This window comes from Heptranchias perlo, chromosome 16, assembly GCF_035084215.1.
Source record: "Heptranchias perlo isolate sHepPer1 chromosome 16, sHepPer1.hap1, whole genome shotgun sequence".
Classification (NCBI taxonomy): domain Eukaryota; kingdom Metazoa; phylum Chordata; class Chondrichthyes; order Hexanchiformes; family Hexanchidae; genus Heptranchias; species Heptranchias perlo.
Genome location: NC_090340.1, coordinates 34,471,744 through 34,615,922, shown reverse-complemented (window position 1 = coordinate 34,615,922; position 144,179 = coordinate 34,471,744). Strand labels below are relative to the sequence as shown.

The 144,179-nt window shown below is 41.9% G+C and overlaps 2 protein-coding genes across 3 annotated transcripts in view; one reads left to right on the top strand and one right to left on the bottom strand.

Moving 5' to 3' along the window:
• The first annotated feature begins 30,494 nt into the window (after nucleotides 1–30,494).
• lonp2 (lon peptidase 2, peroxisomal) lies at nucleotides 30,495–116,109 on the top strand. Its single transcript, XM_067997925.1, has 15 exons — nucleotides 30,495–30,852; nucleotides 35,711–35,936; nucleotides 36,541–36,672; nucleotides 37,127–37,249; nucleotides 38,896–39,074; nucleotides 41,346–41,440; nucleotides 48,293–48,551; nucleotides 60,707–60,848; nucleotides 62,305–62,455; nucleotides 66,964–67,090; nucleotides 74,722–74,855; nucleotides 99,218–99,357; nucleotides 104,506–104,713; nucleotides 111,644–111,834; nucleotides 115,734–116,109. The coding sequence occupies exons 1-15, from the start codon at nucleotides 30,623–30,625 to the stop codon at nucleotides 115,953–115,955; spliced, it is 2,559 nt and encodes an 852-aa protein (XP_067854026.1). The 5' UTR covers nucleotides 30,495–30,622; the 3' UTR covers nucleotides 115,956–116,109.
• A 13,679-nt stretch (nucleotides 116,110–129,788) lies between these two features.
• The window catches only part of siah1 (siah E3 ubiquitin protein ligase 1), a 25,750-nt gene continuing 11,359 nt past the window's right edge, over nucleotides 129,789–144,179 (bottom strand). The window contains exons 1-2 of one of the 2 annotated variants that reach the window (XM_067997924.1): nucleotides 134,536–135,583; nucleotides 129,789–133,912 (exon numbers count right to left, since the gene is read on the bottom strand). In XM_067997924.1, the coding sequence (XP_067854025.1) occupies nucleotides 133,062–133,910 (849 nt within the window). In that variant the 5' untranslated portion in view covers nucleotides 133,911–133,912; nucleotides 134,536–135,583 and the 3' untranslated portion in view covers nucleotides 129,789–133,061. Of the gene's footprint in view, nucleotides 133,913–134,535; nucleotides 135,584–144,179 lie in introns of those variants that run through there. The other variant, XM_067997923.1, reaches the window with a different exon arrangement.

The window sequence follows — 144,179 nt, the reverse complement described above, 5'->3', positions numbered from 1 at the left end:
TTACTGTTGGGGATATTAGCAGACGGATGCTTAACATATTGGTATAATTACTCTGGTTTTCTAATGCATGAATTAACCCATTTATTTTAAATGATTTAACACCTCCATTAAAATTGCTGATAAAGGAATGTCATAAGAATTCTGTTAAATGTTTGTCCACCAATATCGCCAATAGAGACAGACCTACTATTATGCCACCAAACAGATTTGCAGGCTCAGGCACAGCTACTTTGCAGTGTTCGAGGGAAACTACTTCCATGGGTTCAGGTTCAGCAGGGAGGCAATTGCAGAGGGTGTCATCTGCTACAAGAAGGCATGCGGCTAATCTCACTCTAGTGGTGGCACTGCCCGTAGCAGTCAAGGACAACTCCTCCACTAACTTTTTGGCTCTGGACTTGGTTTTAGCCTTGACATTGGCAGTTAAACTGTACACCATCAGCCCTATTCATTTAAAGTTAAGTTCTGAAGTTTAAAGCAGTGTTTGTAAATTCTTCCTTCACTACAAATAAAAGTTGGGTCATTATTGTATCATAGAGCTAGTGATAGACAAGTTATTGAACCTTCTAAGTGTACTAGCTCAATTGCTAATTTTAAATCTGAGATAGATAGCTTTTTACCAACCAAAGGTATTAAGGGATATGGGCCAAAGGAGGTATATGGAGTTAGATCACAGATCAGCCTTGATCTTATCAAATGGCGGAGCGGGCTCGAGGGGCTGAATGGCCTACTCCTGTTCCTATGTTCCTATGTCCTATGTTCCTACTGTCTAGTATATTGATAGAGTTCCTTTAAGAATGTTCTGGGACTATTACATTCTATCTAGCTAGGTATTCTACAAATCAAATGTGCAAGATCAAGCATCTGATTTTCTGACCCATGCCTGGTGCTTGTAAGGCCCCATCGTGGCATGGGGCCTCATGTAGATTTGGTCTTCTTTATCTTTTTGTATCAAGAAAGGTCCCAGACCGCAGGGCTAACATCAACAACAAGCTTGGTGTTCTTTTGAGGTTTAAAGTAAGCCATTACAGTGTCAATTCTCAGTTTTCTTCTTGGATTTGCAAGTATTTCTGTGTCCACTTCCATGGGGTATTTTTTCCTAGTTAGTTCCCTAAGTAACTCTGTTAAGGTGGCAAAATTGGAGCTTTAATCCTAGATTTTGCAGTGCGAGTGCAGTTTACTCCTGAATGGCAGGAAGTCATTGGAAAGCTCAGCACAGTGTACTGTTTGCATGCAGGTTTCTGTGATCAGCTCATTATCATAATTATTCATAGCTCCAGGTGCAGCTTTGGATGTGTGCAGGGGGAGGTAGTCTCCAGATTGGAGCAGGCTGTCTCTTCCAGCCTCCAAGTGGTTGGTCCTGGGAAACAGACAAGTATTTCTCAGAGTTTTACTGATGTCAAGGGACCATTAAGCCTGCTTTGCACTGATCAGTGGCCACACAGAACCAATGCCCAGTACTACACTGTAATACAGAGAAATGATTTTGGGATAAAGGATCAGGATAATGAAACAGTTTGGGTAGAGATAAGGAATAATAAGGGGGAAAAGCACGAGTGGGCGTAGTATATAGGCCTCCTAATAGTTGCAACTCTGCTGGAAGAAGTATTAATCAGGAAATAGTCGGGGCATGTAATAAGGGAACAGCTATAATTATGGGGGATTTTAACTATCATATTAACTGGACAAATCAAATTGGGCAGGGCATTCTTGAGGAAGAGTTTATTGAGTGTATTAGGGATGGATTTCTCGAGCAGTATGTAACTGATCCTACAAGGGGGCAAGCAACCTTGGACCTGGTCCTGTGTAATGAGCCAGGATTAATTAATAATGTCCTAGTTAAGGATCCCCTTGGAATGAGTGACTATAACATGGTTACATTCCATATCCAATTAGAGGGTGAGAAGGTTGGTTCTCAAACAAGCGTGCTGAGCTTGAATAAAGGAGACTATGATGGTATGAGAGCGGAATTGATTAAAGTGGACTGGGAAAATAGATTAAAAGGTAAGGTGGTACATGAGCAGTGGTGTTCATTCAAGGAGTTATTTTACAACTTTCAAAAAATATATATTCCACTGTGGAAAAAAGGATGTAAAAGAAATGACAGCCATCCGCGGCTAAGTAAAGAAATTAAGGATAGTATCCGAATAAAAACAAGGACATATAAGGTAGCCAAACTTAGTGGGAGGATAGAAGATTGGGAAGTCTTCAAAAGACAGCAAAAAGTAACTAAAGGATTGATTAAGAAAGGGAAGATAGATTATGAAAATAAATTAGCAAAAAATATAAAAACAGATAGCAAGAGTTTCTACAGTTATATAAAAAGAAAAAGGGTGGCTAAGGCAAACGAATCTCCCTTAGAGGATGAGACCGGGAAATTAATGGTGGGAAACATGGAGATGGCAAGAATGCTGAACAAATATTTTGTTTCAGTCTTTACAGTAGAGGACACTAAGAATATCCCAACACTGGACAAATATGGGGCTCTAGGGGGGAGGAGCTAAATACGATTAAAATCACTAAGGAATTGGTACTCAGTAAAATAATGGGACTCAAGGCGGATAAATCCCCTGGACCTGATGGCTTACATCTTAGGGTCTTGAGGGAAGTGGCAGTAGGGATTGTGGATGCTTTGGTAATAATTTTCCAAAATTCTCTGGACTCAGCAAAGATCTCGGCAGATTGGAAAACTGCTAATGTAACACCCTTATTTAAAAAGGGTAGTCGGCAGAAGGCTGGAAATTATAGACCAGTTAGCCTAACATCTGTGGTGGGTAAAATTTTGGAGTCTATTATTAAGGAGACAGTAACGGAACATTTATATAAACAAAATTTAATAGGACAAAGTCAGCATGGCTTTACGAAGGGGAAGTCATGTCTGACAAATTTGCTTGAGTTCTTTGAGGACATAACGTACAGGGTGGATAAAAGGGAACCAGTGGACGTAGTGTATTTAGACTTCCAGAAGACAAGGTGCCACATAAAAGATTATTGCTCAAGATAAAGATTCACTGGATTGGGGGTAATATTCTGGCATGGGTGGAGGATTGGTTAGCTAACAGGAAGCAGAGAGTTGGGATAAATGGTTCATTCTCGGACTAGCAACCAGTAGCCAGTGGTGTTCCTCAGGTGCTGGGTCCCCAACTCTTTACAATCTATATTAACGATTTGGAGGAGGGGACCGAGTGTAACATATCAAAGTTTGCAGATAATATAAAGATGGGAGGGAAAGTAGAGAGTGAGGAGGACATAAAAAACCTATAAGGGGATATAGACAGGCTGGGTGAGTGGGTGGAGATTTGGCAGATGCAATACAATATTGGAAAATATGAAGTTATGCATTTTGGCAGGAAAAATCAGAGAGCAAGTTATTATCTTAATGGCGAGAAACTGGAAAGTACTGCAGTACAAAGGGATCTGGGGGTCCTAGTGCAAGAAAATCAAAAAGTTAGTATGCAGGTGCAGCAGGTGATCAAGAAGGCCAATGGAATGTTGGCTTTGCTTTTATTGCTAGGGGGATAGAATATAAAAACAGGGAGGTATTGCTGCAGTTATATAAGGTATTGGTGAGACCGCACCTGGAATACTGCATACAGTTTTGGTCTCCATACTTAAGAAAAGACATACTTGCTCTCGCGGCAGTACAAAGAAGGTTCACTCGGTTAATCCCGGGGATGAGGGGGTGGACAAATGAGGAGAGGTTGAGTAGATTGGGACTCTACTCATTGGAGTTCAGAAGAATGAGAGGCGATCTGATTGAAACATATAAGATTGTGAAGGGGCTTGATCGGGTGGATGCGGTAAGGATGTTCCCAAGGATGGGTGAAACTAGAACTAGGGGGCATAATCTTAGAATAAGGGGCTGCTCTTTCAAAACTGGGATGAGGAGAAACTTCTTCACTCAGGGGGTAGTAGGTCTGTGGAATTTGCTGCCCCAGGAAGCTGTGGAAGCTACATCATTAAATAAATTTAAAACAGAAATAGACAGTTTCCTAGAAGTAAAGGGAATTAGGGGTTACGGGGAGCGGGCAGGAAATTGGACATGAAGCTGAGTTCGGATCGGTCAAGGCCCTGTGGGTGGTGGAGCGGGCACAGGGGCTGAGTGGCCGGGTCCTGCTCCGACTTCTTGTGTTCTTTAGATTTGAGGTTAGGATCAGATCAGCCATGATCTTATTGAATGGCAGAGCAGACTCGAGGGGCCGATTGGCCTACTCCTGCTCCTATTTCTTATGTTACAGATGTGGCAGGGTATGTGCTCACATGATGTTGCTGTCTCTCAGTTTTGCAGCACATGGATGCCCTCCCTCTACCCAGTTTGATACCTGCACATGCAGCAGAAAAGAGGCAGAGCCTAGCTGCCCGTGGTGTAACAGACCTCTGCTCCATTTTTCACCTTTGCCTTTTGGAATATTGCCTGAAAATCAGGTGGTAAGATAAGGAAACTCCAGACTTAAATGAATAGAAGTGACCCTGGTTTGTTAAGTAATATAAAGTGACTTATTAACTGAATGAACATAGCAAAGTTATTTAACTCAGAAAAGATGGAAAATTCAGCCTGATGTATTTTCAAAGTCATGCACTGGCAGCAAAGAACCATTGCCTGTCGCCTCATTGGAAAATCATGGATGCATTACCACATTCTGTCCAAATCAATGGACAAAAAAATCATGTACATTGTGTCCACAATTTTCTGGTATGCGCTGGTGACAGGTGAGGTTCCTTGTTGCCACACTTGGAAAATCACCCTGATCACTAATCAAGTAAATTATTTACTTTGAAATATGTACGAAGTTGAATTAAGCATAATGAACTTGTGCAACTCTTAACAAACACAGCAAGACTGAGGTTACAAGCCTTCCAAATCATTCTGCTCACAAGATAAGATTTGTATGACTCAACAAACATCGAAAATACGTTTATTAATTACAGAATTTATTTCCAGTTAGGCCAGGGGTTACAACTGTAAAATGAAAACACAGTTAGCGGAGATTAGTAGTAGAATGATCTATCTGGCTGCAATGATTGCACTGACATTGAAATTTTGTAAGCAAAAGATCTGGCAAAGATTAACACTGCTTTCTCATACCATGTTTAATTCATGGATTGAAGTGGTACAAAAGCAAATTAGTTTGCAAGTTTCTCAATCCCCAATCAAATTCTGTGATTGGATCATTTGAAATCTAGGTATTGCAGAATGGAATTCGTAGGAATGATTATACATAAGCCCCAATTTAATGAGACTCTACTTACATGAAGCCTCACTAAGGGCAAATGCAGGTCGTGATATCGGGTGAGCAAGTCCACATCCCTAATACACAGCATGTTGTGATGAAATAAATGGCTGGGTGAATGGAGGCTGTATTGGTACCCAGTGCAAGTTTCACTTCAATACTTAAATTATATAAAACAAGTTCCATGCTGAATCTTGTGGCAAGCTCCACCCTCAGCACCTCTCCCATCTAAAATGATTAGTCCATTGGCCTGGCCTGCAGAAGTTGGATTCTTAAAGCTGCGGAGCGTTTCCCTGAGTCCTGAGTGGTGGCCTGACACCCCCATGAACTTTGACTCCCGCTTGCCAGCGGTGATGTCATTTCTGCTGGCTCTGGGCGTGAATCAGTGTCGGGGTATGCAAATGAGATCTGGGAGTTCAAATCTCCCAGGCCGCCCACTTTGGCCCTCATAACCCCCGGCTCCTGTTTCGAGTTAAAATCAGCACTATCAACTCTCAACTTTCTCCTTCAGTGAGAACATGCCTGTGCTACGTAATCGGCTCCTTACAATACAGTCTTTCCATCCCCTCAATCATTCTGTTTGCCCTCTTCTTAATCCTCTCAATCATTGCAATATCCTTTTTGTGCTGTGGCGACCAAAACTGTACTATTTAAAGGGACATTAAAGTCACAGAGAGCATACAGCATCGATTCATTAGAATGATGCCAGGGATGGGAAATTTAAATTAGGCGAGATTTGAGATGATAGGACATATTTCCAGGGGAGCAGTGAAGGCTAGGAGGAGATTTAATAGAGGTTTTTTTAAAATTATGAAGAATTTTAATAGAGAAAATAGGGAAAATCTATTTCTTCTGGTTTGGGAGTCAGTAACGAGAGGTCATCATTTTAAAAATGATCAATAAGAGAGTGAAGAGAGAGATTAGGAAAAGTTTCTTTACCCAGAACATTGTTGGAGCTTGGATTGCTGGTTGAGGCAGAGACTATTGCATATTTTAAGGGATAATTAGATAAATATTTGAAACAGAGAAAGATATGGGACGATGGGGAGAGAGCGGGGCAGTGGGATTAGCTTTGAAATTCTCTAGCAAAAAGCTGGCACAGGCACGATGGGCCGAATGGTCTATTGTTTGTGCTGTAAGATTCTATGGTTCTATGGGATGTATCTTTCATTTAATATGTATGCATTCACAGACACAGCTGTGAATCTGGAAAAATAGAAAGCATCATCATAACTTGATATTAAATGCTTTTCTTTCCATTTACTTTAAATTGCAGGATGAGGATAGAAACTCCAATCAGAATGTGAACAAATTTTGGGTGAGTGGACATGGCGATGGAAGAGATTTGTCCCCACTCCATCAATTTTTGGCTCTGCCTTGATTAAACGTTGAAGGCTGACAGTAGAATTCTTCAGTTCACCAGTTTGCAGCTGTGAGCTGAACAGTGAAACATGTCTGCCCCCTTGTGGTTCAAACTGTTCATTGTCAAATGGATCAGATTGTACAAGTCTTCAGATGGTGCTCTTTATTCAAATAGATTGTATTCCAAACAATGTTTAGTGGTTCAAATAAATAGGATTGTGCACTAGTTTTATAACTTGTAATGTTATGTGAAAATAACTTACATTATTATAGAGAATTGTCATGCTTTCAGTTAATATGTTTCCACTTGTGGGGCAGACCAAAACTAGGGCCATAAATATAAGATAGTCACTAATAAATCCAATAGGGAATTCAGGGGAAACTTCTTTACCCAGAGAGTGGTTAGAATGTGGAACTCGCTACCACAAGGAGTAGTTGAGGCAAATAGCATAGATGCATTTAAGGGGAAGCTCGATAAACACATGAGGGAGAAAGGGATAGAAGGTTATGCTGATAAGGTTAGATGAAGATGGGTGGAAGGAGGCTCGTGTGGAGAATAAACACCATGGACCAGTTGGGCTGAATGGCCTGTTCCTGTGCTGTAAATTCTATGTAATGCTATCTAATATTGAGATCAAGCAGTGATTCAAATGTTTAAACAAATAGAAATGTTGGTCAGCTACAATCACTGTAAAATAGTAGCCATGATGTGGAGATGCCGGTGATGGACTGGGGTGGACAAATGTAAGGAGTCGCACAAATGTAAGGAGTTGCACAACACCAGGTTATAGTCCAATAGCTTTATTTGAAATCACAAGCTTTCGGAGCTTTGCTCCTGACGAAGGAGGAAAGCTCCGAAAGCTTGTGATTTCAAATAAAGCTGTTGGACTATAACCTGGTGTTGTGCAACTCCTTACATTTGTAAAATAGTAGTTTACTAAAACTGAAAGGCAAGCTTACTCCATAATTATCTGGTAAATGTTAAAGGAGTAGTTGACAGTGTTGTTGATAGAATCAGTTAATATTAACTGATTCTATCACTAACACTCTGCCAACAATTGGTGTGACATGTTATAGTCCTATCTCTGACCTGTGCTCCCATCGAGTGAGACTCCCGCTGGAAGCACAGCATTGCTGAATTCACCCTATATAGTTATTCAAAAATCAACTTCAGGTACAACTGCATTCCAACTACCCCACAAAATCAATGTTTAGTTCCAGGCAGACTGCAGCGGCAGAATCCTGGCTGCCTGTAACTCAATAAGCTCAGTATCACACAGTCGCTCCAGCCGATCTGTTGGGAAATGGGACTGGCTGGGTTAGGGGTAAACCCAAACTATTAAAGGGTTACGAAATGCCAGACTACCGCTAGCTGGTGTGATTCAAAGCTCTAAATAGTTTTAGTGCACTTGAAAGTAGTAATTGGACCAAAGGGAATCAGGGGAAAGATCAGATTAGATTGTGAATCATTATCTAACACATGCTCGTGACTGGTTCTTCTGTATAATTGGAAGTTGCACAGTAGGGGTCGATCTTCATGGGTCAGAAATTGCTGTAATGGTAGTTTTGGAGGCAAAGGACGTTAATTGGACTTTTAGGCTCACCATTAACATTGTAAGGAAAGGGGTTAAAACCCCTTGAGCATTGTGAATTTAAAACCTACTGGACCTTTGGCCAATATACCTGGATTGAGGAAAGGGTTAACGTTGCCCCTTTGGAACATTTAAACAGAACCAATTTAAAACAACATGCAGTAAGGCTTCCAGACGTTTCCTTGTTTTTTTTATTCGTTCATGGGATGTGGGTGTCGCTGGCAAGGTCAGCATTTATTGCCCATCCCTAATTGCCCTTGAGAAGATGATGGTGAACCGCCTTCTTGAACCGCTGCAGTCCGTGTGGTGAAGGTTCTCCCACAGTGCTGTTAGGAAGGGAGTTCCAGGATTTTGACCCAGCGACGATGAAGGAACGGCGATATATTTCCAAGTCGGAATGGTGTGTGACTTGGAGGGGAACATGCAGGTGGTGTTGTTCCCATGTGCCTGTTGCCCTTGTCCTTCTAGGTGGTAGAGGTCACGGGTTTGGGAGGTGCTGTCGAAGAAGCCTTGACGAGTTGCTGCAATGCATCCTGTAGATGGTCCACACTGCAGCCACGGTGCGCCGGTGGTGAAGGGAGTGAATGTTTAGGGTGGTGGATGGGGTGCCAATCAAGTGGGCTGCTTTGTCCTGGATGGTGTCGAGCTTCTTGAATGTTGTTGGAGCTGCACACATCCAGGCAAGTGGAGAGCATTCCATCACACTCCTGACTTGTGCCTTGTAGATGGTGGAAAGGCTTTGGGGAGTCAGGAGGTGAGTCACTCGACGCAGTATACCCAGCCTCTGACCTGCTCTCGTAGCCACAGTATTTATGTGGCTGGTCCAGTTAAGTTTCTGGTCAATGGTGACCCCCAGGATGTTGATGGTGGGGGATTCGGCGATGGTAATGCCGTTGAATGTCAAGGGGAGGTGGTTAGACTCTCTCTTGTTGGAGATGGTCATTGCCTGGCACTTGTCTGGCGCGGATGTTACTTGCCACTCATGAGCGCAAGCCTGGATGTTGTCCAGATCTTGCTGTATGCGGGCGCGGACTGCTTCATTATCTGAGGGGTGAATGCAACTGAACACTGTGTAATTATCAGCGAACATCCCCATTTCTGACCTTATGATGGAGGGAAGGTCATTGATGAAGCAGCTGAAGATGGTTGGGCCTAGGACACTGCCCTGAGGAACTCCTGCAGCAATGTCATAGGGCTAAGATGATTGGCCTCCAACAACCACGATCATCTTCCTTTGTGCTGGGTTTGATCCAGCCACTGGAGAGTTTTCCCTCGGATTCCCAATTACTTCAATTTTACTAGGGCTCCTTGATGCCACACTCGGTCAAATGCTGCCTTGATGATAAGAGCAGTCACTCTCACCTGGAATTCAGCTCTTTTGTCCATGTTTGGACCAAGGCTGTAATGAGGTCTGGAGCCGAGTGATCCTGGCGGAACCCAAACTGAGCATCGGTGAGCAGGTTATTGGTGAGTAAGTGCCGCTTGATAGCACTGTCGACGACACCTTCCATCACTTTGCTGATGATTGAGAGTAGACTGATGGGGTGGTAATTGGCTGGATTGGATTTGTCCTGCTTTTTGTGAATAGGAAAAACCTGGGCAATTTTTCACATTGTCGGGTAGATGCCAGTGTTGTAGCTGTACTGGAACAGCTTGGCTAGAGGCACGGCTAGTTCTGGAGCACAAGTCTTCAGCACTGCAGCCGGTATATTGTCGGCGCCCATAGCCTTTGCTGTGTCCAGTGTACTCGGCCGTTTCTTGATATCACGTGGAGTGAATCGAGTTGGCTGAAGACTGGCTTCTGTGATGATGGGGATATGGGGAGGAGGCCAAGATGGATCATTTGCAAGACACGATTGATGAGAAAGAAAGGGAGTACCATGGGAAACCATGGAATCACATTCCACAGATCTTATATCAGATAAAATAACTATAAACTTACTGAAACAGTCATTGTAAAGCCATGCAAAGCTGATAATGGTGGGGGGGGGGGGCCTTCAACATTCCATGGTGTCTGGAAAACATATGCGGCCATTGCACCCGTTCCCAAGCGAGACAACTGTCAATCATTGAGGCCTAGTCATTCTTGAAGTCTGGCAACAGGTGGTGATTGGCCAAAATGACATTATCTCTAATTCATTGACGCCCCAGAGGGCAAAAACAATATAAAAAGAAGACATCGGGATGAAACTGGTACTGCAGTCAAGTGGAAGCCTAACAAAGCTGACTTACAGGAGAGATGTCCAACAAGACTTCAAAAGCTCCGAAAGACTTGATCAATCTTAACGGACTGAGAAGCAGAAATCCTTGGTGTTAAGGTGATAAGTATTACTTGATTTGCTTGCTGCTTGTTTAAGTGTAGAGTACGGTTGCATGCATTGCTTGGTTTTGTTTCATGCTTGTGTGAATTATAACATCATTAACATGGATAAAAGAACTGAATTCCAGAGGTGAGGTGAGAGTGACTGCCCTTGACATCAAGGCAGCATTTGACCGAGTGTGGCACCAAGGAGCCCTAGTAAAATTGAAGTCAATGGGAATCAGGGGGAAAACTCTCCAGTGGCTGGAGTCATACCTAGCACAAAGGAAGATGGTAGTGGTTGTTGGAGGCCAATCATCTCAGCCCCAGGACATTGCTGCAGGAGTTCCTCAGGGCAGTGTCCTAGGCCCAACCATCTTCAGCTGCTTCATCAATGACCTTCCCTCCATCATAAGGTCAGAAATGGGGATGTTCGCTGATGATTGCACAGTGTTCAGTTCCATTCGCAACCCCTCAAATAATGAAGCAGTCCGAGCCCGCATGCAGCAAGACCTGGACAACATCCAGGCTTGGGCTCATAAGTGGCAAGTAATATTCGTGCCAGATAAGTGCCAGGAAATGACCATCTCCAACAAGAGAGAGTCTAAACACCTCCCCTTGACATTCAACGGCATTACCATCACCGAATCCCCCACCATCAACATCCTGGGGGTCACCATTGACCAGAAACTTAACTGGACCAGCCATATAAATACTGTGGCTATGAGAGCAGGTCAGAGGCTGGGTATTCTACGGCGAGTGACTCACCTCCTGACTCCCCAAAGCCTTTTCACCATCTACAAGGCACAAGTCAGGAGTGTGATGGAATACTCTCCACTTGCTTGGATGAGTGCAGCTCCAACAACACTCAAGAAGCTCAACACCATCCAAGATAAAGCAGCCCACTTGATTGGCACCCCATCCACCACCGTAAACATTCACTCCCTTCACCACCGGCGCACTGTGGCTGCAGTGTGTACCATCCACAGGATGCACTGCAGCAACTTGTCAAGGCTTCTTCGACAGCACCTCCCAAACCCGCGACCTCTACCACCTAGAAGGACAAGAGCAGCAGGCACATGGGAACAACACCACCTGCACGTTCCCCTCCAAGTCACACACCATCCCGACTTGGAAATATATCGCCGTTCCTTCATCGTCGCTGGGTCAAAATCCTGAAACTCCCTTCCTAACAGCACTGTGGGAGAACCATCACCACACGGACTGCAGCGGTTCAAGAAGGCGGCTCACCACCACCTTCTCAAGGGCAATTAGGGATGGGCAATAAATGCTGGGCTTGCCAGCGACGCCCACATCCCATGAACGAATAAAAAAAAATTAAATGAACACTTTAACTAACGAAATTATCGTGAGTTGCGACTTTCTTTGTCTGACTATTCATCCAGGTTTAAGAAGCACTGGAAAAGTGGGTATATTTCCTACAACATCACACCATATATGCGCTGCAAATTGCTGGAATGATGATCCGATACATGGCGAGTTCAGTGATGAATGAGGGACCTTAAGAACATCGTGCCCAATGGCTTATCTCACAGATCAAGCACATGGCACCATAAAAAGCTGAAAACAGACGCCATAGCTCAGACTGTGGCATGGCCCTGGGAGGTAAGTGACCTGCAACTTTAATAAGTTACTAACATTTAAAAAACTTATTTTAAAACCTTTTTAAAATGCAGTAAAAAGTAATTCACAGAGTTTTGCATACACACTTTTCTCACAGAAATGCTTCAAGAAGACACCATGAAGAATGTGCAGAACACCGCAGATAAGGACCTGCAGACCCTCTTGGATGAAATGGAGAGCCTCTGCTGGGGATGGCGAGGACGAGCGCTCCCTGCAAAGTAAGTCAGGTGGCATGGAGGGAGGTGGCAGAAACTCTGAGCGCAATATTACCTGTCCCATGAACAGGAGACCAATATAGAAAGAAAGTTATCTGCTGAAGCACAGAGCGGGCATCGCAAAGAGAGCGGATCGTGAACCGAGTGGGAACGTGAGAAGTTGGTGAGAGTGGGACTCTGGTAAAGTAGTGGGTGAATTGAAATTAAAATTTAGTTTAAAATTTAACTTAGAACTTTAAACTTTAAAAGAAACAGCAAGTTAGTTAACGGTTAACAGTCAGTGGCCGTCAGTGGCCGTTAACAGTTGACAGTCAATCAGCTGTAAGTGATTGCCTGAATAAAGGGTAATTACTGTGAGCTGGAAGCTGATTGAGCGGTTGTAACTGCTGTTCTCAAAAGGTGTATAAAGTAGAAGGTTATCTGTGGAAACACGGAGCGGGCATCGCAAAGAGAGTGGATCATGACCTGAGTGGGAATTTGGTGAGAGTGTGAATTAGATCTAGAGGGGGAAGGAGTTGCTAAACTTTTTTTAAAAAAGCGAAAAAAATCCAAAACAGTCTAAAAAGTAATTATCTATAAATAAATAGATAATTTAGTCGAGAGAAGTGATGCTGAGCACCAGGGGAGGAGCCCCATTCATTAAGAACAGAGAGAGTGGCATCATAGTGAACAGACAGGAGGAGCTCTAAAAGACCCAGAATGAAAGGGTAGATTAATCGGGGTAAGTAAACAGTAAGTAAATTAATAATAATCGAGCATCTAAAGGGAGTTTAGAAAAAAAAGGTTTCTAAATATAATGGATGGGCAGCTGAGACCCATTGCCTGCAATTCCTGCTCCATGTGGGGACTTCAGAATGCATCATGTGTCCTGGAGGGCCACATGTGCAGGAAATGCCTCCAGTTGCTCGAGCTTAAGCTGAGGGTTTCTGAGCTTGAGGGGCAGCTGGAGTCACTGCAGAGCATAAAGGAGGCTGAAGGTTTCTTGGGTTGTACATTTCAGGAGGTGGTCACCCCGCAGCAGCAAAGAGTTCAGGATAGCAAATGGGTGGCCATCCAAATGGGTAGGAAGAGGCAGGCAGTGCAGGAATCTTCTGGGTGTGTGCCACTCTCAAACTGGAATTCAGCACTGAATATCAGTGAGGGTGATGGCACCTCGGAGGAGTGCAGTCCTGAGCATGTCACCATGGGGCAAAGGACTGCACAGGGGGACACAGTGAAGTTTAGAAATGCAGTAGTCATAGGGGATTCGATAGTCAGGGGGGTAGACAGGCGTTTCTGTGACCGCCGACGTGAGTCCCGGATGGTGTGTTGCCTCCCTGGTGCCAGAGTAAAGGACATCACAGAGAGGGTGCAGAACATTCTGCGGGGGGAAAGGGAACAGCCAGAAGTTGTGGTCCATGTGGTTACCAACGACATAGAAAAGGAAAGGGATGAGGTCCTGTGGTCAGAGTTTCAGGAGCTCGGGAGGAATTTAAAAAGTAGGACCTTAAAGGTAGTAAACTCTGGATTACTCCTGGCGCCACATGCTAGTGAGTACAGAAATAAGAAGATAAAGCAGGTTAATGCGTGGCTAGAGACATGGTGCAAGAGAGAGGGCTTCAGATTCTTGGGATATTGGGACCAGTTCTGGAGCAGGAGGGACCAGTTCAAGACGGACGGGTTGCACTGCAACAGAGCTGGGACCAATGTCCTCATGGGGAGGTTAACTAGTGCTGTGGAGGAGGGTTTAAACTAATTTGGCAGGGGGTTGGGCACCAGGATGTAGCATTAGAAAGGAGAAACAAGGTGCACAAAAGATTGGGAGAGACAGATAGCACTAGAGTAAGAAATAGTACAGTATTAGGTGGGATCAGACTAAGAGAGAATACAAGAAGGTCTGAGATAGGTTTAGATTGCACGTGTGTAAACGCATGAAGCTTGGTAAATAAGGTTGGTGAGCTGCAGGTGCAAATAGCCACATGGGAATATGATGTAATGGTGATCGCGGAGACCTGGCTCAAAAGATGGCAGGATTGAGTACTAAATATTCCTGGATACAAGGTGTTCAGGAAAGAAAGGGAAGGAAAAAAAGGAGGTTGGGGGGGGAGTTAGCAGTATTGATTACGGAGAATAATACAGTGCTGGAGAGACAGGATTTCCTTGAGAGGTCAAGGACAGAATCTATTTGCTTAGAGTTAAGAAACAATAGAGGCGCCATTACACTACTGGGTGTATTCTATAGGCCACCAACTAGTGGGAAGGATATTGAGGAGCAAATTTGCAGGAAAATTACAGAGAGGTGCAAGAACTATAGAGTAGTGATAATGGGGGACTTCAACTATCTTAATATATACTGGAATAGTAATAGTGTAAAGGGCAAAGAGGGGGAGGAATTTCTGAAGTGTGTTCAGGAGAACTTTCTTGATCAGTATATTTCCGACCCAACGAAGAAGGTGGCATTGTTGGATCTAGTTCTGGGGAATGAAGTGGGCCAAGTGGGGGAACATTTAGGGAACAGTGATCATGGTATCATAAGGTTTAGATAAGTTATGGAAAAGGACAAGGAATAATCCTAGAGTAAAAATACTTAATTGGAGGAGGGCCAATTTCAGTGGGTTGAGAACGGATCTGGCCCAGTTAAATTGGAATCAAAGATTGGCAGGCAAAACTGTAATTGAACAATGGGCGGCCTTTAAGTAGGTGATGGTTCAGGTACATTCCCATGAGGGGGAAAGGTAGGGCAACCAAACCCTGAGCTCCCTGGGTGATGAAAGAGAGTAAGATGAAGCAGAAAAAGAGGGCATGTGACAGCTATCGGGTTGATTATACAAGTGAGAACCAGGCTGAATATAGAAATCAGAGGAGAAGTGAAAAAGGAAATAAGAGGGGCAAAGAGAGAGTATGGAGAATAGATTGGCAGCTAACATAAAAGGGAATCCAAAAGTTTTCTATAGGCATGCAAATAGTAAACAGTTAGTAAGAGGAGGAGTGGGGCAGATTAGGGATCAAAAAGGAAGTCCACTCATGGAGGCAGAGGGCATGGCTGAGGTACTAAATGAGTACTTTGCACCTGTCTTTACCAAGGAAGAAGATGCTGCCAAAGTCACAGTAAAAGAGAAGGTAGTTGAGATACTGGATAGGCTAAAAATTGATAGAAGAGGTACTGAAAAGGCTGGCTGTAATTAAAGTAGATAAGTCACCCGGTCCGGATGGGATGCATCCTAGGCTGCTGTGGGAAGTAAGGGTGGAAATTGCAGAGGTGCTAGCCATAATCTTCCAATCCTCCTTAGATATGGGGGTGGTGCCAGAGGACTGGAGAACTGCAAATGTTACACCCTTGTTCAAAAAAGGATACACCCAGCAACTATAGGCCAGTCAGCTTAACCTCGGTGGTGTGGAAGCTTTTAGAAACGATAATCAGGACAAAATTAATAGTCACTTGGACAAATGTGGATTAATAAAGGAAAGCCAGCATGGATTTGTTAAAGGTAAATCGTGTTTAACTAACTTGATTGAGTTTTTTGATGAGGTAACAGAAAGGGTTGACGAGAGCAATGCGATTGATGTGCATATGGACTTTCAAAAGGCGTTTGATAAAGTGCCACATAATAGGCTCGTCAGCAAAATTGAAATCCATGGAATAAAAGGGGCAGTGGCAGCATGGATACAAAATTGGCTAAGTGACATGAAACAGAGTAGTGGTGAATGGTTGTTTTTGTCCTAGAGGAAGGTATACAGTGGTGTTCCCCAGGGGTCGGTACTAGGACCACTACTTTTTTTGATATATATTAATGACTTGGACTTGGGTGTACAGGACACAATTTCAAAATTTGCAGATGACACAAAACTTGAAGTGTAGTAAACAGTGAAGAGGATAGTAATAGACTTCAAGAGGACATAGACAGGCCAGTGGAATGGACGGACACATGGCAAATGAAATTTAACTCAGAGATGTGCGAAGTGATACATTTTGGCAGGAAGAATGTGAAGAGGCAATAGAAACTAAATGGTACAATTCTAAAGGGTGTGCAGGAACAGAGCAACCTGGAAGTATATGTGCACAAATCTTTGAAGGTGGCAGGACAGGTTGAGAAAACGGTTAAAAAAGCATACAGGATCCTAGGCTTTATAAATAGAGGCATGGAGTACAAAAGCAATGAAGTAGTGTTGAGCCTTTGTTCGACCACAACTGGAGTATTGTGTCCAATTCCGGGCACCGCCCTTTAGGAAGGATGTGAAGGCCTTAGACTGGGTGCAGAAAAGATTTACTAGAATGGTTCCAGGGATGAGGAACTTCAGTTATGTGGATAGACTGGAGAAGCTGGGGTTGTTCTCCTTGGAGCAGAGAAGGTTAAGAGGAGATTTGATAGAATTGTTCAAAATCACAAAGGGTTTTGATAAAGTAAATAAAGAGAAACTGTTCCCATTGGTGGAAGGGTCGAGAACCAGAGGACATAGACTTAAGGTGATTGGTAAAAGAACCAAAGGCAACATGAGGAAAAGCTTTTTTACACAGTGAGTAGTTATGATCTGGAATGCGCTGCCTTAAAGGATGTTGGAAGCCGATTCAATCATGGCTTTCAAAAATGAATTGGATAAATACTTGAGTGAAAAAATTTGCAGGGCTACGGGGAAAGAGCGGGGCAATGGGACTAACTGGATTGTTCTTACAAAGAGCCGGCACAAGCTCGATGTGCCGAATGGCCTCCTTCTGTGCTGTAACCATTCTATGGTTCTATGATTCGACAATGACCTGACCAGGGAAGGCAAGGTAAGCACTTTGAGTGCTTCACTTCAGAACTGTCCATTAAAAGCACAAATGTTGTCTGCTTTTTCTAACTCTAGACTACAATTGTGCTTCATTCAATGCACGTAGTGTGGGGGAAGGTTAGGTGGTTTACTGTTTGTTTGTTCATGGCTTACCCCAAAGGCAAGTAAGTCGTAAAAGTCAGTTGTCGTGAGAGACAACCTTTTCACACTGGCCAGTTGATGAATTTGACAGCTTTTTTTTTGCTGAAGAAAAGATTCCCATTCCTGAAAAGAGTCCTCTCAAACTAGGCAACCACATAATGTTCTCTCTGTTCTCTCACCACAGGGAAAGTTGCCATATAAAGCACGGGAGTGGGCTGTAAGACAGATTCAGGCCTGACACCAATTGGTTACAGTGATTGTTCTTCTATTTTGAGCACATGCAAGGATTAATGCATACAAGTATATAAGCAGTAATTTTACAGAAAATAAGGGATTATATTACCTGGTTGTCCTCTGGGTAGGGATCATAACTTGATTATTGCTTGGAGTTCTCGTCTTGTTCCTCTACCCTGAACCGTTGTTCCAGCTGTATATTTATACACTTTCAAGAGACCCACCCCCGCTTGGCAGTGTGACAGTAAGTCATCATTTTAGCTGAGGATCGTGCGGATGATTTAACATTATCAACTTGCTGAGGAGGCTAGGGGTGATAATAGTAAAAGTCAGTTTTTAGCCCTTTACAGGTCCCAGGTAGGAGGTAGAATCCCCTTCCCGAGGCAGCTGATCGCACACGAGGACAGGGCCCTAAAGCTGCAAGGGTATCACAGTGCAGCGACTGTGACTGGTGCCGATGTTGGAGCAATATTGCAGTAGCGAGGTGAGTGTCAAAGCCTCTTGCTTTGTTTCCTGGCCTGGAGCCACCAAAGGATGTACAGCATGAGCACTGACACTTGGGGCAAATTGCCTTTTTCCATCTTGTGCATTGAAGATAACTATTATGTGATCTGCAAATGAACATGCTGCACTATTGTAACATTTTCTTCTTCCTTTCCACAGCCAAACCTACCTGAAGAGGTGGAGACTGCAGAGGGCACTGAAGCAGAGACTGAGCGGGAGGAGGAGGAACGGAGGGACTAGGAAGCTATGTGCCCCAGGGGAGGAGGGCAGGCGAAGTGGCATGCTGCACCACGAGGGTGATGATGTGGAGGGGACGCTTGACCATGGCCACCTTCCCCACTCCCCCCCGGGTGCCCATTCTCCTCTTCAACTCCCGGCCTCTCCCACTCCGCACCCACACCCCTCTCACAGACAGCCACAAAGCTACAATCTCCACCGCGGGGTCTTTGAGAGGGGTCACAGTCTGATTCTGACCTGTCGGGGGATCAGGGACCACTGAGAAGTGGGGAAGGTGAGCCCCATTCCCTGTAAGGTGGGGTAGACGTCGGGGCTCAGAATGAAGACAACTAGGAGCTGGACTACAGGGGTGTGCAACTGAGAAGGAGGATGATCTAGGAGCATTGCAGGTACCTGCGACATCTCGGGTCCATCGACTACCACATGACGCTCCTGACTGATGGGATGCACGCAATAGGGCAGCAGCTGGTTAACACCTGAGCTGCATGCTGTGAAGACAGTCCAGGGCCATGAGGGTCACTGTGCTGACGAGTAGGAAGGCAGCAGTTCCCAGGAACACCTCATTCCACCCCCAGGCTTTGAGTTAGGTGCACAGGCCTGCCAGGGCCCGGCTGCTGAGGATGACTCTCCAATGATGCTGCCCCATCACAGGAGGCAGCTGCCAGTAGTCAGAGCAACATCTGTTCCCCATGTCCCCTCAGAGCAAACATCTGAGGTTTTCAAATCCCTGATCCCGACCGACATTTGGGACACAGAGGCCGTGCCCCCCGTCCCCTAGATCGTGCACGGAGAGGGGCGAGGTGAAGGAGCATGAAGGAATAGGATGCCTCACTCATGCAGAGATCACCTCCTCCTGCTCAGTCTCACCCTCAGCATTCCTTTAGGAACACCCTTCAGACCGCAGTTGTTTTTTTTTAATTCATTCATGGGATGTGGGTGTCGCTGGCGAGGCCGGCATTTATTGCCCATCCCTAATTGCCCTTGAGAAGGTGGTGGTGAGCCGCCTTTTTGAACCGCTGCAGTCCGTGTGGTGAACGTTCTCCCACAGTGCTGTTAGGAAGGGAGTTCCAGGATTTTGACCCAGCGACGATGAAGGAACGGCGATATATTTCCAAGTCGGGATGGTGTGTGACTTGGAGGGGAACGTGCAGGTGGTGTTGTTCCCATGTACCTGCTGCTCTTGTCCTTCTAGGTGGAAGAGGTCGCGGGTTTGGGAGGTGCTGTCGAAGAAGCCTTGGCGAATTGCTACAGTGCATCCTGTGGATGGTACACACTGCAGCCACGGTACGCTGGTGGTGAAGGGAGTGGATGTTTAGGGTGGTGGATGGGGTGCTAATCAAGCGGGCTGCTTTGTCCTGGATGGTGTCGAGCTTCTTGAGTGTTGTTGGAGCTGCACTCATCCAGGCAAGTTGTAAATAGTTTGAAAAGTTTTAACAGTTGTTGTTGTATTCTCGTTGCTGTAATGTTGTTGTTTATTATTCTTGATGTTGTTGCTATTTAATAATTTCATAAGTTTTGAAATAGTTTAATACTGTTATACAAATTTACATTTAAAAGTGTTATTACGGGACAAGTTGAAACTTACCACTATTTTTCAATTGACTCCCTCGTTGCAGTACTTAGATCTCTGGCAGTGATGTATACACATTCATTGGAAAATGTCTGTTTACCACAGTTAATAAAGTCCTGTAATTTAAAATTTTTTACACTCTATTTATAAAAATATGCACTACTTTTTTGTTAAGATTTCCTGATGGGAGTCTACAGCTTTTTTGTTCTCATCTGCTTTTACACTGATATTGTTTGTTGACCCATTTTCAGTCCATCTCGGCCCCTGCCTGCAAAACTGCTGCCCTGAGTTAAAATTGGGGCTTCAGTTTTCTGATGCTTCGTACAAATCTGCTGCTCCTGGACACACTGAGGATCCATGATGGCCCACATATCACACGCCACGTACATCAGGAGAGTTCCCTAAATGGCCATCCCTTTGTATCTAACTTAAAAAGCAGAGGTAGTCTTAATCTGTGCTCCCACTAGCACGAAACACTCTCAAGAATCAAACTCCACTTACTCACTTCACAGAAGTATTAATTTTAGGAAAAAGAAGAAAAGATGTCCTTTTCAACAGCACCTCACAATTGAACTCCCTCTAAATCCGAAGTCCTCCGAGGCTAAAATCCACACTTTTCTGGTTTCTCACACTCTCTTGGCTTCTCGCAGCTTGGGATTTTAAGAACAACTCTAGGAAATTTCGCTTTGACTCATTAAGCTCCATTAGGCAACCCGCAATGTGGGCAAGAGCTTGCAGGAGTAGGCAAATTCTGAGTATCACAGGTAAACTGTCATGAGATCGAAATTACTTAAAAAGTACTGTGGGCTGCCTACTTGTGCAGGAACAGGGATTTCTGGATATTTTGTGCTAGACTCTTTGCACATTGACTATAAATGGGTGGAACAAGTAGCACGGTTTTCGTTGTTTTTTTGGAACAGAGATCTATAGAGAATAGAGATATGACGTTTTGGCAAATTAAATAATAAAGTTTAATTACTTTGATTTTAGAGTTGCCATTCGAACATTGTGAATGGTTTTAAGTTTTGTAATTGATGTTGGCACCAGTAGTGATGCTGATGATAATTTTAATTAATAGCATAATTTGGAAATCAACGAAGCAATGTTAATACTTAAATGCTGTTTTAAATAAACATGCGTAGGGCACAAGTGGAATGATGGGCTGTTCCTCCCCTCCCCTCTACCCGAGAAAGGAGTTGAAATATTTCACATGCAAAATCAAACATGTGATTTTTTTTTTAATGGCAGTGCAAAGGCGACATGATCTGTCTGTTTCTGATAGGAAAGACTGAATGTTTATGATGTAAACGCACTGTCTTAACCTCGCACCGCTGAACAGGTCTTAAACGGCATGGAGGAACCCCACCATCCCTAATTAAAGGGATCACGCAGGAATTACAGGTTCGTTTCTGGATTATTGCTTCTGGTTGCTGATGCATTTGTACCTCTTCTTGGAGGTCTCCTATACTTGAATACTAGGACTGGGGGACATAGTCTAAAAATTAAAGCCAGGACTTTCAGGAGTGAAGCTGGAAACACTTCTACACGCAGAGGGTGGTAGAAGTTTGGAACACTCTTCCGTAAATGGCTGTTGATGCTAGCTCAATTGTTAGTTTTAAATCTGAGATTGATAGATTTTTGTTAACCAGATACTAAAGGATATGGTGCTAAGCCGGGTATATGGAGTTAGGTCAAAGAACAGGCCTACTCCTGTTCCTATGTTCCTATAACGAAGTTTTAATACTCTACAGGGAGACGGCTGGCTAGCCGACAGGCAACAGCAAGTGCACTGCCGGAGTGGCAGGGGTGGAACAGGAATGCTGTCATCCTGAGAGGGGACAGCAGGTTCATGTTCCATGGAGCCACTGCCATTTGCAGCCTTCTGTTATGCGCCACCTTCTCCTGCAAGAAAGCAGGAAGTGTGTCGGTAAGTGTCCTGCAAGATGTTTGGGTAATGTGGCTGTCATGGTTGAATAGCTACCAGTGTGTGTGACCTGTGAGTTGTGGGTGTGTGGCTTGCAACAGTGGTGATGTGTGAGGGTGAGATGAAGCTTCTGATTGGAAGAGTTGAGTACTGATTGAAAGAGTTTGTTGTAGGTGGGTGATGGGGGATGTAGTGTATGGAGCAGTGGATGCGGCTAGTGGTGCAGTTGGTAGGACATACCACTTGACTGTTGAACTCACGCACTTTGAGCACTCGTGTCAAATCACTTCACTTCTTCCTGCACTACACGCTATGCTCCTGGCATTGACCTCGTCCCCTACTACCTCCCACTATCTCGGAAGCATATGTCTGGAGAGCCTCTTGCCCCCCTGTGGATATAGGATGCCCCTCCTTCTGTCTACCTCTTGCACCAAGGCCTCTAGTGCATCATCAGAGAACCTTTGTGCATGCTTTCTCGCAGACCCGGTACAAACTCAGATCGGCAGGGTCTGGCATGCAGATTGGAGGATGTGGGGTGTAGTTGTGAGCAACTTTTATTCAATGTTTTGAAAGAATTCAACAATTTATAAACATAAGGACGGGACCTGCATCTGTGTTTTACGAGTGTGATTTCTGATCTCCATTCAGACTCTGTTCAGACCCGTATCTTATATTTTGAAAATATGAGTCCCACAAACTTTGAACAGCCAAGTTGTTGCTCATTAAAAATTTCAGAGTTCCTATCATCGCCATGCTTCACTATATTGCAGCACAGATTCACTTCACCATTGATTTCCACCATTTTCTACAGCCACACTGCAACTCCCCTTTAAGAGGTGCAGGCTGGCTTTAAGTGGTGCTAGCCACTCGTGATTTCTGGACCCCCTGCTGGTGAACAGTCACTCAACAGTGCAGGTAGGGCTGGCTGCACGCAGCAATCATGTAAAACAGCAGGCAGCACGAATGCCACGTGCTGCCTGTATCTCAACGAGCGGGCATGGGTTAATCACGCACCACGATCCTCGTACTCGTTTTTGGGAGTTAACCAATTAACTCCTAGAGTCTCTATAGAAATCTCATGGACTACAGCAAACAGAGTCTCTGAACTCATGACTGAAACTAGAGCAAACAGAGTCTCCCGAATACAGCAGGATTATTTCTCCAGCAAAATGCAGTGAGTAGAGGATAGTTACTTAATACAAATTAAGTGCTGAAAATCAATCCCAGTTACTTACAGCAATGTGGGCTCCAGGCGTGACTGACAGGGGAATTACCCAATCATCTCCACTCCAGCTGGGACTAGTGGTGTGACTATATGCAGCCATTAAAACAAAACGCCAACATTAATACAGTTAATGTATCTTAGTTTATATTCTAGCCATCAAATAATATCTCAACTAACTCTGCTTTCATTCCTTTTGAAAATCACGTAAACCGAGACTTAGGTGCAATATGTTTGATTGTTAGAATTCTGTGATTCTATAGCTCTAAATTTTTGCATTGCTTGTGCAGAAATTTTTATTCAGCCAAAACATTCTGAATTATCATCGAAAACCTCCTGTTGCTCCAGCTTCTTCCCCTCCTTCACATGGACATAACAACTCCATTCACAAAGACATAAACACTCGCATACACCCGATGAGCAGGTCAAAAAACTGCAATATCAGAAACACAACCCAGAAGAAAAACTCTTGCAGTGCAAGCTCTCTCAAATCTTTGCAGCAATTCTGTCTCACTCACAATTATAAACTACTGGCATAGTATGAATTGAACCAGTGAACAAATCACACCAGTTTTGACAACATACAAGTTACACACTATATCATATAAGAACAGAGAGAAAAAAATAATGAAAAGAATCCTCCATATTGCAGATGCCAGAATTGTTGCTTACACTCTTGCTTGTGGAAGGCTTGATCTGGGACTGGGTGAAAAGAAGAAATATTATCAACTTCTCCAACCCTCTCAACTGTTCCCTTTTAATCAGGATGTCCTGACATAAAATAGCACTGTGAGCAATACAGCAGCAGGAGTGCGCAAGATTCCCAAACAACCAGCATCAGTTGATTTACTCGTTCTCCAGAATAACCATTCTCTCACCCCAAACACTGACCAGACTTCCACCTTTCAGCACTTTGCAGGTTAAGAAGTATTTCCTTCTCAGTAATGAGCAAAAAAAAAATGGATGCAGTACCTGTTTATGTGCTGACTTTTTCTTCTTTTAGTTTATAGGATTGGGACAGCAATTACAAGAAAGAAAGATTTACATTTATATAACACTTTTCACGACTTCAGGACGTTTCAAAGCGCTTTATAGCCAATTAAGTACTTTTTGAAGTGTAATCACCGTTGTTGTACAGTTCATAGTCTTGATCGGAACCACACCAGACTCTGTTACTCACAGCCTCTGTCAGTTACATATACCTTAAAAGGATCAGGTGAGAGCAACTTAATTGATTTGTGCAAAACAGAAATTGCGATAAGTTGAAAAATTTGCAAGTGTACAAAATTTGTTTAAGACATTTTACATAGTGCTATGCTTACATTTGCATGCCAGTTTATGTCTGTTAAAACAACATAAAAACATAAGAAATAGGAGCAGGAGTACGCCATATAGCACCTTGAGCCTGCTCCACCATTCAATAAGATCATGGCTAATCTTCTTCCTCAACTTCACTTTCCTGCCGGATCCCCATATTCCTTGATTCCCCTAGAGTCCAAAAATCTATCTATCTCAGCCTTGAATATACTCAATGACTGAGCATCCACAGCCCCCTGGGGCAGAGAATTCCAAAGTTTCACAATCCTCTGAGTGAGGAAATTTTTCCTCATCTCAGTCCTAAATGGCCGACCCCTTGTCCTGAGACTATGCCCTTTAGTTCTAGAATGAATCTTCGTTGCACCGCCTCTAAGGCAAGTATATCCTTCCTTAGGTAAGGAGACCAAAACTGTAGATAGGTGTAGTCTCACCAAAGCCCTGTACAATTGCAGCAAGACTTCCTTACGCTTGTACTCCAACCCCCTTGTGATAAAGGCCAACATACTATTTGCCTTCCTAATTGCTTGCTGTACCTGCATGTTAACTTTCTTTGTTTTGTGTGCAAGGACACCCAAATCCCTCTGAAGACCAATATTTAATAGTTTCTCACCATCTAAAAAATATTCTGTTTTTCTATTTGACCTACCAAATTGAATAACCTCACAATTCCCCACGTTGTACTCCATCTGCTGCCTTCTTGCCCATTCACCCGTCTATATCCCTTTGCAGACTCTTGGGGCTCGAATTTAGCAGGCCTGCGGGTTCCCAGCGGGTGGTCCTCCGGGAGCGTGGAAAACGCGGACGGGTAATTGTGTGCGTCCCCCACGCGATCGCGGGATAATTGGACCCATTAAGCCCTGCTTCTGGGTTCTGCGCTCCCCAGCTGCGTGCCGGCCGGCTGCGCATGCGCAGTACCGTCGACGCGATGTAGGAGCTCCAGTTAAAGGGGCAGTCTCCCAAAGCCCCTCCTGCTGCAAGCAAGAGGTCTGGGAGAATGGCTCAACAAAGGGGAAAGGCTGCGCCCCGTTTTTCAGATCTGGCACTGCAGCTGATGCTGGAGGGCATGAGGAGGAGGAGGGAAACACTCTTCCCAGAGGATGGGCGCAAGTTCCCTGCCGCCGCAACCAGGAAGGCATGGGCAGAATCTTTAACGTCTGCCTCTCAGGTGGACGTTAAAGATCCTGTGGCACTATTCGAAGAGCGGGGAGCTCTCCCTGGTGTCCTGGCCAATATTTATCCCTCAACCAACATCACTAAAATTAAGATTATCTGGTCATGTATCTCCTTACTGATTGTGGGACCTTGCTTTGTGCAAATTGGCTGCCGTGTTCCCCTACATTAGATCAGTGATGACACTTCAAAAGTACTTCATTGGCTGTAAAGTGCTTTGGCACATCCTGAAGTCATGAAAAGCAATATATAAATGCAAGTCCTTTCCTTTACGTGGCAAGAAAGTTACATGTCACTTATCAACCCAATATTTAATAAAGTTAGACTTGACGTTCTTGGTACGCAGATCAAAATTCTCAGCAACCGTATTAAAACTTAGTTTAGACCTGGGGGCAGAAATTGCTTGTGAAATAACTGTGCTCTTCGTTGTTAGTGGCAAAATGGAGGAGCAAGTTCCGGTATTCGCACATGCGGAGTGAAACGCGGAAATCCGGAACTTGCTCCTACTGGTTTGCTGGCAATATGACAGCTTTGAAATAAAGGTATATCACCCGCTGCAATCAGAGAAATCATTGAAAAAGTGCAAACTTGCTTATCTGCCCAGCTGGAAAGTAACTAATCATGCCACAAAACAGGTACGCTTAAAAATACCAGGTTAAACTAAGTTTTAACAGTGCGGTAAATCTTAATGACTGCCAAACAACTTAAAATTAACTTTTAAAAATATGGACTCTCATTATTCCTTATTTTCATAGTACTTGGTCATTAAAAAAAAATTCAAAATTAAAAAACTTTTTTTTGCTTTTCCCTTCTTTCTCTTTTATTTAATTCAATTATTTCTTACCCTCTTTTTTTGTCTATAACTATTTTACATTGATTTTAATATTGTTCCTTTCAATTCCTGGTTTAACAGTCCAAGCCTCCAGAGACAGTTAATGCAGCATGTCAAAAATGCTGCAATCTGATTGGTTAAGGGGAGAGATTGATCCTCTCCCTTCTCCCATGGGTCCGAGCTTCACTTGAATTGACGCTGGGCTCTTCTCTGCTTCCTATTTGAGGAAGGGCCTGAAGTAAGTTAGTAGGTTAGTATAAATCTATGGAGCGGCGAGTACTGTTGGTTCGCTGCTCCGAGCAATTTCTGCTCCCTGGTATTTTTATGATGTGGAGATGCCGGTGATGGACTGGGGTTGACAATTGTAAACAATTTTACAACACCAAGTTATAGTCCAGCAATTTTATTTTAAATTCACAAGCTTTCGGAGGCTTCCTCCTTCCTCAGGTAACATTACTGAATTTAGGGAGTTAGGAGTTAAACTAAAGAGTAGGACCTCAAAGGTAGTAATCTCAGGATTGCTACCAGTGCCACGGATTAGTCAGATTAGGAATGACAGGATAGCTAAGATGAATACGTGGCTTGAGAGATGGTGCAAGCTGGAGGGATTCAAATTCCTGGGCCATTGGAACCGGTTCTGGGGGAGGTGGGACCAGTACAAATTGGACGGTCTGCATCTGGGCAGGACTGGAACCAATGTCCTAGGGGGAGTGTTTGCCAGTGCTGTTGGGGAGGGTTTAAACTAATGTGGCAGGGGGATGGGAACCGATGCAGGAAGTCAGTGGGAAATAAAGTGGTGACAGAAACAAAAGGCAGTAAGGGAGAGTGTACAGAACATGACCGGACAGATGGTCTGAGAAAGCAGGGCAAAGACCAAGGGAAGTCTAGATTAAACTGCATTTATTTCAATGCAAGAAGTCTGATGGGCAAGGCAGATGAACTCAGGGCATGGATGGGTACATGGGACTGGGATGTTATAGCTATTACTGAAACATGGCTAAGGGAGGGGCAGGACTGGCAGCTCAATGTTCCAGGGTACAGATGCTATAGGAAAGATAGAGCAGGAGGTAAGAGAGGAGGGGGAGTTGCGTTCTTGATTAGGGAGAACATCACGGCAGTAGTGAGAGGGGATATATCCGAGGGTTCGCCCACTGAGTCCATATGGGTAGAACTGAAAAATAAGAAGGGAGAGATCACTTTGATAGGATTGTACTACAGACCCCCAAATAGTCAACGGGAAATTGAGGAGCAAATATGTAAGGAGATTACAGACAGCTGCAAGAAAAATAGGGTGGTAATAGTAGGGGACTTTAACTTTCCCAACATTGACTGGGACAGCCATAGCATTAGGGGCTTGGATGGAGAGAAATTTGTTGAGTGTATTCAGGAGGAATTTCTCATTCAGTATGTGGATGGCCCGACTAGAGAGGGGGCAAAACTTGACCTCCTCTTGGGAAATAAGGAAGGGCAGGTGACAGAAGTGTTAGTGAGGGATCACTTTGGGACCAGTGATCATAATTCCATTAGTTTTAAGATAGCTATGGAGAAGGATAGGTCTGGCCCAAAAGTTAAAATTCTAAATTGGGGAAAGGCCAATTTTGATGGTATTAGACAGGAACTTTCAGAAGTTGATTGGGAGAGTCTGTTGGCAGGCAAAGGGACGTCTGGTAAGTGGGAGGCTTTCAAAAGTGTGTTAACCAGGGTTCAGGGTAAGCACATTCCTTATAAAGTGAAGGGCAAGGCTGGTAGAAGTAGGGAACCTTGGATGACTCGGGAGATTGAGGCCCTAGTCAGAAAGAAGAAGGAGGCATATGACATGCATAGGCAGCTGGGATCAAGTGGATCCCTTGAAGAGTATAGAGATTGCCGGAGTAGAGTTAAGAGAGAAATCAGGAGGGCAAAAAGGGGATATGAGATTGCTTTGGCAGATCAGGCAAAGGTGAATCCAAAGAGCTTCTACAAATACATAAAGGGCAAAAGGGTAACTAGGGAGAGAGTAGGGCCTCTTAAGGATCAACAAGGTCATCTATGTGCGGAACCACAAGAGATGGGTGAGATCCTGAATGAATATTTCACATCGGTATTTACGGTTGAGAAAGGCATGGATGTTAGGGAACTTGGGGAAATAAATAGTGATGTCTTGAGGAGTGTACATATTACAGAGAGGGAGGTGCTGGAAGTCTTAACGCGCATCAAGGTAGATAAATCTCCGGGACCTGATGAAATGTATCCCAGGACGTTATGGGAGGTTAGGGAGGAAATTGCGGGTCCCCTAGCAGAGATATTTGAATCATCCACCGCTACAGGTGAGGTGCCTGAAGATTGGAGGGTAGCAAATGTTGTGCCTTTGTTTAAGAAGGGCGGCAGGGAAAAGCCTGGGAACTACAGACCAGTGAGCCTGACATCTGTAGTGGGTAAGTTGTTAGAGGGTATTCTGAGGGACAGGATCTACAGGCATTTGGAGAGGCAGGGACTAATTAGGAACAGTCAGCATGGTTTTGTGAGAGGAAAATCATGTCTCACGAATTTGATTGAGTTTTTTGAAGGGGTAACCAAGAAGATAGATGAGGGCTGTGCAGTAGACGTGGTCTACATGGACTTCAGCAAAGCATTTGACAAGGTACCGCATGGTAGGTTGTTACATAAGGTTAAATCTCATGGGATCCAAGGTGAGGTAGCCAATTGGATACAAAATTGGCTTGACGACAGAAGACAGAGGGTGGTTGTAGAGGGTTGTTTTTCAAACTGGATGTCTGTGTCCAGCGGTGTGCCTCAGGGATCGGTGCTGGGTCCGCTGTTATTTGTTATTTATATTAATGATTTGGATGAGAATTTAGGAGGCATGGTTAGTAAGTTTGCAGATGACACCAAGATTGGTGGCATTGTGGACAGTGAAGAAGGTTATCTAGGATTGCAACGGGATCTTGATAAATTGGGCCAGTGGGCCGATGAATGGCAGATGGAGTTTAATTTAGATAAATGTGAGGTGATGCATTTTGGTAGATCGAATCGGGCCAGGACCTACTCCGTTAATGGTAGGGCGTTGGGGAGAGTTATAGAACAAAGAGATCTGGGAGTACAGATTCATAGCTCCTTGAAAGTGGAGTCACAGGTGGATAGGGTAGTGAAGAAGGCATTCGGCATGCTTGGTTTCATTGGTCAGAACATTGAATGCAGGAGTTGGGATGTCTTGTTGAAGTTGTACAGGGCATTGGTGAGGCCACACTTGGAGTACTGTGTACAGTTCTGGTCACCCTATTATAGAAAGGATATTATTAAACTAGAAAGAGTGCAGAAAAGATTTACTAGGATGCTACCGGGACTTGATGGTTTGACTTACAGGGAGAGGTTAGACAGACTGGGACTTTTTTCCCTGGAGAGTAGGAGGTTAAGGGGTGATCTTATCGAAGTCTATAAAATAATGAGGGGCATAGATAAGGTCGATAGTCAAAATCTTTTCCCAAAGGTAGGGGAGTCTATAACGAGGGGGCATAGATTTAAGGTGAGAGGGGAGAGATACAAAAGGGTCCAGAGGGGCAATTTTTTCACTCAAAGGGTGGTGAGTGTCTGGAACGAGCTGCCAGAGGCAGTAGTAGAGGCGGGTACAATTTTGTCTTTTAAAAAGCATTTGGACAGTTACATGGGTAAGATGGGTATCGAGGGATATGGGCCAAGTGCAGGCAATTGGGACTAGCTTAGTGGTATAAACTGGGCGACATGGACATGTTGGGCCGAAGGGCCTGTTTCCATGTTGTAAACTTCTATGATTCTATGATTCTATGATTCTAAGGAGGAAGCCTCCGAAAGCTTGTGAATTTAAAATAAAATTGCTGGACTATAACTTGGTGTTGTAAAATTGTTTACAATGGTATTTTTAAGCATATCTGTTTTGTGCTAATATTTGTTACTTTCCAGCTGCGCAGAGGAGCAAGTTGGTGCTGGTTCAATGATTTCACTGATTGCAGCCCGCGATATTCCTTTAATTGGAAGCTGTCATATGGCCCGAGAACCAGTAGGAGCAAGTTCCAGATTTCCATGTTTCACTGAGCACGTGCGAACACAGGAACTTGCTCCTCGATTTCGCCACTAACGACGGTGAGCTCTTTTTTTTTTCAGTTCGGTGATGGTGAGCTCCAGTGAGCTCTTGGTTCTTTTCTATGCAATTTCTGCCCTCACATTAATTGGGCAATGCCTTGGACCAGTGTGTCCTGACCCTGTGGTGCGCGTGCGCAGTCGGGCGTTCGTTTAGCCCGTTGTGGCAGTCGCGGGTTTCCGTAGTTGCGGGGGGTTTATTGTGAAGTTGTCGTTTTGTTCAGGCTCCGCGGGCCGAGGAAATAAATAAAACTCAAGCAGGCACGGTGTCGGCCCCTCGCGTCGCCAGTATGGGCTCGAGTGCCATCCAGATTCCGAGCCGGCTCCCGCTGCTCCTCACAAACGAAGGGGTTTTGCTGCCCGGCTCTTCGATGCGCATCAACGTGGAGACTTCTAGAAACATCCAGTTGGTGAATAGCCGGCTCCTGAGGGGAACCTCGGTTAAAAGCACCATCATTGGGGTCATCCCCAACACCAGGGATCCCGACAGCGATTCCGAGGAGTTGCCCCATTTGCACAGGTAGGCCCCGGGCGCTCGAGGAAGGAGGAGTCTCCCGAATATCAGCAGACTGGGCACTGGGCGAGGGGCCTCTGATCAGCAGAGATTGTCAATGTACTTATTAGTGTTCAGAGCTGTTTGTATTTTGTAAGAATGACCCGTATCAAAGTACGCAGCATTTTTACAACCCATTGAGTTATTGTCACTCCCAGTGACACTCGGGAGGAAGGTTTTCCTCTGTGTGCTGGCTGTAGTTACATCGTAACTTTCATAAGGCACCGGTTTAAGATTTTGCCGCAGCCAGTGGCCAGCGGATATTCTCTTGCCGTCCTCGTTTCTAACCGCTGTCTCACATCTGTTTCTGTAAGGGTATCTTGCAATAACTCACATTCTGTAAACCAGCTCAATCTTATGTGACACTTTAAGCCAGCCAGCTAGGATGGTCATCATTTGCTTCTTTTACTCCTCTGATCCGATTATCTCTTTCCTCCGATCTGGTGCCATATCTTGGTTCAATCATTTTTTTTTACTTGCACACAAGATGTGGGGCATTCTGGCAGAGCAGCATTTAAAGCTCATTCCCAATTATCCTGAGCAGGTGGAGGGAGGTTCTTTTTGATTAACTGTATCCACTTAGATAGTATCAATAGTCAGCCATAGGCCAGTCTGGGTGGTGGTGGCAGATTTCCTCCCTTGAAAGGCACTAGTGAACCAGTTGGTTTTTAGAAGAAGAAATTCTAGAAGGTTTCCTGGTCATTTTTTTTCAGGTGCTAGCCCACAATTATCAGATTTATTAAATTCAGTTTCGCAGCTTGCCATGATGGGATTTGAATTGACAACCAGTTAATTGCGGTCCAGTGCCATAACTACTACACTACCATACCTGTCATTCTCTTGTAAAAATTCTGCTTATTGCATCTGACCCTTTGATCAGTCTGAAACATTTCTAAGCCAAATGTGAACCTCTGCCTGTAAACCCAAACTTATAAAAGTGGACTTGTCATAGATATCTTCAGTGCCATTAGTTGATCTCATAAGGGGATCCTATGTTTCTTACATTCCAGAGTTGATCCACACTGCCCAGTATCTACTTATACAATAGCATGACCCATGTATCTAACAATTTGTCTCCTTTGACATATGAACTGGATATTGTGTCTTCCTTACGTGTGCTTCTCCAATTTTTCAGTAGGTGAACTGTTTACACTTGTGAGACAAGGGCAGAACAAAACATAAGATGTGAGGGAGGGTCTCAAGAGTAAACATGGGAGAAGGCCCATGAGTACCAATGCTCCACAATATTAGCTATACTATATAATAATACATTGTGTATTACATAGTATAGTGCTTCTCTGGTTTTAAAAAAAAACAAATCCTCTGATTCACCATGAAGAACTCCACAGGAAATCTAGCAGTGTTTTAAAAATGATGCGTTTGCATGTCTGTAATATTATTGTGAAAAGGAAGATTGTAGTGAGTCTTTAAATTTACTGATTGGTGTGTGATATCATGTAGTTAGCATGAACCAGTTTCCGGTCACCAAGATCTTCCACCCTAGGAATTTTGCCCAGTCTCTGCTTCTTCCTGGACCTCTGCTTCGATCCCTCCCAAGTGCTCCAGTGGTGAGTGCTCCACATTCTGCTCCTGCTGGTTCCCTCACTGAGATAATAGCATCTTCTGCTCAAGTCCCACATACATATATAAAGAAGGACTTGCATTTAAATAGTGCCTTTCGTGGCCTCAGGATGTCCTAAAGTGCTTTACAACAGATGGATTTGTTTTGCAAGTTTAGTCACTGCTGTTATGTAGGTAAACAGAGCAGCTAAGAACATAAGAAATTGGAGCAGGAGTAGGCCATATGGCCCCTTGAGCCTGCTCAGTAACTCAATATGATGGCTAATCTTCTACCTCAACTCCACTTTCCCACCCTGTCCCCATAATCCCTTGATTCCCTTGGTGTCCAAAAATCTATCGATCTCAGTCTTGAATATACTCAACAACTGAGCATCCACAGTCCTCTGGAGTAGAGAATTCCAAAGACTCACAACCTTCTCAGTGAAGAAAATTTTCCTCATCTCGGTCCTAAATGGCTGACCCCTTATCTTGAGACTATGACCCCTAATTCTGGACTCTCCAGCCAGGGGAAACAGCCTCTCAGCATCTACCCTATCAAGCCCTCTCAAATTTTATGCATTTCAATGAGACCACCTCTCATTCTTCTAAACTCCAGAGAATATATGCCCATTCTACTCAATCTCTTCTCATAGGACAACCCCCTCATCCCAGGAATCAATCTAGTGAATCTTAGTTGCACCCCCTCTAAGGCAAGTATACCCTTCCTTAGGTAAGGAGACCAAAACTGTACACTGTACTCCAGGTGTGGTCACACCAGAGCCCTATACAATTGCAGCAAGACTTCCTTACTCTTAACCTTTATTGCAAGGGGTTGGAGTATAACGTACCATTTGTCTTCCTAATTGCTTGCTGTACCTGCATGTTAACTTTTTGTGATTCGTGTACAAGGACACCCAAATCCTTCTGAATACCAACCTTTCTCAATCTCTCACCTTTTAAAAAAAAAATATTCTGTTTTTCTATTCTTCCTACCAAAGTGGATAATTTCACATTTCCCCACATTATACTCCATCTGCCACCTTCTTGCCCACTCACTTAACCTGTCTATATCCCTTTGCAGACACTTTGCGTCCTCCTCACAGGTTACTTTCCCACCTGGGTTTGTATTGTCAACAAACTTGGATACGTTACACTCGGCCCCCCTCATCTAAGTCATTGATATATATTGTAAACAGCGAAGGCCCAAGGACTGATCCTTGCGGCACCCCACTAGTTACAACCTGCCAACCCGTTTATTCCTACTCTCTCTGTTTTCTGCCTGTTAACCAATCCTCAATCCATGCTAATATATTACCCCCAATCCCATGAGCCCGAATCTTGTGTAACAACCTCTTGTGTGGCACCTTATCGACTGCCTTTTGAAAATCCAAATATACTACGTCCACTGGTTCCCCCTTATCTACCCTGCTAGTTACACCCTCAAAAAATTCTAATAGATTTGTCAAACACGATTTCCCTTTCATAAAACCATGTTGACTCTGCCTAATAGTATTATGATTTTCTAAGTGCCCTGTTACTACGTCCTTAATAATACATTCTAGCATTTTCCCTACTACTGATGTCAGGCTAACTGGCCGAGAGTTCCCTGTTTTCTCTTCCCTCCTTTCTTGAATAGCGGGGTTACATTTGCTACCTTTCAATCCATATGGACTGTTCTAGAATCTAGGGAATTCTGGAAGATCAAAACCAATGCAATTACTATCTCTGCAGCCATCTCTTTTAAAAGCCTAGGATATAGGCCATCCGGTCCAGGAGACTTGTCGGCTTTTGGTCCCATTAATTTCTCCAGTACTTTTTCTTTACTAATCTTAAGTACTTTAAGTTCCTCACTCTTATTAGACCATTGGTTCCCAACTATTTCCAGTAGGGTTTTCGTGTCCTCTACTGTGAAGAAAGATACAAAATATTTGTTTAACGTCTGCCATTTCCTTATTCCCCATTATAATTTCTCCTGTCTCTGCCTCCTAAGGGACCCACGTTTACTTTCACTAATCTCTTTTTTACATACTTGTAGAAGCTCTCACTATCTTTTTATATTTCTTGCTAGTTTACTCTCATATTCAGTTTTCTCCCTCTTTAGCTAATTTTGTACGCAGCAAGGGCCCACAAACTGCAAATTAATGAATTTCAAGATAATCTGTTTTGGTCGCATTGGTTGAGAGAGGAATGTTCGCCAGGACAGCGAGGGAACTTACTGCTCCTCTTCAAATAGTGTCACGGAATCTTTTACTTCTGAGACAGGACCTTGGTTTACCATCTCTTCAGGCACCTCTGACAATGCCGCCCTCTCTCAGAACTGCACAGAAGTCTGTACTGGGGTTTGAACCCATATTCTTCTGATACAGAGATAAGAATGCTACAAACTGAGCCAAGTCGTTACATAGAGCTAGAAATACTGAAACAATAAGAGCCATACAGAGCAAAAGTTGAACAAATATAAAGAAGCAGACTAAAGAATTAGGGAGTAGGACAGGAGCCAAGACATTTACAGCAAGAGAAAAGCACAACTTTAAAAAAATATTTGTGAGCAGGAGATCCACTAGTAAATTGCTTAACAACAAAACTGATTTGTCAAAATGAATATAACTGTGATTTCAATCCAATTATATTGGGGACAGTTTTCAGTGGACTTCACCCTCGTCAAGTGAGCTCTGCAGCGAGCTCTCTAATGTTGTCTTTTCTTGTTGGGTAATGCAAATAACCTAACTAGCATTTTAAAGATTGTTTTTTTTATTTGAAATTAGATTACGAAACCACATTTTCCAAACAAACTTGTTTTTCGTGTCTTACAGCTAATAGGTAATTAACAACCCATGAAAACTGATATGTAACATTTTTATAGGATATTACTGATGGTTTCTTTCGATGCCTTGATTCTTGACTTACTTGCAAATTCACATACAAACGCTGATTTGGGAGAATATATAATTGCTATTAAAATTGATTTTTGGAGAGAGGAGAAAAATAGCATTATATCTCCCCTTGTAGTAATGTATTGACCCACATCTTGTCTAAACCCAATAATCACTTTCCTCTGTTTGGTTCTCTTACTATACATGATTGTCAGGTTATAGGCATGGACTTTATCCAATGCATGTGTTTTTGATACATATTGTATTTTGCTGTGATTCTAGTATTGTTGCCATTTCTAATTTTATATCACTGTTTCTTAAATAAAAAAAGGTAAATTCATACTCTACCTCTTTCATTTGCTAACTGGTTGTTTTTTCTCTTCAATTTGTAGGATTGGTACAGCTGGTATTGCTGTACAGATAGTGGGTAGCAATTGGCCAAAGCCACACTATACCCTGTTGATCACAGGCCTCTGTCGGTTTCATATACTTGAGGTGCTGAAGGAGAAGCCGTATCCAGTGGCTGAAGTGGAACAACTTGATCGGCTGGAGCAATACACAAATGGTATTGGGGATCTGAGTGACCTTTCGGAGCAGTTCTACAAATACGCAGTACAGGTCTGTGTAAGATGTTTTGCATTTATGAATGCAATCTCCTTATCATTTCCTGGGTCCGGCTATCAATGCATGACTTTCTCATCAGTTTTTTGTATTTCTCTCTTTCCTCCTCTTCCCCTCCTTATGTAGTCATGATGTGGAGATGCCGGTGATGGACTGGGGTTAACAATTGTAAACAATTTTACAACACCAAGTTATAGTCCAACGATTTTATTTTTAATCCCACAAGCTTTCGGGGGCTTTCCCCTTCCTCAGGCGGTGTGGAAATGAGTCCTTATGTAGTACCTGTGCTCTGCTGTATGTTTTCTCTTCGCTAGTATCACTGAGATTGGCTGGTTGCTATATGGGGATTCATGAGCATAAAGAAAAATCCTTCTACTCTATGGCACAGTGTGCTAGAGCACCAACACATTGCACTACTTGACATAAGATGTTTGAAAGATTTTGAAACCTCAAATGTTTTATAAGGAATTAGCAAAAAGGTGACTGTGATTAAATGGAGAAATCTTTAATATCCCCAAAGCTTATAAGCATCAGACAATATGTGACCCACACCACCTACTACAAATTTGTGCACTAATGGATAATTCCTTAATGTCTGCAGTTGGTGGAGATGTTGGATATGTCGGTACCAGTGGTTGCCAAGCTGAGACATTTACTGGATAGCCTTCCTAAGGAAACATTACCTGACATTTTGGCATCAATTATCCGCACAAGTACCAATGAAAAGCTACAGGTATGCTTGATTATACAAATGCACTTAATGCTAAACATAGACTTTAAATTTTAAGTACACATCTAGCCTGCGGAACGGCAACATTTGAAAACTAGCTCAATTTTACCCCTGCCCTGCATGCTGGTTCCAGTAATAAGAAATACTTTAAAAATTCGATACAGAAAACAAATCCCTTTTTTGTCACAATGGCCATGACTGAGATCAAGGAGCAGTTCTACCAATTTGTAGTTTATTTTTAATTATTAGAAACTTGGTAGCTTTTTTAGTTGTAAGTTTAGTATTTTTATGTTAGTGCCAACATAATGTTATATCCTTTAATTTGCATTGTTAAATGGAGCTTTGCTGCCTGAAATTGTTGTCAGGATAGTGGTTTTAGGTCTGTAGACGTAACTTTTTAGAACACTTCAATAATGTCTAATTTTATTTCTGTTCTGCTCTTACCTCTGACACACAGATACTGGATGCTGTTGGTTTGGAAGAGAGGTTTAAGAAGACCATTCCATTGCTTGTTCGGCAAATTGAAGGACTAAAATTGCTTCAAAAAACTCGGAAGTCCAAGCCAAATGATGAAAAAAGGGTAGGAATGACTTGCTGTATGGAAACAGATATTTAACAGATATTTAATCTATTATGTAGTCAAGCATAATCTTACAGCAGATTATTGAAAACACTTGGTGAAGGAGATTGTATGGTCACAAATTGTACTTGGTTTCTTTTCCTGCATTGCTATATAATACTGAGAGAAAATGTGAAAGCTGTATTAAGTGTTGGCCAGAGCCGGATCAAGAATTCTTGGGGTCACGGGCACCAAGAACATTCAGTGCCCCTCCGCATCCCCTGCACAATTTCCCCCCCCTCCCCACCATTAAAACAAAAATTGCATGAAGAAATAGTCCTGTAGAATGTTTACACATTGCATTAAAGCAAATCATATCGCACTATACTACACATAAATGAAACTGATCCAGTGGTTGTATGTAGTTTTTCTGTGTTATGGTGAGTTTTACCAAGTGCCCCATGTTTGGCTGGGGTTCCTGGACACGGGCCCTGGAGGCCCATGTGTTAATACTTTGCCCCTGGTGTTAGCTTATTAATTTGATACTTGCTATATGTGCAACTGTGAGCATGTTGGGGCTGTAAAGAATGCATTTCAGAATTATCCTTTTTTTCCTATTCAATTTTTTAAAAATCATAAAAATATTTCTTATTTTTATCAATGTTTGAAAATGGTTAGCTGTTCGTTCAAACTTGATTGAGGGTGAATGGTGCCTGACTCTAAATTCCCTCACAAATTTCTCTAACACTGAAGGCGGAATGTCACCCAGTCACTTGCGACTGTGTCTGCTGCACTAAGGGCTGGAATTCTTTAAGCGCTTTCTACAGAAACTGTATTCTCTATTGGGGTGTCTCTATTCTGACCTAAACCTCTCCACCTCTCTCTCCTGTAAGACCTTCCATAAAATCTACCTCTTTGGCCAAGCTTTTAATCACCCCTCCTAATATCTCCTTCTATGGCTCGGTGTCATTTTTTGTCCAGTTATGCTTTTGTCAGGTGCATTGGGATGTTTTATTGTGTTAAAAGCAGTATATAAATCTTAATTGTTAAAAAAGGAAAATCAAAATTTTGAGTTCTTAATGATCTAACTATATCATATTTTCAGAAACTTTTGGAAGGCATAAGGTTCCCACTATTTTATTAGTCACTCGTTATTTACGGTTAAAAATGAGCATTTTCCAATTTTTTTAAGAGGAATTTCATTCCTTACTACAGTAGCAAATATGGAACAAACCGTGGTAATGAACTATGTTTGTACTTTACCAAGAACTGTGACTGACTGAAGGAGTTGACCTGTAATTAGCTATTGCTTAATTATTTACTATGTTCCATGTGTATTTTTGGGGTATACATCTGAAGGTTAATTTGTCTGGCTTCATTGTCTTAAAAAAGTGCTAATTTGCTAGACTGCATTAGTGACCATTTCTAATACAGTGTAAAATAAAATTAGATATGTAGATGGAAATTCATTGTGAATTCTTATGAGAGTACTGCACACTCCAAATTTCACAAAGCAGAAAGTGTTTCTGAATTCTGAATATTAATAACATTTTTGTGAAGTGCCACGGGATGTTTTCCTATATTAAAGGCACTGTATAAATGTAAGTTGTTAAACCTGATGTTAGAGACCATGTTATACTTATCAGAAGTACTTTTGCCACTGCTAGGTTGTGATCATCCGACCTACTCGAAGAAACAATCAAATTCCAGGGAGACCGTTGCATTTGGATGCAGTCGAGGAGGAGGATGATGATGATGGCGATGATGTTGTCATGCTGGAGAAGAAGATTAAAAGTACAAATATGCCAGAGCAGGCAATGAAAGTTTGCATAAAGGAGATCAAAAGGTACATGATGACAATTGACCAGTAACACAAACCTTTTTTGTGCCTCCAGTTGAAGAACAGACTACTTGATGTGTTAGGTACAATTTTTTTTTAAGTGGACTTTCGTAAAGAAGGCTGTTCTATTTGGTCGACTCTGATTTATATCACAATAAATGTACTTGATATTTTGGACTAATCTTTGAAAGTAAATTACATTGTTGCAAGTAAATAATTCCAAAATATGTGACCGAGTAGCATGTCCTAGCAAGGTTAAATGCCTGACCGTTTTCCCCAGCGCTGTTGCTCTGTCTCTAAAATTAAACCAATGACAATAATATACATTTTTCAAAACAATATTCTGATTTGGTGCACTTTGGTAGGTAACCATGAATGTGAGAATAGCTTATGCTAAATCATCTGTTACCTAACTCATCAGCGTCAGAATTGCAAGTGAATTAGATATTGCCGAAATGTTTTCATATTCAATAGTGACTGTCACATGTCTTCCTATATTTTTATACTTTGAGGAACAAAATACCTATGATTGATTAGACTAAACTTTGTTTGCAGTCCACAATTCTCTGTGCCATGGTACAAAAAGATTTTAGCTGGCAATGCCAAATATAGGATGCTACAGAATTGACACTTATAATTGGAACATCTTTTTACGTGGCACTATGGTTATTGGAATTGTAGGTTCGGAATGCTGACTTTATAAGGGTATTACCGACTCCAGCACCACATCAATACTATCTTTGCCATGGCTCATTCAGGCAATCAAGATGTTGGATTTGTCTAATTCTGTTACAGCCTCGGGTGGGTTAGGGAAGGTTACGTTCAAAGAGGGAGAATACAATCTAGGCAAAAGAAATAAAAAAAAAAGGAAATATCAAAAATATTGAAACTTAATGGGGTGTTAGAAATGGTCAGAGCTAAAAAAAAAACTTCAAGAAATAGTATTTTTAGGGAGGGATGAGAAATAGAATAATCTTTTAGTACATCTGTAGGACCTGGAAAAATAGTTATAACCAAACACAGTCTACCCTGCTTAAGTCAAAGATGTGGAGATGCCGGTGATGGACTGGGGTGGACAAATGTAAGGAGTCGCACAATACCAGGTTATAGTCCGACAGCTTTATTTGAAATCACAAGCTTTTGGAGCTTTACTCCTTCGTCACCTGACAAAGGAGCAAAGCTCCGAAAGCTTGTGATTTCAAATAAAGCTGTTGGACTATAACCTGGTGGTGTGCGACTCCTTACATAAGTCAAAGATGAGTCTTGTGTAAAAACAATCTAAATTAACTGGTAGTGTAAATACAGAGTTTAATGGCATTTTGATGAAATGGCGCACTATAAACTATAGAAACCCTTAAGTGCCATAAAAAATCATATCCATCAAGCAACTATTAAACTGCATGGGATTGAAACTTCAAGGTGATTTTTTTGCCTCGCAATCCCATGCTTCAGTCAAAGTTGCGCAGTTGCTGTTTAAAAAGAGCACCAGTTATCCATGTGTTTTTGTTACTCTTGTACATTACAGGCAAAGTAAAAACACCACAAAAGCGCTGGCGGAAGGGGAGTGGAAACTCCCAATCAACAGCAGCTTTCTTTATTCCCATCTTTGCTTAATCAGTCGCAATTCACTCCCTGCTTTTCAGGTAGGTGGAGAGAATGGGAGGGAAGGATGTTAAATTACAGTGCCACCATTTTCTTCATTTTTCCGGGTTACCTCTCCTGTATTTGATGTTGTATTTTACATCAATGGTAAGAGTCTTGTGCTTCTGCCTAGCTTTATTTTCAAACTGCTTTGTGTCTCCACTCAACGAGGTACTGACCTCCTGGCCACCTGATGGTAACCATAGACTGAATTCAAATAAAGTAGAGCGTTTTATTGATCAAATCCTGATTTCGAATGGAATTCACACTTTAATTATAGCATTTTGAATTACGCAGTAGGAATTAAACAGCCAATTTTCAATGGGATACTTTTTGGCAGATTTTATTTCGAATTAACTGACGATTTAAATAAAATGGAGTTGAGTACATTTTTTTAAAAATTGCACTATTTCCCATCAATGCTTCCAGCCTTTTCCCCAGGAATATTCAGATTTTAGTTGTTTGTAAATGTTTTTTTGTCTGTTTTCTATTTGGTTTTATTTGAACCAGTGCTGCAATCACAAAAGTGACCCCAAACTCAGTTGGTTAGAGTGGGTGTAAAAGTTTGAAAAGGACTGACATAAAACTTCACAAACCATGTTCTTTACATTTTTCAATGGGTTTTGCCATTTTCAGATTAAAGAAGATGCCTCAGTCTATGCCAGAGTTTGCTTTGTCCAGGAATTACCTGGAACTAATGGTGGAACTGCCATGGAACAAAAGCACAACAGGTAAGAAACTACTCCCAGTAATCCGGAGACAAAAATTTTAAAAAATTTTTTTCATATAGCTGAAGGAATCTTTTTATAGAAGGAGAGGGGTATATGTTTAGTAGTGAATATTGTACACGTCTGCAGTGCTGTAGATTGCTTTCAGTCGGTGCTGTATTTATGCGAATGATGACTGCTGTTGTGGCTAAAGTACAAATAATAATGTGAAATTACTAAAAGGAGGTAGTAGATCACAAGATGGATGACAATTTTATACGAACATACGAATTAAGAGCAAGAGTAGGCCATTCGGCCTCTCGAGCCTGCTCTTCCATTTGATAAGATCACGGCTGATCTGATTGTGACCTCAACATTACTTTCCCGACGACCTACTATAACCTTTGACTCCCTTGTTAATCGGGAATCTATCTAACTCCACCTTAAAAATATTCAATGACCCTGCCTCCACTGCTCTCTGGGGAAGTGAGTTCCACAGACTCAGGACCCTCAGAGAAAAAACTTCTCATCTCCGTCTTAAATGGGAGACCCCTTATTTTTAAACTGTGGCCCCTAGTTCTAGTCTCTCCCACAAGGGGAAACATCCTCTCAGCATCTACCCCTTCTAATCCCCTCAGGATCTTATATGTTTCAATAAGATCACACCTCATTCTTTTAAACTCCAGCGTGTATAGGCCCAACTTGTCCAACCTTATTCAGTTAACTTCACCTACAAGTATAGGAATGTTAATCCTCTCATCTTAGCTTTAGTCCTTTTGAGATGACAATAATACTGTTTCTCAAATGGTTTATTTTGAAAGTTTCAAGTTTATTGTAAATTGTGTTCTGTTTGCAATTCTATCTTATATTTAGCATTGTACATTATAAAAAATAATTCATGCATCCTTATGTATTATTGAAAACCTGCATTCTTCAGAAGTTGCCAAACAAAGACATTTTTTTAAATTAGTAATTTACTTGCAAGTTGTGACCATTGGTAAAATCACTTTACAGCCAATAGATTACATTTGAAATGCACGTGCTGCTGTTACATAGGCAAACGTGGCAGCCAATTTGTACATAGCTAGGTCCCACAAACAGCATTAAATAAATGATCGATAATCTGTTTTTTGGTTGTGTTTATATTAGTGAAAAATTTTGGCCAGGATACCAGAAGGCCTATCTGGTTTTCTTTAGATCGTACCATGGGATCTTTTACACCCACCAGAGCTGCAAACAGGACCATGATTTAACATCTCATCCAAAAGACAGTACCTCCCACAATGTAGCACTCCTCAGTACTGCACTGAAATGTCAACCTATAATATGTGTTCAAGTTTGTAGTCGGCTTAAACCCACAACCAAACGGACAATTTATTTAGTACCACGTAGAAAATCAAAGTATAAAACTCTGAGGAAACCAATTTGAACAAAAGGTGTCTGGTAATTCAGAGAGAGAGGCCTGGATACTGAGTAACAGTTGGGCAGGGGCAGAAAATGGGGTAGGAATCTCTGACCTTGGATTCCCACTCATTTTCTTGCCTGCCCAATTTCCTGTCATCATTTCCGTCCAGCTTTGGAAGTATCAGCCCACGAGATAGTAATGATGTGATGATGTCATACATTCCATTTTCCATCATTACGGCTCAGCGCCCTGCAGTATAGTCTGACTGGGGCTTCCAGGATTGGGAAATTATGCTGCTCGTTGCACAACTTTGCCTTTTAAAAGAGGCCTCCTAATGGAAGTCCCAGCAGAGGAACGCACCCAAAGGCAACAGAAGGATGATCAACGAAAGCTGTTAGCTACAGCAGCATGAGAATGCAGGGGATAGCCTGTTGCTGGCTGCAAGAGATATTCATGAACAGTCTTGATTACATCTTCTATCATCTACAGCCACCTCTGAGTGCATTTACTCACAGCTTCCTTTCATATTACATCAATTTTAATGAAAACCCACAATGTGTGTGCCTACTTTTCTTTCCACCCTAGTGGTAAAAAGGCCTTACTTGACCCAAAAGAACATCTGCTGCCTGTGAAAATCTGGGGGTCTGTGCCCTGCAGCAAATTGTTGTGACATTCTACAAAGATTTTCAAATTGATTTCAAAGAAAAATATCAGTGATGATGTCTGGCCATTTATGGTCCTGCTGGTATTTAAATCTTACAGCAGCACGCTACTTCCCACCCATAAATGGACAAGCTCCAAATCAGATGTGTTGATTGTGCCAGGCATTCATGTCAGGTATTGAAATTGGGCTGACCCAGAAAGTTTAATCGGGGTTATTGCTGGACAGTCAGTGGGCACGAGTCCTGCCCCACTATACCTTTCGGACGATCCAAAGAGGAAAATCCAGAGAAGTATTTTTCGATTTCCCCAATAGAGAGTACTCAAGAAAAGAGCAAGGAATAATACATTATTGGCATTCTCGAGGAAGGACAGGACATTTGTTGTTCTCCCTCCTGTCCATTCTCTGGTGAATACTTCCATCTCTTAGCAATCTTGATTCGTAACTTAATTGCTTGTCATCTGTGGCAGAATAAACTAAGCTTTGGTGCTTAAAGGTTCATAGTATTTATATTTAGTGGCTATAAACTGATACTTTAATTAAATTAAGTAATTAAAGTAATTCCTTGGGGTCACAGTTTTTCTGATTCATTGATGGGCGACATGGACATGTTGGGCCGAAGGGCCTGTTTCCATGTTGTAAACTTCTATGATTCTATAACTAGTTCAGGCTTAGGTTATTTCTCCTTTCTTGCTTCTGCTTGATAGACATTAAGTCATTTGCCCTTAATTACAAGTTACATATGTCACCCAAAAGTGAGCATGCTTTTCCTCTTGAGTAGTTGCAGTGCAAAGATTTCTGAATTAATAGACCTGTTTGCCCTCTCTTTTCAAATGCCCTCGCACCCCCGCGCCCTCTGCCCTCGCTCCCCCCTTCACTATCCTTGCCTTTCTACATTTAAGTGTTGAGAGGAATTGATTGGCTTTTCCCACTATTTTCACCATCTTATGTATTTGCTCATTCTTTAGTTCAGTCTTTCCTCATTTAGCTTCTGAGAATGAGCAAGGATGTTCATCCTTTATAGTTTATTTTGTTTTGTACTGTGACCTGCATTAATTGATCAATCTCTCCAAAAGGTTCTTCAAAATTGTCCTAATGTTTAAGCGCACAGAGCCCTCTCAAAAGTCAACTGTATAATGACATGTGGACCAGTAAAAGATGCATATATTTTATTTCGCATGGCATTCATCAGTCAAAAGAAAAATAAAATGTCTCTCTCATATTGTTTCTTAGCTTGTCTCCCACTCTACTCCCTCTCTGCCATTCTAGTTGTCTTTGACTTTTTCTCCCCCCTCTGTTACTGTAAGTCTCTTGTTCCTACTGTTTCTCTTTTCTGTATGTTTTCTACTCTTCCATGTTCCAACTGACCCAAGTGGCTATGCCTTCTGAGCGCATCTAGACGGTGAGTAGACTTCCACCATGGAGAGCATCACAGTCAAGCCAGATCCGCTCACCACCTGATTACAGCTGCAGACTTTCCAGCAGGGGCCACAGAATAGCAATCGGAATGGGAGCCCTAGCTGATTTTTTTTCTTCTTCATGGGCTTCAAGGCCAATTTTAGAACTCCAGCTGCTGCTCTGGTTGAGATCAGCTAACTCAGCAGGATCCAAACTGGGAACCTTCTGGTCTGTGTGGTTTGGTGCCTTTACCCACTAAGTCGTCAGAGGAGCATTAAAAATCACTATTTGTGATTTCTAATGGGGGGGATCAGGTTGGCACTTCGGATACGGCCCCTTCTTCAGAGCACAGGTTTGGCAGGGGATTCCGTACCTGGAGTGTCAGCATTTTCAGCATTGGCAAGTTTCCAACATTCCCTATATTTTTTGACCCGCTGCATCTCTTTCCCTGCACACTCTTTTTCCCCCCCCCCCCCCGCCGCTCCCCCCTCCAAACCTTTAATCTTATGCATCTTGCCATTTTTCCGATGTGGGCTTTTGTCATATTTTTCACCATCTTAGCTATTTGCACATTCTTTTATTCTTCTAATGTCTTTTGCCATGCTGGATAATCTTTTATATTACCTAACAGGTTCCTGCTTTTCTGTCCACATTGCAGGTCATTCAGAATTGAAAGGGTTACGCTTGCATAAAATCTCTCGTTAAAATCATTTACGATTCAAGCAGTCCCTTTAAACCACCTTGGGGGATTGGCTATAAATACATGGAGGAAAAGTGCTGATTGTAGTAGTTGGGGTCTCGTGAAACACTTTTGATATATTCATACAGATTGTGCAGTTTGCACACTAGATTGATGTGATTGCATTCATATTTGCTGGAACGTAATTTATTAAGTGGCTGCAGCTGTTTGATTGTTGATGGGTAACGGGGAAGATGACATGAAATTATGCTGGAAGCCTGTATTTGTGTAATGGACTGAAAAGCTGCAGTTAGTTGTTGCTCTGCATTATACTATCTGTAGATGATTTACCTTCAGGGACAAGTCATCAATAATTCCCACTGCGTGATTTAAAATGTCTGCATTACACTAATGTATTACTGGCTTTAGAAGAAAATTGATCATAAAATATTTGCGAAAGCTCATAATTTACTTGTTTGGTGTGGATATATTCTTGTAAAATGAAGTTGCATTGTTAATGTTTCTAATGGTTCACTGCAGTTAATACCTTTTGTCCCCTGTGGTCTGGAAGCTGTAATTTTTTGATACACTTCCCTCGCAAACAGTTGCTTCTGTTATGATCTGCTTACTGGATTTAATGTAGGTTCGGACCACTTTATTAAATTCTTTCCAAAATGGTGACCACGGAGTTATTGCCTTAAGAAATGAATAACTTTATTTACAAGTAGCTATATAAAACAAAACATGGCAAATATTAAAAGCAGGACATACTTATTATGTAAACCCTAAGAGAATACCCAGAATGGTTTAATTACACTGCACTAAGAATGTTCGGATTTACTTCAGACCTTAGCATGACCCCACATTTTCTTTTAGCAAGGATTGCTGGGGATTGGCAAGTTTCCAGCATTCCCTGCTTTTGGTTTTTCACCTGGAATCATAGAATGACAGCACAGAAGGAGGCCATTCAGCCCATCGTGCCTGTGCCAGCATTTTGCTTTTTTTTTCTGGTATGGACTTTTCCCATGCTTTTCACCATCTTAGCTATTTGCACATTCTTTTATTCCTCTATTGTCTTTTGCTTCGCCAGATAATTGTTTATACTATTTAACAGGTTCCTACTTCTTAAACTCTGCAGGTCATTCAACCCATTAACTTCCTATCTGATTGGAGTATGTTGTCTTCCCCACTCCCCTCTTTTTCTTCTCTTATCTATTTACACAGGGGTTTGATAGCCTTTCAGTTCTGAAGAAGGGTCTTGCACTCAAAATGTTAACCTTTCTTTTCTCTTTACTCGTGCTGAGTGACTTGCTGTGTATTTCCAGCAATTTTTGTTTTTGCTTCAGATTCGCAGGTTTTTTTTCTTTTTATTCCCAAGTTATGGAACTGGTTTAGTGTCAACAGGGACCAAAACTACTTTACATCAGCACAAAAAGGCTAGCAAAACTTGCTCATGAAATTCGGTGGAGAAACCGTACTAGGTTTGCAGGGATACCAAGGGGAAGGGGAAGGAGAATATAGTTGCTGATAAGCTAATGATCACCATTACCAAAGTCCTGGACAAACCATAGAATGCTCCTGAAAACATAATGCACTGGGCTAGTTATGATTAGTTGTTCTCCAGTTGTTTTGTGTCCCTTTACAAAACCATAGAAAATTGATTGAAAGAAAAATCAGGTTTTATTTGTAAATTAAAGAATTTGAAAATTCCAATAAAATAATTACAAAAATCATATTGTATTGCTGTGTAGTCACCCAACTCATTTGAAAATAGTATTTTTCATTAAATATGGTCAGTTCACTCATTCAGTCCTTAAAGCAGTGATCGGTGTGTGTACAGTATTGTTCATTTAGGTACAGAATCACCAATTCAGTAATGACATTGCTGCAATAAATAAAATGCTTCCAAAAAAACAGACATGAAAGACTGCCTTCAGAATTCTCTGGTAAACTCTCCCAATGGCTTATCTGGCAAAAGCAGTGTGTAACTGAACCACACAAACCAACTGGTTTCCAGTTTGTTTCCAATCTGTGCTGAGTTAAGTGGTCATAGCCAGAGTGGCAGTGTGTGTTCCACAGTTGGTCTCAGTGCCCTTGGCCTAGGAGGGGGAAAAAATCAGCAGGAATTCCACTTATCAGCATCCAGTGACTCTTGCTGTAACATGCATACGTGTGGACATCTCATGAGGACAGAATTGGGGTCAGCTGTGCTGCTCCCTATGGTAAAAATAGTTTTTCAATGTTCTCAGTGAGGGGCTCATGTGTGAAGACGGTCACTTGGGTGAGTTATCAGAGAGCGACTGATACTTGTAGAACCAAATCTCCACTGCTGACTGCACCTTCAAGAAGGGAGAAAATTGCCAATTTTAAAGAAAAGACAATGCTGTTAGTGATGTGAAATGACATCATACAATACAGCACAATCAACCTTAAGTTTTATTACATTTCTAATTGTTTTGGTTGGACTAAAATTTACCTAGTCATTCCCGTGACTTTATATTAAATACACCTTTCATGCAAATGAACATGTCCATGCCTCACTCTGAGAATGTGGTTAACTTTTTGAGAAAGGACTTTAAGTTCTCTTTCGCGCTACTTGATTTGATCGTTTTTTTTCAGGGGCAGTAGTCCTCCTAGCAATGAAATTAAAATGGAGTATAATTCAGTAGTTAAATTTTTATTATAACATGTTCTATGTCTATTGTCAATCAGCCATTTATGATTGGTTTCCAGATCGCCTGGATCTTCGTGCTGCAAGAGTTTTACTTGACAGTGACCACTATGCAATGCAGAAGCTCAAACAGAGGGTACTGGAGTATCTTGCAGTCAGACAACTTAAAAACAACCTGAAAGGACCTATCCTTTGCTTTGTGGGACCTCCTGGTGTGGGCAAGACCAGCGTGGGCAGATCAATAGCAAAGACCCTCGGCAGGGAGTTCCACAGGATAGCATTGGGTGGAGTATGTGATCAATCTGACATCCGTGGTCACAGGTATTATACAATAGCAATTTATGAGTGTTTCCTAGTGTAAAAGTAATAATTAGAAACTTGAACTTGTATATTTGTAAACCCATTAGATAAAATCCTGATTAATAGAATAATTAGTCATTCATATTCTATGAAATTAAGACAGTAAGAAGTTTCACTGTGTCTTGTATTTGTCTCCTTTTATTTTAATTTGTCTCTAACAATTGATCCTAAAAAGAATGACAAGAGAGCCAAACTATTCTTTAGCAAAAGGTAATATTGTAGTAACACTCAATAAATGTATAACTATATTTTTCTTGCCAATTTTCTCCCCACTTACTAGGCTATAGTTTCACAAACACTGACCACCTTCTGGTACCTCGTCCAGGTGTCTATTATTTGTGTGTGCCTGGCCCTGGGGTGGGTGGGAGCATCACAGCTGAGCCCAATCCTGTCCTTACCCAGTATCCACACACGCACACTTTCACCAAAGGTCACTGGGTAGCTATCAGAAAGTCAAACCCTGACTGATTTTTTGCCTTCCCTAACCCAGGAGAGCTGAGACCAGTTGTCACACTGCAACCACCACTCGGGTCTCTGTGGCTCGGTTAAGTCATTGGGCAATTATAACAATACTTTGCTACTTAAAAACAAACTTGACAATTTTAATCACTAATGGCTCAGTGTTAGGTGTACCTTATGGTAAAGTACGGAGCCATGCAGGCCAGGAAAAGCCTCAGTATGATCCTTGGTCTGAGCACAGCAGATCTTACAAAAGATCTGAAAAGAAATGAGATTATAAAGTGACCCATATATAAGAAGCTCCTCTGCTCCTCAAACAGATGTTTACTGTGTTTCAGATAATGATCCTGTTACTCCAATCTTTTTCCTCCAGTGATTCTCCGAATTGCTGTATTTGCTTTCCGATCTCTTTTACATGTGTTCTCCTTATCTTCTAACTCATTTTTTTTGTTGAAACTTTTGTCAGCTCCTGAATAATTCAATAAGAGATTGGAAAAATAACAAAATAGAAGGTGAGCCATAGCTATTGGGTTCCTCCACTTTCCTGAATCGCTGGTCAGTGTGCTCCTCCCTCTCTGCTCCCTACAGTACAATCAGCCAGTCTCTCAACTCCTGCGAGAATTCTTGTGCATAGGCCAGAAGGTAGAAATTGGGAACCTGGATGATCAAGATTCCACTGTACTAGGATTACAAATACAAAAGCAATTCTGAACTAAGCAGCAAATAGGTCTTGTAATGCACTGAACCACTGCAGATTGTAATGACAACCACTGTAAACTGTATTTGCCTTCAGCTGCAGTGTTATGATGCAACCATTTTTTGCATTTGCTTCTTCTTAGTAAAATGGTAATTAGTTAAAAGTGACATTTCATTTCTGCGCATTCCATCATGGTCCGCTTAGAGTTCTTCCTGCCAAATGAAGAACAGCTGACCAGATCAATGTTTGCCTGATTCAAACAGACATCTTATCCAAATATAGAATTGTAATTTACTAAATTATATTTTAATTGGCCTGAATACAGTGTTGCAATAGTTTAACCATATGACGTGTGTTATTTTGGTAATCTAGCAAGGTTGTAGTTCTGACATTTGGTGACCAAATTTAAAATTATCACTCCCAGAGCAGTTCAAGAAATAGTTCCGATTGTATTGTGGCAATATATAGCTCCCCAACATGGAATACAACTATTGTAACCAACAAAAGAAAAAACACAGTTTTCAGCCAGGGAAAATCCTTCTGCTTGTATTTGTCATTTTATGTACATGTGTAAGTCACTTCATATTCTTATTGTTACTTTTGGGTAAAAGGCATATGTGTTGATTTAATAGTTTATGCCTTATATCGACTTGTGTTCTTGAATATAAAATATATATCTTTCTCTATATAAGTTTAAATCCCACGCTTGCTTCCTGTTCTCAGTAGCAGTTGTGTCAGCACAACTCGATTCCTTGACTACTTAATGTCATGACGCAGTAGATGCATTATCTTTTTGAAAACCTAACATGAAAAGATAATGGGGCTATTTTCATGTCCCCACAGCCCCACTTGCATTTAAAAACAGGGCGGTAGCACGTGCAATGGAAGTGCTGCCTTATTGTCGTCTTCCTGCCCGTTCCGATTTTTCGGGTGGACCATGATCCAGGATAAACTTAAAGGCTTCCTTATTTAATATCCTTGCTGCTGTGGATTCTGCAAAAGTGTTGGCTGCTGCTCTAAAGTGGTATTTCCTTTCACTTCCTCCCTTTAAGGTGCTGTGGTAGAACCTTCTAATTTGGCTGTTCGGCCTGATTTCCCACCTCCAGATCAGTGAGCTGCCTATTAGGGAGTGTGCTCGCAGGTCGCCGACCACGTTATGGTGAGATCTCCGAACCAAAATGAATCCCCGCTGACTCTTCTGGGTGAATGCCACTAAGTGGCTATAAAGAGATCCTTCTGCGTGGGCTAAGGCATTTCAGACAAGAACTCTTGAGCTTTTATATTTTCAAGTGTGCACTTTGGATCTCCAGAGATTGTTGAGAACCTTGCTGCAATTGATCCTAACTTTGTGATATGCCTTCAGTCCCAGATGTTTAATTGCAGTAACTTGTTACATAATTCACCTTCTCCTCTGCACCTCAAAGGAATGATATGTTAAGGAGTGGTTGTACTGGTGATGGCAACCCTCAAGTGGTCATTCTTCATGTCTAAGTGTACATGGTGAATGTCAGCAAGCTGGTTGGCGCGTAGGGGGACGTCCCATCTCAGCCAAGCTCAGTGTTGTCCTAAAGCAATACTCACATGTACATTTTCGCATGGGCTACTGGATGACAGGCAAGAATGAGAATTTTGTTTTTTTTCTTCTGCCCACCACCCCACCCCCCCCCCCCCCCAAACTCCAGATGGGGACACAGACTACTTGTAGACCCCCCTCCTGCTACCCCACCTGAGATCAGCTAATTCAGCTGGACCAGGAATTGTATCTGACTTTTCCCAGTGTGTATATATAGTTCATAAGCGCATCACACAACACATTTTACCCACTGAACAAACTGACCTTTTATTTTCTGCAATCTTTTCCCTGCTGTTTCATATTATGTAAGAACCATTAGACTTCAATTACATCACTCAGCTATAATTCTTGGCCAGAAAAAAAACATGTCTGGCACCTGGGTGGCTTAAATAAGTGAGTGATGAGGTAATCTTGGCAAAGGAGCAGAAATAGCCAAGAAACATTGAGTTATTAAAAATGCCTACTGTAATAAAAGTAATGACTTCACCACTAGAGTTTAGTTCCTATTAACAGCCAGTACTGGAAACTGTTCTGCTGTGACTGAGCAAAGACAGAGAACAAACAGTTTAGCTAAAAGGCTGGAACACACTTGAGGGGTTCGGATGATGTCACAAACAATCAATGAAGCTTATTTTATTCCATTACACTTCAAAAAGTACTTCATTGGCTGTAAAGCACTTTGTGACATCCTGCGGTCCTGAAAGGTGCTATATAAATGCATTGCTTGCTTGCTTTCTTTATATGCATTAAAAGCCTTGAGCATGTTCCATCCCTGAACATACTCCGTTATCAGTAAGTCAGAGATTGGGCTGTTTTATAAAGACAGAAAAATTATATCATGTAAAACACAATATATTAGTCTTCTGCCAAAGTGTCTGTACGTGTCCCCTCTAAGGCTTTAATTCATTTGTTTTCTGTTTGGGGGGGGGAAAATGAAATCAAATTGGGATGCGGAAAGCTGCTCTGTCTTTTTTTTTCTCACCAGCATAGCTTTAATTAATTAGGATGTTTACATTTTCCAGCAACAAAACACAGATAATAAAGCCTTTGTGCTTACCTGAGAAGCTTTCAAAATTCAATGAATGTGTTTTGAAAGAAAAAAAAATCAACTTTATCTCTGGCTAGCTATGTGTCTGAGCTAAAAGAATATATCGGTTGAACATGGGGGGGAAGAAAGCATTCTACAGGATTTTTAAAAAAACAATTGGAAAAATGCCTTCCAAAATCCTTTCACACTCAAAAGAAATATACTCTCATTTGTGAGTCAGCTTGCCAGAATCCGAGATACTTGATGGGAACATAGGAACAGGAGTAAGCCACTCAGCCCCTTGAGTCTGTTCCGCCGTTCAGTTAAATATCCCTTGATACCTTTACCTAACAAAAATCTATCGATGCTAGTCTTAAAAATTTTGGTTGACCCAGCATCCACAGCCTTTTTGAGGTGAGCGTTCCAGATTTCCATTACCCTTTGTGTGAAAAAGTGCTTTCTGATTTCAATCCCAAATGACCTAGCTTGAATTTTAAGATTATGTCCCCTTGTTCTGGATTCCCTCACCAGAAGAAATAGTTTCTCTATCTACCCTATTGGATACCTTTACTATTTTAAAGACCTCGATTAGATCATCCCTCAATTTCCTAAACCCAAGGGAATACAAACCAAGTTTTTGCAACCTGTCATCATAATTTAACCCTTTTAAGACCTGGGGCATTTTTAACCTGGAACCAGGAACTCAATGGGTGGGTAGATAATCGCGTGGGAACCCAGAAGTAAAGTGAGAACGTCGGAATCTACGATTGCAACTAAATTGAAGGAACTTAATTTTACTTCCGGGTTTTGCATCTCCAAGCTACGCAGTGGGCGTACTGCGCACCCGCGTGATGCGATCTGAAGTCCACTATTGCAAAAATGGAATTTGGAGGAGAAAGTGAAGTTATGGACTCAGAGAGCAAGGGCAGCACCCAGGTTCACAGATGCTTCACTTGAAATTCTGCTGGGTGCAGTGAGAACCAGCAGGGAGGTTATCTACCCAAGTGTTCGGAGGAAGAAACCTGGTTTTGCCACCAAGAAGGCGTGGCTGGAGGTGGCAGAAGACGTCAGCAGCAGGAGCACGGTGCTCAGGTCTTGCCTGCAGTGTAGAAAGTGTTTTAATAACCTAACCAGGTCAGGAAAAGTGAGTACATTTGATGTTTCACCCACATCCTGTGTTGTGCAAGATTCCCCCCATTCCCCCCCCCCCCCACTCTGTGTTGGCATGCCTACTCCATCAAATCACTCCTCACACCCACTTAAGTTTCCGCATCAACCATCCTTTACTTTCTGTGCACATCCTCACCTCCCCATTTATGCACCCTCCATAGCCACTCACCCCAATCCTGTTGCAATGTGATGCATCTGTCTGATAGTAACCCTCTGATGCATCGGTTTCATTGTCAGCCTCATCCATCGGGTGAATACGTCGCCTTCAGTCACTTACAGGTCTGTTCTTTCTCCCCTTGTAGGAGAAGAGAGCGCAAAATGCAAGGGAGAGGACGAGGACTGGAGGTGGACCACCACAAATCGTGCAGCTCACAGATGTGGAGGAGGCCATGGAGATCAGTCGCACCGTTGCATGCCTATCCGACGGAGATAGAGAGACTGGCAACCCGCAGATGGCTGGTGACAGAACTTTAATATCTTTCACACATGTTGAATTTATTTTATCAATGATTGAACTGTTCCGGACCTCAGTATGGTCAGTGGAAAGATTGTCACTTTACCAATGAATAATTAGTATTGGCTTTTGTTGTCTTCCAGGACCTTCATGCCTCCAAGAGGAAAGTGCCGAAATGGATGAAAGTGATTCCTCAGAGGATCTCATTCCTTCTGAGGGTGCACCATCACATGCCGTACAGCCATGCACCAGCGCAGATACTGGCACTTCAGTGGGTCATGTTAGACAGTTAGTTGGGTTGTCACCTGGTGATTCACCACTTACAAGTGAGCATAAGCAGACACTGGTGACGGGCAGCTGTGGAGAATCTGTGTCGGGAGGTGCACTCCTCGCCAAGCTCTGCTCAGCTGAACACAGATGGTGTACCCCGGGGGCCATCATTGAGAATGAGATTGATAGAAGTATAGCTGCATCTTTGCGAGGTACTGGAAAATGTGCCACGCACGCTCTCCATAATAGCGGAGAGGATGGAGGAGTCCGACTCCATTGCTAGTGGATTGGTGGCGCAGGTATGTGCAGGAATGTCTGCAATGGAGAGAAAGGTAACCTCCATTGAGCTTAAAGCAGAGCTCTCAAATGAGGCCGTGACAATGGCCATGTGGACACTGGATGCCAACGTGTCTGCCACCTTAAACAGGCAGACAAATACTTTAGCCGTGGATTTACAACGTGGCACATCTGCTCACCAACCTGCTGGCCAGCAGAGTGGTGGGAGTGACGTTGTGCTGGCCTGGGAGAGGGATGATGGCAAAAGGAGACATGGAAGTGTGGACTCCACTCAAAACGCTCCCACGTCTCACCCGTTGCCCTCCTCAACCAGTACCCGCAATGCTGCCTCCTCTCCCGATGGCCGAGTCTGCCAACTGCACAGGTGCAGTTGGAGCAGTCTTTGGCGGGGCTCTTACGGGCTCCAAAACCCAGAGGTCGTAGGCTGAGAGCATCTCATCAGTCAGGACAGGTATCTAAGCAACCTGCAAATACCTCTGCTGAAGCCATGGGATGCACCACATAGAAGCGGTAGAAAGAGAAAGGCTAAGCAATTGTAATTCACCAAGGGTATGCTCAAAGGTGTTTGACGAGCTGTTATGTTACTAATTTATATATTTTTTTGTTATGGCATATTAAAATTAATTATTATCATCCACCATTGTCACGTCTTGGCCATTATTGAGTCCATTTTGTGAATTTGTCCTTTCGTGTGCTTCATGAATGCCAAGACATGATGCCACCCATTGGGCGCATGTGCAGTGGCTGTATGCGTTATTGAAGGACTGTTTGTGCAAACGGAGGAGGGGAGTTGGCGGTGGTGGTTGTTCCAGGCGGTCTGAGTATTTCAAAGTCTTCAATTTGCACATCTCTCAGGACCTGTTACGGATGAGGGAATCTCTGGCATCACGGGCAGCAATGTGCGCCACTGCTCTGGCGATAGGTTCCCCATCTTCATTTTCCTCCTCCTTGTCCTCTTTTTCTTCAATGTTGCCGCCAGATGAGGATACTTAATGAGCGCATTCGACCTCCTCCATCTGTAACCCCCTCTGCTGCGTTATGTTGTGCAGGACGCAGCATATGACGATTATTCTGTACACCCTCGCTGGCGAGTACTCAAGGGATCCCCCAGATCTATCCAGGCACCTGAAGCGCATCTTCAACATTCCTATGGCTTGCTCAGTGACAGACCTGATAGTGATATGGCTCTGGTTGTACTGCTGCTGTGCCTCGTTGGTGGGGTTTCTCACAGGTGTCATAAGCCATGTCTTCAGGAGGTATCCCTTGTCTCCAAGGAGCCAGCTCTTAAGTCTGTCTTCTGTTTGGAAGAGGGCCGGGATGTTGGACTCGGGCAAAATAAATGAATCATGATAGCTGCCAGAGAATCTAGCGCACACCTGCAAAAATCTCTTCCGGTGGTTGCACACCAGCTGTACACTATTGGAGTGATATTGCTTTCAGTTTATGAACAGTCCTGGCTCATGTGGAGGTACTCTGATTGCTACATGTGTGCAATCAATTGCACCCTGCACCCCTGGGAAGCCAGCCAGAGAGTTGAAACCCACCGCCCCCTCAGTCTGGCTGATGTCTCGTAGGGAAGTTCACATAGTCGGATACCCTGGCAAACAAGCCATCCATCACCTGTCGTATACACTTACGTGCAGATGACTGAGACCCTGGAGATGTCACCGGTGGTGCCTGGAAGGATCCGGAGGTGAAGAAATTAAGGGCAGTCATGACTTTAACTGTGACAGGCAATGCGTGGCCACCAGGTCCAGCCGGGAGCCGCTCTTCCTCAAGGAGGCTGCAGATGTCTGTGACCACCTGCTGAATCAATCTCTGCCTGTATAGGCACTGCTCCTCCGAGAGGTCCAGGAAGCTCGGCCTCTGCCTGTAGACCCTCTCTTGGGTATTGCCTCCTGCAATCTCGGTTGGTCCCCTCTCTGCTCTCCTGCGGGTTCTTGTTACGCACCTCTGTCTTGTGCAACTGCAGATCCCAAAACTGCATGATGGTGATGTGCCTCCTCCTCAGATGTACTGTGGAATAGATCCATTGTGCCACCCATCCTGATCTTGTCAGTTTGAGGGGCTCCAAAATGTAGGTAAATTTGTCTGAACACAAGAATTTTCAGTTTCAACAAAGAAATCTCAGTTTAAGCACAAAGAACTCCCAGCCAAACGTTTGTCTGAGAGAACTGATTGCCCAGCTGCAATCCCACATTTTTTATTGAGATGTGTCAATCACTGGTTTAATGGGCAAAATTAGCTTTGGCTGCAATTCGCCTCTGTTTCAACAGCATGTTTCAGAAGCCACGGGAGACACATTCAGGAGTAGTTAAATCTGTTTCTGTTGCAAAATCCACAAAAAGTTAAGTGCCTAAAGTGTTTCAGCTACCTGAATTAGCCCTTTAATTATCGACCCACCAGCTTTAAGTGGGTTCCGGGTTTCTTTTGTGCGCGTGCATCCTAACATGCCTGGGTTAAACCCTGAAGTGGGTGCGTTGGAGCCGGGAATTGGTTTGGAGGTAGGAGAGAGAGAGTAGGGATGATGGGTGTGTACTCAAATTGGCAGGATGTGACTAATGGTTTCCCCCAGGGATCTGTACTGGGGCCTCAGCTGTTTACTATATTTGCAAGTGACTTAGATGAAGGAATAGAGCGCCATACACCCAAGTTTGCTGGCAACACTAAGTTAGGTGGCACAGTAAATAGTGTAGATGGGAGCAGAAAGTTGCAAAGAGACATTGAAAGTGTAATCAAGTGGCAGATGGAGTTCATTGTGGGGAAATATGAAGTCATCTACTTTGGACTTAAGAAAGATAGATCAGAGTATTTTCTAAATGGTGAGAAGTTAGGAACTGTGAAGGAGCAGAGAGATTTAGGGATCCATGTACAGAAATCACTAAAAGCAAGTGGACAAATACAAAAAATAATTAAAAAGGCTAATGGAATTTGGCCTTTGTCTCAAGGGGTCTGGACATAAAGGGGTAGAAGTTATGTTACAGTTATATAAAGCTCTGGTTAGACCTCATCTGGAGTGCTGCATTCAGTTCTGGGCACTGCACTTCAGGAAGGATATATTGGCCTTGGTGGGGGTGCAGTGCAGATTCACCGGAAAGATACCGGGACTAAAGGGGTTAAAGAATGAAGACAGGGTGCATTGACAGGGCTTGTATTCCTTTGAGTATAGAAGATTAAGGGGTGATCTAATTGAGGTGTTTAAAATGAGTAAAGGATTTGATAGGGTAGATAGAGAGAAACTATTTCCTCTGGTGGGGGAGTCCAGAATAAGAGGGCATAACCTTAAAATTAGTGCTAGACAGTTGAGGGGTGATGTCAGAAAGTACATGGAAATCTGGAACCCTCTTCCCCAAGAAGCTGTTGAGCTTAGGTAAATTGAGAATTTCAAAACTGGGATTGATAGATTTTTGATATTCAAGGGTATTATTAAGGGTTACGGAACCAAGGCAGTCAAATGGAGTTAAAATACAGATCAGCCATGATCTAATTGAATGGCTGAACAGGCTCGAGCGGCTAAATGGATTGCTCCTGTTCCTATGTTCCTAAGCTGGTAGGGAAAATGCTTGAAGATAGATAGGGGGGATCCAGAAGTACTGGGGAGGGGATATGGTTTTAGTAGTGCTGGGAGAGTGATCTAGGAATATGGGAATAGTAGGTTGGTGGCGTGTGAGAATGACGATACCGGATTTCTTTTTACCCTTAGTCTGGTTCAGCAAAAACTGATGCGAATACACTTGAAAGTTTAACACAATTTTATTAGCTGCAGCTGACCTTATCTACAGAATTGATTTCAACTCTTGACAGAGTCTGGTCAATCTCATAGAACAGGCAAAATTACAAAGGCAGATCCACACAGTTATACATTTTCAGAGTGGGGAGGGACATAGAATCATAGAATCATAGAAGTTACAACATGGAAACAGGCCCTTCGGCCCAACATGTCCATGTCGCCCAGTTTATACCACTAAGCTAGTCCCAATTGCCTGCACTTGGCCCATATCCCTCGATACCCATCTTACCCATGTAACTGTCCAAATGCTTTTTAAAAGACAAAATTGTACCCGCCTCTACTACTGCCTCTGGCAGCTCGTTCCAGACACTCACCACCCTTTGAGTGAAAAAATTGCCCCTCTGGACCCTTTTGTATCTCTCCCCTCTCACCTTAAATCTGTGCCCCCTCGTTATAGACTCCCTTACCTTTGGGAAAAGATTTTGACTATCGACCTTATCTATGCCCCTCATTATTTTATAGACTTCTATAAGATCACCCCTTAACCTCCTACTCTCCAGGGAAAAAAGTCCCAGTCTGTCTAACCTCTCCCTGTAAGTCAAACCATCAAGTCCCGGTAGCATCCTAGTAAATCTTTTCTGCACTCTTTCTAGTTTAATAATATCCTTTCTATGATTAACAAGGGGTTAAAACCAATCATAAGCTGAGTCTAGGCAAGCCATACTAACTGACATAATGACCGACCACTCACAGGTGATACCTGTTCATGCGTAGGTCAAAGGAAAGGGAGTCTTGCTTATCTCTGGCCTGTGATGTTTTTCGACCTTGTCCGAAATAAGGATCCATTCATTAGGTAGCTGCAAAACAACACTCCCTATACCTCCCTACCCCAGAATTCAGCTCTATCATATCTCTTTGCTTGATTAATCATAAAGCATACATTTTCATAAAGAAAATTAATAACATAAATGAATGATCAAAGAAAAGCTCATTGTTCTAATTCTAGCGAGCAAAATGGGCTACTTATATTAACCCCTGGTTTACCACACTGCCATTTTGCTATGGAGGTATCTTACTGAACTACTGAAAGCTTACTACATATGCATTTTCATTAGAGGGGCACCTCGTAGGTATTCTCAAGAACAGCAGAGGGTGTGGAGTATTGGAGTACAAGATCGTGATCAGTGGAAGAGTGGGTTATGGGCAACTTCTGGGAAAAGTGGCATATCTGACAGTTTAATCCAAAAATTGTTTTAATTTTGGAAGAACCATCATTCTGAACAGAATATATTAATTCCTTGTGGACTGATTCTACGTAAGAACATCAGAAATAGGAGTAGGCCATACGGCCCCTCGAGCTTGCTCCGCCGTTCAATAAGATCGTGGCTGATCTTCAACCTCAACTCACGTTCCTGCCCCATATTCCTTGATTCCCCTAGAGTCCAAAAATCTATCGATCTCAATCTTGATATACCCAACGACTGAGCATCCACAGCCCTCTAGGGTAGAGAATTCCAAAGATTCACAACCCTCTGAGCAAAGAAATTTTTTCTCATTTCGGTCCTAAATGGCTGACCTTGTATCCTGAGACTATGACCCCCCCCCCCCACAGTTCTAGACTCTCCAGCCAGGGGAAACAGACTCAGCATTTACCCTGTCAAGCCCTCTCAGAATTTTATATGTTTCAATGAGATCACCTCTCATTCTTCTAAACTCCAGAGAATATAGGCCCATTTTGCTCAATCCCTTCTCATAGGACAGCCCTTTCATCCTAGGAATCAACCTAGTGAACCTTCATTGCACCCCCTCTAAGGCAAGTATATCCTTCCTTAGGTAAGGAGACCAAAACTGTACACAGTACTCAAGGTGTGGTCTCACCAGAGCCTTATATAATTGCAGCAAGACCTCCTTACTCTTGTACTCCGACCCCCTTGCAATATAGGGTAACATATCATTCTAGTTTGATTTTTAAGAATTCTGCTTTTTGAATATTTTTTTGAATATCTGCATGTTTTGACTTCTTTATATTGTTTAAGCTGCATATAAATTTAACCAAATAGTTTTAGTGTATATGCATTGTTCTGGCAATGTATTGTTTTCTGCCTTCAAAAGTGATGTAGAACAAAGTGGGCATCCCAGAGAGTGATATATTATAATTACAAGTTAATTGGGTTACTCTAACTCGTACAGCCACAAATAAGGGTATATATTTTGGTTCATGAAGGACTCGGACTGCTTTTAGAAATGTAACACTTGTACACGAGCAAGTGTTGGGAAAATGTCTAAGCTGTAACAACTTTGTCGTCTTTGCTATCTTTTCAGTCTTGGTTCGTGCCCTTCATTATTGTCCTTGGCACTTCAAGGTTTTTCCCTATATTAAAAAAAATAAAGCTCTTGTGCTTCCTATTTGCCAAAGTACTTGAGTGTTGTGTCTTTCAGACGAACGTATGTGGGCAGCATGCCTGGCAGAATCGTCAATGGCTTAAGAACTGTTGGAGTGAATAATCCAGTGTTCCTGCTGGATGAAATAGACAAATTAGGAAGAAGTCTACAGGGGGACCCTGCAGCTGCTCTCTTGGAGGTACAAAATGGAATATTCCAGAACTTAAATTACACAATGGCTGAATTGGGCAAGGAGTTCAGTTGACCTAATGCTCTACAGTGAACAATACAAATGGTAATAAGAAGCAAATCTTTGGCAAAGGAGCTTTTATGAATTTTATTTTTCTTGGCTTAAGAGCAAGCACTGAGTTCCATTAAAGTTTCGACACAGAAGAGCCTGTGTTTTATCCATCCATACCAAGTTGTATTCATACTATATTTCTGCCAGCAATTAGCTGTTTTTTGCTTTAAAATGCATCTTATCAAAACCATGTAGGAACACAGTATAGCCAACTGGAAATTACAAGTCAACTTTTTAATTTGAAAGGTTCTAAATCACTTCCAGTTCTTCCTTGGTCTAGTGTAGAAATTTTCCCAGTGCAGACTGTCAGCTCTTCTGTTTCTTTTGGCTTATATGGGATTTCTAACTTTTGCAGTAGCCCTGTTTTGAGCGGGATGAGGGGGGGGGATTAGTAACAGGAATTGGACCAGAATATCTTAACAGTTTTGTGTTGCACTTATTGTCTGAAATATTAATACATTTATATTTTACTGATCATAGTGCTTATTTTTTTTAAAAAGAGGGAAGAGGGGGGTTCAGTAATGTATGTTCTAGTCTCATAGGTTAAAAGATATGCATTCCCTAGTAGTCATTTAACACCCAATAAAACTACTTAGGCTGTTGCTTAAAAGCATTCTTCTAATATTCCTGTTTAAGGCTCCCCCATAGATTTTTTCTCCTTTTATTGGTTGGTGTGACCAGAAAATAGAATCATAGAAAGGTTATAGCACGGAAGGAGGCCATTCGGCCCATCGAGTCCACACCGGCTCTATGCAAGAGCAATGCAGCTAGTCCCACTCCCCCACCCTATCCCCCGTAGCCCTGCAAATTTTTTCTTTTCAAGTACTTATCCGGTTCCCTTTCGAAGGCCATGATTGAATCCGCCTCCACCACCCCCTTGGGCAGTGCATTCCAGATCCTAACCATTCGCTGTGTTTAAAAAAAAACTACCCTCTAGATAGAAACCGAGCCACCACTGAAAGTATATTTCCTTCTCGAGAAAGCATTAATGGTTATACGAAATATAGTAGTTTACACAGGATACGTCCACCACCTTTTTCTTGGCTTAAGAACAAGCACTAAGTTCTGTTGATGGTTTAATGGTCACACGTGCTATTTATACTAGTTGTGGGGGATCTGTAGGACAAACTATTTTCTGCTACTAGCTCAAGAATAAAGCCTGACAACAGTGAAAACTTGAAAGTGGAACAAATTGGGGAAAGTAACATCATAGTTAGAAAGTTATTATTTTTTGTGGGTTTTTTTTGTGCAATGCTTAATTTATAGCAGGTTGTCAACATTTTATTCTTCCAATTCTCTGCAAAGCGTGAGTTAAATTTTATCTGAATAATTTACTTTCCTCATTTATCTTAAGGTGTTGGACCCCGAGCAGAATCACAGTTTCACTGACCACTATTTAAATGTCTCCTTTGACCTGTCCCAAGTGCTTTTCATAGCTACAGCCAACACGACTGCTACCATCCCTCCAGCATTACTTGATAGAATGGAGCTCATCCAAGTACCAGGTAAACAAATTGTAAAGTGTTCCAAATTTTGAAGCCAGAGTTGCAAACTTTTTAAAGAAATGATCACCCTCAGACACCAAATGCCTTTACACTTAAGAGAAATTACACTTTGGGAGATTTTTCATCATAGTAGGTACAGCACAGGAGGAGACTATTCGGCCCATCATGCCTATGCCGGCTCTTTGAAAGAACTATCCAATTAGTCTCATTCACCTGCTCTTTCCCTATACCCCTGTAAAATTTTTCTCTTCAAATATTTATCTAATTCCCTTTTGAACGTTACTATTGAATCTGCTTCCACGACCCTTTTAGGCTGTGCATTCCAGATCATTACAACTCGCTGCGTTAAAAAAAGATGTTTCCTCATGTCGCCTCTGGCTCTTTTGCCAGTCACCTTAAATTTGTGTCCTCTAGTTACTGACCCTTCTGCCACTTGAAAGAGTTTCTCCTTATTTACTCTATCAAAACCATTCATGATTTTGAATACCTCTATCAAATTTCCCCTTAACCTTCTCTGTTCTATGGAGAACAACCCCAGCTTCTCCATTCTCTCCACATAACCAAAGTCCCTCATCCTTGGCACCATTCTAATAAATTTGTTTATAGAACAACAATCAGTACGGCAGCATTGACACAAAGCAAATTTTCAAAGCTTCCCTGTTGATCCATTGGATAACTGGAATTTTTTGAACATTAAATTTTTTTAAAGAAATATTACTAGAGATTTAACTGTGCTGTCAGCTCTCTGTTAACATTATATAGCTGATTCTATGCTGTCGGCAGGGAGTGGTGCAGAGAGCATTTGGTGGGAAATTGGGACACTCTGCCCATGGTTTTCCATCCGTTAAAATTAATGGTTGGAAAATCATAGGCTGTGCTCCCATGATTTCCCATGATGCCTCCCTGCATAAAACTGACCCTTTAAATGTAACTGACTTTCAGATGTTAGTAAGCGGGGATCTGCTTACTTACGTACTTACATGCATGTTTTGAGCTTTATTTTCCAAGGCCAGAGGAAGATGCAGGAGTGGATAATAAATTTGGGTGAACTAACTATGCATTTAAGAGTTACTGTACTCAAAATCAGTACATGTGTGGTATAATGCTCTTAATTCACTCTTCATTCTCCATTTAGTTGATGTGACATATAAGCAATAGGAAGCTGCTACCATGAGTCCTTTTATGAAATGTGAACTTGTATTGTAAGAGCTATCAGTATATTGCCAAGTCTGAAGCTTGAGTCAGTAAGATTTTTATTAAGTTGAAGTACATTTTGGCTCATGACATTGGACATTAAAATTTGAGTGGGCATTGGCCAACAACTGTTCAAATTAACTGAATTGTTTGGTTACCCTTCCTTAGGGGTTAGGATAGTTGCCTTTTGATGTTCTAATTTACAAATCAAATGCAAAGTTGGTCTATTCACCATCAGTTGTATTCCTGCTGTTGGCAAAGGCGGAACAGAAAACAACACTATCCAGCTGAGCACACAACAAAATAGCAGCAACTTGCATTAATATAGTGACTTTATTGTAGAAAAACATCCCAAAGTGCTTCAAAGAGGCATAAAATAAAAATGAACACCAAGCTAAAGAAGGAGATACCAGATGGTGTGACCAAAAGCTTGATCAAAGAGGTGGTTTTTAAATTAGGGTTTTAAAGGAGCAGAAGGGAGATGGAGAGGCAAAGGGGTTTAGGGAGGGAATTTCAGAGCATAGGGTCTAAGCAGCTGAAGGCACGGCCATCAATAGTGGGGTGATGCACAAGAGCCAGAATCAGCGATGGATACTTGGGGAGGGGGGCATTGTAGTGCTGGAGGAGATTAGAGATAGAAAGGGGTGAGCCGATGGAGTGATTTAAATGTAAGGATGAGAATTTTAAATTTGAGGTTTTGGAGGTCGGGGACTGTGAGCCAGTAGGTCAGTGAGGACAGGGATGATAGGTGAGTGGGACTTGGTGCATATTAGGATATGAGCAGAAGAGTTTTGGATGTGCTGAAATTTATAGTGGAGAATAGGAGGACATCCAGGAGAGCATTGGAATAATTGAGTCTGTAGGTGATAAAAGCATAGATGAGAGTTTCAGCAGCAGATAGTTGAAGGTAGGGACAGAAGCAGGCAATTTTATGGAGGTTGAAGTAGAAGGTCTTTGTGATGAAGAGGATATGGGGCAGGAAACTCAGCTCAAAGTCAAATAGTATGCTGAGGTTGCAAGCAGTCTGGTTCAGCCTGAGGTAGTTGCAGGGGAGGGGGACAGAGTCGATCGCAAGGGTATGGAGCTTGTGGTGGGAGCTGAAAATGATTGCTTTTAGTCTTCTCAATGATTAGCTGGAGGAAATTATGGCTCACTCAAGACTGGATGTAGGATAAGCAGTATGAAAGGCAATGGAGGGGTCGAGAAAGACGATGGAGGGGAAGAACTGGGTTTCATCAATGTACATGTGGAAGGTGATCTTATGTCTGTGGAAGAGGCAGCATGATCCTTGGTAGACTCCTAAAGTGATGGTGCAGGGGTGGGAAGAGAAACATTGCGAGGGATGTTCTGGCTACAATCAGTTTGGTAAGAGTGGAACCAAGCAAAGGACAGTCCTACTGAGTTGGACAACAGGGGAGAGGCATTTGAGGAAGATGCTGTGGTTGACCATGTCAAAGGCTGCAAAGAGATCTTATTGCTTGCACATGTCTTCCTGACCCACATCCTTTTGTGGATAGTAAGGCAGAAGACTCTGATTATGATGACATTCTTCAGTGGAATTTGAATTCATGGCAAAAGATATGAATCTCATACCTTATTTACTGTGCTGCTAAGACTTTGATTTTTGCAAGTGCTTTATATTTTTGATTAAAAAGTGGTTCAATGTGGCTTGTGATGCAATGTTTCCCCCCTCTCCAAAGTCTTAGTCGTTCAATTTGAACCTCACTTTCTATGTCACAACTTGTTGGGCTAAAATACTGACTTTTACAATTATAGATCAGTATTCAATATGTTATACTGCGGCAGAGCTGTGATGGGCTGTGACCATTAATGTTTCTGCTTTGATTCCTGATGCAGAATATAATGCTATTGTACTGTTTAATGGTGTGTAAGATTGAGAATTTGCTGTAACTCGAGCATATCAATAGCCATTCCCGTGAATGCTAAACTGGGGGAATGGATTGCTGTACAGATGTGGTAATGAACAGTTGTAAAATTCAAGTATCCCATTATGGTCTTTGTAAATATGATGCCAAATATAATGTATTCATAGTCTGTCCATTGATCATAGTTTACACTAGTTTAAATACAAGACGGGACAGAATTGTTGCTTAAATTTGGTTGCAATAATCTAAAAGGAAAAAATACATAGAATTGCATAGAATTTACAGCACAGAAACAGGTCATTCAGCCCAACTGGTCCATGCCTGTGTTAATGCTCCACATGAGCCTCCTCCCACCCCTCTTCATCTAACCCTATCAGCATAACAATAGAATAACAAATATATAACGAAAAGCAGTGGGTACCATTCGTTTAAGCAAAAACACTACTGACTGCCATGAGACCATATAGCTCACAAGCTTGAAGTACAAGTGGGTTACATGAACCTTGCATCAAGATTTGCATAAATAGCCACCCACTTGTTTTTATCATCACACATTATGTTACAATTAAAATGTCTAAAAACTTGAAATCATCTTTTCCTTCATCTTTTCCTTATGTTGTGGCTAAACAAAGTGTGTGGATAGAAATCGCACATGGTAAGCTTCGGTCATTGATCTTGATACTAGGCCTCAATTTGGGTGTTACCACCCCACTAACTGTTTCCATGAGATTGGCTTAAACAATCTTTGAAGAAATTTTAGGGAGTGTCTAGATGGAACGAGAGGAAGACCAGATTTTAAAGATGGTTTTGGACTAGGAATAGGTTGTCACCTTACTGTACCCGATTGTGGGGAATTTTTAATTTCTGAATAAAGTTTGGAAATAATCACTGGTGTCTGGGAAGAGTACTTGACTTTAAAGATGTGGACAGGACAGTGAAAGGAACATTAAGAATCTGGGAGGGACTATAAGAAAGAATATAAGAGTTATATATAAATTTGCACGGATAATTTTTTTTCTCTGAATATAATTTGTAAATCAGACTGGAGGAAGTTAATTTTTACTACCGTGTTAAATTTGTTTTTTGTAATTTTTTGTGATTGCATTTTAATTTCTTCACTATTCGTGTGAATGTGTTAATGGTTGTGCAACTCTGCACTAGCAATGTATTATAGGGTCAATTTTGATTCTGTTTAAGTCCTTGATTCACTACAAGATACAAATTAGTGTGCAGTAGAGTTTGCATTACATAAAAGAGCAATATGAGCTGAATTGAGGTGTGTGCAATTGTCCCTTTTCAGAGAAATTCCAAGAGGTAAATAGGAGAAGCAAAAAGAATAGAAGTTAATTTTTATAAGTGGATATATATTGCATGCTTATCACAGGCTCCGTTTGCATAATTTTAATTGGTTGATTCTTCAAATATTAGGTTATATTCAGGAGGAGAAGATTGAAATTGCTCACAGGCACTTGATTCCTAAACAGTTAGAGCTACATGGGCTAACACCCCAGCAGATTCAGATTCCACAAGAGGCAACTGAAGGTATCATCAGCAGGTCAGTAATGTTTGAAGTAAAAGACTTTTTTCCAAAACACAAGGCTTTTTTGGTACTTACTTTATGATTTAACTTCCCTGATTTCCAGACTAAATTCAGCATTAGAGATCCAATACTGGAGCAACTGGGGTGCTGCTTTTTTTGTCATTAAATTTATCTATCGAACTATATTAATGAAGCTGAGAAAAACATTATGGTGATTGATAAATATAACCTATAAGAGCAGAAGCGATTTTTTTTTTAAGTAGTTGATGAATGTAGTGTCGGAGTGTGCATTAAAGCACCACATGGTGCCAAAGAGTAAACCATATGAATTAAATTGAGAAAAGCACACAGAAAATACTTGAGGATGTTACATAGAAGCAGATTGTGATGATTAATAAGATAGTAGTAGGGGCAGTTCACAGTTTGCAGAAGAATGTTGATCGCTTATACAATTATGCACTCATATGGCAAATTAAATTTAATATTGAAAAATGTCAAGGATTGCTCATTGGGTAATAAAATGAAAAACATAAATATACAATGAGAATAGAATTAATGCAGAGAGACTTGGAAAGAATTTTGGAGTAATAGGATCGTGGAATGCTACAGCACAGAAATAGACTATTTTGCCCTTCAAATCTGTGCTGGTACTTCTCTCTGTGAACCATCTAGTCTAATCCCACTCTCCATACTCACCATATCCTTTAATATTTCTCTTTTTTTCAAACAGCTAATTGCTTTTAAAATAATTTATGAACTCTGCTTCAACAATGTTTAATAGAAGAAAATTCCATATTCTAACCACCCCCTGTATTAGAAGATTTCTTCTAATCTCTCCTTTTAATTATTTTCATTATTTTGCTTTGGTGAAGGGAGCACAAATGCGGAAACAATCTATCAGTATCTTAATTCTTCACAATCTTGAAGATCTTAATCAGCTTATCCTTTAACCTTCTCAGCTCTAGTGAAAAACCCTAATTTCTCAAATCTGTCTTTATAACTGTAATTCCTCATCCTTGATAACATCCTAGCGGATCTACATTGCACCTTTTCCGTTGTTTTTATATCCTTCCTAATAATGGGGTGCCCAAAAACTGTGGCCGAACTAGGTCTTGTACAAATTCAACATCATCTACTATACCTCTGAATATAAAACCAAGGAGTCTGTTTTCCTTCTCTAAAAGTTGGCAGTGCAAATAAGGCTGTAATGACCTGCGCATCAACATATCAAGATCCCTCGGCTCCTGTACTCATCATTTTCTATTGATACTACTAAATCTGGACTAGTGTTCATACTGTAACGCTTATACACATTGTACCACAGCTTGTGTGAAGCTCCTTGGACCTGACGAGCTGAGAGCGATGACCCAAGATATATATCTCTGTCTCAGTCCATGCACCTGGTGGGACCTCCCCTGAGTTTTGATTGGCCACATGATCTTTTTTCATTCTTGACCTTTTAAAGTTCTACTGATTGTAAGAGCAAAAAAGATTTCTGGAAGTAATTGATGAATGTCATGGCAGAATGTACATTTAAAGCACGATGGTGTAATGGAGTGCAGATTTGATCCTCAACACCTGAGTTTGCAATCTTAGCCACATTGTGGAAATCAGACACTTTTCCACAGGGACGAAAGAAAAACAGGAGGAGTTGTCATCTGGTCACAGTTTTGACGTCTTGATTGCCAATAGGCAAAGCGTTGGGAGCTGGCCACCTGCCTACTTGACTGTACGGGCGGTATGTAGCCCAGGGATTCAAGAGAAGGAAATTAGAGGATAAATACCATTTTTTAAAATGGGGACCAGCAACACCCAAATCTTCATTCTCAAGATGTGGCTGTCACTGGTAAGGCTGGCATTTATTGCCCATCCCTAGGCTGAGTGACTTGCTAAACCACTTCGGAAGGCAGCTAAGAGTCAACCATACTGGTGTGGGCTGGTGTGAACCAGTTGGGTTTTTACGACAGTCTGATAGATTCATGGTCACTTTTTTACTGATATCCGCCTTTTTTTTATTTCCACGTTTTGTAAAAACTGAATTCGAGTTCTCAAACTGCCATGTTGGTCTTTGAACTCACATTCTCAGGATTATTAGTTCAGGCCTCTGGATTACTAGTCCAGTAACATAACCACTACACTACTGTACCCAAATCACTGGAGTTGATCTCCCGTGGCTAACAGTCATACCAAGTATAATTTTTAGGTCAAATGGGTTTTGTGGGGGTACTTGGAGGAGAGGGAGAGGGGAAGGAAGGTGGAGAAGGGGGAAGAGAGCAGTGGTACAGAGAAGGAGAGTAGGGGCAGAGGTGAAGGAGGAGGAGGGGGGTGAGGAAGAGGGTATAATCGGATTGGCAGGGGGTGGCTTGCAGGCTGAAGAACTTGCTCAGTGGGGTGGAAGTTCATGCTTTTAGTCTTGTTCAATGTGGAGAGAACTGTGTGGTGGTAAATTTGCTCAGTTGGGAAAGGTTCCTTGATGTATAAGCTGCTCAGTGGTGTGGTGGGGGTTACCCCACTTAAATAAAACGTGTTCACAAAGAGCAGGTTGCTGAAGGATAAATAATTTGCTCAAAGGTGCGATTCACGCTTCAAAACTTTCTGAGTTTGCTACCTTGTCTGCCCTGGTCAGGTCATTGAATTTTTTCCTGCATTGGTTCCCGGTCCTGGATGTCACCAAGGTGGCACTCGGCCTCTGCCACCTCCCTCCAGGCTTATTTTTCAGGGAGCTTTCCCCTTGTGGGTCCCCGGTAGTCTATCTCCACAGAGTTCAATTTGGTCAAAGAGGCCTCGCACGTCCTCGTCCATGAAATTGGGGCTCTCCTCTTAGACTCTCCTTGCGACATATCTGTGAAAATGGGGGGTGGTGAGACACTGGAAAGGACTTTTTAAAGTGATTAAAAGCAATGTTAAACAAAAATGGTAACGGTAATTTAAAATTACCAGATGGCAGGCAGGCATGTATGCTGCCACTTAACTATCACTCCCAAGCCTCACTCTGAGGAATGATGTCTGTTCTCTGCTTTTATAGTCCTCCCACCCTAGGTACCCAGGGCCTGCCACTGCTTCTTGACGTCCAAGAGATGGGTGAGATCCTGAATGAATATTTCACATCTGTATTTACGGTTGAGAAAGGCATGGATGTTAGGGAACTTGGGGAAATAAATAGTGATGTCTTGAGGAGTGTACATATTACAGAGAGGGAGGTGCTGGAAGTCTTAACGCGCATCAAGGTAGATAAATCTCCGGGACCTGATGAAATGTATCCCAGGACGTTATGGGAGGTTAGGGAGGAAATTGCGGGTCCCCTAGCAGAGATATTTGAATCATCCACCGCTACAGGTGAGGTGCCTGAAGATTGGAGGGTAGCAAATGTTGTGCCTTTGTTTAAGAAGGGCGGCAGGGAAAAGCCTGGGAACTACAGACCAGTGAGCCTGACATCTGTAGTGGGTAAGTTGTTAGAGGGTATTCTGAGGGACAGGATCTACAGGCATTTGGAGAGGCAGGGACTAATTAGGAACAGTCAGCATGGTTTTGTGAGAGGAAAATCATGTCTCACGAATTTGATTGAGTTTTTTGAAGGGGTAACCAAGAAGATAGATGAGGGCTGTGCAGTAGACGTGGTCTACATGGACTTCAGCAAAGCATTTGACAAGGTACCGCATGGTAGGTTGTTACATAAGGTTAAATCTCATGGGATCCAAGGTGAGGTAGCCAATTGGATACAAAATTGGCTTGACGACAGAAGACAGAGGGTGGTTGTAGAGGGTTGTTTTTCAAACTGGATGCCTGTGTCCAGCGGTGTGCCTCAGGGATCGGTGCTGGGTCCGCTGTTATTTGTTATTTATATTAATGATTTGGATGAGAATTTAGGAGGCATGGTTAGTAAGTTTGCAGATGACACCAAGATTGGTGGCATTGTGGACAGTGAAGAAGGTTATCTAGGATTGCAACGGGATCTTGATAAATTGGGCCAGTGGGCCGATGAATGGCAGATGGAGTTTAATTTAGATAAATGTGAGGTGATGCATTTTGGTAGATCGAATCGGGCCAGGACCTACTCCGTTAATGGTAGGGCGTTGGGGAGAGTTATAGAACAAAGAGATCTGGGAGTACAGATTCATAGCTCCTTGAAAGTGGAGTCACAGGTGGATAGGGTGGTGAAGAAGGCATTCAGCATGCTTGGTTTCATTGGTCAGAACATTGAATGCAGGAGTTGGGATGTCTTGTTGAAGTTGTACAGGGCATTGGTGAGGCCACACTTGGAGTACTGTGTACAGTTCTGGTCACCCTATTATAGAAAGGATATTATTAAACTAGAAAGAGTGCAGAAAAGATTTACTAGGATGCTACCGGGACTTGATGGTTTGACTTACAGGGAGAGGTTAGACAGACTGGGACTTTTTTCCCTGGAGAGTAGGAGGTTAAGGGGTGATCTTATAGAAGTCTATAAAATAATGAGGGGCATAGATAAGGTCGATAGTCAAAATCTTTTCCCAAAGGTAGGGGAGTCTATAACGAGGGGGCACAGATTTAAGGTGAGAGGGGAGAGATACAAAAGGGTCCAGAGGGGCAATTTTTTCACTCAAAGGGTGGTGAGTGTCTGGAACGAGCTGCCAGAGGCAGTAGTAGAGGCGGGTACAATTTTGTCTTTTAAAAAGCATTTGGACAGTTACATGGGTAAGATGGGTATCGAGGGATATGGGCCAAGTGCAGGCAATTGGGACTAGCTTAGTGGTATAAACTGGGCGACATGGACATGTTGGGCCGAAGGGCCTGTTTCCATGTTGTAACTTCTATGATTCTATGAGTCTATGATTCTATGTTTGCTGTGGGGTATGCAAATTGGTTTCCAAGGAAATTATGATTTAAGTTTGCATAAGTAAGTTATGGCGTAACTTGCCAATCACGCCATTCCAGGACATTTCTGGCCAATATCGTGTGGGTGTCAATAAACACTCCTTTGTGCTTTTAAAGAATCGTTCCTTGTTTGGTGGGGGGGGGGGGGGGTCACACACCTTTCAAAACAGGATGCTTACTGAAAAAAAGAATGAGGACTGGAGTGCATTTCTCATTTGTAACTCTGTGCAAAATAAATATGGATCTCCTGGTTGTTCCATTCGGTAAAGGCCAAATTCCTTCTCAGCTGGGGGAGGGATCTAAATTATTTTCAGTAGTGAGGGATGGAAGGAATTTTCTGTCAGAAAAGCAAGGGTGTTTTTCAGGTGAGGTAGATAGGAATTTATTTTGAAAGGGCCAATCAGCAGATTTAATGTGTTTAAATGGCTCTGCAGTCCTGCCACAACCAGTCGTGAATGGTGGTGGACAGTTAAACAACTAATGGGAGGAGGAGGCTTTGTAAACATCCCCATCCTCAATGATGGCAGTGTCGAGCATGTGAGTGCAAAAGACAAGGTTGAAGCGTTTGCAACCATCTTCAGCCAGAAGTGCCAAGTGGATGATCCATCTCTGCCTCCTCCCGATATCCCCACCATCACAGAAGCCAGTCTTCAGCCAATTCGATTCACTCCACATGATATCAAGAAACGGCTGAGTGCACTGGATACAGCAAAGGCTATGGGCCCCGACAACATCCCGGCTGTAGTGCTGAAGGCTTGTGCTCCAGAACTAGCCGCGCCTCTAGCCAAACTGTTACAGTATAGCTACAACACTGGCATCTACCCGACAATGTGGAAAATTGCCCAGGTATGTCCTGTCCACAAAAAGCAGGACAAATCCAATCCGGCCAATTACCGCCCCATCAGTCTACTCTCAATCATCAGCAAAGTGATGGAAGGTGTCGTCGACAGTGCTATCAAGCGGCACTTACTCACCAATAACCTGCTCACCGATGCTCAGTTTGGGTTCTGCTAGGACCACTCGCTATCAGACCTCATTACAGCCTTGGTCCAATGATGGACAAAAGAGCTGAATTCCAGAGGTGAGGTGGGAGTCACTGCCCTTAACATCAAGGCAGCATTTGACCGAGTGTGGCACCAAGGAGCCCTAGTAAAATTGAAGTAAATGGAAATCGGGGAAAACTCTCCAATGGCTGGAGTCATATCTAGCACAAAGGAAGATAGTAGTGGTTGTTGGAGACCAATCATCTCAGCCCCAGGACATTGCTGCAGGAGTTCCTCAGGGCAGTGTCCTAGGCCCAACCATCTTCAGCTGCTTCATCAATTACCTTCCCTCTATCATAAGGTCAGAAATGGGGATATTCGCTGATGATTGCACAGTGTTCAGTTCCATTCGCAACCCCTCAGATAATGAAGCAGTCCATGCCCACATACAGCAAGACCTTGACAACATTCAGGCTTAGGCTGATAAGTGGCAAGTAACATTCGTGCCAGACAAGTGCCAGGCAATGACCATCTCCAATAAGAGAGAGTCTAACCACCTCCCCTTGACATTCAATGGCATTACCATCGCCGAATCCCCCACCATCAACATCCTGGGGGTCACCATTGACCAGAAACTTAACTGGACCAGCCATATAAATATTGTGGCTACAAGAGCAGGTCAGAGGCTGGGTATTCTGCGTTGAGTAACTCACTTCCTGACTCCCCAAAGCCTTTCCACCATCTACAAGGCACAAGTCAGGAGTGCGATGGAATACTCTCCACTTGCCTGGATGAGTAAGAAGCTTGACACCATCCAGGACAAAGCAGCCGACTTGATTGGCACCCCATCCACCACCCGTAACATTCACTCCCTTCACCACCGGCGCAGTGTGTACCATCCACAGGATGCACTGCAGCAACTCGCTATGGCTTCTTCGACAGCACCTCCCAAACCCGCGACCTCTACCACCTAGAAGGACAAGGGCAGCAGGCACATGGGAACATCACCTGCACGTTCCCCTCCAAGTCACACACCATCCCGACTTGGAAATATATTCCTTCATCGTCGCTGAGTCAAAATCCTGGAACTCCCTTCCTGACAGCACTGTGGGAGAACCTTCACCACACGGACTGCAGCGGTTCAAAAAGGCGGCTCACCACCACCTTCTCTAGGACAATTTGGGATGGGCAATAAATGCTGGCCTCGCCTGCGACGCCCACATCCCATGAACGAATTTTTAAAAAATAAACAAAATCACGTGGATCAACTCGTAATTTTATGCAGCTGCCATCAGGGCCATTGAAATGCAGGTCCGCTCATTCTGTTTTCTGCTTTGATACCGATAGATTTCTTATACAAGGAGGAAATGGGGTGATTACTCCTGTTCAAATGAACTCAAAGGTCAACTGACAGTTTTGCGCCGTTCGTTTCATGGCCCATTTAAAAGTGGGGCCGCTGTTGGCAAATTGCATTTTTGTTTTCAGTTTTGGTGCCCATAACGTTTCTATGCGGACATCTAATGTTTTAATTTTTCTGCCAGTTGTGTGCAAACGTTTGTGAGTTTATCATTGGGGGAGTCTATTGCTAATTCTCGTAATACATGCCAGTTTTTAATACCAGGGAAGGGGAGGGACAGCACAGCAGGCTGTTGCGTATCATACGGGATAGTCCCACTTAAGTTAATGAGTCATGTAACGTAATGCTCACAGTGTCACCTTTGGATGCACTGTTTTTAATTTATAATGGATGTTCTGAGTGCCTTGTTTCAAAACAAGCCAAATGTGTAAAAAGCTGTCTATGCTTTTCAGATATACCAGGGAGGCAGGCGTTCGCTCTCTCGAGCGGAAGATTGGAGCCATTTGTCGTGCTGTAGCTGTGAAAGTGGCAGAAGGTCAACACAGCATTACAAAATCCAGCTGCACACATATGACTGAGAAAGAAGGTGAGCTAACAAATTTTTATTGATGTGGAGTGTTAGGAAAAATCTTTTGATCTATAAAAGTATTCTGTGACATTCAAGATACAAAGAGAGAACTTGTGACACTTAAGATACAAAGGGAGCTCTAAGGAAGTACCATTCCACATAACAGACTGATTCACAAGTGCATTCTCATAGAATAGATGGATTGATGTGTGGCTGAAAGGCATATGGTAAATGTAATGGTGTGTGGCGAAGTGTCAGAGTGGTCAGTGTTGGGGCCGCCTACTGCTGTAAATTATAAATTTCTTTAGAGGCTGGAATATTGTCCAATGTGTGTAAGATGGCAGATGATGCCAAATTGGTTGATACTAATCAATATGCAATAATACAAAGTAATCTGGACAAGCTAAATCAATTTGATGAGAGGTGTAGAGTTATGAGATTAGGTAGAAGAAAAAATATAGATTACATATTAAACAGCAATATGCTTGAGATAACAGAGCAGGAAAGAGATCTTTGGTCGACAAAATTACTGGTTGAGTATTTCAGGCAGTGACAAAAGCAAATAAAATGTTAGAACATATAGTCAAAGGTGTGATTTATAAGTCTAAGGATGTGACATTGAAAATATATGTGGTCTTGGTGAGGCCACACAGGAATGCTGTGTTGGTCGCCTTACTACAGGAAAGATCTAGCATTATTGGAGGAGTTCAAGGGAGGGCTAAAGGGCTGAATCCTGAACTCAGATGGTCAGTTTATGAGAAAACATTGTCTACCCTGGGCCTTTATTCTTGGATGAAGAGGAGGATGAAGGAGGACTTGATGGAGGCTTTTAAGATTTTCACAGGTATGGAGAATTTGGATTCAAGAAAGTTCTTTCGGGCTCAGGATTTGAGGACTAGGACTCAGCTTAAAGTTAAGGGTGTCATACAAAATAGGAAATTTTGGCAACTTCTTTTCCGGTAAGAGGGTGATAGAATTGTGGAACGGGTTACCAGCAGGAATGATGGAACAAAAAACCATGGCAGGTTTTAAAAAAGGACTGATTAATTCCTATTAGGAAAGAGGCTTCAAGGCTATTAATTCCAGAGTCATGGTAAGGAAACTGATACGTTTGGAATGGCAGGCTAGATGAAACAATAATCTTCTCTTGTCCCAAACATATGTTACTTTAAGAAAACCTTGAAAGTACACATTCTGACAAAGGCAGAAATAGTCCAAATGTATAACTGGAAAAAAATGAATATGGGACAGTTCTAGGAACAACCTGTTTGACATAAAATAATTTCATAATTTGCAACATAGCTAAATAATAAATAGCGACAGCATTTAATGGTTGCTACCAGGATTTGTACAGAGGATACACATGATGAGGAGCCATAAATGGACTGGCCTGAAAATTTTAATTTCCGCATCACCGCTGAATTTTTCCACACCTCCCAATCAGAGATGTTTTTCACAATGGGAGCTCTCTAAAATTCATATAACGTGGTTGATTCCATAAGTCCCACCAGGGTCAGCACTTATTCACTTGGACAGCTATATCCATGTTTCAACAGGTCCACACGAGGACCTGAAAATCAGCACCCCTATCATGCTACTCCTCATCATGATGTTAACCAAACATTAAGTTGTTAGAATCATAGAATCATAAAAAGGTACCGCACGGAAGGAGGCCATTCGGCCCATTGAGTCCACGCCGACTCTATGCAAGAGCAATCCAGCCAGTCCCACTCCCCTGCCCTATCCCCATAGCCCTGCAATTTTTTTCCTTTCATGTACTTATCCAGTTCCCTATTGAAGGCCATGATTGAATCTGCCTCCACCACCCCCTCAGGCAGTGCATTCCAGATCCTAATCACTTGCTGTTAATCAAAATGATTGAAATTGGATGTCAGTCATGATTTTATATTGGAGTTAAACGTTTATGCTGATTTTTACAGTGCTGTCAAATGTGATATTATCCTTATGAAGTACAGGAAAAATGTAATGAGATGATATCAACGTGTTTGATATAGCAGGTGATTAACCTCCAAGATCTGACGGGCGTGAATTTCCTTTCCGTTTCCAGCGCACTTACTGTGCTGGAATGGTGTAGGAGGCGTTTTGTGAGAAGAAAGTTGAGCTGAAGCCATTTCTGCCCGATTTCCGTGTTTAAATGACATCCCGAGTTTTGTCGCACTTCTGTAGCTCGCCCACAATCTTTCTGCTGAACCACCACCGGCCTCATTTGAATCTGTCAAAGTGAGAGGCAGTTGCGAAACAACTCCGAGATTCCTGAAGTTGTACCACTGCGGCGCCTAGAATAAGTTAGATACAGTTCAGTGAGGCGCAGCAGCTGTCTGGATCAGCTGCTCAAGGCGGAAGTGAGGAGTTCCTGAAACAGAAGAGGATGGAGATCTTTAAAATTCAGATTTCTGCAAAAGGAAACTATTTTCAAAGCAGTTTTTCTTTGCCATTCCTACTACAGACATTTGTACTGGCTTCGGATTGCTTCTCATGGGGTCAGACCATTGATAGATTTTCAGACCATCCCCATCCCTCTCCATCGCCTGGCTTCTTTGGAGCAGATATGGCAATCACTTTGGGCACATATTCTCGTCCTTCTAGATGCCACCTGAGTGCCAGGATCGTCCGAGGTGATTAGCTGCTCATGCTGTACAGAAGACTCATGAGACTGAGGTGGCCTTCATCTCGTGCAGTTGCATGTACTGCTGTCTTGAGAGATAGCAGTATCTTGCAGCTGCGACTCCTGAGTGACTTGGTCCTCATTATCCTCTTCACCACCATCATCCTCTTCCTGTGCTGCCTGTTGCTGTGGCAGATCTGCAGGAAAGGAGAATAGCAGCTAAGAATGAGTGAGCATCATTATCTTCTCCCATGCACTCTGTGGGGCTCGTCTGCACAGCCATTGCCCTGGGATGTCAAAGATTGTAATCCCTTTTTGGTGCACTTGCTCTAGTGCTTATGGAGACAGAGAAGGGGGTGGAAGGTTGTGTCTTTGTGGTGCTTCACTAAGATGTCTGCGCAACAGCGTAGGTGCTCAGTCAGTAACCTGGGCTGAGGAATTTAAAGGTGGGGATGCCCCTCTGGTGGCCTGCTTTGGCGGGCATTGTGCCAATTTGTCCTGCAAGAAGATAGAGTGAATTAGGTTAAGGCTAGCGGTTGAGGAGTACAAGTGTCATAAAAATATTGCGAAGACATGCAGTGAAGTACTTAGAGAATGAAGTGAGAGAGCCCAGCACTGTTGCTCTCTTACCTGTTTGTCCTTCAGTCTGCTGCTGGAAAATGATAGTCGTTTCAGGTGGTTCAATTTTTTTTATTCCTTCATGGGTTGTGGGCGTCGCTGGCGAAGCTGGCATTTATTGCCCATCCCTAATTGCCCTTGAGAAGGTGGTGGTGAGCCGCCTTCTTGAACCGCTGCAGTCCTTGTGGTGAAGGTTCTCCCACAGTGCTGTTAGGAAGGGAGTTCCAGGCTTTTGACCCAGCGACGATGAAGGAACGGCGATATATTTCCAAGTCGAGATGGTGTGTGACTTGGTGGGGAACGTGCAGGTGGTGGTGTTCCCATCAATTACTGCACCAGTGGGTGTGCAAATGAGCACAGCCAGGAAACTCATGTGTATCTCCCACTGGCAGATGCAAAACTGTTTTAAAGGCTGCAGCAGCAGTGTAAGTAATTTCAAAAATTCTAGACCTAAAACTGAAGCTAATTCTGCTGAGAGTTGGGAAGAGATCAATAGATAATATTCATCATAAACTTGTGTATAAAAAGAGACAAAAGCTTTGCACTTTGGGGTATAATGAAGAAGCCTAATGCTACTTTATTAATACAATTTTACTCAATATAAGCTTTATGAAGGATTACACTAGTGGAATGATGTTCATAGATGTTGCATAAACAATATCGATGGTGACTTTCTACAGCAAATATAAAATGAAAGCATAGGGAAAAGTTCCATACATATTTAGGTAATCCCTTCAATTACAGTAACAAGACAAAAAATTAATTTGACTAGTGCATGGTATAATGACAGCTAATTGTGTTTCTATAAGAACAGGTCCTTAAAAAGTAAATATAATAGTCCAGGGTTCTAATTAGGGATTTAGGACAAGATGTCGTAAGCTATTTAGCATTACTTAATTGGGTTGTTGAAAATAGAGGACATTGGCTGTTCTCAAGGAGATTTGTAATAATGACCACTTTTTTGCTTTAATTTAACTTTTTTAAAATGAATACTGTAGTTCAGAATGATTTGCTGCTACTGTCTAGCTAACCGTACACTGTTAATTTCTAACAAGTCTCTGTGAAAGGTTAGCACTTTAAGAACAATGTTATAAAAGGAGGCAGATTTCTTAATTGTAAAGGAAGTTGGAAGCCTTGCAGCTGCTACATTAATCTCTTAAGTGCTTCACATTCTGTTGAATAACTAATTGCTATTACCCAACTTAATTTGTAAATTGCGGCTGATAATACCAGTAAATGGCCTTCACTCACAATTACTGGTTATAACAATTAATATACCATGTAGGACTATAAAAAGACTGATGTAGGTAATAACTAAATGTATTACTAGGACTTAAAGGTGCCTGTTAAATGATTTGATTGCACTGTTTGGGAGAAAGAACTGTTGTTGATTTTCTAATCCTGCTAGTTCACCAGAAATGTGACAGTGGTGTTTTAAAAGGTGCATTTTTGGTAGGGATATGCAACCAGTTGCACAATAAATTTAAGGACTGGGGTTATCTATTCTGCATCAGTATAATGGTCTTCAACTAACTTTCTAAGTAATGAGCTGGAAAATGCTTAAAAAATAATGGAGAGCTTAATCACGCTCACCATTGTTAGTAGCAAAATTGAGGAGCAAGTTCCAGCGTGCGCACAAGCGCAGTCAAATGCGGAAATCCAGAACTTGCTCCCCTTGCTGTTGAAATGACAGTTTCGCATTAAAGGGATATCGCCGGCTGGAATCAGTGGACCAGCACCAATTTGCACTTCTACCCAGCTGGAAAGTAACTAATATTGCATACAGTTTTGGTCTCCTTATCTAAGAAAGGATATACTTGCCTTAGAGGAGGTGCAACGAAGGTTCACTAGATTAATTCCTGGAATGAGAGGGTTGTCCTATGAGGAGAGATTGAGTAGAATGGGCCTGTACTCTCTGAAGTTTAGAAGAATGTGAGGTGATCTCATTGAAACTTATAAGATTCTGAGGGGGCTTGACAGGGTAGATGCTGAGAGGTTGTTTCCCCTGGCTGGAGGGTCTAGAACTAGGGGGGCATAGTTGCAGGATAAGGGATCGGCCATTTAAGACTGAAAAGAGGAGGAATTTCTTCACTGAGGGTTGTGAATCTATGGAATTCTCTACCTCAGAGGGCTGTGGCTGCTGAGTCGTTGAGTATATTCAAGGCTGAGATAGATAGATTTTTGGACTCTAAGGGAATCAAGGGATATGGGGATCAGACAGGAAAGTTGAGTTGAGGTCGAAGGTCACCCATGATCTGATTGAATGGCGGAGCATGCTCCAGGGGCCTATAGTCTCTTCCTGCTCCTAGTTCTTATGTTCTTATTGCCACAAAACAGGTATGCTTAAAAATACCAGGTCTAAACTAAGTTTTAACAGTGCAGTAAGTCTTAATGACTGCCAAACAACTAACTATTAACTTTTAAAAATGTGGCATCTTATTACTCTTTATTTTAATAAATGTAAGGAATCTTACAACACCAGGTTATAGTCCAACTGTTTTATTTGAAAATCACCAAGCTTTCGGAGGCTTTCTCCTTCGTCAGGTGAGCGAGTGTTTATTTTAATAGTTTTGGGTCTTTTTTTTAAAAAATTATAAATACAAACATTTTTTTTTACTTTTTCCTTCTGTCTCTCTTATTTAATTTGATTATTTCGTCTCTCTTTCACATTTTTCTAGAATTGTTTTTACAAATGATTTTAGTGTACCTTTCACTTCCTCGATTTTACATTTCAGCTTGCAGAAACTGTTAGCAGCTTGTCAAAAATGTTGCAATCTGATTGGTCGAGGGAAGAGAGCGATCCTCTCGCTTCTCCCATAGGTCCTAGCTTCGCTGGAGCTAATGCTGGGCTCTTCTCTGCTTCCTATTAGAGGAAATGCACGCAGTAAGTTAGTGGATGAGTGCAGCGAGCACTGTTAGTTCGCCACTCCGAGCAATTTCTGGGCCAATGTGCTATTGAAACATTGTGAAGACAAAGAAATAAAAACTGCAAATGCTTGAAATCTGAAATAAGAACATTTTTAAACTTTTCATCAGTCCACAAAATTTAACCTGTCTTTTCTCTTAACAGTTGTTAATACACCAGCTGTGTACATCCAGCATTTTTAGTTTCAATTCCATGAACCATTAGGGGAAATTTTCTGATTGCCATTGCTGCTGGTGATAGTGTGGTACAGGGTGTCAGAAAATTAGGCAGACATCCATCTTGCCAGATCTCTGCCCATTCTGTGCTGCTTACGAACTTCCAGTCAGGCCTTAAGAAGGGCGGAGGGGCTTTATTTTAATATAAAACAGGAGAGAGCTTTATTTTAATATTATAATGTATCATTCAATTTCCTGTGATTCTCAGCAGAATGTGTTGTGCCCTGAGTTTAGCAGTATAAAATTGTCCTTGGTGGTTGACATGTTCTTGGCTGACAGGAAGTCAGCATTTTCTTGAAGAAAAATATCTGTTACAGGATTTATCTTTAGATTAGTGCTAACCATTACTTTCAGTGCTATTTTTGAAGGATTTTGCCCAAGAGTTTGGGCTGTCAGATTTTTAGTTCATACAATCGTAATTTTAAAAAAATATTCCTAGCTTTTAATCTTATTTGAAAGAGGATGAAAATGGGATGTAAGGTAGGTTGGATTGCATCAGAGATGGGCTTTTCTTACCTACCCTTAGTCCCTGAAGCTGTATTTAAATGCAGAAACACAATTACCTCAGTATAAGGGGAAAATTCCCTTCGCAGGCTTTGCTTCATTGGGGAGGCAGTGACAATATTGTGCATTCTCCTGGAATCTGACCTCCAGCCAGTTTTGATGGCATTTTGAAATTTCAAGTTTGTTGGCTGGTTTAAATTTCCCAGCAGCTGTACCTAACGTCAACATTCCAGTGACTAACTTTTTTATACAGAAGGAACTTACTTCTCCAGAGTTGTCATCGCTGGTACCTAAACCGATGGCAATGGTATCTGCCCACAACACTTGCCTCAGTTGACTTATTTTCTTACTGTGCAGTGTTTCAGCTGCAATCCCGTTCTTCAAGGTCTTTTAGCTCTACTGCAACTTTCAAGTATAGATTTCATTCAGTATGGATTTATCTAATTTACTGCTACCAACCAACATTTTACTACCTGGATGCTCAGTGGTGCACTGGTGGATGTTCAATAATTGATCAGTGCTGCTGCATTGCAACCATTTGCCTAAGTAACAACAGGCACAATATTTCACAGTAATTCATTACATGTGAATGGCTTTGAGAGGTTTTGATGTGATAACATGCTATGTAAATAAATGTATTTTTTTTCAAACATATTTTGCCCTCAGTCTCTTACCAACTTTTGTTGAAACTGTTACAGCAAAGCATCAGCTAGTGCTAAACTACTTTGCCTCCTTCATATCAGACCGTGATTCTGTTATGAAGGAAGTGGAGCAATCTGCCATTAGAAATATGAGGCCAACACTTATGTAAATCTGATATTAATCTGAGTTTATCTGCAGTTCTGCTTTGCATATGATATTTGATGTAATTGCAGCAGGTGCACACCCTTAATTTAAAACTCATGATGAATGGCCATCTGTTCCACTTCTGAAAAAAACTATCCTATCAGCCTAGGATTTGAACTTGGTCCATTTGAAGCTTCAGGACATCCCTTTGAACATGCAGCAATATGTGAGGTAGAAAATGATTGCATTTATTAAGTAGATCAAGCACGTCTCTAATTCATAGCCCTGGTGATTTATTCCCTTTTACACATCTTATCAAATACATGGTAGCATTTAACCCTAATGCAAGTGTCCTTCCCAGGTCTAAGACCCAATGTGTGATAAAAGTTTTTATGCAGAACTGCACAAATCTAACCTGGAAAGGATGTGTAAGTGACAATTCAGTTGTATATTGATTGGACAAGATCTGTCTTGTTGGCCTCTATTCATCTTTAATAAAAATTAAAAGATAGGTAACTCAGTTCTCAAATAGTTGACAGAATGAATGCACCTTACTTGATTATTCACTGGCTAGCCAGATATATCCAGTGGGGATTATATTCTTTTCCTTTCTGGCTATGAATTGTCTTCAAAGCATCAGTTACTGTCCATCTGGCAAAAATATGCCGTGATATGTAGCATCCACTGAGTATACCTCAAAACATTTCAATCTCAACTTCACTGGTAATGTAGTCCTATTAAGTGACTATAAACACTGAAATCCTTAATTAATTATTCCTTTTCTGAAATTACAGGTCTCATTTTCTGTTCTGAAAGATATAATCCTGCACCTAATGTTTGAATGCATACAGAAAAGCCAAACTGAAAGCAAAATATTATTTACTATAATAATTCCTAAAATAAGTCTCTAAAGAAGAATTTCTTACACATGTATTGCATCCTTCCTTTTCTTAAAAAAAAAATTGTAGATACCTTTTTAGCTTTCATTTCTTATGGCTGAATGGTTTCAAAGTACGAGTGTTAAGTAAGGTTTATATAGGATAAGTGCTGAAATACCAGAAAGTGACGCATGATAAACTAATCAGCTAAGCTGTCCAAGTATGGAAGAGTCTCATTTGGAGTGACTGGAATTACTGTGGTATTAATATTCCTTGATTGTGGGTTTTAGCGTATTCAGGACTGATTTGGTATGAGGCAAAGCTGAGAATTAAAACTAATCCTGTTGCCCTAAAACCTAGATTAAAAACATGCTCTTTGAGTACATTATATAGTTAGGGTACCGAGATTTATATTTCTCATTTTTATTTTCTGTTGCTGTGATTCTCTTGACCAGCACCATTGCTAACAGAGAACAGAGAAAGTAACAACTGAAAGTCAACTAGTCTAGATCAAATTACAGTTGGTAGCATTCTCTCTTGCCTCTGATTTCAAATATTGTGGATTTAAAAACTACTGCGGGACTTGAACACAAACTAGGCTGACATTTCAGAGCCGCACCTAGGGAGTGCTGTGTTATCGGAGGTGCTATTTTTCAGATGAGACATTAAACTGAGGTCCCAACTGCTTGTTGCAGTGGTTTAAATGAAAATGAAACCTTATGTCTTGGCTGTTTACACATGAAGAACTTGAAAAAGCAATTGTACAAACCATTTGTGGAATTGTGTTAACAACAGTTAATTGCATTTCAATGGTAATTTATTGGCTGTGAAGTACATTGGGACATCCTGAAGATGTAATAAGGGCTTTGTAGATGCAAGGTCTATTTTTATAGTTTTACAGAATATTCTTGTGCAATATGAATAGAGGACAAGAAATGAATAATTTAGAGTCTACAAAATAAGTTCAGTCCTGCTGGATTTAATATCTTGTAGAAAATAAATGTCTGCGGCATCAATTGATCAGCTGCAGGCAGCCTATCTAGAAAGGCTACAGACAATGCCGAAAGAAAGAAAGATGCACCTTTAACGACCTCAGGATGTCCCAAAGCACTTTACACTTCTTTTGAGATGTAGTCACTGTTGTAAAGTAGGAAACACAGCAAGTTCCCAGAAACAGCAATGTGATAATGACCAGATAATTTTTTTTAATGATGGGATAAATATTCGCCAGGACATCAGGGAGAACGTCCCTGCTCTTCCTTGAAATAGTGCCATGGGGTCTTTTACGCCCACCTGAGAGGGCAGACGGGGCCTCAGTTTAACATCTCATCCGAAAGACAGCACCTTTGACAGTGGACTACTCCTTTAGCACTGCAGTCAGCCTAGATTTTTGTGCTCAAGTCTCTGGAGTGGGACTTGAACCCACAACCATCTGAGGCAGGAGTGCTACCAACTGAGCCACAGTGAATGACTTCAGGAAGAACAAATTCCTCCTACCAGGTGCATTTTAGCAGGAGGAATAAGGAGGCCACATACTCCTTGGAAAATAAAAGTCTAAATGGGGTAGAGGAGCAAACTGGAACAGATCCATAAATCATTAAAAGTAGCAACGCAGGTTAACAAGGCCATAAAAAATCCACATCCATCTCCACATCATAAAAAATCCAAACAAAGCAGTGGGATGCATTTCTAGCGGGATAGAATTGAACAGCAGAGAAGTTATGTTAAACTTGTATAGAACCTTGGTTAGACCACACTTTTTGAATACTTTGCACAGTTCTAGTCTCCATATTACAAAAAGGATTTTGAGGCATTGGGGAACGTGCACAAAAGATTTACAAGGATGATACAAGAACTGAGAGGTTATAACTATCAGAAAAGACTGAACAGACTGGGGCTGTATACTCTAGAAAAGAGAAGGCTGAGGGGTGACCTAAAAGAGGTCTTTAAAATTATGAATGGATTTTATAGGATTGACGTAGAGAGGATGCTTCCACTTGTGGGGGAGTCCAAAACTAGAGGTCATAAATATAAGATAGTCACTAATAAATCCAATAAGGAATTCAAGAGCAACTACTTACCCAGAGAGCAGTTAGAATGTGGCACATGCTGTCACATGGAGTAGATAAGGCGAATAGCATAGATGCATTTAAGGGGAAGCTAGGTAAGTATATGAGGGAGAAAGGACTAGAAGGATTTGCTGATAGTTATATGAAGTAGGGCGGGAGGAGGCTGATGTGGAGCATAAACCCTGGCATAGACCATTAGGCTAAATGGCCTGTTACTGTGCTGTAAATTCTATGAAATCTGTATTTGGGACTGACTTGGATGCCTATCTAAAGGCACTTATATCAGGAAAAGAATTGTTACTTGGGTGCTGCTTTGAACTCCCAGACTGACTTTCACAGGCCATGAGATTCCAGATCAGCATCAAAGCCAATCCCAAATACAGATCTCTTGAGTTTCACTTTGGAGCCTTGGCTTAACACACCAGTAACTTATGGAGCAGCTTCATGCTGGAGATGGAAAAAACGTTTTCTTTGGGGGAGGAATAAGCACTGAAGATTATGGATGTTTTCCATGGTGGAGATCTTTATATTGTATTTTGAAATGATTTACATGGGCATTTTATATTGACAGTTTTCCCCTCTCCCACCCTTTACATTGTCTTTTAGGAGTAAAAGTATTCCTCTCCAAAGTTATCCCTCTTTAAGTTGGCATTACTGCAAATCAGAGGGTTGTCCACATTTAAACAAATCCAAAGGGTTTTGTGATGGGGAAGGGATTTTTGACTATAGCTAGTGCTATGCTTAAACTAAGATGCTTCCATTGGTATTCTGTCATCGTGGTTATCACTGTTCTGTACTCATTCCCTCTGCTTACTGATGTAGAAGTTTATAATTTGAAAATATGAGTCATTTTCAAAGGTTTTCAGTCTGCGTAGATTAATAGTATGCTGTTATTTTGCAGACTGTTGCAGTATAGTTCATCAATTTTTTTTGTAGTTGCAAATTTAAAAATGATGTGGAGATGCCGGTGATGGACTGGGGTGGACAAATGTAAGGAGACGCACAACACCCGGTTATAGTCCAACAGCTTTATTTGAAATCACAAGCTTTTGGAGCTTTGCTCCTTCGTCAGGTGAAGTGAAGAGATGCATATAGGCACAGCATATATAGTCAGAGAACAATGCCTGGTGATTACAGATAATCTTTCTAACTGCCCTCTATCACACCTCGGCAGAGAGATAATCACAGCAATCAAAGGAGTGAATGGTGTTCAAACAGGTTAGTCAGGGAAACATTACATCCAAGAATACTAGGGTGGGGTCACAAGGGGTCAAATGTAGCAGATGCTGGGGTTTGTATTAAAAACAGATAACTTTTTTTTGCTGGAAATTGCAGCAGGTCCAGCCGCATCTGTGTATGGAGAACAAGCCAACTACGACTTGAGTCTGGATGACTCTACGTCAGGTGGGGTTACATGTAGCGTGACATGAACCCAAGATCCCGGTTGAGGCCGTCCTCATGGGTGCAGAACTTGGCTATCAATTTCCGCTCGACGATTTTGCGTTGTCATGTGTCTCGAAGGCTGCCTTGGAGAACGCTTACCCGAAGATCGGAGGCTGAATGTCCTTGACTGCTGAAGTGTTCCCCGACTGGGAGGGAACCCTCCTGCCTTGCGATTGTTGTGCGGTGTCCGTTCATCCGTTGTCGCAGTGTCTGCATGGTCTCGCCGATGTACCATGCTCCGGGGCATCCTTTCCTGCAACGTATGAGGTAGACAACATTGGCCGAGTCACAGGAGTATGAACCATGTACCTGGTGGGTGGTGTCCTCTCGTGTGATGGTGGTATCTGTGTCAATGATCTGGCATATCTTGCAGAGGTTGCCGTGGCAGAGTTGTGTGGTGTCGTGGACGCTGTTCTCCTGAAAGCTGGGTAATTTGCTGCGACCGATGGTCTGTTTGAGGTTGGGTGGCTGTTTGAAGGCGAGTAGTGGAGGTGTGGGGATGGCCTTAGCGAGGTGTTCGTAGTCATCGATGACATGTTGAAGGCTGCGAAGAACATGGTGTAGTTTCTCCGCTCCGGGGAAGTACTGGACGACGAAGGGTACTCTGTTGGTTGTGTCCCATGTTTGTCTTCTGAGGAGATCTATGCGATTTTTCGCTGTGGCCCGTCGGAACTGTCGATCAACGAGTCGAGCGTCATATCCCGTTCTTACGAGGGCGTCTTTCAGCGTCTGTAGGTGTCCATCGCGTTCCTCCTCGTCTGAGCAGATCCTGTGTATTCGCAGGGCCTGTCCATAGGGGATGGCCTCTTTGACGTGGTTAGGGTGGAAGCTGGAGAAGTGGAGCATCGTGAGGTTGTCCGTGGGCTTGCGGTGGAGTGAAGTGCTGAGGTGCCCGTCTTTGATGGAGATTCGTGTGTCCAAGAATGAAACTGATTCTGAGGAGTAGTCCATGGTGAGTTTGATGGAGGGGTGGAAGTTATTGATGTTATCGTGTAGTCTCTTCAGTGATTCTTTGCCGTGGGTCCATAGGAAAAAAATGTCGTCTATGTATCTGGTGTATAGCGTTGGTTGGAGGTCCTGTGCAGTGAAGAAGTCGTGCTCGAACTTGTGCATGAAAATGTTGGCATATTGGGGTGCGAATTTGGTCCCCGTGGCTGTTCCGTGTGTTTGGGTAAAGAACTGGTTGTCGAAGGTGAAGACATTGTGATCCAGGATGAAGCGGATGAGTTGTAGGATGGGTCTGGAGATTGGCTGTTGTTGGTGTTGAGTACTGAGGCTGTCGCAGCGATGCCGTCGTCTTGGGGGATACTGGTGTAGAGTGCCGAGACGACCATCGTGGTGAGGAGTGTTCCTGGTTCAACTGGTCCGTGGGTGCTGAGTTTTGTAGGAAGTCTGTAGTGTCGCGACAGAAGTTGGGGGTTCCCTGTACGATGGGTTTAAGGATGCCCTCGACGTATCCAGAGAGGTTCTCACACAGGGTTCCGTTGCCTGATACGATAGGACGTCCGGGTGTGTTGGCTTTGTGTATCTTTGGGAGGCAGTAGAAGTCTCCCATGGGATGAGAGCGCGTAGGATGCTTTGAAGGTCTGGATCGAAGGTCTTGATCAGTTTGTTGAGCTGGCCGGTGTGTTCTTTGGTCGGATCTGTGGGTAACCGTCTAGTGTTCTTGGTTGTCCAGTTGTCGGTATGCTTCTTTGCAATAGTCCGTTCTGTTCTGTATGACAATGGCTCCTCCTTTGTCCGCTGTTTGATGACTATGTTGCGGTTGGTCTTGAGAGCGTCGATGGCGTTGCATTGTGCTCGGGTGACATTCTGGACTGTCTTGTGAGTGCGGCTGATGAATCTGGCGTTGACGCATCTCCTGACAGCTTGAGCATACATGTCAAGCTTAGGGCAGCGACCCTCCGGAGGGGTCCAATTTGACTCTCTTCTTCGGTTGCTGTACCGCGGATCCCTCAGTCTGCTGTTCCGGATCGTTGATTGTCTCATTGGGTTCGCTGCTGACATCTTGGGATTTGTGGAAGAATTCCCGGAGCCTCGTTCTCCTGATGAATTCCTCTGTGTCCGCCGTGAGACCGATGGGGCCCATTTTGGTGGTGGGGCAGAAATTGAGCCCTCGGCTGAGAACTTCGATTTCGTCTGGTATTCTTGGATGTAATGTTTCCCTGACCCCAGTATTCTTGGATGTGATGTTTCCCTGACTAACCTGTTTGAACACCATTCACTCCTTTTGATTGCTGTGATTATCTCTCTGCCAAGGTGTGATAAAGGGCAGTTAGAAAGATTATCTGTAATCACCAGGCATTGTTCTCTGACTATATATGCTGTGCCTCTCTGCATCTCTTCACTTCACCTGACGAAGGAGCAAAGCTCCGAAAGCTTGTGATTTCAAATAAAGCTGTTGGACTATAACCGGGTGTTGTGCATCTCCTTACAAATTTAAAAAGTATCATTACTCAATAAGTTGATGAGATGTACTGCTGTTTCTCGAAAATAAGTATTTGCGAAGTGAAACAAAGAAGCTGCATTACTCTATAGTAATTACTAAAGGTATTCATTCTTCTTAAATGCTATGTTTTAGGGTAGAACATAAGAAATAGGAGCAGGAGTAGGCCATACGGCCACTCAAGCCAGCTCCGCTAGAAAAATATAATAATAACTTGTGTTAGTTATGTTATTACCACATTGTTTCGTTGGGACTGTTCTCAAACCATTGGATGGTTGATGAAAAAACAGCTGGAAAATAATTTAGTAGTGGTTTCATGCACTTCATAGGTTCTGAATTGACCTTTTTGAAGCAGATTTTCCATTTATGAACATCTAAAATGCTTAGAGAAGACCTTTAAAATTAAAATTTCATTTTAACAAAATTGAACACATAGTCAATGGGTATTTTATTAAAATATTCAGTTAGTTATAGAAGAAATATTCAGTGTTAGGAATTGTGACAAAAATGATTTTTTTTGTATGTGATGGTTTTTTATTTGATTCTTTCTTACTGGTCACAGTACACAGGGTTAAAGTTAGATACTGTTAGCTGATTTTTCAGGCTGGTAAGAACGTAATCTGAGATGCAAAAAATAGATTTAGAGACATTATTCGTAAGCATTTTTGACACTTTTCTGCTTAGGTGTCATTCTATTCAATTTGTTCAGCATGATACCTTGTCGAGTACAGAGAGAGCTCAACTGTAGGTAGCAGCTGTTATTCGTATGGGTAACCAACACTTAGAAACCTGTGAATGGCTGACAATCCAGAGGTAAAGATTCTGATGCACTGACATGTGCTGAGAGTACATATCGCAAATTTGTACACACCCAGACTGCATTTATCTATCCATTACCTCCAATGAATGGAAAATTGCAAGCAGGGAGTGCAGAATTTTGCAATATGTGCTCCTGGCATGCACCAGGAGTGAGCCCATTGAAACTATTCCCCCCCCCCCCCCCCCCACCCAGTGTAGTTAAGAGAAATGCAATTGATAATTCTATTTGTTCTAGGGTACCTTCAAAGAAATTCAGAGCTATATTTTGCTGAATTGTATCCAGAGAGCAGCCATTCTGAATTGGTATGGGGTATTAACCAAGTCAGAGGACTCTGTGGTAGTGAGTTCCACATAAGAATGAAGTGTTTTGAGGATTAGCACAGGAGATGTGACTTTGTTGTTTTTGACATTTTGAGATTAGCAAAAGTTTGCATTTTATTTTATGTTCAATAGATTTGTCAAGTAGTTTATCGGTTGAGCTCAAGGAAATCAAGTGGTGGCATGTGATACATGCAGTAAGTCAGAATACACTGATAATGGTCCCGTTTTTGACTTCTGTGTCTCGCTACATTTATCTAGGTATCGGGCAGATACAGGTTTGTAGAGGATGCAAGGTTTGCTTACAGGAATGGCCAGTGACACTGAACTCAGGAAATATTTTGATTGTTAAAAACCCAGAGTCGTAACAGAAATGTCTAAATATGACATAAATTGGTAGCAAAAAGAAGAGACTAAGACATAAGCTACTGGTGGTAATTATTGGAAACTGTTCAATGTTAAGATCAGCAAAATACTTTGGACAAGAACCAAATGATGCAAGTTTTGAAAAAAGTGTTCTGTACTGTGGGGTCTAGCCAAGGGGGAGGAGTTAAATTACATCATAAGAAATATGTATCATTAATACAAGTGAAATTGTTTGGTTTTCAAATATTTAAATGACGAATATATTTTAAATGATTTTAATTGATTGTTTTGTTTTCATTAATCTACTTTAGTGTGCAAGTTTCTGACAATGTTGGTTTGTAGTATCACTGTCTTACAAAATGTGTCCTGTTCATCCATCATGTAGAACCACAATATAGACATAACACTTCAGTACATACATAGGTCTGATTTCTTGTGAAGAATGTATTTAAATGTTTTTAATTTACAGTCTTTATTTGATAAATGATATGGTGTATTGACCTTGATTTAATATATTTTTAATACGGATGTAATCTTGACACTGTTAGTTGGCTGCTAAAATTGTAATTTTATTTTTGATTTTTCCATGAACTAGTACAACCCTTGCACCTTATGCAAATAGTGTGCTAACATTGCTGTTCCATAAACAGCTGTCACAGCTAATAACACTGTTGGGGGAGGGTTTCATTGCTGAGAGAGGTGATTTTTAAATTTGAGTTTTTTTTAAACCCAGCCACTGTATCTTATCATAGAATCATAGAATCATAGAAGTTACAACATGGAAACAGGCCCTTCGGCCCAACATGTCCATGTCGCCCAGTTTATACCACTAAGCTAGTCCCAATTGCCTGCACTTGGCCCATATCCCTCGATACCCATCTTACCCATGTAACTGTCCAAATGCTTTTTAAAAGACAAAATTGTACCCGCCTCTACTACTGCCTCTGGCAGCTCGTTCCAGACACTCACCACCCTTTGAGTGAAAAAATTGCCCCTCTGGACCCTTTTGTATCTCTCCCCTCTCACCTTAAATCTGTGCCCCCTCGTTATAGACTCCCCTACCTTTGGGAAAAGATTTTGACTATCGACCTTATCTATGCCCCTCATTATTTTATCGACTTCTATAAGATCACCCCTTAACCTCCTACTCTCCAGGGAAAAAAGTCCCAGTCTGTCTAACCTCTCCCTGTAAGTCAAACCATCAAGTCCCGGTAGCATCCTAGTAAATCTTTTCTGCACTCTTTCTAGTTTAATAATATCCTTTCTATAATAGGGTGACCAGAACTGTACACAGTACTCCAAGTGTGGCCTCACCAATGCCCTGTACAACTTCAACAAGACATCCCAACTCCTGCATTCAATGTTCTGACCAATGAAACCAAGCATGCTGAATGCCTTCTTCACCACCCTATCCACCTGTGACTCCACTTTCAAGGAGCTATGAATCTGTACTCCCAGATCTCTTTGTTCTATAACTCTCCCCAACGCCCTACCATTAACGGAGTAGGTCCTGGCCCGATTCGATCTACCAAAATGCATCACCTCACATTTATCTAAATTAAACTCCATCTGCCATTCATCGGCCCACTGGCCCAATTTATCAAGATCCCGTTGCAATCCTAGATAACCTTCTTCACTGTCCACAATGCCACCAATCTTGGTGTCATCTGCAAACTTACTAACCATGCCTCCTAAATTCTCATCCAAATCATTAATATAAATAACAAATAACAGCGGACCCAGCACCGATCCTTGAGGCACACCGCTGGACACAGGCATCCAGTTTGAAAAACAACCCTCTACAACCACCCTCTGTCTTCTGTCGTCAAGCCAATTTTGTATCCAATTGGCTACCTCACCTTGGATCCCATGAGATTTAACCTTATGTAACAACCTACCATGCGGTACCTTGTCAAATGCTTTGCTGAAGTCCATGTAGACCACGTCTACTGCACAGCCCTCATCTATCTTCTTGGTTACCCCTTCAAAAAACTCAATCAAATTCGTGAGACATGATTTTCCTCTCACAAAACCATGCTGACTGTTCCTAATTAGTCCCTGCCTCTCCAAATGCCTGTAGATCCTGTCCCTCAGAATACCCTCTAACAACTTACCCACTACAGATGTCAGGCTCACTGGTCTGTAGTTCCCAGGCTTTTCCCTGCCGCCCTTCTTAAACAAAGGCACAACATTTGCTACCCTCCAATCTTCAGGCACCTCACCTGTAGCGGTGGATGATTCAAATATCTCTGCTAGGGGACCCGCAATTTCCTCCCTAACCTCCCATAACGTCCTGGGATACATTTCATCAGGTCCCGGAGATTTATCTACCTTGATGCGCGTTAAGACTTCCAGCACCTCCCTCTCTGTAATATGTACACTCCTCAAGACATCACTATTTATTTCCCCAAGTTCCCTAACATCCATGCCTTTCTCAACCGTAAATACCGATGTGAAATATTCATTCAGGATCTCACCCATCTCTTGTGGTTCCGCACATAGATGACCTTGTTGATCCTTAAGAGGCCCTACTCTCTCCCTAGTTACCCTTTTGCCCTTTATGTATTTGTAGAAGCTCTTTGGATTCACCTTTGCCTGATCTGCCAAAGCAATCTCATGTCCCCTTTTTGCCCTCCTGATTTCTCTCTTAACTCTACTCCGGCAATCTCTATACTCCTCAAGGGATCCACTTGATCCCAGCTGCCTATGCATGTCATATGCCTCCTTCTTCTTTTTGACTAGTGCCTCAATCTCCCGAGTCATCCAAGGTTCCCTACTTCTACCAGCCTTGCCCTTCACTTTATAAGGAATGTGCTTACCCTGAACCCTGGTTAACACACTTTTGAAAGCCTCCCACTTACCAGACGTCCCTTTGCCTGCCAACAGACTCTCCCAATCAACTTCTGAAAGTTCCTGTCTAATACCATCAAAATTGGCCTTTCCCCAATTTAGAATTTTAACTTTTGGGCCAGACCTATCCTTCTCCATAGCTATCTTAAAACTAATGGAATTATGATCACTGGTCCCAAAGTGATCCCTCACTAACACTTCTGTCACCTGCCCTTCCTTATTTCCCAAGAGGAGGTCAAGTTTTGCCCCCTCTCTAGTCGGGCCATCCACATACTGAATGAGAAATTCCTCCTGAATACACTCAACAAATTTCTCTCCATCCAAGCCCCTAATGCTATGGCTGTCCCAGTCAATGTTAGAAGATTCAGGAATCCTAGTCTTTTTTTTATTTCTAAAGTGCATATTGCCGATACTCTGGTTATGTGAAATCTGTGTAAAAACCTTTAGCAACAATATCAAAAAATATTGATTTTGAATATCTCTGATACGACTCTTCCCCCAAAGCTACTCCATGAGATAGTTTGATTATGTTGTTGCAAATGTCAGTATATTAAATTTCAGTCTATTTCTTTCCGCTAAAGTCCAATGGCAGTGGAAAACAGCACAATGTCTTCTAATATCAATATTTTAAAAGTATATTATATTTTTAAATTTTCTTTGAACTTGAAGTCAATAATAATTTTCTTATAATTGTGCAGCTGTAGGAGAGTTTGTTTATGGTATGAGCTTGTTCATGGTCACAGTTCTTTAAGTCTTTCCTTTCTGAGAGTTTCTGTGAATAAGGACTGGGCAGCCAGCTTAGTTTAGGGATTGGTTTAGAAGTATTGAGGCAGATGCATACAGCTGAGTACTTTTCAACAGTGCGTTGACTATCAATGTAATTCAATATTTAGCTTCATCCAAATAGCAGCTGCTTTGTTGCAAATACCTTTAAGGTTATCCTCTTTGAAGTGTGTTAATTTTTCATTTATTTATTTGTGCTTGAAAGTATACTGAGCATTATTAATGTGAAGAATAAGGATAAAGATAATTTTGAGGTTTACTATGTGCCATTGAGAAACTGTTGTTGGCTTTTTAATTTTCAGGAAATGTTAATAAACTATGTCAATAAAATAGAGGTATATAATAAGATTACATTTTCTTTAAAACTTTTATAGTGTTGCAAATTTTCCAGCCTCCAAAGCCTCTTATTACTTTAATTGGAGTTTTGATTTTATTCTTGTTTTGAGGTTGGTGATTTTGTTTTTACTTCTGTGCACACTTTAATGTTCTACCTAATTGAGTCCACTAACTTCCTCTGGGTTTGCAACTAACTACGTTCATTATGCCAAATGTCTGATTGTTGATTTTATTCATAGTATATTCTAATTTGAAATGCCATAAAAGCATATTTTTAATATACTTCTGTGTTTGAAAAAATAACTATTATCGTTTTATTTCTACAATGCTTATTTTTATTGACTGGGGAATAGGATGAAGCTAATAATTTACCACTGATTGTTAAGCTTAATGATGATAGTGCTATTGAATGCTTTGATAGAGGGGAAATTGAGAAGGAGATCAATTGAAAATTGGAGTGAGAAACAGAAGATGTACCCTCTGGACAGGATTAGCCACATACTTGAAATCAATTGAAGTAGGTTTGACAGCAGAGCTTCAGAAGATTGGAAAGCAATAACTAGCTACAGGGCATTTTTGCAACGATTTCCTTTGAAACTCAGTCTATTTTAATCCATCGATTACATGGTTTGCCATTCTTCTTGAATTGTGTACACTTGAACTGATTATGTTTACAGAGCAAATAGTACTTTAAATAGATATATAGTGTTTTTTCTTGTAAATCCATTTTCAGTTGGACTAACTCTCAGTTGACTACAGATATTGCCATTGAGAAATGGCATTGTGTTTGAATTGGTTTTACCATTGTGCATGCATGCAAATGTGATAGCATTGTTTTTTTCTTTTTCCCATGCAATGCATGAAAAGTAGAAGCTTTCATATTTGTTTGACTGAATTACCATATTAAAATACATCTATATGGGGAGATGTTGCTGCTTCCCTTCCATAATAGGACACAGGGGTAATAGATTCAGATCACTTAGCCGTGGTTTGAGAATTAAATGGAAAATAAGTAACTGTCAAACCAAGTATTGCAACCAGAAGGTGGCAAGTATTGCCTAGGAAGACTGAGACTAAAATGGCAAAAGTTATCCAGGAATGACCTGGAGGCAATAAGTTATATCTGGGATGGGATTGGGCCTTTTAAAGTTGGAGTTGCCATGTGATTCAGATCACTCAGTATCAATACAAGTACAGGGAAAGGATCATGGTTAGTGATTGCATTGCAGTCTTGTACTTCATCTTGGTATTAGTTAGTACTTGGTCAAGCTGCTTGGTAAAAGTTTAAACTAACACTATAGAATACCTTAGCCAATAACTAGTATAAACAGAAACTGTTTTTGCACTACTCAGTAGTAAATGTGGTTCAAGTAAATACATCTATCACCTCCAATTTATCCTCCTTCTCTCCTCTTCTGTAAGCATTGATTCCTTGCTGGGGATGCAGGTTATTTGACAACACGGTCTTCACAGGAGAGCCCAGTCCTAATCTTGCTCTATGTACATGTTCACATGCACTTCCAACAGGGGTTGCTGGATAGTGATCAGGAGCATGAACCTTGCCTGATTTTCTCCAGGAGTGCTGAGAACAATTGTAACACTCAGTTGCTGCCCAGCTGAGATCAGCTAACACAACAAAACTGAAGACTGAATCTAGGATCTTTTTTGTCAGTATTGTTCAGCTACTCACTTGATAACCTTATTGAGTCCTTGTGGGACCCAGTGTAATGTAATTATATGTTAGATAGAAAGAGTTCAAAAAGCAGTTTTTCATTGACAAAAGGAGCAGTTTGCTACTTTGTTCATAATTTGTTTTATGTGCATGGCTTCACAGGAAGGTGTCAGTTTCAGTTGAGATCGTCTAGAGGAATAGAATTGAAAAGCAGAGAAGTTATATTAAACTTACATAGAACCTTGGTTAGACCACACTTGAGTACTGTGCGTAGTTCTGGACTCCATATTACAAAAAGGATATAGAGGCACTGGAGAAGGTGAAAAAAAGATTTACAAGGATAATACCAGAACTGAGAGGTTATAACTATCAGGAAAGACTGAACAGACTGGGGCTTTTTTCTCTAAGAGAAGACTGAGAGGTGACCTGATAGAGGTCTTTAAAATTATGAAGGATTTCGATAGGGTAGATGTAGAGAAGATGTTTCTTCCACTTGTGGAGGAGTCTAAGACTAGGGGTCATAAATATAAGGTAGTCACTAATAAATCCAATAAGGAATTCAGGAGAAATTTCTTTAGCCAGAGAGTGGTTAGAATGTAGAACTTACTACCCTCTGGAGTAGTTGAGCATAGATACATTTAAGGGAAAGCTAGATAAGTACATGGGTAGCACCTCCCTCCCCTTTGACCTCTACCACTGAGAAGGACAAGAACTGGAGTGTCATAGGGACATCATCACCTCCAACCTCACCTTCAAGTTGCACACCATCCTGACTTGTACATTTCTTTCATCATCTCTGGGTCAGTAGCCGTGATTTCCCTACTTGACACCATCATCAGAGCACCATCACCACAAGGACTGCAGTAGTCCAAGGAGAAGGCTCACCACCACCTTCTCAGGGCAATAAATGTGTCCTTGCCAGATTTGCTCACATTCCCAAGGGGGAAAACACCAATATTGCATGTTTTACTTTATGGGATCACATCTTTCTTTAAGAAACATAAACAGAGCCAGAACTTCATCTTTGTATAAGACAAGATGCATGGTGTCTTTTTATAGGAACACTTTTTTTTACGGCTTTACTTCATGCAATATAATTGGACATGATACCATTTTCAACAGAATTGCAAGAAAAAGAGAAAAATGACCCATTTTGTTTTAATGTTGTGTCCTTTGACGACTGGTCACCCGTTCTTATCAACTATATTATTTTTTTCCTCTAGCTGAACAAGTTGTGTCCAGTTTCAGATAGTTACTCTAACAAACAACGCACATATGAAAATAGCTTCAGATATATCGAAAGAATTTGCATTTCTTTAGCACCTTATCAGATCGCTCAGAAATTTGATTTTTTTTTGGAAGTGCAGTAATGTTATGTAGATAAACACAACAGCAAGATTCCATAAACAGCACTGAGGTGAATGATCACTTTAATCTACTTTTGATGTTGGTGTTTGGTTGAAGGTGAAGTGCTGGCCAGGATATTGGGAGAACTCCCTGCTCTTTAAATAGTGCTGTGGGATCTTTAACATCCACCTGAACAGGCAGACAGAGTCTCACCTTGATATTTAATTTGAAGGGCAGCATCTCTGATAATGCAACACACCTGCTGTATTGTACTGCAGTGCCAACTTAAATTGTGTGCTTGAATGGCATCAAACCCACAGCCTTCTGACTGTGAAGCAAGAGTGCTACCAACTGAGCCAAATTGAGTCAACTGGCATATGGAAGTGATGGAGACGTGTATATGTAGCAAAGCTTCAATTGCTAACCACCAAAACTACAATGGTTTTGTATTTGTCAACAGTGTACACAATACATTTCAGGTTATTGGAAGTTTATTTGGGTATCTCATCTTCATTCAGAATATTTAAATTGTGTTCAAATCATGGCGATACAGAAATAAGAGTGGTTTTCAAACATATAGACCTCAACAGTATCCTGTTGACATTTTATATAATGAAAATAGCCTTGTGAGTAGTGTGACTTCGACTCTCTGATACATCTCACAGGGCTGTAAAGAACTGTAGCAATCCACTTCGCATCTGTACCTGTTAGACTCCGTCTCAAGACGATCGGGTACTGTACCTCCTCTGTGAAAGCGACCCCCTACACAAAGCTTAGATTTTTGTAAAAAGATGTTGGGGAAAAACTACTTTCACCTCATTCATCATTTTCATTTCTATGAAAGGTTTACACCTATCATAAATTTATATACCCAACTAGTTATGACCCAGGAGTGACAGAAGCGCACCTGTTATGTAGCTGAATCTGATCTTGACCATAAACTTTATGAAAGTGGCCCTGAAGAATCTTGCACTTCCAATGAAAGAGATTTGTAATATGTGAACTTTTTATTTAACGACAAGCTGGTGTGGATTATATGGTAAGGAGCTACTAATTAGAAATCTCAATTATAGAGAATATTTACACGGATACAGAATAATTGTCTATTCATTGTACTGTATTTACTTAAGCGGTATAGCTTAGTGTGGGGAATGCTTTTTTCTCCACAGCATTGTTCTATTTAATAGACTTCCACTGAAGCAATACTCTTTTTGAAGTACTCAGATGTTTGAGTTCCTTCCCCTAACACTCTGATCCTCCCTAAATTCTTGATCTTTTAAACTAGTTAGCACATATCTACTACTGTGATGCTGAGAAATGCATATGGTCAAAGTGATGCCTTTATAAAAGAGCTAACTTAATTTTTCCTTTGTTAAAGGAAAAGAGAGTGTCCTTGAGGAGACCAAAGATGAATCCATCACTGACACAACTGACCTTGCACTGCCTCCTGAAATGCCAATTGTGATTGATCGGCACGCATTGAAAGACATTCTGGGACCTCCTATCTATGAAATGGAGGTAAGATTGAATTTATAGTGTTATTATTTTAGCAGGTTTTGGAAAATACATCTAGAGCAAATAACCTGTAAAATGTGTGTTGTCAGAATATTTATGAAAATCACTAACAAACTTAGTGTATGTCACTTATGTTTGTTTTACAGAATACTTTCTAGTTATAGAATCATAGAAAGGTTACAGCACGGAAGGAGGCCATTCAACCCATTGAGTCCGCTCCAGCTCTATACAAGAGCAATCCAGCTAGTCCCACTCCCCTGCCCTATCCCCTTAGCCCTGCAATTTTTTTCTTTTCACGTACTTATCCAGTTCCCTTTTGAAGGCCATGATTGAATCTGCCTCTACCGCCCACTCAGGCAGTGCATTCCAGATCCTAACCACTCGCTGTGTAAAAAAGTTTTTCCTCATGTCACTTTTGGTTCTTTTGCCAATCACCTTAAATCTATGTCCTCTGGTAGATGCTAACTAAATGAGGTTATGATACTACAATTAAAATTTATACTGTGTGGGTAAAGTATCTTCTAGGCAGTGATAATCCTCATCAGATTTTATAATCCAACAAAGTCTTGCATTCAAATCTTACTGCTGTAGCTCATGAGAACTGTGATACAATATATATGTTTGGACCGCGCAGGTGCTAAGATTGTAAATACTTCAACATCTGATCTTTCTGAAGCATTTTGTTAGTCAATACAGAGAACAGTCATGTTAAGGTTGTATCGATCCAGGTTACATTTTTGGCTTTGAGAAACTGCTAATTTGGTTAACTGACAGAATGTCTGGAGGCTCGCTGCCAGAGGAAGTGAAAATAGAAAACAATTCAAGATCATTTGCTGTTTTTTATTAGACACCATTCTACTTCTGTCAAATTCCAGTCCTGTGTCTCAGAGGTCCTGGAATCATTTATGATCTCATTTGGTCTTATCAGAAGATCCCTGCTAACATCACATTTAAGGTGACAAAAAGAAGTCAAATTTTCCAAAAGTTATAAATGATCCAAATCAGAGTGCCATTTTGTGAACTGTATCACATGTTGATCATAAAAATAGAAGCGATCATTTTAGAGCTCTGTTGCACTGTCAGAAGACACTAAACAAGAGTCAGATACATGGTTTAGCGAGAGCAAAAGGTGAGGAACTCAGTCAATTCTTGTGCACTTCCTTGTGGCCAGTTCAAGAACATAATTGGCAAAATGCCAGAAGCAGGTGCCTCTCTAAACCAGTAATGCTAGATGACTTCGGAGACTTGAAGGGAAAGAAAAGTGAAAGAGTATTTTTTGAACAGAAGTAGCACATATATATATATATATATATTATATATATATATATGAAAACTACACTTTTACCAGATATTTCTTCATTTAAAAAAAAATCAACTTTTATCATGGTTATGGAGACACTTGAGTAAAATGTCCACCTCTCCTAGGCTGCATCATGATATTGATTGTGGGGGCATCCTAGAAAAGCTCCATTGCAAACGGTGGTGGAGGGGAGAATGGGATATGACTTCAGACTAACCAGAGGACCTTTCTGGAGGACCTAACGCTAGGAAGCCTCACTAGAGACTAGGAATGACAATACTAGATTCCAGCTTTGCCTGAGAAGGGAGGGGCTGGTTTTTATTTTGTTTTTAAACTAGTGAAGGATGAAGGCTAACTACTGTTTCACTCTATAATCAAAAAATATGCAGTAAACATTCTGCCATACTCCTAATTCATATTTCCTCCCCTTCTGCAAGGTATTAACTGCAGAGCTAATAACATTAAGAAGCATTCTATTACCTTGTGGTAGATGTAACCACCAGATAAAGCTCCCAGAAAAAGAGAAAACTGTTGACCGGAGGTCACCGGTTACGGTTATTGGCTTAGTACAAAGAGGAGAAGAGTCAATTCTCTCTTAACTCTCAATTTGCTTTATTCACGTCGTTAGATCATATACATATAGCTTATACGTCTGGTTAGATATAGACATGCAGTTTGCACCAGGTTATACAGTTTTATACCCAAATTAGGATCTAAACGCACATCCACTAGGTTTCTCTGACACTCCCTGAGTAGTCACAGAATATAAAGACTAATACCCGAAAAGGAGATCTGATGCTGGCCAGGCGTTCCGTTCTCTCTCTCTTTCGACGTTGTCTTTACGTCCCTGACGTAGGTTCTTCCACTTCCGCGATGGTTGGTCTCCGGAGTCTTCGCTGGCTCCGCGCCCGAGATTCTTCATTCTTATTCCGAATCTTATCTCTTCAAGCTGTGCTGTCTCTCTCCCGTTGGTTTAGGCTTGCTCACCTAGTCTGTCTTCTCCTCATTGGCTCTGTCCCAAGGACTTAGGTAGCATTACCTCATTATTCCTTTTCTAAATAAGGACTTGTGTCTTATTACATCTCCTTTGTCTTTCACGAAACTTAGCTAAATCAAACCGGTTCCAGCCAGCTCAGGCCAGCGACTGAACTCAGGTTACTTCAGTTCAAAAGTTGCTTTTGCCTGTGTGTCAGCAGTTCGGAATAAACTCAGTAGTTTCTGCAGCCCCTGGCCAACAAAACCTATTACAAATTTGGAGGCATTCTTGAATACCTAGAGGTGACGTGAAATCATTTTGAAGTTGTGAAGTGAAACCATCCATTTAAGCAAATGTATGCTCATTTTCTATGTAGTATTCATCTAATGGGAACAAGTATTTGAAAGAAATGCCTGAATATAGATATGTATCTATTGAAGCAGTGGTATGCTTTATTTTTTTTAAAAATGAGGATGCATTGCATAACCCAGAAAATAAAAATGGGCAGTTTTAATTGTTTGTACTTTGATTTAAATAAGACTCTTCTATGTTGAAGTCTCATTTACTATGAGTTTTTTTGGACAAGAAGCACTATGTTCTGTAACATTTGCTATTAGAGGTTTAGATTTCTTCTGAACAGACCCTAGTCTCAGGGTCTAAATGAACATATGTTGCCACATAATATTATCCATTTTGTTAGATGAGACAATTCTCCTGGGTGGATGGTTATCTATTTAACTCATCACGATTGGTGATTACCCGACAATGTGGAAAATTGCCCAGGTATGTCCTGTCCACAAAAAGCAGGACAAATCCAATCCGGCCAATTACCGCCCCATCAGTCTACTCTCAATCATCAGCAAAGTGATGGAAGGTGTCGTCGACAGTGCTATCAAGCGGCACTTACTCACCAATAACCTGCTCACCGATGCTCAGTTTGGGTTCCGCCAGGACCACTCAGCTCCAGACCTCATTACAGCCTTGGTCCAAACATGGACAAAAGAGCTGAATTCCAGAGGTGAGGTGAGAGTGACTGCCCTTAACATCAAGGCAGCATTTGACCAAGTGTTGCACCAAGGAGCCCTAGTAAAATTGAAGTCAATGGGAATCAGGGGGAAATCTCTCCAGTGGCTGGAGTCATACCTGGCACAAAGGAAGATGGTAGTGTTTGTTGGAGGCCAATCATCTCAGCCCCAGGACATTGCTGCAGGAGTTCCTCAGGGCAGTGTCCTAGGCCCAACCATCTTCAGCTGCTTCATCAATGACCTTCCCTCCATCATAAGGTCAGAAATGGGAATGTTCGCTGATGATTGCACAGTGTTCAGTTCCATTCACAACCCCTCAAATAATGAAGCAGTCTGAGCCCGCATGCAGCAAGACCTGGACAACATCCAGGCTTGGGCTCATATGTGGCAAGTAACATTCGCACCAGATAAGTGCCAGGCAATGACCATCTCCAACAAGAGAGAGTCTAACCACCTCCCCTTGACATTCAATGGCATTACCATCGCCGAATCCCCCACCATCAACATCCTGGGGGTCACCATTGACCAGAAACGTAACTGGACCAGCCATATAAATACTGTGGCTATGAGAGCAGGTTAGAGGCTGGGTATTCTGCGGCGAGTGACTCACCTCCTGACTCCCCAAAGCCTTTCCACCATCTACAAGGCACAAGTCAGGAGTGTGATGGAATACTCTCCACTTGCTTGGATGAGTGCAGCTCCAACAACACTCAAGAAGCTCGACACCATCCAAGATAAAGCAGCCCGCTTGATTGGCACCCCATCCACCACCCTAAACATTCACTCCCTTCACCACCGGCGCACTGTGGCTGCAGTGTGTACCATCCACAGGATGCACTGCAGCAACTCGCCAAGGCTTCTTCGACAGCACCTCCCAAACCCGCGACCTCTACCAGCTAGAAGGACAAGAGCAGCAGGCACATGGGAACAACACCATCTGCACGTTCCCCTCCAAGTCACACACCATCCCGACTTGGAAATATATCGCCGTTTCTTCATTGTCGCTGGGTCAAAATCCTGGAACTCCCTTCCTAACAGCACTGTGGGAGAACCGTCACAACACGGACTGCAGCGGTTCAAGAAGGCGGCTCACCACCACCTTCTCAAGGGCAATTAGGGATGGGCAATAAATGCTGGCCTCACCAGCGACGCCCACATCCCGAGAACGAATAAAAAAAAAGTTCATAACGGGCCACAGACTGAGTGATTGATTCTGTACCTTTTGTTTGTTTGATGTGATTCTTAGACCCCTGGTCTGGCTGTTTAATTCAAAATACACTTCAATAATGTTGATGCACAGAACAGCTGTTTGGATCAATTTTGCTTAAGAAATCAAATAGAATAATTCCTTTAATTAAAAAAAATCCTTTTTTAAAGTGGTTTTGAATGATTGCACTTGTCTCTCTGTCCTATTTTGGCTGGCTCTGAATTTATTCTTCAATACCAACTTGTATTTCCTCTGGCACCTCATCCAAAGTGGCTGCGTATGGGAAGGCTATTTGATCCTACAGATGTCACAGCCATATTGAATCATTTCTTACCTGATGTCCAACATCTGCACTTTACAGCAGGGATCACTGGCAGTGATCTTGGCTGATTTTCATTTCTCCTTTCTATCCACAAAGGGTACTGAAGAAAATGTAACACCCTTACCGTAAGGGATCAGGGATCAGACCTCAGACCTGAGACCTTCTAACCTGCATAGTGCAATTCTACACAAGGCAGTGCATTTAACAACTGAACCATTGGAAGGCTACTCATACATATTTTTAAAGTTTTACACTTTCTTGAAAAAACATGAATGAAATCCGTTAATAAAACTTAATATTTATTTCTCTTTTGCCACACAGGTATCTCAGCGCCTGAGCCAGCCTGGAGTGGCAATAGGTCTGGCTTGGACACCATTGGGTGGTGAAATCATGTTTGTGGAAGCAAGCCGAATGGAAGGAGAGGGGCAACTAACTCTAACAGGACAGTTAGGGGATGTTATGAAGGAATCGGCCCATCTTGCAATAAGTTGGCTGCGTAGCAATGCCAAGAAATACCACTTAACAAATGGTATGTAAAAGAAACTCTGTAGTGAGAATATTTGTAGATTTTGCTGTTGCAGGGCGTCTAACCATGTCTGCTATTAGTTAGACTTGCCTCTGCACCCTTCAGCTCAAAATATTTTTGCCCATCGAGTTGCTGAAAGTGTGAGCTGATAACAGCGCAGGAAGGGAAACAGGGCATCTGGGGCCTGAGTGATCAGGGCAACCAGCAGGATATCTCCCTAACCAAACAGATTGAAGGATTAAGAAATAAACAGTGCAAGTAATGAGAAGGAAGTGTAAATTAGAGTGGGTGAATTCAATGTCAGATTAGGTACAGAAAGAGAGGGAAAGAAAGATTGGATTAAGAGAGAAAGAGGGAAAAAAAGAGACAGAAACAGAAAGTAAAACAAAAAGTAAAAATTTTAAATTTGATATTTTAAAAATCTCCAACAATTAATATCTGAAGGAATGAAACACCACACTTCTAATAGTTAATTTTCAGTGCCAGAAAGGTTGATTGGCAGTAATTAACGGTTATCACATCATTAAAAGGGTACTTACGCTTGAAATGACGAGACTTAACTTTCTGTGGTGTGTTTAGTTCTTATCTGCTATGCAAATACAGCAACTTCACGACATTCCATGTATGTCAGTGGTGAGGCAGACAACGAAATGCCGTTTTCACGAAGCTAATGGCGGAGCGGCGCAACTCAGACAGCAACTTTTGGATATTGGCAATTTAACCATCCATCTGCTCCTCGCCTGAAGTTGCAGTACCATTTATGCATGAATAACGGCAAGCACCATTAGCCTCAACATTATTTTGACAGCAAAATCTGGCCCATAATTTCTGCAAATTTCTAATGACAGCTAAAGCCTTGATCTATGAAATATTCCTTTAGAAAGTCTACAAACGACAAAATAAATCTTGCATAAATACAGAACACACAGGGATTTAAGCTTCTTCTAATACAAGGTTTAGTAATAACATTTAACATTCAGAAACCTGGAAGTGGGCTGTTGTAACATTAAAAATAGTGCCTCAGGTGCCAAGTTGATCTGGTCTAGCCTGGATGAAATGGCATTCATTATGGTTGTCAGAAATTTTATCTAGTTTTTTTGATTGATAGCAGCAGAAGCAACCCAGAACTTCTTTTTGGACCTTGACTCTTTTCCAGCTGAGCAAATTTCTCCAAATAAGATTCATGATGATGTAAACATTTACATATGCCCTAACTAAAGTATTCAGCTCCCAACAGCCAGCCATGATTACACGTAGTGGTATTCATCAAGAATCCAATCTTGTACAAAATCAGCTCAAGTTGAAGGCACACCATCATTAAGTATTGTGGCAAAACAGAAAAATTCTTTGGTCAATCCTGCATGCGTACGACCAGCATAGTTTAAAGATTTGATTGAGTTCTGTAGTCATGGTGATTAACTTCTCATCCCACAGAGGTTTTTATCTGTAATGTAGTTTTTGCTCGGTACCACTTATTTGTGTAATGCTCCATTTGGTCTATATAACAGAATGTGAAGTCAGCTTATTCTTTAAAAAGCTTTATTTTCCTATTTTTTTTTCCTTCTTTGTCAAGAGAAAAATACTGAACATTGCATTCTAAATAAAAGTTTGGTGTGAAATTGGTATATTTTCCAGTTGAAAGCAGATTTACAGCTATAGTCCTGAGAATTAGTAGATTGCTCTAGTAGTGGAATTGCTCCCTTCAACCTACTGCAGTTACAGGGTTAGTTCTCTGTGTAGAATTCTAACCCACTGAAAAATGTTATGAAATTCTTGTGTTCTGGACCAGGCTATAAAGAAAAAAAGAACTTGCATTTATATAGTGCCTTTCACTACCTCAGGACACCCCAAATTACTGTACAGCCAATTAAGTACTTTTTGAAATATAGGGCATCATTTTAGCACCCGCTATCTGGTGCATTCCTGGCGGAGGGGCTCCGAAAATCAGAGAATCCCGGAGCGGGATCGGAGCCCGGCTCCAACCCGCCCACTTCCGAGTTCCCCACTAACGCGCCGCTGGTGGGAATCCCGCAGGCAATTAAAGCCAGCGGGGTTCCACTTGAAAGTATTTATCTTGCTTGTTCAGGTCATTAACTTACCTGATTAAGGGATTATGTGAGGAGGGGTGGGATTTTATAGCAAACTGGGACTGTTTCCCATACTGGGGGAAACACTCCCAGTTCAAATGGATCTGTTGCAGCTGTCAGCCTGTGGCAGCTGCAAAGGACCATTTGACAGGTGGGGGGGCCCTCACTCATTGCAGGAGGCCACTCTGTCACTTGGAACAAAGTTTGGCCTCCACCACCCTCCTCCTGACAATCAAAGTCACCAACTTGCACACTTACCCCGGGGTCCAGAGACATGTACCTACCTTGCGGACCCCCTCCGATGTACATCTTCCGGATGGGGGCCGCCGTAGCTGCAGTCATGACCTCCTCGGAGGGCGAACAGCATCACCAGCCTCGCCGGCCACGCCGTCCACCTCTGACACGTGGAGCTCCACAACAGAGTGCTGTGACACATCCACCTGTACAGCAGGAGGGAGGGCAACCGCAGAGAGAGATGCGTCGCAGAGGGCACTACCCTCGCCACAGGGTCCACATACCGAGGCTCAGCTTCCTGGACCTCTCTGAGCAGCAGTGTACACGGAGGCTCAGAGTCACTCGACATGTAGTCGTGGACATCTGCAGCCTCCTTCATGCCAAGCTGCTCCCGGCTGGCCCGAGCACCATCTTCTTACCTGTCGCTGTCAAAGTCACCACTGCCCTCAACAACTTCTCCTCCGCATCCTTCCAGGGTGCCACCGGGGACATCGCCGACGTCTCTCAGCCGTCTGCACAAAAGAGCCCTGCAAATACACCTACACCCACTCTGCAGTGACACAATGGGTGGCATCAGTTGTGGGTCTTCATAGTGATCCTCAGGAAAGGGCATTATTGCACAAACCAGACAAGATTCGCAAAGACATGGCAGTAGTGGTGCCAATATAATATGTAATGTGAGTTGGTCAGAAATTCAATATCAGTAACAACCATGACAAACCCTCAAACACCCTTGTGCATCCCCTTCGTGCTCACGACACGTTTGCCTTACGCTGCCTACTGCACATATGTGATGCATGCCCTGTGGCTGCAGCACAGGTAGTGGTAGGTTGAGTGAGGCTGACCGTGAAAGAGATGCACGAGAGGGTGAGTATGAGATAGAGCCATTAAATTGTATGAGGATTGGGTTGAGTGGTAGTGGCGGGATGAGTACTGGCGAGGTGAGTAAGTGCAGGTAAGATGAGGATAAGGTTTGAGTGAGTATGAGGGGTGATGTGACAGAATAGTGTTGGCAGTGCAGAAGGAGGTGTGGGGTGGGGGCGGTGATGTGGCAGATGGAGTGTAGGGGAATGAGTAAGTGTACTCACTTTGGCTGACCTACTGAGGTCATTGGAGCGCCTCCTGCACTGTATGCAGGTGCGTGATATGTTGGTGGTGCAGGTGACCTCCTCTGCCATCTCGAGCCAGGCCTTCCTGGTGGCAGAGGCAGGCCGCTTCCTCCCGCCTGCCGGGGGGAAGATCTCTGTCCTCCCCCTCCTCCTCACCCCATGTATTGATACCTGGAGTGAGGCATCATTAAACTGGGAGCAGCCTTCCCCCTGGGCTGCTCCATGCTGTAATTTTTTCTATTTGTTGCAGCATCTGTCTGTGGAGGACTGCCCCTTTAAATAGAGCTCCTCCAGCTGACAGATCTTACTGCACATGCGCAGCCCGCCCGACGCGCAGATCAGCAGTGGGGAACCCGGAAGACAAGGTAAGTGGATCCAATTGGGCTGCGATCGCGCAGGTGGCTGACTGATTTCACCGGGCGCGTTACCCACTCGCCCAATAGCCCCCCCGCCACGAACCCGCAGCCCTGGTAACATCGAGCCCATAGTCACTGTTCTAATGTAGGGAAACGCTGCAACCAATTTGTGCACAGCAATGTCCCACAAACAACAATGAGATAATGACCAGATAATCTGTTTCAGTGATATTGGTTGAGAAATAAATATTGGCCAGGACATGAGAACTCCCCTGCTCTTCTTTGAATTGTGCAATGGGATCTTTTATGTCCACCTGAGAGGGCAGAAGGGGCCTTTGTTTAACATCTCATTCGAAAGACTGCACCGCTAACTGTGCAGCACTCCCTCCGTATTGCACTGAAGATTATATGCTTAAGTCTCTAGAGTGGAACTTGAACGCGCAACCTTCTAACTTTGAAGCAAGAGTGCTACCACTGAGCCTAAGCTGACACTTAAAGCAGGACTCCAGAGTAAAAAAAAAACTGGAATCCCATGGTCACTTCAGGAAAGGAGCACTTGCTGTTTCCTAAATATCAGAGGTCACACATGTTAGCTGATTGACTCTGATTCCCTTCCCTCAGGTACCACCATTCTCCCCTTTAGAACCAACGTCATCACCCCCCCCCCCTCAAAAAATCCACCTGTCCTCCCTTTCCTCTCTAAGGTCTTTCAGCATGTTGTCGCCTTTTGGTCCTGTACCCACTTCTCCCATAACTCCCTGCTTGAACCCCTCCAGTCTGGCTTCTTCCCTTCTCACTGCATCGAAAAAGCCTCCCATCAGTTGTCCAGCTCCATGGACCTGCCCTACCTATCCAAATGCAGCCAGTGCCTATTCAGCAGTGGCTGAGAAGACTGAAGCTATCTCTTCCTGACTCCGCCACAAACTCTGCCACGCCCTTGCCCCTGATTCCATCCCCTCCCCGGCCATGTTCACAGGCTGAAAAAGATAATTTACAATCTTGATGACTTGTTTGATCCTGAGATGGGCTTCAAACTCCACAACCTATTCATCATTAAGATTGCTTACTTCTCCCTCTGCAACATTGCCAGCCTCTGTCCCACCTCAGCATGCAGTATGTACAATCTATAGGAAGCAGCTCAGGGTACTTCACCAGTACCTCCTTCCCCTGTGACTTCTACCGTCGAAAAGGATGAGCAGCATTGTCGTGGGACCGCCATCACTTCCAAGTCACACACAATCTTAACTGGGACATATATTGCCATTCCTTCATCATCACTGGGTCAGTATCCTGGAATTCCCTACCTAACACGATAATGGCTGCACCCTTTTTTTTATTCGTTCATGGGATGTGGGCGATGTTGACAAGGCCAGCATTTATTTCCCATCCCTAATTGCCCTTGAGAAGTTGGTGGTGAGCCGCCTTCATGAACCGCTGCAGTTAGTGTGGTGAAGGTTCTCCAACAGTGCTGATAGGTAGGGAGTTCCAGGATTTTGACCCAGCAATGATGAAGGAATGGCAATATATTTCCAAGTCAGGATGGTATGTGACTTGGAGGGGACTGTGCAGGTGGTGGTGTTCCCATATGCCTGCTGCCCTTATCCTTCTAGGTGGTAGAGGTTACGGGTTGGGAGGTGCTGTCGAAGACGCCTTGGCGAGTTGCTGCAGTGCATCCTGTAGATGGTACACACTGCAGCCACAGTGCGCTGGTGGTGAATGGAGTGAATGTTTAGGGTGGTGGATGGGGTGCCAATCAAGCGGGCTGCTTTGTCTTGGATGGTGTTGAGCTTCTTGAGTGTTGTTGGAGCTGCACTCATCCAAGCAAGTGGATCCATCACACTTGTGCCTTGTAGATGGTGAAAAGGCTTACCATAAGGACTGCAGCAGTTCAAAGATGAGGTGTACCACCACTTTTTCAGGGCAACTAAGGATGGCAATAAGTGCTGTCTTTCTAGCATCACCCACATCCCAAGAGCAAATATGAGAAACAAGGCCCTGCACTGCTTAAATCCCTATACATGCTTTTGGCACCTCCAGACTTGACTATTTTAGTCCTATCCTCCAAAAAACCCAACCAGTCCAAAACACAGCCGCCTGTCCAACTTGCCCATCGCCCTTGTCTTCGTCGACCTACAATGGCTCTCTGTTCTCCAAGTTATTAAATTTAAAATCTTTTGCTCTCTTCAAATCCTTCCACAGCCTCGCCTCCCTCTACTTTACTACCTTCTCTTTTGCTTCCGTTCTCTGTGGAATTTTGCATATCTTCCACCCCCCCCCCCCCACCCCCATCCTTCTTCCACCATTTGTGGCAAAGCCTTCAGCCACCCAGCCCTACACTTTTTAGAACTAAATCTATCTACCACTCCACTTTTCTCTCCTCCTTTCAAAGCCCATCTTTTTGACTAAGATTTCAGGCACCCCTCCTAACTTCTCCTTTCCTCGCTCAGCTTCGGTTTTCTTTGCACCTATTTGTGAAGCACCCTGGGATCTTCCTTTATTTTAAAGTTGCTGTATAATTGCAAATTGTTGTTGAGCAACTCACTTAGTTGGTCATCGAAATGAAGAAAAGATACATGAAGATGAAAAGCCGAAAGCGTAATGTGACTGAAATGGCAAGGTGAAATTTGTTGGTGGGAGGGGGAACTGAGTAAGAGACATGTTTTTCAAACATTATTCTCGTATGAATCTACATTGCATTCAGATAGTCTACTCCTGATTATTCAGTTACTTTTGCGCTTAAAAAAAAATTGAATTATCTAATAGCATGAATTAAGCAACATGAATTAGTGGGAATTTAGTGCTTAAAAATTCAAATAATCAGAAAATTTGAATTGAGTAATATTGAGAGTACAGGTACTGGATTTTATGGATAACTGCAGCTTACCAAATTTATGATGTAGGCTCACCTACCTACTTAAGTTTTATTAGTTGGGTATTTGAAGATAGAACAGGGAGTCCGCAGGATTGTCACTATTTGCATGGGCCGCCAGACAGAAAAGTTTGGAAGCATTGGTTATGTAAAAATTTTCTGTATGAAATTAACTCTTCAATTTATCTACAGAAATTTATTCTAGAAAAAAGTACATTTGATTTAATGTGTTTTTGTAATTATAACAATGGAAACTTTTCTCCCCCCTCTACATTTAGCTGCTGGAAGCTTTGATCTCCTTGACAACACAGATATACATCTACACTTTCCAGCTGGAGCTGTCACAAAAGATGGACCATCTGCTGGTGTTACTATAGTAACCTGCCTTGCCTCTCTGTTCAGTGGCCATTTAGTACGTTCTGATGTAGCTATGACAGGCGAAATAACACTACGAGGCCTTGTTCTGCCAGTAAGTATTTAAATTTCTGGAGAAAATTACCCTTAATTCTCATTCACATTTCAGTATGTTCAATATCAAGATAATTTACCCAATTTTTAATATATAAACAAACTAGGTAAACTTTTTTAAATGCATTTGGTTCAATTTTCCTATATTCAAATATCAATAATTACATTAATTAGATTATTTCAGTCTCATCACATTACAGTTCTTTTTCTTATGAAAATGTACTGTGTTAAATGTTGTCAGGGGAAGCTAGCCTTCAAATTAATATAGATTAGATCATTGTATCTTTCTTACCATGGAATATTTTAGAATTATTTTAGTTTTTATTAAAATATTTACTGGGTGTTTACTATGAATAGCGACATCTTGCTCCTTATTGAAGCCTCCCCACCTGGCAATACTTATCACCATCCGCCCCAAACTGCCACAGTGATGGTGTGGCCCTTATCATACATTGGTCTCTCTCCTCCTACTCCTCTGTTACCTTCTCCACCTTCAAGCACTTCACTTTATTCCACCCCTCTCACCACTCGTTTAATATTCTTGTTCTCGATCACCTCCCTAAGCTCCACCCTGAGTTTCTCACTGGGATATCCTCCCTTCTTTCCTCTAGCCTCTGCACTGAGCAACTCCTCATCTTCGATGATTTCAATCTCCACCTTAACTCACATTGACCTCTTTCCTCTGATTTCACTGCCCTCCTGTCCTCCCTTAAACTCTCCCTGCATATAAACTCTCCTATCTATATTCACGGCCAACCCATCGACCTTGCCATCTCAATTGTCCTCTCTACTCTAATCGTCAATCACAGACAAAGCCATCTCCGACCACTTCCTTGTATTCCTCATCAGTCACGTCCTCCGAGCCCCTTCCAACCCCACTTTCTTCTGTGTCTGGCCCTGGAATAAAATCTCCCTCGGGTCACTTACAACAGCACTTTCAAACTCCCATCTGTCCAGCCTTTGGCCCTCTAAATACAATGATGCTTCTGCAGCTGTGGATCTGCAATTAATATCAAGAACAGAAGGAAAGCCAAATGGAGATGTGAGACGGGCAAAATTTCATGGTACCAACTGTGAGATTGCTTAAAAAGGTAGGCATCCATTTGACTTCCTGGTTGGATGGCTCACCTTATTCTATGGCATATGGAGGGCAACAAATTTTGAACAGCAGTGTTCTGGGAGCACAAGTTTGCAAACTACCAGAAACATAAACAAATTTCTAAGCGACTCACCGATTAGTATGGGAAAGTACGTGACTTTTTAAGTCTCTTGGGAAAAGGTTACATATGTTCTCTTAAAATACCTCAGAGGGAGATAAGCGTATATCTAATTGGAATGCTTACCTTTGTTATGTGACAAAAAAAGCAAATAACTAGCGTATGTATTTTAGGTGCAGGCAAATTATATATAATCCCATGGAATGGATTATGAGGCAAAATTCTGAGCAGTGTGCATTTATATAGGCCCTTTAACATAAAGAAACAGCCCGAGGTGCTTCACAACTAGGTGTAATGAAAAGACTCATGCTCCAGTGCAGTACTGAGCGGGTACTGCAGTATTCAAGGTGCTGTAGTATTCAAGGTGCTGTCTTTTGGATGAGACGTTAAACTGAAGCCCCGTCTGTCATGATAGGTGAATGTAAAAGATCTCATGGTACTATTTGGAAAGTAAAGCTGGGGAAATCTCCCAGTGCTAGCTAATATTTATCCCTCAACCAACATCGCTAAAACAGATTATCTGGGCAATTATCTCATTGCTTATATACAACAGTGACTACACTTTTTTAAAAAAATACTGTGAAGCACTTTGACACATACTGAGGTCGTGAAAGGTACTATATAAATGTACTTCAACAATTATTAACTCACTGAATATCTAAAATTGTTACAAAGTGTCTCTTAGTTATAGCCACTTGACTGTGTCTCATCAGGTCCCTATTCAGACATTTACAGTGAAGTCTGTATGTAATAATATATTGGTTGAATGAATTTTTATTTTCATTTCCCAGTTTGTTTACGTAGCTTTTAACGTTAAAGTTGCCATTTAGAATAGGTGGTGTATCTGCACACTAATCTTTCATATCTGGGACCTGGGTTTCAATGTATCCCTGACAGAAGCGTTGGAGGTTCAGCTCAGCTATCTATAAAAAGTTTTACATGAAATTATTTTACTGCAAAGAAAGTCATAATGTTGGTCAGTGTGTGTTTTGATTCTGCTCTAGCTCTTGGACAATTGTCATCTGTCATCTCCATGAGGCACTATTAGGGAAAGTTACCTTATGGTATGAAATAAAAGAAGAAAATGCTGGAAATACACAGCAGGTCTGTCAGCATCTATAAAGGGTGTTTAACCTTCAACAGAAAAGAAAGATACTGTTTTAGTACGGTTGGAAAAATGAAAAGAAAAAAGGGGGAAAGAACCAACAGATACACCAAACAGAGAGAGAGATTGGGCTAATTGACCTGCTAGTTGCTTAATAGAAAACAGTTAGATGATGTAAAAGATCATCAGTGAGATGGTGACAAAAGAAGGTGCAAATAGTGGGGGGGTCTGCGCATTTCCATATTGTGGCTCCTAAACTCATCCAGATCATATGCATATACTGAGATAAGGAAACCATAGACAAGGAGGTACTACTGCAGGGGACACAAAAAAGGAAGCAGGGTGGGTTGAATGTAATTGTTCCTCAAGCCTGTATGGACCAGCCCAGGGATGACCTCATCTAGTCTGGAAGCCAGGATCTTGGCCAATTTTTTATAATCTGCATTGAATAGGAATATAAGTCTGATGAGCACTGGATAGGTTAATTTTTTTATGTATTAATGTTATTGAGACCACCTTTTGAAGGTGTCTCCGAGGTTCATTGTGAGAATGATAGTGAAGGAGTTTCAGCAGGAGTATAGAGACTTGTAAATCTCAACAGAGTGGACTTCAGATCCTAAGGCATTTCCAGAATGAAGGGTTTTTAACTACCAGTTGGAGTTCACTGGCTGAGATTGGGGCATCAAGCAACTGTGTCCTTTCCTGAGAGCGCTGGGGGAGGGGAAGATTGGTATGGTATTGTGCAATTTCTTTTTGCATGGCCTGATACTCAGAGGAATGGAGTGATGTATAGCAGTTTGCAAAGCCAATAGGGCCAGGAAATGGTGAATACAAAGTAACCAGTCAGGGAAAAGATAGGTAAATGCTTTTGCAAAATGTAAAATCCATTAAACTTTGGATAAGAGGATTCAGTCTCTCACCAATCTCATTGTACATAATCTCAGAAGATACAGAAGAATGCCAATTGGTAAACAATGTGCTTCCCTTTTGTATTTCTTTGTTTCTGTGGTGGTTGTTATTTGTTTGTGGTTTCCTTTGCCCAAACAGGTTCTTACAGGTGCAACATTTTCCATTTTAGGATTTAAGTTCTTCAATCAACAGCTCTACATCTTTAGCACTAATCCTTAGCAGAAGTGTTTTTCTACTGTTCCCATCTGGGCATTTCTGCCTTCAGCAACATCAGTTCTTGCTGGAATCTCAGATGATCCAGGTTAAGTACTCTGATGCTGTCATGTCTGCACGTAAACCTATCGACCTGTAAGGAAGATTGTGCCTGACATCATGCTGCCCTGGCTTCTTACTCCTGGTCACTAATGTTTGTCAGAATGACCAGTATCCACAACTGGTGGGCACGGTCTGAAAAACTTTGACAACCAGTGGAAAACAGTTTTCTGAAAACTTTGTTATATATAATTATCTTATAAACAGGAAGTGTTATTGTCAATACTTATATGATAGATTCGTATTTATAACAGTTATTTATGATTATTTAAACAGTTTGAGCTTTTTGCAGGAACTGGAATCTACTTTTTTTGTAAATTATCCTGCTGAATATTTTTAATTTCTGTTTTTTAATAGGTGGGTGGAATAAAGGATAAAGTTTTAGCTGCACACAGAGCTGGTCTGAAGAGAGTTATTCTGCCAAAACGAAATGAGAAGGACCTAGATGAGATTCCTGCCAACATGAGAGATGATCTGGATTTTGTAACTGCTTTTTGCTTAGATGATGTACTTAATGCTGCATTTGATGGAGGATTTCCAGCAGAGTCTCAGCATAGCATTTTGAATAGTAAACTCTGAGACCTTTGCTACTTAAACATTTAAGCTTAACATTAATGCAGTTGAAACATTGACCCCGATATTTATGAGGGGGTGGGGGGAGCTTTAGCGGCCAGGAAACCCAGAAATATGGAGGACCTGATTTAAAATTTTTGAATCCGTTTCCTGGCCGCAGCCGGGGAGAGGGGGAAGAAAGAGAAGATTGGGGGGGGGGGGTTGGGTTGGAGATCGTGGGTCGGTAATGGGGGAGGAGGTGAGTCAGAGATCGGGGGGGGGGGGGTGCGGGGATTGGAGATAGCAGGTTGGGCATGGTGGGGGGGGGTGAATCAGTGATCGTAGGTCAGACATCGGGGTGGGGGGGGGGGGGACGCAGGGTGTCAGTGATCCCGGGTTGGACATCGAGTGGGGGCAATCGCGGGGATGGAGGCAGGTAAACTTGGTGGGCCGGGGACGGAGCACTCCTGCTCCTCCTGGCCCGCAAGCAGTGCTGGAAAGGCACTCACCTGCTCCATCCAGCCGATCTCGCCTCCTTTCAGCTGCCGGGTTTCCCAAGGCCTGGAAAACCCCGCCAGCCAGAGTTAAATCAGAAAGAGAGCTAAAATGTGAGGCACACAGCCTCATTAAAATATTTAAATGACGAGCCCGTCTCCGGAGAGCAAGTTATTCACTCCGGCCCTCCAACCCGCCTCCGTTAAAACGCTCCGGAAGTGGGCGTGTTGGGGTCAGGTTTCCCATTTTATTATTTTTAACCTGCCGACCCCCCACTCCCCTCCCCAAAACACCCGTCCTGGGGATTAAAATTACCCCCATAATTTCTCAAGAAATTATTGTACTTAATTGTACTCTGCTGCAGAGTGGTAGTAGGATGCAGGCTTGCTCTCATAGATTCCCGATCTGTGCTATGTTGTACAATGCAAAGGCCAAACACTTGCCATGGGCAGGGAGGGATAATTGCTTTGGGCCACAATACATACCTTCTGGTAGCTGATTTTTAAGCTAATTGACTTGGGCCTTTTCAACAGGGAATGGTGTATGGTCTGGAGATGGAGAATAATATAAAATTTAAAAAATGTTAAATTGTACATTAAATCTATTTTTACCAAAATCATTAAAAAAAAATAGGGTTATCAATATTGCCGTTACATTGTGACACGTATCATGCAATGGAAATTGTACAGTCAAGAAATGTATTTTGAGCTGTGTCCAGCAGCATTGATGCTTGCTTGGATCTGTTATTAAAGACTTAGATAATCTATGCAGTGATAGTCTTTAACCGTTAATAGTGATAGCTGTAACATTGATGTAAAATCTTCTAATCCAAGCTAGTCATGCTTTGTTTCTTTTGCCCAAACAAACTTATCCAAAACCTTCACCCATAAATTTTTTGGGGAGGTTGTATTTTATGCTGGATTTTATTTTAACTTCCTTGGGAAGTGTGGAAAGCACCATGTAAAGTTATTTCTAGTGACTTCCCTAGTGATCACAATTTCAAGCCAAAGTTTATTAAGGAGAAAACCCAAACAAAAATTGAAGACCATCATTGCTGAAGCAAACATAGTGGAGGTGTTGCTTTCCCACAGGTTGAGGTTGTGGTCATTGTTGCTCCTGTTCTTGGCTACACGAAGAAGAATAATGGGGTAGCTCTGATACAGTGCAGGGAACAACAGCATAGCTCTTAAACTTACAGCAAAACAGCTCTTAAACTTATAGCAAAACAGCTCTTAAAGAGACACTTTCATCATTAGTTTCTTGTTGAATGTTTTCCTAAACTCTGTAAACTACATTCTTCCTCCTCCACACATAGATGGTAAATATTATGAATAAACAGAAAATTGTGAGGAACATGCCAGCACTTTCCATTGCACAGTCCCTTAAGTGAGGCTCCATGCCAAAAGCGTGCATTCATAAACTTACCCTTAGGAGTATAGCCTAGCTTAGTAGATTTTGCAAAAACCAAGTGGTGACTGTGTACATAAAAGTGGCATTACAAGAGTGGGTGGCTTCCAAAGCCGTACCCCATTGAACCCAGTTTTGCACCACCCCTCACAACACTAGTCTCAACTTGCACCTAGAAGAAGAATCAGAATAGGCGCATCTAGGCACCCAGGGGAAGCATGTGATTATGAAGGAGGGCTAAATATTGAATGCGGACTCTATTCATAATAAAACAGATGTTCATATTTGCATTGCCACTGTTAGCCAATGAGCTCATTGTTTTGTGTGATCTGATTGCGGTGAAATGGCATAGCTGCTTAATGAGACACAAAGACAAATGTTTTCACGTTGAAGGTTTGGAGCAGCCATGCAGGCGAGGGTGGGGGGGGGGGTTGGGGGAAGTGGGGGTGTTGATGTGAAGGAACACAAGAAATAGGAGCAGGAGTAGGCCATATGCCTTCGAGCCTGCTCCACCATTCAGTAAGATCATGGCTGATCTTCAACCTAAATTCTACTTTCCCACCCAATCTCCATATCCCTTGATTCCCCTAGAGTTCAAAAATCTATCTCAGCCTTGAATATACTCAATGACTCAACATCCACAGCCCTCTGGGGTAGAGAATGCCAGAGATTCACAACCATCCAATTGAAGAAATTCCTTCTCATCTCAGTCCTAAATGGCCGACCCCTTATCCTGTGACTATACCCCCTAGTTCTAGACTCTCCAGCCAGGGGAAACAATCTCTCAGTATCAACCTGTCAAGCCCCCTCATAATCTTATATGTTTCAATGAGATCACCCCTCATTCTTCTAAACTCCAGAGAGTATAAGCCCATTCTACTCAACTTTTCCTCATAGGACAACCCTCTCATCCTAAGAATCAATATCTAGTGAACCTTCGTTGCACCGCCTCTAAGGCAAGTATATCCTTCCTTAGATAAGCTGATTGAGACCTCACCTGGAGTACTGTGTACAGTTTCAGTCAGCTGTACAATTGTAGTAAGATTTCCTTACTCTTGTACTTCAACCCCCTTGTAATAAAGGCCAACATGCCATTTGCCTTCCTAATTGCTTGCTGTACCTGCATGCTAACTTTTTGTGTTGCTTGTACAAGGACACCCAAATCTCTCTGAACAGCATTTAATAGTTTCTCACCATTTAAAAAATATTCTGTTTTTATATTCTTCCTACCAGTGAATAACCTCACATTATACTCCCATCTGCCACCTTCTTGCCCACTCACTTAGCCTGTCTATATCCCTTTGCAGACTCTTTGTGTCCTCCTCACAGCTTACTTTCCCACCTCGCTTTGTATCGTCAGCAAACAAAGGATATGTATTCAGGGGGCTGCTGTTGATCTGATGAGAATGTATTACTAATAATCTGCATGTGTAATTCTCTGGAAGATGGGATCCGAATCAAGGTCCCTCTGATGTTGGATTTCTGCTGCTTCCACTTCCACAGCAGCTGTGCCTTCCTACTCCAGAGATTCTGGTCCTTTTTGAATAGCAGTGTAGTGAAGGGCATAGCAAGCAACCACACTGCAAGAAACCTGCTCCGGAGCATACTGCAGTGCCTCTCCTAATCTTTCAGAACCCTAATAATCGTCTCAATTACCATTCTAGTTGATCAATATGCCGTATTGTACCGCTGTTCAGCTAGTGACGATAACACTCCAAGTGAAGTCATAAGCCATGGAAGCAAAGGGTATGCTTGTCAGCCAGAATCTATCCAGGCACAGGACTCTCTTCCATGGAAGACAAGCACCTTGTGACAAAAGTGCTATGACAATTTTGGCATTCACGTGGAGAGTTCTTCGCTGCTGGTCACAAACTAGGTGAACAGTCAGGGAGTGGAATATTTTTCTCTTCAGGAAATTTAATGGGTTCACAATAGGGCCCCGCAATGCAACGTCGGTCTTATCTGTTGCCACCTGCACTTTAGGGAAACCAGCAATGTTATAGAATTGAATGGCCCTTTTATGCTTCTTAGTTGGAGTCATTCCAAAATGAATGAATTTCCCAGCTTTCTTAAAAAATGCATCACTGACCTGGTGAGTGCAAGATCGAATGGCATGGTGGGCGATGTTACACAGATCCCCTGTTGCAACCTGGAATGAGCCAGTAGCATCAAGGTGAGCGCAGTACTCAATTTGACTACTATTAGCATAACTATTCGAGCTCAAGATCTGGGCTGCAGACCAGTACAAGGAGACATACTGTTCATCCAGGGCTTTCTTTGTGAGTCAAAGTCTGTGAAGGTACATTTATCATTCATATGCTCATAACATCTGTTGGGCCTTAAACTCGTTTGAGGGTATAGTGGTGGGTTCCTCATCCGTCTCCAATGCTGCCACGCTCTCCTTTGCTCCCTTCTAATCTTTTTCCCCCTCTTTCAATATTCCATATAGTGGAATTACCATAGGGGAACCCATGCTATTCAAATTACTGTGGGTGAAGGTCAAAAAGTTCCAAGTGACCAGACAATCACTCTCTTTGATAGTTTTAAATTCACCTCATTGCTCCCCGAGAGGAAAAAAAGTTTCAAAAAATATGCAGGCATACCTGAGGTATAAGCAAACTTTGTCCAGAATGGGAGCACCATCAAATGCAACACTTCCTCCAAGGTCCTATCTTCTGCTTTCACATTATAGGATGTGATATCTACTTGCTGTTATATTTGTGCTGGCATCCAGTTCCTTTTTAACCCACTAGCTGAATTCTGACAACTTCGCCTTCTCTAAGCTTGTGTTCTTAAAACAAGACTGTTTGGCTTTCCTGAAGTATAGCTTTTTTACATTGAAAACACATCATAAACAACAACATTAAAATCCATGTCAATCACAAACTAGGGACCATAAATATAAGATAGTCACTAATAAATCCAATAGGGAATTCAGAAGAAACTTCTTTACCCAGAGAGTGATTAGAATGTGGAACTCGCTATCACTAGGAGCAGTTGATTCATTTAAGGGGAAGCTAAATAAACATGAGGGAGAAGGGAATAGAAGGTTATGTTGATAGGGTTAGATGAAGAGGGGTGGGAGGAGGCTTCTGTGGAGCATAAACACTGACATGGATCAGTTGGGCCAAATGGCCTGTTTCTGTGCTGTACATGTTATGTAATTCTACATATGTCAGTTGAACCTAGCAAGCCACAGCACCTTATTTATCTGGCCATAACTTAGAGAACAGTGGGGGAAGTAATGTTGGAAATTTTGATTTATGATGTCATTTCATCATTACCATCGATTTAATGTGTTAAAATAGACCAATATCATCCCCCTGCCCCCCGAGCAAAAATCCAACAAGGAGAAACCTGTACCTACAACAGAAAGTCTGGGCAAATGATCACATTTAGCCAATGAATGTTTTTGTACTTTCTGTACTTTCACACTCTTCCCTTGGGTGTCAAGTAGTGGAAGGAGTCACGGGCTGATTAACAATCTGATAGACCACGTCATGAACGCTCCTTCCGTGGCCATAACCAGCTTTATACCAGCCGACCAGGTGGTTAATCCTGTATGGTAGGAGAGTTTTATGGGCTCCCACAGCACATAAGACGAGAGGGACCACAAACACCCACTAGCCAGGACTATCCCACTGGACGTCAATCCAGAATTCTAAGCCAGAGCTCCAGTCTCCACTCGCTGACACTGTCTGGAGCAGGGTTCAAATTCTGTACCTTCTGACTTAGAGGCAGGAATGCTACCACTAAGCCAAAGGCTCAATCCTTAGCCAATGAATTGATCAACAACTATCCAATCAGGCTAGGGTCACAAAGTACAGATGAGCATGTCGATTCATGATAATTACAGATGAGGAAGACCTTTTGGCCCATATTAGTTGCTCTATCTAGAATTACCCTAAAGGCCACTATTGCAGCATTCAATTGGTTCTAAAATGATTCCAAGGTTTGAACCTTCACAACTGTATCTGGGAGTACATTCCAAATGTTGATCACTGTGTGTGGAGAAGAACTTCCTGATATCAGCCCTAATTTTCCCTTTTACTAGTTTGAACCGGCAATCGCTTGCCCTACTTTTGCAATTTAATTTAAAGTAACTTTCCAGATTTACCTTTTCCATATAGTTTACCAGCTTATATATCTCTTTAAGATCACCTCTCAAGTCTGAAAAGCCCAAGTTGATACCAAAGCAGAGGAGTGGGACTAAATGGATAGCTCTACCAAACAGCCGGCACAGGCACGATGGGCTGAATGGCCTCCTTCTATGCTGTATCATGACACTATGAAGTTTGTTCAGTCTGTCCCCATAACTCTCTTTGTGTAGGGAATGTTGTTCATGCCTTCCTTTGTGAATATTTGGAGGAAGTAATCATTCAGAATGTTTACAATCCTGTGCTCGCACTCTGTTTCAAGCTTATTTGTATCTTATATGGTTGTCACCTCTCCTCTGACTGCCCTCTTACTATTGAAAAACTTAAATAATTTCTTTCTGTTATGTTTTGCAACGACAGCTATGCTTTCCCGAGGTCTCTCTTTGCCTCTGCTCACCCTTTTAATGGATTTCTGCATGGGTTCTTCTATATGTTCTTATATTCATCCTGGTGAAGCCCATTCCCTTTTTCGCTGCAAGATCTGCAGAGCTCATTTTCCTCTCTAGTTCACATTCAATTTGTTTATTAATGCAATAAAGGGTAACACCCTTTAAGTCTGAGGTTGCTAGTTTCAGCTATCTATCCTACATGCTCAATATTATGCCTTTAAATGTGTTCCACTTGTTCTCTGTTGTTAACAGCATCCCCTCCACCCCCACCCCTCCCTCAATTTGCTTAAGTTGTTCCTTCATTTCTTTGAAATTAGTCCTGTTGCAGTTATATATCCATCCTAGATCATGTTGAACTAAATCATTCTCTGGCTGCCGTCCTCCATGAGTGTCATGGCTTCTACTTTCAGTACATTGGGTTTATTTACAAATAGTAATCATTAAAATTATTTGTTACCAATTTCCACTGATAAAGTCCCAGATTTTTTTTGGGTGTTGAACCAGTAGAAAAACGATTTCCTTCCAAAATTTGAGACAAACCCCCTGAACTTTTCCATTATTTTCTTGTAAAAAATCAGGCTCAGACATGCGTGAGCATCCCAGCTCCGATGTCAGCATATATGTTGCATGCTATATGTGCTGTGCTATGTCACAGATGCAATCTCTGGTCCTGATTTTCAGCAAGAATAGAAATGAATCTGTGCAGTATTTTTTAATGGGAACTCTGATCTTTAGATACTGCTGAAAGGACTTAATACTGCAGCAAAGATTTGTCTTTCATTCCAAGTTAGGCATGGAATTGTACCCTGACAACTAAGGTCATCAGTCAAAGGCTGATTCAGGTCACACACCAAGGCACTGCTAATTGAAAGCAACGTGGCAACTGATTGCCTGTGCATAATCTCCAACAACCTTTATCATCCTACTAACAAAGGGGCAGGTAAGTGTCTGGAGCCACAATAATAAACATAGGTTCTTCAATTTTACTTTTAATTAAAAAAACTTATCCAGAGGCTAAGTGAGTCATAAAGTCAGATGGTATGCCTAAATTGTATAAATAATTGAGTTGTCATTTGGCTTCACTACCTTTATTTGGATGTTTAGTTTCTTGAATTTTAATAATGTTCAAAATAAAACTTTTTTTAAACTAATTTTCTCCAAATTTATCCAGGTTTTCTGGGGTCCAATTTTTCCACTGATTTTCTCTTTTTTAAACACTAAAATAAAACCTCTTCTAGCTTCTCTGACTCATGAAGCAGTTCATGCATTACATTTACCAAATAAACCATGTGGGATTTCACTATATATATTAAGTTTACTGAAGTCAGCCATTAAAATAACTTTCCAATTTTTCACATACCATTCCTATTTCTTCATAGACTGACTTCTGTTTTGTTGACCTGGTGTTCTATGGCCCTCCCTTAGAATTAGCTTGGGCTTTTTCATATTAAGAGATGTCTAGATCAGCTATAGTCATTGTCATCCTCTTCAGTTTGCCATGTTTCAGCTATTCTTATTACATATTAGAGCAGAGAAGGTTAAGGTGTTCAAATCATGAAGGGTTTTGATAAAGTAAATAAGGAAATACTGTTTCCAGTGACAGTAGGGTCGGTAACCAGAGGACACAGTTTTAAGGTAATTGACAAAAGAACCAGAGGTGAGATGAGGAGAAATTTTTTTACGCAGTGAGTTGTTATGATCTGGAATGCAGTGTCTGAAAGGGTGGTGGAAGCAGATTCAATAGTAACTTTAAAAAAGGAATTGAATAAATATTTGAAGGGGAACAATTTTCAGGGCTATGGAGAAAGGGCAGGGGAATGGGACTTATTGGATAGCTCTTTCAAAGACCCAGCACAGGCACAATGCTTCCTTCTGTGCTGTATCATTCTATGATTCTATTCTATACTTCTCTGCTGACACAACAGCCTCCAGATATCTATCTAGTGACATATATCTGGAGGCTGTTGTGGCAGTAGAGAAGTATGAACTAGTAGGAATATATTTCTGATATATACGGATACATGTTATGTGTATACATATATATATATATATATATACACACACACTATATATATATATATGTGTGTTCCTATCTATATAAAATACAGCAAAAGATTGAAATAGATAAAATGATTATCCGACCTTCCATGGTGTTGCGCAGGGAATCAAGGCCATGCACTCTTCAGGTCAGGCAGGGTTGAGGGGGCGGGGAGGTTAATTGGATCCAAGCAGAGGAGGCAAAGCAGGTAGATGGGAGGGGAAGAAGGGAAGCAATAGGAGGAGGAGGTAGTGGTTGAGGGGAGAGGGGAGAGGGGGGTAGGAAAGGGAACGAGGAAGGGAGGGAGGGAAAGAGGTGGATGGGGAAGATCAGTGGGGAGGGAAACAGGGGAATGGGAATGGGGATGGGGGAGCAAAGGCAACTACAATTTGCATTTATAAAGCGCCCTTAACATAGTAAAATGTCCCAAGGCACTTCACAGGAATGATTAGCAAACAAAATTTGACACCGAACCACATAAGGAGATATTTGGACAGGTGACCATAAGCTTAGTCAAAGAGGTAGGTTTTAAGGAGTATCTCAAAAGAGGAAAGTGAGGTAGAGATTTGGGAAGGGAATTCCAGAGCTTAGGACCTAGGCATGCTAATGATGGAGTGAAGAAAATCAGTGATGCACAAGAGGCAAAAATTGGAGGAGCGCAGAAATCTCAGAGGGTTGTAAGGGGTTACAGAAATAGGGAGGGGTGAGGCCATGGAGGGATTTGAAAACAAGGATGAGAATTTTAAAATCGAGGTGTTGTCAGACCGGGGGCCAATATAGATTAGCAAGCAGTGGAGTGATGGGTGAACGGGGTTTGGTGTGAGTTAGGATACGGGCAGCAGAGTTTTGGCAGGGGAAACTACCATAGTGAGGTGGGGGAGGGAAAGGGATAGAGGTCTGAAAATTCCAAAGGGTGAGAGGGGAGTGCCACATTCCTCCACCAGGCCTGGTCTTTCAGCTTAGTTTGTGGGGGGGGGTCACAAAGCGTTGCAGTGAGCTCCCTTTCCACCCACAGGGTCACATTTTCCATAATACTAGCTGGGGGCGCCCTTTCCTTTACAAATTTTGCTGGGCAATTCCTTTGTCACTTCAATTTAAGGGGCATTGGTTGAATTCATTGTTGATGGGGGAGAGGACGTTCAGCCTTATTCTCAGTTCCATGATAGTCAGTACAATGGACCTGTCACAGTAACGTTAGTTGATGAGTCACATGATGTGACCCTCGCAGCAGCACCTGCAGCCGTTTGCTATTTTGTTAGAAAGTGGCATCAGTTGCTCCCGTTCGCTGTCGGGGTGCTTTATTTTTATGGGCGTTACCCCTCAATGCCCTACACCAGCGTGTACAATTGTGTAACTCAGGCCTGTCATCTAGGCGGATACATGCATTTCGCATGTGTATTTCTTTACTCGCCTCTAGGTGAGGCGAGGCTGGATATGAATCGTTAAGCTGCTTTATTTCACAATTGGGTGAACATACAGAATAATAGTTAAGATCAGATTAGTTTAGTTCAATTGGTAAACCTCATCTTGGCATGATTGATAGCAAAAATAACGAGGCTATATCATTGCAGTAAGTGTCTTACTTAAAACAGAATAATTCCTCTGGATCGTGTCCTATAACCCAGGTCAGAACCTCCTCTTCCTGCAGACTCCTGTTTTTTTTTATTAATCCTCACAGCACTTTTCTGCCTAGCAGCTCACATACATCTTTGTTCACCTCATGCCTGTCCCTACAGGAAGTTAGGTCTTGTTTCTGAACCTCCTCCCCCTGCCTGATTTTTTTTTTGGGGGGGGGAGGGGGCGGAGTAACCAGAATCAGTGCTAAGCAAGCCTACTGCTACCCCATCCCCTTTGAAACCAGCTTCCTTTAAAGCGCAGCATTAACACCCCACCACCACCTTATACTGCATAAACGTTTGTTGGGAGCCCTAGGATGAGAATAATTGCTCCCCTATTGTGTCCAATCATCTGATATAACAGCCTGGCGTTAATTTACATTTAGCCAATGCCTGCAACTTTCATTTTTAACTTGTGTGAATCTATTTTGTTTTTAAAACCTAATAAAAGTAACTTTTTCCAAATCTTTCCGGATACGTGATCAAAAAATTCCGAAATGAGATATGATATATAGACAGCAAACAAGCAAACTTATACAGCAGAGGTCCGTAACGTCGACCATCCACGAAGCACTGTATGGCTTTCTTCCAAGCCGCTCAGAGTTCTACTGGATCATTACTGATTGGATATGGCCAGTTTAACCAAGGATAATCCCGCACCCACCAATCTCAGAGCAGGTCGGCGTCCCTTCCTGACAATAATTCCGATCTTCAGTGTCCGGTTTACAAGAACTTTGGTCACGTCCTCCCTTTCGGAAACAAGAGTGCCTGGCCGCAACGATTAATGATGACTTCATTCTTCTCAAACCCGGTTCTCGTTGTTACATCTGCGTTGCGGATGACGACAAACCATCTCGTTCTCAGCTGTCACCTCTGACTGTGTATGTTCAATGTCTCCAGTCTCGGTGTCTTGCTTGAACAGCGTTCATATTTCATGTCCATACAATAGTATTGGAAGGACGCAGGTCTTATAGAACTATGATGTGGAGATGCCGGTGATGGACTGGGGTTGACAATTGTAAACAATTTTACAACACCAAGTTATAGTCCAGCAATTTTATTTTAAATTCACAAGCTTTCGGAGGCTTCCTCCTTCCTCAGGTGAACGTTGTTGGAAATTGTTTACAATTATAGAACTATGCTTTCGTAGGAACTTTCACATTCTTCTGACTGCAGCCCTCAGGGAGGTCCTTCATTGCTGAAGCGTCTAAGCCATTGGATGCAGATAAAAATAAACATACACTATTTTCATGGCACTATGTCTTCCTTTCCCTGGCCTTTGATTCATATATGTATTTGAATTACTGTATAGATATGCACCTGTTAACTTTCATCCCCCCTCCCCCCCCCCCCCCTTACATTCAATCTCATTTGGGGTCCTGTTTCAACCCTCCCCTAGTTCAAATGATTGTCAATTGTTATTTTGAAAGAACCACTAGTTATTTATAAAAGTTATAGTTTTTATAGCATATTGCCAACCACTGATTTATGATAGAAACATACAGCACAGAACAAGGCCATTCAAACCCACCCTTCCCGCTCTCTGAAATATCTCTCCAATTAGTTCCACTCTCCTGCTCTTTGCCCATAGTCCTGCAAATTTTCCCTTTTCCAGTAGTCAATTCCCTTTTGAAAGTATCTGCTTCCTTAACCTTCTTGGCTCTGAATAATCCCAGCTTTTCTAGTCTCGCCACAGAATTGAAGTCCCTCATCCCCAATATCATTCCAGTAAATCTCCTCTGCATCATCTACAAGGCCTTGACATCCTTCCTAAAGTGTGATGCCCAGAATTGAACTATACTCCAGCTGAGACTTAACCAGTGATTTATAAAGGGTTGGCATAACTTCCTTGCTTTTGTACTCTAACCTCTATGAAGTCAAGGAGCCCATAAAGCATCTTTATCAACTTGTGCCAAGTTTTGAAGGTGGCAGGACATGAACTCCCAGGTCCCTGTTCCTGCACTCACTTAAAAAATTGTATCATTTAGTTTATATTGCCTCTTCTGCCCAAGATGCATCACTTCACACTCCTCTGCATTAAATTGCAACTGCCATCTGTCTGTGTCCTGAAGTCTGCTACTATCCTCCTCACTGTTTACTACATTTCCAAGTTCCATGTGATCAGCAAACTTAAAATTATGCCCCCTCTACCAAAGCCCAGGTCATTAATATATCAAAAAGAGCAGTACTCCTAATGGAGACCCCAGGAGTCACCACTGCATACTTCCCTCCCTTCTGAAAAACAACCAACCATTCACTACTACTCTGCTTTTTGTCTCAGCTAATTTCATATCAAAGCTGCTACTGCCCATTTAATCCCATGGGCTTCAATTTTACCAAAGACTATTGTGGTACTTTAATCAAAACACCTTTGGAATGTCCATATACACAACTGCATCAATCCTAAGGAATCTTACACCACCAGGTTATAGTCCAACTGTTTTATTTGAAGCTTGTGATTTTCAAATAAAACAGTTGGACTATAACCTGGTGTTGTAAGATTCCTTACATTTGTCAACCCCAGTCCCTCACCGGCATCTCCACTTCATCAATCCTGTTATTTCATTAAAAGGCATGTGTCAGACATAATTTGCCTTTAACATATAATGGCATTTATTAAGCTATGTTTTTCCAAGTGAAAATTTTGTCCCAGATTATGGTCTCCATCAGTTTCCCAACCACTGATGTTAGGCTAACTGGCCTGTAGTTACCAGGTTTATTCCCTCCTTTTTTTGAACAGGGATGCAACATTTGTAATCCTCCAGTCCTCTGGCACCACTCCCATATGCCAGAATTGAAAGATTGTGACAAGATTCTCACCAGTTTTCTTGGTTCTTCCCCACCCTTCAATAGAAATTTACATCACAGCATCAAACCTTTGCAGAGTTTGAGTTTCTGCCTCCTTTACCCTAACTTCATTCCTGAACCTGCCATTAAGTTTCCTTGACCTACAGTAATGGTTTAAACTTTGAAATTGCACACTAGATTAACCTTTTCCATTTCACTTGGTATTGTTTGATGTTCTTCCTCCCTCCCCCCAACCATCTCTTCTCAGAGACTAAGTCCAGTTTTTTTCCTTACTTGTCCTCATAACTCAGCTGACAGTTTGGAGGGGGGGGGGGGAAGGAGAAGAAAGTGGAAAAGGGAAGAGGGATGTGGTCAAATAACACTGCCTACACATCATGCCTGTGCACACAAGCTGACCTTACTAGGTAAGAATCGCTCCCAACATATGGGTCCTAGAAACTCAGAGGTGGTTACCTTCATCTCAAAAATACCCCTTGACTCAGCTAATTTGTAGCCTGATCAAGAGCGAGCCACTGCATCCTATATTGGTGTTCTAGATCCTAAATCCATTCCTAATTAGGTGAAATTCAAAGCATTTCACCCAGGGAACTGGCGAGCTGCTATAGACCTGAAAGGACAGTTCTGGAATTGCCAGAGGTCCATCAGAAGCTTATTAAGTACAATTTCAGGAGGCAGCAGTATCAGTACTAGGTACTCCTCTTCAGTCTTGCCTCAGCAACCTAACTTGATTAGCAAAATTCTATGACACCTTACCTGTAGTTCTTAATCTTGTATGTAGAGGAATAAACACCAAGAATTTCTTTGGGTCTTCTCACCAACTTCAGCAAGGTTTCCAAAGTTATAGCAGTCAGAAGCCCTGAGGAAATTCCAGGTATTAGTTTCCACATCACACAGCATTGCCTTAATTGTTTTAAAAATAAGTCAATAAGAGGAAGACCATTGGAAACAGCTGGTGATATCAACTTTTATTGGAGTTTAAAATGCAAATAAAGCATAAACACAATAAATCAAGTTGCAGGCAGAACAGTATTATAAAAAGTTTAACCGTAACCCTTACACAGCATCATTTACTGTACAACAGCATGGTTTAAAGCATCAGGAAATGGGTCTACCACAAAGCTAACTTAAAAGGATCTAAGGTTGGGAAGGGGGGGGGCGGGTGGAGAAAAAGTGACTTTGGATGTTACTTGCAAATCAAGTTTGAGTGTGTTGACAAGTAATTTTAAGAGGCAGTACATTGCACATTAAGTGGCTAAATTCCACATACTTCACACAATAAAACACCCATAACAAAGACAAGGGATTTGTATGACTGAGTTACCAGTGAGACAGCTGCAGTACTATACCTCGTTATGCAAGGATATTTTACAGGTAGGTTCCTTTCATGAAAGTGGGAACAATATTATAACATTTTGCAACTGAAGTAGAATTGCTCCTAAACCTGCATCATTCCATTTAATTTTGTAGCATACTGGAAAAAGTGTATTAGAACAAAAGTTAAGTTCTATTACACATTCACAATAGTTTAAGCCAAGTTTGTCATAAGCATCCATTACTATCATTCAAAAATGGCTTTGCATTTAGTCATCTGGTAGAAGTATTTACACTACTTGCATTGCATTTTGGGAGAGTTTCTGGATCAATATCCTTACTAGGTTTTTTTGCACAAATGAGTCAAAAAGGTTCACACTGAAGTTCATAAGAACAATTTAATCCAAGAGTAGATGCTAATTCAGATACCTAAACAAATAATTTGCTCATACACTCCTTTGGAAAGGTATTCCCACAAGCAGTTTGACATTTCAACCTCACTGCATTGTAGGAGGGCATCTTTTGCATGTTGGTTAAGTTGTGTTTTGGGAAGGGAGAGAGAAAAAAAAAACAAAAGCTATACTTTTCTGTAGACTCAGAACTTATCCATGTGTAGACCATTTAAAGTAATCCAGTTACTCCTAGCACATTAGTCACTATACAATGCAAATTAAGTTTCTCAACTGCAGAGTTCAACCTTTACTATTTTACTTTTAAACATTAAATACTGTTAATATGCATCATGTAGTTGTGTCCATGTAACACTGTCTAAATAATGGCATTTATGGAGAGCCAAGGCTGCTTTCCTTGAAATGAAACTGAAATTTGAAAAATATTAAATTTCTGCCTTCTAGTACACAAATTTTAGTGTTGTACACAAACTGGTTTAGTAGTATTCTAAACTATCAACTCTTAAAAAGGAGCTAAATGTATAGTAATTCAGTCTCAGGTCATCCCATGTTGTAAAGCTGCTAGTTAGAGGCAGAGTGTCTGGGTCACCCTAATGACTGCATCAAATTTAGTGCTAGGCATCGGAGTTCTAGACAATATGTGCTCCTAGGCAGCCCTAATCAGTTTTTTTAAAAAAGCACAAAAAGGTTACAGAGTACTTTAGTGTGTTAATTCACTAGATACAGCTAAATGGGGGAATGGGGGGGGGGGGGGGGAGGAGGAGGGAAGAAAAAAAGAGGTATGATATTTTCAACAGAAGGCAAAATTGTTTGAAATTACACTTTTATTAATTGCAAAACAAAGTGTTTAAACCCATGGCTACAACATTTGCAGGGGGGAGGGGGGGGGGTGGGGTGAAGAAATTCAAAGTTTCCACTTTAAAATTAGGCTGTGAATAGGTCTCATATCATTAAGTATAGCTGGCCAGTTCTAGTTACTGGGAGTCACTTGAAAGATTTACAGTTGGTAAAATTATTTTAATCTAGTCTGCAGACACTTGGAAATCTGCACATGACTATGACCACAACTGAACCTTCATTTACAGTGAAATGACAAGTCTATGTTGAAAACATCTCAGGTAAGCAGCTGCAAGTCATTAAAACATGATCAAACATTAAATCAAAGCAGGACCAAGTGGAAGTAGTACTGATTTATCCTGTACAAAATTTAAAAAGTGCGCAACTTATTGCATTTAAGCAAAATACTAAACTACAGAACTTTTAACAAGGTAGGTAGAATAGACTAAGCTTGGCAATTCTTAAGTCAGCTATTCACATCCAACTACCAATAAAATGTTTTGAAGCAGGCATGTCTAAGGTAGCAGAGTCTTTTTTCAAAAAAATTGAGGCAGAGGCTTTGACGTTTACATTGTATTCATGCAGCAGCTCCAGCCTACCTTCTCCGTAGTAGTGGGATGTCTGACCCTTTTGTTCCATTTCTTTACGATTAAAAATATTCCCCCAAAGACAAGGGGCAGCAAGATAGTGTCATTGATTGAGGAAGCAAATGTTGGAGGTGGCAGAGGAAGGCAAAAGCAATGGGAGGGGAAAGCAAGAGGCCAAGTGTCTTACAGTATTGTTTGTTCTAATAAGGTTTTGGATAAACTTTGAAAAATATAAATCTGCAGATGTATTGAAAATTGAAGCACTTTCCACCTTTAGATATAAATGTGTTGATTTTATGCTAAATAACTAATGAAAGTGCATTAATGTTGGTTCAGTTATCAATTATATAATGACACTAGATACTGCAACTCAAAGCATTTTAGGGATTTAGAAAGTACTTGTCACTTAAAATAGTTTTAACATTTCAACTTGAGTTTAGTACTTAATAGACATCTAGAAGACTTAAAGACTGGATATACAGTATAAACATCTAGCTTGTAAACTGAATAGGATATTAAATGAACTTAATGGCTTTGAGGGACCAGTTGTATAAAAGGGAGGGAAATTTTTATTTGATGAAAAACTAGCAAGTTCATAAAAATAGCCATACACAGAAAATTTACACAAAACAGCAGCAATTCTATGTAGTGACAAATACGAGAAAAGCAGCAACTTAAAACTGCCCAACATGGCTTGTCAGTAAAGACAATCAGAACACAAAACGGTTTAACACCTTTTAGCTGACAGTACAATCAAAACGAACTACAACACAAGATTGTAGCACTTGCATTTCAGTTTTTATGCCCATTTTCTTTAGGCTCATAGCACTATTTTCTACAAAAGAGGGTTTTTCTGTTCAGTGGTTTACTGCATTTATAATTAGTGTTAACTTTTACTGTAAGCCAGTTCTGCATGTTACCATCATGACCCAGACTTTGATCAATCCAAGAAGCCAGTCTGATAAATGCCCAGCAGCAAAAGATGTTGTACAATGCCTCCAATATTCAGAACTCAATGTACAGCATTTACTGCCCCAATACTGGCCCCAGACAAGAGATTGAGTGAAATGTCATAGTTTCAACACATGGAGATTGTTACATTGATTCCCAGGTTGCCATTTTCTGCAAAAAGCTGTGCAATGCTAGTGTCAAAGACCAGACAGTCACTATTCATAATTGCTGTGGCAATACCCTCATGAATTGATCGAGGAGTTGCTTCCCAAGTCAGTCGACGTCTGTGGCCATTGAGTTCGAGTCTATAGGCAAAGTTTTCAGCTTGTTTGCGTGTTCCAATTAGTTGTACTATAGCAAAAAACTGTTGGTGGCCATCATACTTCTCCTGTTTTTCTAAGACCAACATGAAATGGAAGCCAAAACATGACTGCATCATAACCCAATCTACTGCACCTGGGAGGTTAATGTCTGTGGCCAGAAAAACTATGTCCTCGCCCTGCAAGGTTGTAATGGACTTGTGTTGATGCATCAGATGTGGCATTACAGCATCCAGAGAACCCTGCCATTTACAAGAGGCCCCGGGGCAAGGACACGAGTATGGCCTGAACTCACAGAGTTCCTCATGGTCTGCTTTCTCTGTATGTGGCAGCGTTATCTCACAACCTGAAGAGGCATATTTACAAGGGAACAGTACAGAGTTAGCCACTTTTTCCATAGCCAAGTTGCGAATGGAACCCAACGGGCCCCTGCAAGTGGGACAGCATGTAAGCTTAGGACGACAGTTGCTGCAGACGAGGTGGCCACTCTGGCACTGAAGAATTGGTGGCAGCACATAGTCAAAGCACACTGGACACTCAAAAAGACTTGCTAAATCACTATTGGAGGCTGTGGTTCCTGTCAATGCAGGGACTCTCTGGGCAGGAGTGCACTTTGATGTACCTGTAGGGAGTGCTGTGGCAGTCTGACGACTCATTTCTGAAAAGAGGAAAAAGGAAAAGCAGTTAGAATGGCAGTATTTACTTATTCCACAAAAAAAAAGGCATAAACTTTCAGCCAATTTGGTAAGTATGAATCCCTCCATTTTCTATCTCCATACTATCTTTGGTCAACTGATCCTGCACCCAGACATTTACCAACATTACTGAGCTGACTTCTAGCAGCCATGGTACTCTACCTTACATTACCCTCCCCATAAGGTGTGCACCCATCTATTTCCCTATAGCAGTGAGTGAAAGTGTGACTATGCTCTGAAATAGATAAAAGATCAAACTCACCTCCATCACTGCAATACCAGCACATTGCTTTAATAGATTGGTTGTGGTAGGGTTTTTCTCTGCTTTTGCCCACCACCACATAAAATTAGTTAAGTGCATACACATGGCTGCATATAAACAAGACTAGTGAGAACAGGGGCAGGAGATGTTGCAATACCAGTTATAAACTTGTCAATTTAGAAACAAATACCAAAGTTCCCTATTGTAAGACCGCTTTACAAGGTGTACTTTTGTTAAATGGAAGATTCTAGTTAGAAATTGATGCAAGTGCTAAAAAGATGCACTGTATCCAGAAGCTTTCTGCAAAACTAAAAAGGCACTTACTTCAAAGGGCACATACAATTTAGCTTTCTAATGCTCTTTCGACCTCAGCTGTGTTTATCAGAGATAGATGTCTCAGGATGTAGGTGACACTGACACGCACACATTTATTATCCATTCTTAGTTGCTCTGAGGGTGATGTGCCTTCTCCTTTAACTGCTGCAGTCCTTGTGATGGTAGATAGAAAGTCCAGGATTTTGACCCAGTGACAAAGGAACAGGTGTGTATATCCAAGTCAGGGTGATGTAGCACTTGGAGTGGAACTTTGAGGTGACAGTGTTCCCAGACAGTGCCACTCATCCTTCTCGATGGTAGAGGTTGCAGGGCTGGGAGGTGCTGTTGAAGTAAGTGTGGCAAATTGCTGCAGAGTACCCTGTAGATAGTACATACTCAGCACAAATAGTGGAAGGGTGGATAGGATTCAGTGGCAGACATTGATCAAGCAAACTGTTTTGTCCTGAATGGTGTCGAGCTGGAGTATTATTGTGGCTGCATGAATCCAGGCAAGTAGTCCATCACTCCACTGACAAGCCATGAGGTGGAGAGTCATTGAGTCAGGAGGCGATTTCACTCATACAAAATACATGAACCAATTTCAATGTAAAGCCAACTACAAAGCAGAACACTTCTTCCCCCTACACATATAGATATTATGCTTTAAGAATCTACCAGCTAGACTTATGACGCTGCTCACAGTGAGTTGAAGTTTTCTTTTTAAAAAGATGTTATGCCAAGTATTATCAGATTCACTAAATTCTCAGTATTGGGGCAGCCATTGTATGAAGTCTCAGGATCTAATTGCAATATTTTCAGTGGAGGGTCCCATGAGCACCAGGGAAAGAGGGCAATAGTTCAAGGAACATAGACAGGACTTGAGATTTCAGAGCTAGATCCTACGATCTGGGTGCATTAGGATCAGGGAGCACCGAGAAAGGGTCTGGCAGGACTGAGGTGTTTGGGTGGGTTGGAAGCCCAAGAGAATAGGACCCAAAATTGCCCCTTTCAAAACATCAGACCCCAACCTCCCAACATGTTCCCACCCATCAACCTTATCCCTAATGCCCAACGTCACTCAGAAAAAAAAGTGATCAACATCGCAACACTGGCACTACACTGCCATTTTCTGCAAAAGGCTATCTGGATTAATTTAAACTAAAACCACTTCAGGATAACATTCCTCTACCAGTTTTGGGTTCAAACTGAACTTCACCCTTGCAATTCTAAGAATGAAAACAGTCAAAATAGGAAGAGTGCAACAAATGAGTAAAATTCAGTTTTAAAAGTTTTGAAACAATTCAGTTTTCTAACTAGTTAATGAGTTGCCTATCAGATTACAAGCTAGACAGAAGGACAATATAACTCAAGCATGCAGTGCCCTACTTAGCATTTCACACTAGATGGCATAATGGCAAGTATTACATTTTATTGAAGTTTTTCTAATTAAAAAAAGCTCTTATATTAGTTTAAATAACCGGTTGAAAGACAAGTGTTGCCAATTCAGCTTTTTGCCAGGAAGAATTGCTTTCTGCTTTCCACATATGTAGCAACATCAGCCACATGAACAAGGGAAGATTCAATATGCTCCCTATAACTAAATTAATTTTAATATAGCTAATCCTTCACTATGGACAATGGAGCTTTAGCCTGAAAAAAAGGTTGAAAATAATTAGTATTTTCAGTTAGTATGAATCTCAAGTAATATTGAAGATAAAAATTTGATGCTCAATTTAAAAGTGAAGGCAGATTTCAACAGGGATACTGTTATCTGGTTTAATTTACTTTTTAAAACTGGAGTCATGCTCCTATTTTGGCACAGCTTTAATAGATCAACTGTGGAAACAGCTGAATATATATTTTTTTAAATTGTTGCTAGCCTGGAAAGATTGTCAGACAAGTACAAGAATTGATATGCATTGATAGAACTACAGATTACTTCTGGCTAAGGAGCAAGTTTTAAAACTGGTTGTGATTAAAAATGTACATATTGCACAGGTTCCTTACAGATTATGTGCTTGGTGACATTCAGTTGTAAACATCCAAACCCTATACCAACATATCAATTGTTACAGGAGCTAGTAGATTAGCCATTATTGCAAGAGTTCTTTACAATTCCAAAATACACAAGAATTTACAACTATAGATCCTTAGGCTAGAGTCTTCTATTTATCTGAGCAAAAACAAAGTTTTCCTTTCAGGATTTTGGTCCCAAACTAAAGAATTACACCTTCCCCTTTCTAAGTACATAAAAATCAACATGGATTTACTAGTCATGAGCAGCAGCTAAAACCAAATTTGGCTTACCAGCACAAACAGTGGTCCATCCTTGTATACTTAAAAGTACTTCTAATTTAAATGCCCCAAGGGAACCACATTCCTAGTAGGCTAGTCATGAAAATAGGAACAGAAAAAAAAAAACTAGGACGCTCCTGCACTTTGAAACACTGTTCAATTTGTTTGCTGTGGAAAAAAAAGCAGGAGCCCTCATCTTGTGATTCACAAAAAGGAATGTCTCAAAGAATGCTTTTGTACCAGGCCCCCACTGCAATTCATTCAACTATGACAAAGCCCTTGTCACTCAAGATGGAGTTCCCACTGAACAATCCAACCTTTGGCACAACAAACTTCATTCCAACCACTCACTGTAGTCCAGGTTGAACAGCTACTCGTATCATGCAAATCTGTCACCACCTAGTATAACTTCAAATAATGGATATCACAAAATCCAAATTCATATGAAAGAGTGGTTCTGCTCTCCAAATTTAGTTGCCCCTTCCCATTTATTTACAGTCACTAAAGGCAAAGTTCAAAACGCTGCAAAATTCACAGCACTGTCTATTCAGTAGTAGTGCATTATAGGTAACACTGAAATTTTCCCACTGTTGGCCTGAATCAGTATGGAGTTCCAGATATTAACTTGTGACGTGTTGGTACAGAGAAAAAACTAGATGAGACAGAAGTCACTTATACCAACTCAAGTGCTTCTAAGAGCTCTGCCAATGGCTTCATGGGAAGAGAACTGCTTACTGTGGCTCTGAGCACTAAATACTAGGAAGGATCCAGGTTTTATAACCAATCTGTGCTGTATTGGATGATCTTAGCCGATGAGTGCTACAATCAGTACCCTAGCTAGAAAAAGAGGGGGGAAAAGAATCTTTAGGTTTCTACTTCTGATTACAATTCAGTGACCCATGGAAGAGCGCACACATGGACGTTGACAAGGACAGGATCAAACTCAGTTGTCTTATGTCCCACTCATTAATAGCCTCCCAACCCTTACTGCCTGGGTTCACAGTGAATACCCACTTGGGTGAGAAATGTACCACAGAATGACACAGCAACTTAAGAAAAGGGGAATAAAAGTCAATTTTCAAGCCAGTTTCAATAAAAGCTGAACCATTATACCCTTTGAGATCCATTCCACTTTCAACATAGTATCTTAATGAGTAAACAATTTACTAATTTGATATATTAACTGAAGTTGGTCGAAATTATTAAGCCAATCACTGCTACTTACAGAAGTTATTCATCATTCACAAGAAACAACAGCATTGCATCACTCAAGGCCAGGCTGCACTAATTAAATAAAAATGACCATAGAAAACAAAAAGGGACACAACTAAAAGATAGAAACAGAATCCATATGGATTGAAATAAAAGATAAGGAACAATCACACTAATAGGGGTATATCACAGACCACCTAATGGTGGAAAGGAGTTGGAGGAAGAAATATGTAAGCAAATATGCAAAATGAGTAAAGAACATAGAATAATCATGGGAGATTTTAAACTACCCCCAAATAAACTGGCAAGAAAAGGTAGGTAAAGGGGTACAGGGAATGGAGTTTTTACAATGTGAACAAGACCCCTTTCTTACCCAGTATGTAAAAAGCCCAAGAGAGGAAGTGCTGCTCGATCTGGTAATGGGAAATGAAACAGAACAGGTAAGTATTGGGGAACATCTAGGCAATAGCAATCACAACGTAATACAGTTTAAGATAAGATTGAGAAGGGTATAAGACAAAGACCAAGTAATAACATAATTGGAGTGGGAGTAGGCCATAAGGCCCCTCAAGCCTGGTGCGCCATTCACTATCATGGGTGATCTTCAACCTCAACTCCACTTTCCCACCACATCCCCATATCTCGATGCCCCTAGAGTCCAAAAATCTCTCTCAGCCTTAAATACTCAACAACTCAGCACCAAGACGATGCCCTCTAGTTCTAGACTCTCCAGCCAGGGGAAACAGCCTCTCGGCATCTACTTTATCAAGCCCTCTCAATTGTCTACATTTCAATTAGATCACCTCTAATCCCTCTCAACCCGAATAGTGGCCCATTCTGCTCAATCTTTCCACATAGGTCAACCCTCATCCCAGGAATCAATCTATGGTAAATATATCCTTCCTTAGGAAAGGAGACCAAAACTGTACCAGTATTTCAGGTGTGGTTTCATCAAAGCCCTGTACAATTGCAGCAAGACTGCCTTACTCTTGTGCTCCAACCCCATTGTAATAAAGGCCAACAGACCATTTGCCTTCCGAATTGCTTGCTGTACCTGCACGTTAACTTTGTGTTTTGTGTACAAGGACACCCAAATCCCTCTGAACGTCAACATCTAATAGTTTCTCAATTTAAAAAATTCTGTTTTTCTATTCTTCCTACCAAAAAGTGAATAACCTCATTTCACTACATTATACTCCATCTGCCACCTTCTTGCCCACTCACTTAACCTGTCTATATCCCTTTGCAGACTCAGTGTCCTCCTCACAGCTTACTTTCCCACCCAGGTTTGTATTGTCAGCAAACTTGGATACATTACACTCGGTCCCTTCATCTAAGTCATTAATATAGATTGTAAATAGCTGAGAAAAAATGATTTTAAGGGGATGAGAATGGAACCAGGAAAAATTGGAATTTTTTTTACTGACAAAAGAAATAGAACAGCAGTGGGAAATATTTTAAACAGCGATCAAGAGTTCAGGAGAAATATATCCCATTAAAAAGAACAAACTAGCCAGTAATGACGCACCATGGATGAAGAAATAAGGGCAAAATTGAAACTAAAGGAGAAGGCATACACTAAGTACGGAGACGAAGGAGAGGACGACAAAGGGAATACGAAAAAGGTTAGGAAAGTCAAAAAAGGCAAAGAGAAACTATGAAATTAAATTATCAATATAAAAATAGTAAAGTATTCTACAGACACAAATAACAAAAGATAGGGATAGGGCCACTGAGGGATACACACGATAAACTCACCAGATAATGATAGTGAAATGGCAGAAATATTAAATAATTTCTTTACCTCAGTATTTACCAAGAGAGACTAACAGTAGGCATGACAAGAGATCAAAAAAGATGTAAAGACATTAAGCTAGAAGGGGGAGATAATTGATAAACTAATCAAGCTTGAGGATAAAATCCCTGGTCTGGATGGATTGCATCCATGCATATTCGTTAGGGAAGAGGCACTATTATGTGTATATAAAAATTCTTTAGAAAAGGGAATAGTGCCAGAAGACTGGCGGACAGCTAATGTGATCCCTACATTTAAAAAAAGGGAAATAGAACAAGTCCAGGAAACTATAGACCAATTAGCTTAATGTCACTGTTAGGAAAGATAATGGAATCCTTACACAAAGATGTTTTTCTATTATATCTATAAACTGAAAATATAATGAAGTCAGCACGGATTACAAGAGGGAAGGCCATGCTTGGCTAACCTTGTTGAATTCTTTGAAGTAGTAACAGGAAGGGTAGACAAGAGTAATGCAGTAATGTAATATATTTGGATTTTCAAAAGACCTTCGATAAGATACTGCATAGTAGACTCCTGAGTAAGGTTAGAGCACGTGGATTCAGAGGACAAGTAGCAGAATTGATAGCAAGCTGGCTACAAAACAGAGTAGGGGTTAAAAGGTAGTTACTCAAACTGGCAAAAGGTGGGAAGTGGTGTACCACATGGAATGGTGCTGAGACCACTGTTCATTATTTACATAAACGATTTAGACTCAGGTATAAGCACAATTTCAAAATTTGCAGGCAACACCAAATTGGGGGGTGATAAACTTGCAGATTGGGTGTGTAATTGGCAAATGAATTTTAATATAGATGTGTGAGGTGATATTTTGGTAGGAAGAATAAGGAGGCCACACACACCTTGGAAAATTTGAGTCTAAATGGGGTAGAGAAAAGGCATTGGGGCCGGGGGTGTACATATTAATAAGGCCATTAAAAAAAGCAAGCACTCTAGAGGGATAGAACTGAAAAGCAGAGAAGTTATGTTAAACTTGTATAGAACCTTGGTTAAATCACACGAAGTATTGTGCACAGATCTGGTCTCCATATTACAAAAAAGGATATAGAGGCACTGGAGAAGGTGCAAAAAAGATTTACTAGGATGATACCAGAACAGAGAGGTTATACTGGTCAGAAAAGTTTGAGCAGGTCAAGGCTCTTCTCTAGAAAAGACTGAGGGGTGACCTGATAAAGAGGTCTTTAAGATAATGAAGGGGTTTGATAGGGTAGACGTAGAGATGTTCCCACTTGCAGGGGAGACCAGAACTAGGGACCATAAATATAAGATAGTCACTAATAAATCCAATAGGGAATTCAGGAGAAATTTCTTTACCCAGAGTATGGTTAGAACGTAGAACTTGCTACCACAAGGAGTAGTCGAGGCAACTAGCATAGATGCATTTAAGGGTAAGCCAGATAAACACGTGGTGGGGGGGGGGGGGGGGGGGGGCAAAGGAGACGAAGAGGAGGAGAAAGAAAATGTGGAGAAAAGGGAGGAAAATAATTATTGGTGTGAACCCAACTCAGTAGCTTAACAATGGGCCTGAATGATACTTTTTAGTTCTCTGCCACCATTTGAAATTGAGTAAAAATATCACCTTACATGCCCTCAAGACATCCCAAAGCACTTCACAACCAAGTTACTGATTTTGTACACAAACATGGCAGTCCCACAAACAGCAATATGAATGACCGGTTAATCTGTTTTGATGGTGTTGACCAAAGGCTGAACATTGGTCAGGGCATGATAGAAAACTCCCTGCTCTTCAGAAAAAGTGCCTGAGATCTTTTATATCTCCCTAAACAGGCAATACAGGCTTCATTTTAAACATCTGCTCTGAAATAGTACTTTTATTTTTCTGTACTGCACTGAAATATCAGCCTAGAATGTGCACTCAGGTCCTGGAGTGGGGCTTGAACCCAGAACAGTTACTTACTTAGCACAGATTTTTTTTTAAATAAATCACATGCACTGAATTTGGTTGATTATTTTCTGAATCTTTACTTCAGCTCAAAACAAAAAAGTACTCATGCAATTAGAAGCATTCTGGCTATAATGAGTCAGGTGATCAATACCCTATTTATACCACATATTAGCAACTAAAACTTTTAACTTGATCTGTGTCTAGTCCCAACTTGCATTCTTAGTTTAGATTTTAGACTGCAAGTTTAAAGTTTAAAAATATTACAGCAAACAAAACGACTCTTCTGTAGTAACTAGGATGGAATTCTGGGTACAAGAGGCTAACACAAATAAAATTACACAACCCCCAGTATCACATTTTCCAGTCCCAACTTCTCACTAGTGTAGTATAGAGATACAGTATCAGGTCTCTGCTTTCCTGTTGGACTGTGCCCTGGTTGCTTGTTATGTCTTTTCAGCAAAGATACATGCAATTCATTATTCAAATTACCACACATAATCCTAGCTAGTTTTTTTTTAAATATTCGTTCAATGGTGTCGCTAGCGAGGCCAGCATTTATTGCCCATCCCTAATTGCCCTTGAGAAGGTGGTAGTGAGCCACCTTCTTGAACCGCTGCAGTCCGTGTGGTGAAGTTTCTCCCACAGTGCTGTTAGGAAGGGAGTTCCAGGATTTTGACTCAGCAACGACGAAGGAATGGCGATATATTTCCAAGTCGGGATGGTGTGTGACTTGGAGGGGAACGTGCAGGTGGCGGTGTTCCCATGTGCCTACTGCCCTCGTCCTTCTAGGTGGTAGAGGTCGTAGGTTTGGGAGGTGCTGTCGAAGAAGCCTGGGAGAGTTGCTGCAGTGCATCGTGCGGATGGTACACACTGTAGCCACTGTACGTCGGTGGTGAAGGAGTGAATGTTTAGGGTGGTGGATGGGGTGCCAATCAAGCGGGCTGCTTTGTCCTGGATGGTGTCGAGCTTCTTGTGTTGTTGGAGCTGCACTCATCCAGGCAAGGGAAGAGTATTCCATCACACTCCTGACTTGTGCCTTGTAGATGGTGGAAAGGCATTGGGGAGACAGGAGGTGAGTCACTTGCCGCAGAATACTCAGCCTCTGACCTGCTCTTGTAGCCACAGTATTTATATGGGTGGTCCAGTTCAGTTTCTGGTCAATGGTGACCCCCAGGATGTTGATGGTGGGGGATTCAGCAATGGTAATGCCGTTGAATGTCAAGTGGAGGTGATTAGACTCTCTCTTGTTGGAGATGGTCATTGCCTGGCACTTGAGTGGTGCAAATTGTTTACAAAGTAAGCTAACTACCAATTCTAGTGAGTGATCACTAGAGGGTGCAGTAACTAATATTTAAGTGCCAGGTAATGACCATCTCCATCAGCAAAGGCCCAGGTCCAACCACCTCCTCTTGACTTTCAATGGTACCACCATTGTCAAGTCCCCCACCATCAACATCTGAGAGTCAGCAGTGACCAGAAACTTAATTACTATATCAACACCTTGTTACAAGAGCTGGGCAGAAGTTGGGTATTCTGAGTCAAATGGTTCAGCTCCTGACCCCTCAATGCCCCTCCACCAGCTACAAGGCTCAAATCAGGAGTATGATTAAATACTCACCACTTGACTGGATGGGTGCAGCCACAAGAACACTTGATAGTCGAGATGACCTAGGGCAAAGCAGTCCGCTCGATCAGCACCATCACTAGACTCAATATACACCTGCTCCACCACACTGTGGCTGCAGTATGTAGAATCTACAGATGCACTGCAGCAACTTGCCAAGATTACTTCATTAGCACCTCCCAGTCCTGCAATCTCTAACATGAAGGATATAAGCAACAATATCATAGGAACACCATTCTGACTTGGACATATACCTCTATTCCTTAAATCACTGCAGGGTCAGAAACCTAGAATTCAAGGTCTACAGTAGTTCCTTAAAGATGTCAACACAATTCAAACACTATTTTCTTAGGACAAGAAACAGGCAATAAAAGTTGCCCACATCCTGTGCATTAAAAAAAGCCAGGACAGTTCTGTATTAGAGCTTTGAAAGCTGTCTATAAAAGCAGAGCCCAGCACCTACAAGGACCTGCACCCTAGTCCAAATATTAATACTGGATAACATTGCACACAAATAGAAAAGCCTCTGGAGATGAACACAATCAGGTTACCAATTTCACACTATAGGAAAGGCATTTGAAATCCAACTTCAATCTGAACCCTACTGACTCCACCTTGGAGATTTAAAATCTAACCCCCTCAACTCATGCAAACTCAAATTTGATATTGAAGATTACTTCATTGGGAAATTCTCAGCCACACTTGTCCACATGACTAAGCACTCACCATCTCCCCCACCCCCAAATCCTAAATTTCAGTCCAAGGTGTTGTCACAATTTCTCAACAGAATATTACATCCT

Coding starts and splice junctions, on each gene's coding strand:
- lonp2 (XM_067997925.1), top strand. CDS start 30,623: ATGGGCTCGAGTGCCATCCAGATTCCGAGCCGGCTCCCGCTGCTCCTC. Junction 60,849..62,304: donor CTGCAGCTGCTCTCTTGGAG/GTACAAAATGGA, acceptor ATTTATCTTAAG/GTGTTGGACCCCGAGCAGAA. Junction 74,856..99,217: donor ACATATGACTGAGAAAGAAG/GTGAGCTAACAA, acceptor CCTTTGTTAAAG/GAAAAGAGAGTGTCCTTGAG.